This window comes from Anolis carolinensis, chromosome 2, assembly GCF_035594765.1.
Source record: "Anolis carolinensis isolate JA03-04 chromosome 2, rAnoCar3.1.pri, whole genome shotgun sequence".
NCBI classification, from domain to species: Eukaryota; Metazoa; Chordata; class Lepidosauria; order Squamata; family Dactyloidae; genus Anolis; species Anolis carolinensis.
In genome coordinates this window covers 263,004,430-263,148,608 of record NC_085842.1, presented here as the reverse complement: position 1 = coordinate 263,148,608, position 144,179 = coordinate 263,004,430, and the positions used below count along the sequence as shown (strand labels likewise).

Here is a 144,179-nt window from a genome sequence, read left to right as displayed (position 1 = left end):
CTAGCGCAGCCTAAAATGGATGCCGCTCCCTGGCCAATCAGAGACTTCCACGATGGCTGGAAAAGGTGGGGGCTAGCGTCCTCCGCGTCCACGGGTAAGATCTCTATAAAAAACCCCTCCCCAACCCAGGCAAGCCATTCTGGGCTAGGATACCGAGCAGAGAGGGTGGATCGCGCCGCGCTGGGAATCAAGCTGCTTGGGGAGAGAGGGCTAAGTGTTCTGGCTATAGAGGGTGGAGTATCTGTTGTTGCTGGTTCGATATTGTGTTTTTTGTTTTTTTTTTGTTTTTTTGAGAAATTGGCTTGGGGCTTGTGGGATGTGGCAGAGTCCTTGCTGTGGCTTTAGGCAATTTTTATTTTTAAAAGGACATGGGCACCAAGGCATTGCTTTCCTGATGCTCCATTTCTAAACCTCTGCCTTTTTTTTTTTGGAATTTAGCAATCACTAGATCAGCCCTTCTTTGCAATCCTGAAAGGGGGGGGACATTGAAAGTTATAGTTTCCAAAGGACGTCTGCGTTCCTGCAAGTGCAGTGCTTGGGGTCCTCTCCTTTTCTACTCCAGAGACCCTCTGCCTTTTATTTGATTTTTGCAACCTCTAGATCAGCCCTTCATAGCAATCCTGAAAGGGGGGGGGGGACATTGGAAGTTATAGTTTCTAAAGGATGTCTGCGTTCCTGCAAGTGCGTTGCTTCCCTCCCGCTCCGTTTGTAATCCCAAACCCCCGGGCTGAGTGTTATTGCAGCAATCACAAAGACACACATTGTTTTCAAACCTAAAAGGGTACATTGGAAGAAATAGTTTCCAAAGGACGTGGGGCACCCGCCAAGGCATTGCTTCCCTCACGCTCCATTTCTATTCCCAAGCCTTGGGCTGAGTTTTATTTCTGCAATCACAAAGTCAGACATTGATTTGATTCAATAGAGGGTCCACAGCAATTTATAGTTTCCAAAGGACGTGGGCACTCCTGCCAAGGCATTGCTTCCCTTGCGCTCCATTTCTATTCCCAAGCCTTGGGCTGAGTTTTATTTCTGCAATCACAAAGTCAGACATTGATTTGATTCAATAGAGGGTCCACAGCAATTTATAGTTTCCAAAGGACATTGCCAATCCTGTCAAGGCATTGCTTGGCGTGTGCTGCATTTCTAATCCAAAGTCCTCAGCCAGAGTTTCATTTTTGCAATCACAAGGTCAGTCAGTGGCACCATTGATCAAAAGGTTCAAAGGCCAGTTTCCAAAGGACAGTGGCACTCCTGCCAAGGCATTGCTTGGCATGTGCTGCGTTTCTAATCCAAAGTCTACACAAGTAGAAGAGGGACTTTTACAGTGATAAGAACCCAATTGAACAGGAAATAAGACTTTCAAACCAGGAACAGGTTTCTTCAAATATTGAAAAATAGTGTATTATAAAAAGTTATGAAAATTCGCCAAAATTCATAGGAGACAGGAAACTTTCTGCAATTTGTTGAGCAAAGAGTGTTGAATGTGATCTCCCACTGTACCAAATTTGATGAGGATAGCTCAAGAAATGAGGGTGGGAGAGCCCTGTAAAAGTCCCCCCCGGTTTCCTTTTTTTTTGGCGATTGCGCATGCGCGTCCGCCTTTTACAAACATTAAGAATCATTATGAATTTTTGGAAATATCCGAAATTTTTGGGTGAAAAATTCGGAAATAATTTCTATATCGAAGCGCCGGCACCCCCTACTTTAGAAACAAGAATTGAAACATTTTTTCCATCGATCGGACAAGCCTACTAATCACCCTGCAAGAGAAAAGGGTCTCTTGAAACCTATCTCAAATGAATGTTGTTCCGTATAGTTCAGGGGCTCAATATATCGGACAACTGAGCACAGATCTGTACATCAGGACTTTTCAACCTGTGGCTATCCAGGTGTTTTGGACTTCAGCTCCCAGAATTCCTGATAATTGAATAAGCTGACTAGGGCTTCTGGGAGTTGGAGACAGAAACACCTGGAGGGCTGTAGGTTGAACACTATCCTTTCAGCAACTGCAGCGATGATATTATTTGGCAGATGTCATAAAATGATAAAACCAAGGCAAACATCAAGAAGTTACAATTAGCTTAATATCAGGATCAAGTGTATATCTAATAATTTGGAGTAAAATACTTGTGAATGTAAAATTCAAAAACGTCAGTTGTTTATTCTGAAATAAGTGCTCAGTAATTCCAAATTCCCCTTCAGAGGCAAATATCACCTTGGATACACATCTAAACATGAAGGGAAGAATTCATTTGAACAGTGTGAACCTTTTAAAGAATGTGTGAACTTTAAAAAAAGTGTCCCTTTTAGCCATGTCAAATCTTTCAGGAGCCTAATTACACTTTGCTCCTTTATTTATAAACAGGACCTGAGCAAGAGAACCACAAAATGACACGACATATAATTTTAAACACCTCAGATGTTGCCTTTAATTGACATTTCTTTCCTTCTAAAAACATGCTTCCAGCTTTTGTTCACAGGAGTCAAGATTATTATAAGGTTCTGGACCTATTCTGCAGAGGAAAGGTCTTCTGTGGTAGGGCATAATCTAATGGATGATTAGACCTGATTTTTGACTGAAGTCTGAAGAAATTGCTCAGTGACATTAAAAAGTTGAGAAAACCTCCCCACACACATCTACCTTAATTGGCAGTTACGTAATGTTTGGTTGGCTCTGTCGGGTTGACATCCTTTATTTTCCTTCCCTCAAGCAATCTTTTGAGAAAGGTGGGCTGAAATAAACCTCCAGCTTTGTTTCTACACTTTCTTTGCCTGGGTGTAGATACTTATTTTATTCATCTCAACATTTTCTCTGGGCATTTTTTATGGAGAATAGTCTTCTACAATTAAATCCTGTTATAAACCAATCAAAAAAATTCCATCACTTCACAGAAGCAAAGCTATATGATTTCTTTTCACTAGTATATGCAATGCTCGTGCATACAGTATAAGGGAAAATCTGCCTTCTTTTGATTTAGCTGAGGGTCAGATCATTACAGATAGCACATCATTAGATGCTGAAAGCACATTCTTATGGAGCCTCCAATGGCCTAGGGCAGGGGTCCCCAAACTAAGGCCCGGGGGCCACATGCGGCCCATCAAAGCCATTTATCCGGCCCCCGTGACGGTGGCTCCCTCCTCCTCCACCTTTCCCGCCTCCTTCTTCACTTGTTGCATACCTTCCAAAGCTTTGCATGTTTCTAATGGTATTTTAATTATTATTTAATTAATAATTTATTAAGGGGTGCTTTGCCAGTGCTTTTGGTGCACAAAGGCAAAAGGGGGTTGAACTAAATGGTCCAAGGGGTCTTTTCCAATCCTTTTTATTTTTATCATTATTATAATTATTATTGACACAAATACACAGTATAACACAGCAAACGATATATATATATATATATATATATATATATATATATATATACACACACACACACACACACACACACACACACACACACACACACACTGGATTTCGTATCACAAAATCACAAGTTGAACACTTCCCCGGCATTTAGGACTGTGTGATGTATGATGATAATGATGATGATGATGATGATTAACAACATTGAGGCTGGGGTGCTTTGCTTGTGCTTTTGGTGCACAAAGGAAGAAAAGGGTTGGACAAGATGGCCCAAGGTGTATCTTCCAACCCTCTTTATTATTTTTATTATGATTATGATTATGATTAACATTGAGGCTGCATTTCTTACCATTTGGTTTTTTTTTACTTCAAAATAAGAGATGTGCAGTGTGCATAGGAATTTGTTTATAGGTTTTTTTTCAACTATAGTCTGGCCCTCCAACTGTCTGAGGGACTGTGAACTGGCCCCCTGTTTAAAAAGTTTGGGGACCCCTGGCCTAGGGGATAAAAGCCTCGTGACTTGAAGGTTGGGTTGGTGACCTGAAGGCTGCCAGGTTCAAATCCCACGCGGGGAGAGCGCGGATGAGCTCCCTCTATCATCTCCAGCTCCATGCAGGGACATGAGAGAAGCCTCCCACAAGGATGGTAAAACATCAAAAAAACATCCGGGCGTCCCCTGGGCAACATCCTTGCAGGCCAATTCTCTCACTCCAGAAGCAACTCCGGTTGCTCCTGACACACACACACAAAAATGCCAGAAACACAATTACAAACTACTGTTGACTGAGCAGCACAAAACTAAATAAGCTGATTCACAAGCTATAGGAAGTGGGAAACACTTTTGTTGCAATAAAAAGACATTTGAACACTTAGGGAATTCCCATGTCAATGTCATATTGGTAAATAATAGTTTGAATATGAGCAGCACAGAAATCAATCTGTTTTTCCAATCACTCACTATAAAACTGCAACTTTGTGTGAACAGCAGAAATGAGTCCAATTGAAATCAACTGAGCTTATGTGTGAGCAGTAAGTGATTGCACTACAAATATTTAAAATTCATTGCTAGTATCCTGTTGGGCAGTTATGAATACATAACCTATAGCTGTGTATTCATGATCCTAGCCCATAGTTAAGCTCCCAAATCCCATTTACTAGTAAGCAACCACTGAGCTCAACAGGGCTCCATTCTCCTGCTGATGAAGAAGCAGCTGCTTGATGTTACAATCCAATGCCTCCAATAAATGATCTCTGGTGTGATGGGAATTTGCAAAATAGTTGCTTTTTTGACCTGTTGCATTGGAGATTGCACACAGGAGGGTGTACAAGGATCAGGCAGATGCTTCTCAATCTCAGAGGAATGGAGCCCCATTGCTATCATGGGAAAGCAGGAAATCAATTTAAATTATTCAGTGCTATCGTAAACATTATGGTAAATTTCATAAGATTTTTTTTTCTTTAGGCAAGGATTATTCAGAAGTGATTTACCAATTCCTTCCTCCTGAAGTAACAAACACACATACATCCTAAACCAGCCTAGTTATGCCCAGGATTGGAAAAACTTTCAGCTCAAGAGCTGATTTTAGTTTCAGTATTGTTAAGGACCAGGACCCAAAAGTAAAATACATAAATCTGGGACAGCATCCAACTTACTCCTATATTTGTTTTTGGTGTAAACATAACCTGAAAAGTCCAATACATCGATAGCTGGACACAAAGGGGAACTTGGAGAGCCTTTACCCCTATTGATGGGTAAACATGTATCAGTCTGACCCAAAAGTCATTCAGTGGCACAGATTCAAATTCCATTTTTAAAGCAAAGGTACATTGAATTTCAATAACACCTTCATATTCTGTCTCTGACAATATGTGAGTTGCATTTAAGTTGACAAATGGGTTTTGCACCCACTCAATGTCCAAGCTGGTGTCTGGGAAGTACCCTGTGTGTGGTTTTATTTTAAAGTCCATTTAAAATTTTATTTTTCAGTTTTTTTGTGTAACTCCTATGATGTCTTTGTGGAACCCTAAGATTCTATGGAACAGTTTGGGAACTGCTGTTCTATGGTGTTCATTGCATCTCTACCCATATTTGCTACAATTTATTTAAAAAGGTGTAAACCTCATCTTATCACTCAAAAAGGTTTATGTGTTCCTATATAATATAAAATGAGAGCCACCATGGTGTATTGGTTTGAACACTGAACTGTCATTCTGGAGATCACAGTTCAATTCCCTGCTCAAACAAGTAAACCCACTGGATAACTTTGGATGAGTCACTCACTTGCAGCCCCAGGAAACCCTATGATAGGTCACTCTAGGGTCTCCCTAAGTCATACATGACTTGAAGGCACACCACAACAATATAAAACACAAAAATAGCAATAGAAAAACAAAATGGATAGCAAACATAAATGGGTTGAATAAATTATCTGTCTATAGTTTTTGAAATGGCACATTAAAATCCTCACGAAATGTTTTCTTAGAAAGGAAGGTTTTCATCAGCTTACGGAAAATGATCAGTGAAGAACTGAGATGCTCTTACTTGTAAGGAAGTCCCAGAACTTTCTGAAAGCATAGTTTCCCCAATAAACATAATTGCTTCTTAGAAAACAGAACAGGGAGATCATAGAAGTATTCATTAATAATAATGATAATAATAATAATAATAATAATAATAATAATAATAATAATAATAATATGTTTATTTATACCCTGCTTTTTATCTCTACAAGACGACTCAAAAGGCAGGCAAATTCATATGTGAGAATAAAAGTTTCTGTGATGTAATTCCTCAAAAGCATGATCTTTTTTTTAAAAAAAATACTGAATACTGTACTTATGAATGGATCTATGATCTATTGTTATCTTTAAGTGCCTGACACAAGTGCGCCTGATAGGCAGATAGTGACCATGCAGGTGGCCTTATGTCTTTCTGTCTCCTTTTTTGTGTGTATGTCTTATATCTATTTCCCCATAAACCTTTATTTCAGTTGATAAATGGGCTTTACACCCACTCAATGTCCATGCAGGTTTCTGGGAAATAACCCTTGTGTGCCTGTTTGCACAAGCACATTTTCAATTAGTTTTATCCTATCCAGTATCATTAGTAATGTGGGGCTATTTTTCTTACATTTTTTAAAAGAAAAATCTGTTGCATTGAAACGGTGCTTGTCATGGATTGGCTGTAGTCATTTTAATTCATGAAATACATGAAAAACTGTCAAACAGAAAGATAGAACACACACACACACACACACACACACACAAATACATAAAAGTACAGGATGTATAAACAGATGTTGATGTCACCTTCTGTAAACACATACATACATAAGATAAATATGCTGGTCATATTAATGCTCATGCTCAGACATTGAATGTTTCCTGCAAGAATCATTAAGACGTATAAAGCAGGAAAGGATTTGCCACACTTTGTACAATTGAAGGATAACAATTTATAGAAATCAGTAAAATTGCTGAGGTATTAAATAGGAATTTCAATGTATTCACAGGAGGCCTTGTGGAAAACTTGCCCTAAATACTCAATTATACATCGAGCTTCGCATCTGACTGCTCCAGTGACGTACGATTATTATAGAAATGAAATTTGGATTAACTTGGCATTAAGAGCAGATGGATATCACTTAAGGGTTTCAGTGATAGAGGGGTGGAGATGGGAAATTCGAAGAACCATTTGCAAATAAAGATTGGTTTTCTCCCCATTTAACTTGTTAACATCCTTTGAGGCCATTGTGCATATAAATGAGAATGCAGATTCACTCACTCAAATCTTTAATGAAGAAGTATTCTCCATGGATGCATGGAATCTTCATCTGTGCTGTCTCTTCAGCTCATGCAGAATTTAGCTGCTTACACAATCCTTTCATCAGAAAAAATATAATCGCTGCATGCTTTTGGAAATAGCTGAAGGCTACCGAATTCAGAATCTTGGCACTTATTAAAGAATTAATAATTAGCACAGTTCTATCCAATAGGACTCCAAATGCAACATGCTTACTTTGAACATACCAGTCTCTTATAGAAATGGATTGACCAACTAATATGGAAGCTTTATTCCAATAAGGTGAAACACGGGCGTCTTGCTGATATGGTGCTACAGCATGAATGGTTGAGACCATTGTGTCCTAAATTAGCAATGTTCAACCTTTGTACTCCCAGGTTTTTAGATGTCAGTTGTCAATATCCATGCCCATTGGCAGTCCTGGCTGGGACTTTTGAGAATTTAAACTTCTTGAACACCTCTTACCACTATAAATTTTATGGGAAAAATCCAAATAAATGTGGCAGGCAGATTAGGATAATGCTAATGTCTGAAATCTTTCGCTTTCTTGGCATGCCAGATCTAAATCTGCTCCAGTAAAAATATCAGAGACTGTGAACAGGATCAAAAGTCAATTTATTGCATCGTTGGCCAAGGCAAGATGTCATGGATATTTTCAAAGTCCTGACATAAATACATTACAGGCATGGACATTTTATAGACATTTTACAGAAGTTAGAAAGAGTGGACATTTGCTGTGATTGGTGTAAATTACGATCCTTACTTTACTTACTTAGGCGATCCCTCGTCGTTCGAGGACGATAGTCTTCCAACCTTGGTATCTTGGGTGTGTGTTCTTAGGTGACTGAAGAGACCGATTCTTGACCCGCATATTCTCCTGCAGTGAGGACATCGGTTTCCAGGTGGAAGGCGGTCCCGGTCGGGGTTAGCTTGACGCTCCTTCCTCTTAGCACGTTTCTCCCTTAAGCCCTCCGTTCGTGCCTCTTCGAACTCCGCAGCACTGCTGGTCACAGCTGACCTCCAATTAGAGCGCTCAAGGGCCAGGGCTTCCCAGTTCTCAGTGTCTATGCCACAGTTTTTAAGGTTGGCTTTGAGCCCATCTTTAAATCTCTTTTCCTGCCCACCAACATTCCGTTTCCCATTCTTGAGTTCGGAGTAGGGGAGCTGCTTTGGGAGACGGTGATCGGGCATTCGGACAACGTAGCCAGTCCAGCGGAGTTGATGGCGTAAGAGCATCGCTTCAATGCTGGTGGTCTTTGCTTCCTCAAGGACGCTGACATTTGTCCGCCTGTCTTCCCAAGAGATTTGCAGGATTTTCCTGAGGCAACGCTGATGGAAACGCTCCAGGAGTTTGGTGTGACGTCTGTACACAATCCACGTTTCGCAGGCGTAGAGCAGGGTTGGGAGGACAATGGCTTTATAAACAAGCACCTTGGTCTCTCTACGGATGTCCCGGTCATCAGACACTCTCTGCTTCATACGGAAAAATGCTGCACTCGCAGAGCTCAGGCAGTGTTGTATTTCAGTGTCGATGTTGACTTTTGTGGAGAGGTGGCTACCAAGGTAGCGGAAATGGTCAACATTTTCTAATGTTACACCGTTAAGCTGTATTCCTGGCTTTGCAGAGGGATTAGCTGGTGCCTGTTGGAAGAGCACTTTGGTTTTCTCGATGTTCAGTGAGAGGCCGAGCTTCTCGTATGCTTCTGCGAAGGTGTTTAGAGTGGTTGTAGGTCTTCTTCTGAATGCACACAGACTACGTTGTCATCAGCATATTGGAGTTCTATAACAGATTTTGTGGTGACCTTGGTTTTGGCTCTCAGTCTGTTGAGGTTAAATAGCTTGCCATCTGTCCGATAGATGATTTCCACTCCGGTGGGAAGCTTCCCATCAACAAGGTGAAGTATCATAGCGATGAAGATGGAAAATAAGGTGGGGGCAATAACACATCCCTGCTTGACACCTGATTCCGCCTTAAATGGGTCACTTTGGGAGCCGTTGCTGTCCAAGACTGTTGCCATCATGTCATCATGGAGGAGCCGCAGGATATTCACAAATTTGTCAGGGCACCCGATTTTTTGGAGGATGGTCCAGAGAGCGCTGTGATTCACTGTGTCGAATGCCTTTGCAAGGTCAATGAAAGGTTGGTTTTGTTCCCTGCATTTTTCTTGGAGCTGTCGAGCAGTGAAGATCATGTCCACTGTTCCTCTGGAGGGACGGAAGCCATTCTGGGATTCTGGGAGGGTGTCTTCTGAGACAGGGAGAAGGCGGTTTGCAAGGATTCTTGCAAGGATTTTCCCGGCCGAGGTTAGAAGGGAGATACCACGATAGTTCCCGCAGTCTGTTCTGTCCCCTTTCTTGAAAAGGGTGATGATGGTGGCATCCTTGAAGTCAGCTGGGATTTTCTCGGTCATCCACACCTTTTTAATGAGCTGGTGGAGTTGTTGTATCAGCTCAGGTCCACCCTCTTTGAAGATTTCAGCAGGAATCCCATCAGGTCCGCTGGCTTTGTTGTTTTTTTGTTGGCTGATGGCATTGCTGACTTCTTCCAAACTAGGCAGTGCTGCAAGCTCATCCCTGGTTTGTTGTTGCTGGATTTGTGAGAGGGTCTCTTCGGCCACACTGGAGCTGCGATTCAGCAGGTTCTGGTAGTGCTCTTTCCAACGTAGTGCAATTGATGTTTTGTCCTTCAGAATTTTGGTTCCATCTGATGAGCATAGGGGCTGTATGCCATGGTTTCTTGGTCCGTAAATGATCTTTGTGGCTTTGAAAAATCCCTGAGCGTCATGGGTATCTGCAAGGTGTTGGATTTCTTCAGCCTTCTTTGTCCACCAGATGTTCTTGAGTTCTCTGGTCCTTCTTTGGACCTCAGCTTTTGCACTGGCATAGATCTTTTTCTTGGCAGCACAGTTGGTGTCTCTCTGCCATGTTTGGAAGGCTTTCCTTTTGTTATCAATCAGCTGTTGGATCTCTTTGTCGTTATCATCAAACCAGTCTTGATGTTTCTTAGTTAGGTATCCAATGCTTTCTTCGCAGGCTGTGATGATGGAGGTCTTCAGTTTGTTCCAATGTTCCTCAACATTTTCGGGGTGTTCTGTGGGTAGATGATCTTTGAGTGTTGTTTGGAGAAGGGCTCATTTGGAGGGCTCCTGAAGGGCTTGGGTGTTCATTTTGCACCTTGTTTTTCTTCCTTGGAGTCTGCGTTTGGGGACGATCTTGATAGCCATCGTGGATCGGATTAGCCTGTGGTCTGTCCAGCAGTCATCAGTACCTGTCATGGCTCTTGTGAGAAGCACATCGCGGCGGTCTCTGGCACGTGTGATAACATAGTCCAGGAGGTGCCAATGCTTTGACCGAGGGTGCTTCCATGATGTCTTGAGCTTGTTTTTCTGGCGGAAGAGCGTATTGGTGATGACAAGGTTGTGCTCTCCGCATTTGGTGAGAAGCAAGATGCCATTCGAGTTGCTGTTTCCGACCTCGTCTTTTCCTATGATCCCTGGCCACAGGTCAGAGTCCCTTCCGACTCTTGCATTAAAGTCCCCCAGGAGGATGATTTTGTCCTCCTTAGGTATCTCCGATAGGATGGTATCCAGCTGACAGTAAAAATTTTCCTTGATGTCTTCGTCAGCATCTAGAGTTGGTGCATAGGCGCATATGATGGTTGCCTGTTGGTTTTTGGCAAGGTTAATTCGGAGGGTTGAAAGTCGTTCGTTGATGCCAGTGGGTGCTTCAGTCAGGTGCTTCACCAGGTCGTTTCTGATCGCAAAGCCAACTCCGTGTATTCTTCGCTCTTCTTCAGGCAGTCCCTTCCAGAAGAAGGTGTAGCCTCCCTTTTTTTCCTTCCTCTGTCCCTCTCCTGCTCTCCGGGTCTCCTGAAGGGCTGCTATGTCGATCTTAAAGCGTCCCAGCTCCCTTGCAATGAGAGCAGTCCTGCGTTCGGGGCGTTCGCTGTCAGTGTTATCTAACAATGTCCGTATGTTCCATGTTCCAAAGTTCATTTTTCTTTTTTGGCCGCAGAGTGGTGACCCCTCTGGACGCGGCAGTCCAGTCAGGGTAGGAGAGGCAGACTATGTTTAGGGCACCTTTTCTAGCCCCTTCCCCGTGTGGGGTGAGCAGAGCGGATCCTAAAAAGGGCTGCTCAGTCATGGATACAGCTGCCGGACTACTCAACTGCCTCGGTCCTTGAGGTAGAACGACTGAGTCCATATCCACCGCCCATGTGCCAGCCTGTGACTAGGGGCTTCCAGATTTCACAGTCCTGCCCCCGTCGCCACTCGCTGATCACCATGGGACTTTTGTAGGTTTGTTTTTATTTTTGTTGGAAGACGCCTGTGCGTGATTTTTTTTAATGTGTGGAGGTCGGTGCATGGCCGGTCAACACACAGTCTTCACAGAGTGAGGTTCCAGCAGTGGTGTGGTTAACACAACGAGAGTGGCTTCTCAGTCTGTTGCAGCCTTCTTCCGCCTTCACAGCCGTTGTAACATGTACCATGTTATCCTCCGCCTGCTCCGCCGTTGAGGTCTTTGGGTCTTCGGATTGTGCTTGGTCTGGAACCTCCCCTGCGGCTACTCCTGGGAGTGCATCACTCCAGTGGTTGTGCCCACAGGTTCATCGGAACACGCAAGCCCCCTCACCACGGCAAGGTGACAATCCATCGAGGGGGAAAATTACGATCCACAATCTCATTGGTTCAAAACTACATTCATTTACAGTTTACAGGTGCAAGGTGTGGCGGAAAAGTTAATGAAGTTTTCATTGTAAAAATTCTGTAGTCTATCTCCTGTATCTGCACCACCCATTTCTGCCTCCAGGGAGCACATCAGTTTCAGGATGGGATTAACTTGATAAACACTGTTTGTTGATTGGCATGGCTGGCAAAGGGAAAAGATTCCTATGGTAAAAGAAGAGGCGATATTTCTGACTTGATAGGTTTAGGATGTCAAGGGTCTGTTGTGTAGAGAAATTGAAAGGTGTTCCTCTCATAGTCTGTTTGGTCAAAGGGTCTACACCCTTGTCAGTATTTAATAAGTATTGGGAAAGGAATGAGAAGTTGGCAATGAGGTCCTTGGCCTTTTTTGATGAGCAGTCAACGTTTTTGATAAACTTGCAATCATTTTCACCCCTCAGCACTTTTGGGGTCCCTGTTTTAGGACAACAACTCTAGAAACCTCATCCTGTTCCAGTAGGTCTACTCTTCAATCATTACCATCACACATTAAGGGCCAAGAACTAACAGCTGCCCTATACATATGGTCATAATGATGTTTTGTTTGTCAGCATTGCTTATTATGATTTTTTTATTTTGATATTACATGTAAAGCTCCTTGGAATTTGGTACAATATCTGTCATGAAAGATAGCATAGTAATAATTTTAATGTACAAATGGAAACTGTAGCAAGTCCTACATTTCCCAGAGAAACTTTTAGCATCAAACAATAAAAAAAAAGTCAGAGCTTAGAATAAGTGTAACCTTTTTGCTGAATCTATCCCATTCTGTGCCACTGGCCTAATTTTCCCATAATGCTCACCGTCCCTTAGTGAAATTGGTGGCATCTTTAAACTGAAAGTAAAAAAACCCCTCAGTCTCTAATGGTAAGCTGAAATGGGTTTTTTTGTTTTATTTTGTTTTGGGTGTTTTTTTTTTTTTAACGGACTGACATGTTTGTGTGCTGTGGTTAGCTAAAGCAGACATCCTCAAACTGTGGCCCTACAGCTGTTTTGGTCTCCAACTTTCAAAAGCCCTAGCCAGCTTGGTCAATGGTCAGGAATTTTGGGAGATAGAGGCCCAAACAGCTGGAGGGACACAGTTTGAGGATGCCTGGCAGCTAAAGCATTCCAGCATGAGTGCAAGAACTTGGACGTATTTGGTGTCCATATGGTTGTACTCCAAGTTCATAGGATGGTCTTTTATTGACTTTGCTCCTGGGGAACATAGCAGCACCAAATTTCTTATACAGTACATAACATTGCAGGGTAATGGAAGAAGTGCTTTAAGTGGTAATCGTGGGCTATTGCAATGCAAGGAATGGGAGTGAATAATTATGGAGCGGCTGTAAAAACTTCTCACTGTAAGTTCTAAATGAGAGAAGGTGTTATAGTAGAGCTGAGTTCTTAATTGAATCCATAGAACCAGGTAGCTAAATTGAGAAAAAGGCGTATTGACTGGTCTAAATAATAAAGTAGTAAAAAAGTAAAAACAGCAATAAAACCTATTCCTTTTCTTTCTCATCATGCTTCCCTCTGCCTGTGTTTTGTGGTGGAGTGGAGCAGCCTGTCTAAGGAACTCCTCATGTGTTCCTCGTGACAGACATAGACTGAGTGCTTATACAATATCTTAAGTAATTTTGATTATGAAATAAAGTTTGGGTAAAGTAAACCATCAGAAAGAAAAGGTGTCTTAGTCACTCATATGGTGTATTTTGGATTTTGGGGTGATGGAAAAGGAATGTTCAACCTGTATTGAAAGCAGTGGGGCATGGTACAATTTAGGGTTCTTCTGGGATGGCTTACAGTATGTGCTGGGAGGTTCTATATTTGTTGTCACAAAGGACATTTATGGCCCAACAAATCATGGCATACATCCTTTACATTCATCAGATTGAACAAAACTTCTAAAGAACAAAAAATCCATTGCACTACACTGGCAAGAGCATTACCATAACCTCCTCAATCGCATCTCCAATGTGGCTGAAGAGGTTATCTCACACATCCCTCAACAACAGATGGGCCTAAGTTGACACAACAACTCCACAAGCTCATTGAAAAAGTATGGGTGACCAAGAAGATGCCAACAGACTTCAAGAACACCATTATCATTATCATTAAAAATAATAATGGTGAAAGAACAGACTGCGGATCTCCCTTTTAACTTCTGCATTGGAAAATCCTCACAAACCGCCTTCCACCTATTTCAGAAGACATCTTCCCTGAATCCCAGAATGCTTTACATCGTTCAGAAGAACCGTGGATATGTTTTTCACTGCACAACAATTCCAAGAAAAATGCAGGGAATAAAATCAACCCCTGTGCATGGCAGTGATGGACCTTGCAAGGCCTTTGACACTGTGAATCATCACAGTGAGTGATGACAAAAGTGATAGGCGGTGGGAACACGGGTGAGAGGAAGGAGGGGTAGGATTTGTTAGGATGTTGTAATGTATATGTGTTGCTAGTTATTGTAATTTTTGATTTTGCTTGTCAGCTGTATATAGTAAAATAAATTTTAAAAATTGAGATTGGGACACTGTGAATTTTAATGCTCCTGAAAATCAGTTGTCCTAATAAATTTGTGAACATCTTGCAGTCCCCACATGTTGACATAATGGCAATGGTCTTGGACCGCAATGGCTCCCAAAGTGACCCATTTAAGGTGGGATCAAGTGTCAAACAGGGATGTGTTATTGCCCCAACCTTATGTTTCATCTTCATAGTTATGATTCTACACCTTGTTGACGGGAAGCTTCTCAATGGTGTGGAAATTACCTATCAGACAGATGGCAAGCTACTTATTATCAACAGGCTGAAAACCAAAAGTAAGGTCACAACAAAATATATGATAGAACTCCAATATGCTGATGATAATGTAATCTGTGCTCATTCAGAGGAAGAAATACAAGCCACTTTAAACATCTTCACAGAAGCATACAAAAAGCTTGGCCTTAACACTGAGGAAACTAAAGTTCTCTACCAGCAGACACCACCCAATCCCTCTGCAATGCCAAAAATAAAGTTAAATGGTGTAAAGGTAGAAAATGTTGACGATTTCCGCTACCTAGGCTGCCACCTCACCACAAAAGCCAACATGGACACCAAAATACAACACCACCTGAGCTCTGTGAGTGTATCATTTTTTTCAAATGAAGCAGAGAGTGTTTGAGGATCGGGACATTTGTAGACTTGTTTATAAAGCTATTGTGTTTCCAACTATGTTGTGCATCTGCAAAACATTAACTGTCTACAAATGCCACTGTTCTGGAAGAAGCACTGAAGTAATGATTTTCCACCATCACCTTTGCTGGACCAGTCACATTGTCTGAATGCCCAAATCACCATTTCCCAAAGCAGTTAGTTTGCTCTCAGCTGAAAAATGGAAAATGGAATGTCGGTGCACAGCAAAGGAGATTTAAAGATGAGCTTAAAGCTAACCTTTAAAAATGTGGCATAAACACAGAGAATCGGGAAATTCTGGCCCTTGAGCATTTTAACTGAAGGTCAGCTGTTACCAACACTGCTGTGGACTTTGAAGAGGGTGAAAGGGGGAGACATGCCAAGGCATGTCAAACAAACCCTTTTCAGAACAGCCTGAAAATCAATATCCTCATTGTGATAGATCATGTGGATTCAGAATAAGTCCCTACAATCACTTACAGACCCTCTGCCAAGACTCTACTTTGGAAGACAATCATACTCAGCCACGAGAATCGCCTATGATGATATTTGTTGCTGTAGTTCTTGGGTAGTCTCTCTCTCACACGCCCATATGCACGCACGCATGCCCACACATTCAACCACCTTTTCTGTTGTTTCATACTATATTTTTGGAACAATTCTTGGCACCAGAGGCTATATTTTATTCCCATCTCCATGCTAGTTTCATTTTAATTGTGAGACAAAATAGAACAAAACATCCTCCTTTTTGCTTTCTTTATATATTTTTTTCTTTTTAGAATTGTGCATCAATGAAATGGCACTTTTGCATTATAGCATCAAAACTAAAATGACAATGATGTGCTCGCCTCATTGTCCTTACTGCAAACAGAACTATTATTCTGGTAAGGTTTTCTACCACTAAACAAACGAAAAGGAAATATAAGATCTGAGAATCAACAGGAAATATAAGGATTGACAATTAACAAATCATAGATCACTTTATAGGAAATCCATTTGGAAAAGCAATAATTCATAATAATGCATGATTCATGAAGCTTTATAACAAGTCTAAATAAATGCTGAGGTCAATTTGGCATCAATCTTTGTACTGGTAGAAGACCAATGGACATTGATGTAAACAAACCAATGTTTGGCCAATGACCTGATGTCTTTCGACACAGCTGTCTTCCTTTACAGCCAGTATTGAAATCCTCTATTCCTATTAATCTTCTAAATCTTTCTAGCAGTCAGAGTATAAAGCTTTTCACATCATAAGAATAAAAATGCATTTTGCCTTCACCAGCCCTAGCCTTATTATTGATTTATGGATCACTGGCTTTCCACCACTAAAGGAAGGAGACTTGTGTCAGTATGTTGACAGAGCCACTCTTATTCCACTTCCTGAGATAGCTCAACTAGTAGCAGCCTGAAATTTGATTAATCTACCTTGTAAATCATTGCGAACTTTCACAAATTTCATATAAACTCTTTCCCATTGAGAAAAACAGGATGTCTGAAAGAATCTTTAGGTAAAAGTTATTCTTACAATAAGTAAGCAGCATTTAAGTGATCAGGAATACACTTTGAAGTTGTGCTGTTTTTCCTTGATATCTACTTACTTGTAAAAAAAAATGTACTATTGCTATTCTGGCACAATTCAATAGAATATGATGATCTGAGGAATAAATTATTGAATTTCCATTTGAAATCTACAAAAGATTTATTCATGTACAGAACATTCGAATGACAAGGTAATGCTCAGCATGACATGATATATATTAGTATAACTTCGTGAGAGCGTTTTCAGCTGCTTGGTTTTTTTTTTTAAAAAAAAAACTGCTGTGCTAACTTACAATTTTTAAGGTGTGTAAATCAATACACTGCTATGGTGAAGCACATAAACAACACTTCTTGACATGCCATTTGCTCCTTATCTCAGCACTTGTCACTTCCAGATTGTCAAATCTGAGCTCTCAACAACAATATATTTCCAAATATCAGTTTTAGCATCTTAAGAACATAAACTGTGTACAAAATCTTCTTTTGCTTAGGAAGATATGCGATGATGAGATCAGAATTTTTGCTTTTATTACGATTAGTCTGGCAGAGTATAATCTTCACTCTCATAAAGGTTGCAGGGTAGAAGCATTGATAGTACGTGTTGTAAAGTGGCAGCAATGTTGTACGACCATGTTCAAGCAAATCAAAACCACCACACTTCATCTGAAGCTTCTGAATACTCTGATTTTATGTCTATATTTTAACACCTTTTAAAATAGCACAAAGGAGCCACAGAAGAAAGAACATGAGCTCCAAGACGAGATAAGACTTGTGAGTTATGGATCATCCATCTTTCAAAGGACAGCATATCCCCTGATACCAAAGCATTTTGGTTTCACTCAGAATCTGAAAAGTTACTTTCAAAAAGTAATTCATTCTGTTACTTGTCATAATGTTCAAAAATATTCCATTGCCATTTTAATTTTTGAAAATACTTTACTATGCCACTTGTTCATTTTTCCACTTTTGTCATTATTTTTTAAAAATAGAATGATCACAGAATGGCATTAAACTTAGAAAAACTGTGCCTTAAAATTCTTGTTTTCTGAACTGCCTTCCAAATGACCAGGAACACCTCTATCTTGTCTGAAGTGTCATTTTGTTTGCACTCATTCAACTCATAACTGATGACAGCAACTGGTTCAGGACCAAGAATAATAGAGTTAGTTTTCATCTACAAATAGGTGGTACCACACTGCAAAATCAATCAATCACCAAGAATAGACGGAATACCAATAGAATACCAATAGAACTGCTTCAAGCTACAGAGACAGCATCTACTCTAGATCTACCGATATCTGTCAACAAAATATTGACAACAAAACAATAGGGCACAGATGCTAAATGTTCCATATAAATACAATGGCTCTGTCATTAATCAGAATGGAAACTGCAGTCAAGGAATCAGAAGAAGACCACAACTTGGAAAGGTAGCCGTGAAGAAGTTAGACAAGATCCTGAAGTCTCAGGGAATCACAGATAGCTGAGCAACCCATGCTCAGCAACCCAAGTATTATGTTTATGTATAGTTCATTGGAAGAAATTGTTTGCCTGTGCAATTTTTGAAGGAGTGGAATGAATCATATTACATGAAAAAAAACTCATATTTTCCTTCCAATCGTTTTTTTCAAGATACTGGTAAGAAGGTGCACGGTGGCAATATTTATAAAGAGAGATACCAGGCAAAAAAAAGTTATACACACATCTTTATTTCCACTTAGGTTCTTAATATGCTTGAAGTGATATCTTTCTCCCTCTTTTTAGTGAAAGCTGAGATCAAAAGGAAAACCCCCACACATCATGCAAGGCTTGAATTGGGGCCGTAGCAAGAAAAAAATTTCGGGAGGGGTTTTGAAAATTTCAGGGGGGGGGGGGTTGAACCCCTAGCACACACACACCCTGCTACAAACCTGTCAATATCTGCTTGAGATAGTGCCTGGAGGGACTCTTAATGTTTTGTGTCTCATAGACTTAGCATGGGGATTTGGTTAACCAGTTAAAATTCATGAGTTTTTTTTATAACCTGAAAAATTTCAGGGGGGGGGGGGGGTTGAACCCCTAACCCCCCCCCCCCTTCGCTACAGGCCTGGCTTGAATGAACATGCAATAATGTTGTATCTCAGTTTCCACACTAACAAGCCGCTTCTAGAATGCACTTGAATTCCCATTAGCAATGTATACATTTGTTTGGAGATTATATATGGGCATCCCCAAATTATGAACAAAATAGGTTTTGTAGGTATGTTCTTAAATTGAGTGTGTATGAAGCTGGAACAGATAGGTGTTTTAAGCATAACTCCTGCCACACACACATACACACACACACACACACATATACACAGGCTTTGGATGGCATACAGAAGAGTTAACACCCCTGTGGTGTTTGTGTTGCTATCTGTGCCCTTGTTCAAAAGATTTCACCCCATTTTCATTCCCTGTGACAATTAGATTTTGAAAAATTTGGCTTGTTGAGGAAACAAGGATTGATGCTAAAGGTTCAGTGGAGACACTTTTCCCCCGTGATAACACTTCCAGGAGTGAATTTCCCTTCCAATGGGTAAATTTATCTCACTTCCTGTTGCCTCACCCCCGTTTGTAACTATGAGTCATTTGTAAGTCAGAGTTTTGTAATTCAGGGGCTGCCTGTAATTCTTAATATACTAAGCAAGCTTATGAATAGCATAACACACTACAACATGTAACATGTCACATAGCCAGCATGTATCCCTGAAGCCTATATACATTGGAACCAATATAAGACTTGGATAACTTTTGTGTTAGAGCTGTTGCTCCTTTTCATTTTGTCTGGTACTGTCAAATTGAGCTTTGTACGGGGAACTTTAATAATATTATATGTTATTTGGATATATTTTCTTTGTACATAGACTATATTGTGTTTGTGTAGATATTCTGAGTTAGGCCATATATACCAATATTTTATGAAAAGAAGCCAAAAAATATAATTTCAATCCTTCCCATATTTCCCCCTTCCAAAACACATTGTTACTATATTAGAAACCTGGAAATAATGCAAAAATAATGCAAAGAACAGAGCATTTCACAAAATCTCCCTAGTTGTTGTTTGAAAACACGAGAAGGGAGCACTATGATGCCTTTAAAGCAGATTTACTTTGGCATACATTTTCATTTGTTATAATCTACTTCCTCAGATGATTGCAGTACAATATTCCAGTTTCAAATGCATGGTTGTACGGTGTGGGTGGCATCAAAGTGAAATGGGGCAGAGAAAATGACAGTTGTATTATTTACACTGGTCATAAACTTTCACAGGCTGGCTAGCATAAACATCTTGGCATTTGTAAACTAATAGGCATGTCTGCTAAGCTGTTGGGTACCTCTGAATTTTTAGAGCAATGAATTCTGCTTTCAAGAAAGTTCACTCTGTTGAAGTCACAATGTTTTTTGGAAGAAGAAAATGGGAAAGATGGCTACATCAAAACTCTTGCAATCACCAGCCAATTAATATGTGGTGCTAGCTACAGTAAGAAATTTTTATTTATTAACTGGAAATTCTGAATGTAGTCCAATTCATAGTTTTCTTTTCAGAACTTGAAATTGCGGTGTTCTATAATAGTCACTATGGGATTACTTAAAGCTGCCATTTATAAGAAAATACTCTAACACGGCTACCATTTAAAATATACTACAAAATCAACTTTTACGAAGATATCATACCAGGCAATGCTTTGTTCACTACTGTGTGTGTACAGCCAAAGTTTGGGGGAAGGTAGCCTGAAAGTTGATTGAGTAGTGTTCCATCATCCCGGTGAACTAGGGGGCCTAGAAAAAGAAGAATAGTCAATTTTAAAGGGGGAGGAAGTTGTTGGAGGAAAACAATTTTCCCCATTTTCAATTGTTATTCCCTCCCCCCTTTCCCATATCATAAACTATGGTTGTTTTGATGACGGCAACATGGATGGGGGGAATAACAAGAAAACAGGAAATGGTTTAACTCCTTCAACTCCTGTCCAGTACCTGTCTCCCCCCCCCCCCCCCAAAAAAAAAATGGACTATCCTTATCTCTCTAGCACCCCTGGTGGCCTCCACCCGGATAATGGAACAGTAATAAATAATAATAATAATAATAATAATAATAATAATAATAATAATAATAATAACTTTATTTTTATATTCCGTCTCCATCTCCCCGAAGGGACTCGGGGCACCTTAGATGAGTACCTTTGTTTGAATTGATAATCTGTCTTTCTTCCAAAAGTAAAATTCAAGGCAATCCACGACAGGATTAAAAAACAGAAACACAGCAAGTTATCATGTTAAAAATAATTACATTATATTAAATCACAGTTGACTTAAAGGCACAGTAATAAAGAAGTACAACATCCCATTAAAAGCTTGTTTACTGCAGTGGGTCACAGAAGGAGCAACAAATTAAAAATAGGTGATAAAGATGAGACAAAACCATTGGTAGGTGTATTAGTGAACTCTCTCAGGATGAAACCAAAGGTGTGGGTTGATAGAACAGCTTTTACAGCCAAGCCTTACATAAATGAATCTCTTATTTTATACATCGTTTTAGGCACCTTGTGCCATATGTAAGCTGCCCTGAGTCCCTTCAGGGAGATGGAGGCGAGGTACAAAAATAAAGTTATTATTATTATTACTGTGCAAAACCAAGTCTCTTCTGTTCTTCTTGAAACACAGGGAAAGGAAATTCTTTTCTTTCCCAGTTTCTAACAGGAAAGCCAACAGTTATCTACTGATACATAAGACTAAGTTAAATAGTGCAATAAAGGCTGCAAGACCATGCTAGATGAATTTGAACCAGCTCTATGCCCATTTGAACCATATAATAATTTTCTAGGCTTATTAAAGTTGCATGGTACTATTTTGTGCATGGCTGGCAAACATCCACAGTGTGAGAAGGCAACATTTGCTTCAGACCCCTAATTCAGCAGCTCTTCTCACTTGCTTCTGTGGTACTTACTGTTGAGTAGCTTTGCAAAGAACAGAACGCCAAGTCTCTAGAGAGGGCAGTAGTAACTTTAAATAGGCTTTTTTGGACTCTGGAAATTAATGTTGATGCTCCATATCCCTGACTCAGTTTTTTAAAAATGCATTTACAAAAGCACGCAGACTACTGCCAAATTAAGGATCTGAGCATTAAGAATTTATGCAAAAAACTGGCAAATTTTCACATTACCTGGATCTGAATCCCCTCCTCCCCTGATGCTGTTGGGAAGAAATATAAGGTCACTGTCTCTATGCTGTATAATTCATTCAAGTCAAAGAATGCATCAAGGGTAGAGAGAATTTTTATTACTACTTGATGGTGCAATGGGAGTTAGTACACACAGCATGTTCACAAAATTCAGTGAGTACATGAAAGACAAATCCATCAGTGGCTGCTAACAATCATAGCACCATTCAAGCGCGGTGCTGTGCTCTCAAGTAGCAGATGCTGGAAATTAACAATTTGAGTTGAATATTGCCATCACGTCTTACTGGTGAACCTCCCCAAGGCATGAGTCTAACCACTGCCAATAGACAGGAAGCTGTGTTAAATGGGCCATGGTTGCAACCTAGCATGCCACTTCCGCTCAAAACACACATCCAAGTGCAAATAGATCCAAATGCTAAACTAGAGGCTTCTGATGCTCATTTAGATTTCACCTCTTAAACATTTATTCAACAGAATCCAACTTTTAAGCAACAGTGCCACCCAGAGGCTAGTGAATCAGTAATGTGCAAAAGGATTGTTTGACTAATTTCCATAAACAACAGTGACACCCAGAGGCCAGTATGGTGCAATTTGCCATGGGATTATATTCAAAGGGAAATTTCTGAGGGTTCCGAATCTAAAGTCTCAGTATGAAATAATATTTAATATTTGTAGTCTGTACCAACAGTAAACAGAATGATTTAATTATTATTTTATTGAACATACATGCAATTACATTTTATCCCCTTTGAAATAGGTTCCTTGTGAGCAAATACAGTGATTCCAGCATTGCTGTCACTTTTCATAGCATTGCAGGATGTCTTCACTTGAGATGCTGTTCAAAGCCCTAGTTGCAGCTTCCTGGACATTTCAACTGTCTCAAAATGATGTCCTTTCAGAGGGGTTTGAAGGAAAAAATCACATGGAGCCAAGTCAGGGTTGAACGGAAGATGGGGAAGCTACATTGTTCTCAGTTCTTGAAGTTGAAGGATGCTGCTCCAGACTCCACTGCATTTTTTTGCCCAAGGCAAGACACAAAACCTACTACTTTGCTAATGTACTGACTGCTACTAAGGCACGGACCCAACTGGGAAAGATCAAACTGTATGCCTGGGTTCCTCTTCCTCCTCCTGCCTCAGTCCCCACTTTCCTTTCTGAAAGCTGAAAATGTACATCCATGGTTCCTGAAACATATAGATTCTCCCTCCATCCACATAGTGTTACAATGACTGATGTTTTGCTAGTTATAAATATAACTTTACTCAGGGAAAAAAAACATATTTTGTATGAAACTGGAAAAAGAGCCTAAATGCATTTCCAGAGATGTTGAGCAGTCCTATACTCATATTCCAGACATACACATAAAAATACAAAAAGTTTGTATCTGAAAAATGTTAAAGCATTTCAACACCCAAAAACATTTTTCAGAACAATTGTCCTGCAAACTTCAGAAGTGTGGGCTATCTCAAACCACATTCTTCCTGAATAAAGGCTTAAGGGTGGAATACAATAGAGTCTCGCTTATCCAACCTTCACTCATCCAACGTTCTGTATTATCCAATGCAGTCTGCCTCCTGCCCGGATCCACAGCTGTTTCTCTAAGCAGACAAGGATCACAGATTTTTTAAAAATCTTCACAGGACTGAACTTTTGAAGGATTTAACTTCCGACAATGTTGTTACTATAAGTTCATTTAATGCAATTCTGTCTTTATTTGTAGTCAGTTTTTTAGTAGTCAATGTTTTTGTAGTCAATTCAATACACTGCGATGTTTTGGTACTAAATTTGTAAATACAGTAATTACTACATAACGTTACTGTGTATTTAATTGCTTTTTCTGTTGATTTCTTTTGAAACATGATGTTTTGGTGCTTAATTTGTAAAATCATAATGTAATTTGACATTTGATAGGCTTTTCCTTTATCCCTCCTTTTCCTTTATCCCTCCTTTATCCCTCCAACATTTTCACTTATCCAACATTCTGCTGGCCTGTTTATGTTGGATAAGCGAGACTCTACTGTATATTTATAGATTAACAATTGTATTTGTTCAGTTTTTTAAAAAACCTTTATATGAGCTGTCAAGGGCTTCAAGTCACTTTAACTATGGGAATGCTATGGAAACCTTTTGATACTGTTTATATTTAAACCTGGTTTAATTTTTGCATATTTGTATTTTTAAATTGAATGCTGATGCTATTATGTTAAGGCGCTTTGAGTCTCCTGCAGGATAAAGGGGAAGAGGTAAAAGGTAAAGGTTTCCCCTTGACATTAAGTCTAGTCGTGTCTGACTCTGGGGGTTGGTGCTCATCTCCATTTGTAAGCCAAAGAGTAATAATAATAAAATGAGTTCTTAGATATTTTATATAGACCTGGATGCTTCAGACCTAAACAAATAGATCTTAAGCCTTTTTAACTTAGATCTTAATACCTTTTTAATACTGTAAATCATTCCTGTTCTCCTCTTCCTCTATTGATTAGTTACTGCAAACTACATTGTTTGGGGTACTAGGGCCCCTTCCACACAGCTAAATAAAACCCCACATTATCTGCTTTGAACTGGAATATATGGCAATGTGGACTCAGAAAACCCAGTTCAAAGGGGATATTGTGAGATTTTTGCCTTGATATTCTGGGTTATATGGCTGTGTGGAAGGGTCCTAGGAAACCCTGGCTTGAAAGTTTTATTTCTCAACTGAAATGTGATGCTGCAACTTGGAGTTCATCTATACTGTGGAATTAATGCAGTTTGATGCTGCTTTAATTGCCATGGCTCAGTGCTATAGAATCACAGGAGTTGTAGTTTGGCAGTCTTGCTCGCCTTCTCTGCCAAAGAGCGCAGGTGCCTCAGCAAACTACAACTCCCAGAATTCCACAGCATTGAGCCATAAAAGTTAGTGGTGTCCAATGGCATTAATTCTACAGTGTGTCTGTACATGCACCCTTGGATGACACTAAAAACTCTCATATCCAATTCTGTTTCATTTGCAAAACACAAAAGTAAAACCCAGGCCCCTTCCTTCCACACAGCTGTATAAAACCCCACATTATCTGCTTTGAACTGGGTGATATGGCAATGTGGACTCAGGGCCCTTCTACACAGCCATATAACTCAGAATATCAAGGCAGAATAACCCACAATATCTGCTTTGAGCTGGGTTATCTGACCCCACAGTGCCATACGTCCCAGTTCAAAGCAGATAATGTGGGGTTTTATATAGCTGTGTGGAAGGGACCTGAGATAACCCAGTTCAAAACACATATTGCGGATTACCTTCCTTGATATTCTGGGTTATATGGTTGTGTGGAAGTGTTTGCCAAACTTTGACTTTATTTTGGACTTCAGCTCCCAGACTTCCTGGCTGTTGGCAATGCTGGCTGGGGCTTCTGGGAAACGAAATCCAAATCAGCTGGAGGATTTACGATTGGGAAACACAGGACAAAGGTCTGGACTTCAACTCCCAGAATGCCGTAGCGCTGGCCTTGCCGACAAAGGTTTCTGGGAGTTGAAGTCCCAAAAAATCACTACCACTCCCGTTTGAGAACGACTCTATCATCTAGTGTATGCTAGAGCGCCAACCGGAAAGGGAGCTAGAGTTTGCGAAAGTGGCGCATGCGCGTTCTTTTGCTTGGGCTGAGGAGAAAACGTGAGGGGAGGAAAGAAGCCCTGGTTTGGGGTGTCTTGTTGCCCTAGCAACGCGCCTGCGAGGGGCTTTGTGAGGGACGATGGCTCAAGTTCTGAACCTCAACAATGAGGTGAGTTTATCCCGTCATTTCCAGTTTTGGAAGCAGTTTCGCCTGGTTCAGGTGGCAGCTGGGAAAGTGAGGCAAGGAGGGAAGGAAAGTTGGGGAGAAGAGAGGAGGCCCTGGACGAGGAGGAGGGTCCTCGCTGGAGCTCAATGGGTGACGTGTTATGAGGTGGAACTAGGGCTGATGTGAGAGGTAAACCTCAGGCAAGTTTATTGGATGGCGGTTCCCAGGATGCCCCAGTCAATGGCCATGCTGTTTGAGGAATTCTGGGATCTGCAGTGCAATACACACACACATATTTTACATGCATACATATTACATGCATACACATACACACTATACATACATATAGATAAAGGTAAAGGTTTTCCCCCTGACATTAAGTCTAGTTGTGTCCGACGCTGGGGGTTGGTGCTTATCTCCATTTCTAAGTCAAAGAGCCGGCGTTCTCCGTAGACACCTCCAAGGTGAGTGGCTGGCATGTCTGCATGGAGCGCCATTACCTTCCCACCAGAGCAATACCTATTGATCTACTCACATTTGCATGTTTTTGAAGTGCTAGGTGAGCAGAAGCTAGAGCTAACATCAAGAGGTCACCCCGGTCAGCAAGTTCAGCAGTTTAATCTGCTGCGCCACCGAGGACTCTATATACATATACATAAATATATATGTGCATGCATACATATATACCAGACATGGGCAGACTTCTGCCCTCCAGGTGTTTTGGACTCCAACTCCCGCCATTCCTAACACCGTATTAGGAATTGTGGGAGTTGGAGTCCAGAACACCTGGAGAGCCAAAGTTTGCCCATACCTGATGTATACACATATGCATACACACATTTCCTAACTCTTGACATGGATACCATCCAGCCTTTGAGATCACCTCTTGGAGATCCTGGGAAAACTTCTTAAGTATAAAGACCAAGGGCCCTTCCACACAGCCTATATCCCAGAATATCAAAAAAGAAAATCCCATATTATCTGAGTGTGGACTCTGATAACCCAGTTCAAAGCAGATATTGTGGGATTTTCTGCCTTGATATTCTGGGATATAGGGCTGTGTGGAAGGGTCCCTAGGTCTGAGTTCATTTGCTAGTTCCAATTTCAGTGGACCAAGGGCCCTTCTACACAGCCATATAACCCAGAATATTGAGGCAGAAAATCCAACAATATCTGCTTTGAACTGGGTTATCTGAATCCACACTGCTATATATTCCAGTTCAAAGTAGATAATGTGGGATTTTAATCAGTGTGGAAGGGGCCCTAAATAGTGAATAAGGCACATCTACATTGTAGAATTAATGCAGTTTGCCACCACGGTAGCTGCCACGGCTCCATGCTATGGAATCTTTGGAGTTCTAGTTTTACAAGGTCTTTAAACTTCTCTGCTCAAGAATGCTGGTGCCTCACCAATTGCAACTCCCATGATTCCATAGCATGGAGCCACGCAGCTAAAATCATGCCAGACTGCATTCATTCTGCAGTATAGATGCACCTTTAGTTGCTTAATCAACCATCATATCCCATTCATTACACTGCTCTGTTTTGCTTCAGGCAGGCAGTTGGGTTTATACCCAAATGCACCAGATCCCATCTGATCTTGGAAGCTAAGCAGGGCTGGCCCAGGTTAATATTTGGATGGGAGACAGCCAGTGAATAGTAGGTGCTGTAGGTTGTATATAAGGGTAAAGATAAAGGTTTCCCCTAACGTTAAGTCCAGTCGTGACCAACTCTGGGGGTTGGTGCTCATCTCCATTTCTAAGCCGAAGAGCCGGCGTTGTCCATAGACATCTCCAAGGTCATGTGGCCGGCATGACTGCATGGAGTGCCGTTACCTTCCTGCTGGAGCAGTACCTATTGATCTACTCACATTGGCGTGTTTTTGAACTGCTAGTTTGGCAGGAGCTGGAGTTAACAGCGGGCGCTCCCGCCGCTCCCGGGGTTTGAACCTGGGACCTTTCGGTCTCCAGCTCAGTGCTTTAACGCACTTCGCCACTGGGAATCCTATATAAGGGGAAGGACCTGGTAAAAACCACCTATGAAACCTTACGAAATTCATTGGATCACCATCAATCGACAGGTGATTTTGAAGGCAGATACACACTGCAATTTATTCAGTAGTTCCCAAACATTACAGCTAAAGATGTTTTGGACTTAAGTTCCCCCAAATTCCTGACTGTTGGCCAAACTTTCTGGAGTTTCTGGGATTAAATTAAAACACCTGGAGCCGGCATGGGAAAATTTTGGCTGTCCAGTTGTTTTGGTCTTCAACCAGCTGTTAGGAATTGTTAGAGTTGAAGCCCATAACACCTGGAGAGCCAAAGCTTGCCCATCCCTGACCTGGAGGAACAAAGTTTAATAATCATTGATCTAGTCAGTTTGGATAATCTTTGGGTCCTAGGCTTTTCTTAATAGGATTATAAGTGTAGCAGTATTACCAAAGCAGTACAGGTATTTCCAAAGTTACAAACATCCAACTTACAAACTACTCATAGTTAAGAACTGGGGTGAGACTACAGAAAATGAGAGAACTCTACCCCTCTGAAGGGAAATTCACTCCTGAAAGAGTTATCATGGGGAAAAGGTGTCTCCACTGAAGCTTTGTCACCAATCCTTATTTCCACAACAAGCCATTTTTTTTCAAAATCCAATTATCTCAAGGACAGAAAGTGAGGTAAAATCTTCTGAACAGGGGCACAGACAGCAAAAGAAACACCATAGGAGTGTTAACCCTTTCTTACGCTATCCAAAGCTAATGTATGGCTGGAGTTACACTTAAATTGTAACTGTTTTGACTTACAAATTCAGCTTAAAAACACAACCTACAGAACCTCTTTTGTTCATACCATGGAGACTGCCTGTATACAATATACTACAAATATGACTTTCTATAAGTGTGCTATATGTATCTTGTATAACCATTTCCTTGAATGTGTGATATCCTGATCTCAGTAGCTAAGCAGAGTGAGTGCTAGTTAATAGTTAGAAGAGATGCTTCGAGGAAATGCCAGGTGCTGTGTGCTATATTCAGAGGAGTAGAGTGGCAAACCACACCTGAATAAATCTCGCCTAGGTGATAAGGTTACTCTAGTTGGAAAAAACACTACTAAGAATACCAGGTGATTTAGGCCTCTGAATAAATCTTACCTAGAAAACTCATCATAAGTCAGAGTTGATTTGAAGCCCCACAACAAAACACTGCTTTAATTGTTTCTTGGAAAAACAACTTGTGACAGAAACGAATGCATTTAGTATATCATGATCTTTCATCAATTGGGATTGCTGAAGTGGACTCTTTTAACAAAAAACCCATCTTATACCATTATAGATTTGTTAGTCTTTAAGGTGGCATGAAACACTTCATTGATAATATAGTTATACTAGCTTAGGCATCCAGCGATGCCCTGGTTAGATATTTGGTAATTTGTAACACTATTTGAAAAAGTCATTATTTTTGGATTTTATTAATGGTCTCATGATGAATATGCATAAGTATGTGGATGGACTGCAACTCACATCATGCCTGATTAATCCCACTGAAACTCCACCAGTACTTAAAGTTGGTCATGTTAGGTAAGTGTGCCAGGTTTGCTCCAGATCCTTTATCGATGGGGTTCAGAGTGCTCTCTCTGGCTGCACAGTGAACTATAACTTCCATTATGCTACGTCAGTCCCCTCAACCACCTCCAGGATGTTCTGTTGGTCATAGGGGTTTTGTGTGCCAAGTGTGGTCCAGATCTATCATCGGTAGGGGTCACTAGGCTCTGGATGTGAATGCTGGGTCAATCCTCCCAAACCCCATCATTATTCAAAGTTATCCATGTTGGGTATGTGTGCCATGTTTGGTCAAGATCTATCAGCAGTTGGATGCTCAGTGTTCTGTGGATGTGGGTGAACTATAACTCCCAGAGATTTTAAAACCATTGTAGATCTCATCCCTTTTGAAAAAACAAATTTGAGGAAGAGGGAATGGATCAAATCTAAACTTACAGTGTTGCTTTAGCAACATGACATGTTTCATTGATGATTTGGTTACATACAAATTACATTATTAAGCAAGAAATTATGAAGTTTAAAAATACAGTAGAGTCTCACTTATCCAAAATAAACGGGCCGGCAGAACGTTGGATAAGCGAATATGTTGGATAATAAGGAGAGATTAAAGAAAAGCCCATTAAACATCAAATTAGGTTATGATTTTACAAATTAAGCACCAAAACATCATGTTATACAACAAATTTGACAGAAAAAGTAGTTCAATACACAGTAATGTTATATTGTAATTACTGTATTTATGAATGTAGCACCAAAATATCACGATATATTGAAAACATTGACTACAAAAATGCATTGGATAATCCAGAACGTTGGATAAGCGAGTGTTGGATAAGTGAGACTCTACTGTATACAGTTTGTCCTGCATCCATGGATTCAATACATTGATTGAAAATATTTTTTTAAAAGCCAAGCCTTGATTTTTATTTTATATAAGGGACCCCTTTTTACCATGCCATTGTATATAATGGCACTTGAGCATCTACAGGTTTTGGTAGCTACAGGGAGTCCTGGAATCAAATGCCAGTGGATATTAAGAAAGAATTTATTTCAAATACTTTAATAAATATGTACAGGTTGTTACTGGGAGTTTGAGCTATCTTTAATAGTGTTTTAAATTGGTGTTGGAAGCTGCCATGCCTCTGTCCAATACACTTTCTGTAGCCCTCTGAGATGTACAAATTGTTTGCCTCCTGTTTGGTAAGGAGGAGATAGTACTCATTATTTTTCTGACTGTCATTCCACATAACCTCCAAAATGTATAAAACCGGAAAATAGGACTTTAAAGTTCTGGTATTTTACTTTATGTTGAACAATAGGGACAAGTCCCACTGAATTCATTAGGATTTATTTCTTAGTAAAAATGGATAGATTATATCAGCTGACACCAATACATGTGATACCAAATAGTGTAGCTTCCTCAGATGATTCTTTAAAATGTTGCTAGATGGCAGCACAAAATAAGTAATAAGCTTTCCCCCTCATATTGGCGTCTTCTTTACTTTGTCTTGTAAATATGTTTAATTTACAAGCTGATTACTTTAAATTTGGAAAACTAGAACATTCCCAAAATAATTTTATATTTATTTTAGAACATTTCTGCCTCATGTATGTCTAAATAGTACCCAGCTGATAATTTTGTAGAGCTTATGGAAGAAATTGCAGTGAAACGTAAGAAGTTCATTGGCAATTTTGTATAAATGTGACAAATAACGCAGGTCTGGTTTTTCTATAATTGAGATATATATATGTTTTTGCAATGATCCTAGTTGAATTGCACAAGATGCATCAAAATAAGCCAGGTGTCACTCATCCTGTATCTTTGTATTTCCTTTTTTCTGCCTGAATGCAGTATCTTACATTTCTCCTTGTTAAAATTCATTTTCCTAGTTTTGGCCCAACTCTTTAATCTGTTAAGGTCATTTTGAATCCTGATCCTGTCTTCTGAAGTATTAGCTAGCCCTCCTAATTTGGTGTCATCTGCTAACATGATAAACATACCCTCTAAACCAGGGGTCCCCAAACTAAGGCCCTGTGATGACTCATGGGCCATGTAGTCCCGTTCCTAGCGCTGTTGTGACAGATGAAGAGGAAAACTTAGGTTTCCCACCGTTTCAGCCAGAATTGGAGCTTTCTCAGCCAGAAATGGAGCCCTTGCACCTGCAGGAGATTTGTCTTCCAGAAGTTTGTCAAACAAGCCCTGAGCCGAAATCTCCCCCATTTTCTCGCCATGATTATTGTAAACAACAGAGGGGCGCTCAGGAGGCGTCTCGCAGGAGCGCTAGGATCGCTGCAAAGCATTCAGCTGATTAAGCCTGCTTCCCATGGGAAACTTTAAGGAGTCATGCATCTGGACTCAGAGAATAGCTTTCGTTTCTGGTTCTCCAGAGAACTGCTCTTTGGCGGGAAAACGAGACCCTACTTAGGTGTTTTGCCCACGAAGGAATCTTGCGGAGTCAATTCGTCAGCTCCGGGAGTAGGTTGTGTGTGGACTACGCTGCTCCCGCGTTCAAGTTCTTGTTCCCGTTTCCAGCCTTGCTTTTGCTTTCCAGGACCTTGTTTTGCTCCCTGGATCTCGCCACGAATTCACCACGGATCTTGTTTTTGCTCCTCGTTTCTTGTTGCCTTGAATCAAGCCTTGTGTTCCAAGAATCAAGTTTACTTCCTAGCCTTGCTTAAGTTTCATGGACTAAAGGACCTTGTCATTTCCCCTCACTTTGCTTGGCAAAGTGAGTGTTTCGGTTACTGGATTACAACTTTGGACCTTAATATTTTATATTGGACATTGTTTTCCTGGACTATAATTGACCTTTCCTGAAAGGTCTTCTTCTGAACTATATTCTACACTTATTTTTGTTGACTTTACATATTTCCTTAATAAAGATATTAGATAGATTCTGGCCTCTGTGTATGGTTATTGGTGCTCTGCAGCCTGGGTCGTGACAGTTTGACTCCGCCACCCTAAGCACCATTTAACCTAGGCCAGAATGTCTACCGGAGCCAGACCGGGTGACCAACCACTCAGCTACACCATCGCCAAGGATGAAGTGGACAGGATCTGTGATATGTTCCATGCGCAGGAGGGAGAAATACGGGGCTTGAAGGAACGTGGAGCCCGTCTCCCTGCCCTGGCGTTGCCCACCAAGTTTTCTGGAGAGGCTTCCAAGGTTCATGTTTTCCGTCGCCAATGCCAGGCATACCTAGAGGCCCGAAATGCCGAGTTTCCCCAAGAAGACATCAAGGTGGCATGGATTTATAGTCTCCTAGACGGGCCAGCGGCCAATTGGGCGACGGCACTGTTCGATCAAGCCTCCCCGCATCTAAGTTCCGCGCTAAACTTCTTGGATCACCTTAAAGCGACTTGGGGGATCGAGGACAATTTAGAGGCGGCCGGCCACAAACTCCGGCGCCTTTCCCAAGGGGACAGGCCCTTGTCCCAGTACATAGCCGAGTTCCGAGTGCTGGCCCAAAACACCGGCTGGAATGACATAGCCCTCAGAGGACAGTTTCGGGAGGGTCTTAACATCGAGATGTTGGAGGAAATCTCCAAAGTGGACCCTCCAAACTCTCTTGAAAGACTCATTGATCAATGTTTACGAGCTGAAGTCATGCTTGCCAACAGAAAACAGTGGATCCGAGGCCAGAGTGGAAGAGCTGGAGCAAAACCTCCCGCTCCGCCCGGCATCCAGCCACGTCCAGTGTGGAGACCCCCGCCACCAGCCCCATACCCCAGAGGAAGCGAGGAGGTGCTGATGCAGTTGGGCAATGTGCGTCCCAGACTAGATCTTGCCGAAAAGGCCCGCCGCCAACGTTTAAACCTCTGTTGGTACTGCGGAAACGGGGGCCACTTTGCCAGAGAGTGTCCAGCCAAAGGGAAGCCCGCCGCTCGTCTGGCGGCGGCGTCCTCCGTGGAGACGAAGGCGTCCGAGGCAGCTGGCGCAAAGCCGGCGGGGGAAGCCACCGACCGGGCGTAGAGAGGCTCGCCAACCCGGTCAAAAACCCCACTCAAGAGCCGCCAACCGGGGTCCTATTTCTCCTAGTGGTCACCTTGTGGTCAGCGAAAAAAGGACCCGTCATGATCCATGCCATGATAGACTCAGGAGCGACAAACAATTTCATTGATAGAGAGTATGCCGACTCTCTGGGATTACAATATCACGATTTCAAGAACGCCCGGGTGGTGCAAGCCATAGATGGCCGCCCCCTAAAGACAGGTCCAGTAAGCCAATGGTCTGAGCCCACCAGAATGTGGATAAGGGAACACATGGAAGAGATCTCCTTCTTTGTTACCGAGGTTCCCCACTTCCCTGTGATTTTGGGAATCCCATGGCTGACACTCCACGACCCTAGCATCTCTTGGACCAACAGAGAACTGCAGTTTGCTTCTAAATATTGCCAAAATCATTGTCTTGTAGCCAAGGTCTGTCACGCCACAGACGCTGAATCCATCATCACCTTGCCCAAGAAATACTCAGACTTTTGGGATGTTTTCAATGAAAAGGAAGCCGAGAGACTACCCCCGCATAGGCCTTATGACTGTGCCATTGACTTGGTGGAGGGGGCCCCGATCCCGCGAGGACACCTCTACTCCTTGACTGAACCAGAGCAAGAAGCTCTCAGGGAGTTCATAGAGTCAAACCTCCGCAAGGGGTTCATCAGACCCTCTCAATCCCCAGCCGCTTCCCCAGTGATGTTTGTGAAAAAGAAGTCAGGGGACCTACGCTTGGTGGTGGACTATAGAGCATTGAACAATATCACTAAGCGGAACCGCTATCCCCTGCCTTTGATCTCGGACCTATTAGATCGGCTACGAGGGGCCAAGGTTTACACCAAGCTGGATCTTCGGGGGTCTTATAATCTAGTTCGCATCAGGGAGGGGGACGAGTGGAAAACCGCCTTCCAGACTAAATTCGGATTATTCGAGTCCCTGGTCATGAATTATGGTTTATGTGGAGCTCCCGCAACCTTCCAGCATTTTGTCAATGATATCTTTCAGGACTATCTAGATCGGTTCTTGATCATCTACCTGGACGATTTTTTGGTGTTTTCTAGATCACAATCAGAACATGAGAACCATGTCAGAATGGTGTTACAACGATTGCGGGATCATGGACTTTATGCCAAGTTGGAAAAATGCGCTTTTGATCTACAAGAGGTAGATTTTCTGGGATACCGTGTCTCACCACTAGGGCTCTCCATGGACCCGGCAAAGGTTTCAGCAGTATTGGAATGGCGGGCGCCAACCAACAAGAAAGAGGTGCAACGTTTCTTGGGGTTCGCGAACTATTACCGCAAGTTCATTCCAGACTTTGCCCGCTGGTCTGATCCAATCACCAGCTGCATCCGTGGGAAACAGCCTTTTCGCTGGACGGAGCAAGCAAAGAAAGGGTTCCAGCAACTAAAGAAATTATTCACGTCCCAGCCAATCCTTCAGCACCCAGATCCTAAAATCCCTTTTGTTGTGCAGGCTGACGCCTCCGATGTGGCAATTGGGGCTGTACTCTTGCAACCAGTGGGAGATCATCTTCACCCTTGTGCCTTTTACTCCCGTCAACTAACAGCCCCAGAGAGAAATTACACTATTTGGGAAAAAGAACTTTTGGCCATAAAGGCAGCCTTCGAAACTTGGAGACATTGGTTAGAAGGGGCCAAATTTCCCATTGAGATCCATACTGATCATCGGAATCTAGAACATCTAAGAACTGCCCGCAAGTTAAATCAGAGGCAACAGCGCTGGGCTTTATTCTTTGAGCGTTTTGACTTCCAGATTCATTATGTAACCCCAGCTCAGACCAAGCAAGCAGATGCTCTATCACGGAAACCAGAATATACTGCAGGGCGCAGAGAGACCTTTGAATCCCATTTGCTGCAGCCCGAGAACTTTGCCACGCTCACAGTGGGGAGCACCAAATCCACTCCTATTGAATCAACTCCCTCTTCTCCAGGGCCCCTTTGTGCTCAGGAAATCAGGGCCAGTCAACAGGCGGATGCCTGGGCTCAGGATCAACTTCGCCAAGGACTACAATTTCCCTTCTCGCTTAAGGATGGGTTACTTTGCTATAGAAATCACGTCTACATCCCTCCAGGACCGGGCAGGGAAAAGGCACTTCGTCTGTGTCATGACTGCAAGCCAGCAGGGCATTTCGGACTATTTAAAACCATGCATTTGATCCTAAGAGATTTCTGGTTGCCCAAGATCCGCAAGGATGTGGAAAAATATGTCAACACCTGCCCGGTATGCCAGCGTTCCAAGACAAGAAGGGAGAAGCCCTCGGGGCTACTGCATCCCCTTCCTACCCCATCCCGTCCATGGGAAATAATTTCTGCGGATTTTATCACTGACCTACCACCTTCCCTTGGATTCACCACGATCCTAGTGGTGGTGGACCTTTTCACCAAGTTAGCCCATTTCATTCCCTGCGATGGCCTCCCCACGGCCAAAGAGACTGCAGATTTATTCCTTCAACATGTTTTCAGATTACATGGGTTGCCCAAGAGCTTGGTCACAGACCGTGGGTCTCAATTCACCTCCCGTTTCTGGAAGGCACTACAAAAACTATTGGGCATAGACTCTCGTTTATCTTCGGCTCACCATCCCCAAATGGATGGGCAAACTGAGCGCACCAATGCCACCTTGGAACAATACCTTCGCTGTTATGTAAACTATCAGCAGGATAATTGGGCTTCCCTGTTGCCGCTGTCGGAGTTTGCCTACAACAATGGTGTCCAGGCTTCAACTAAAGAAACCCCGTTCTTTGCAAACTACGGCTTCCATCCACGTTTCTTTCCTTCTGTCATTGAAACCTCAGAAGTTCCCGCAGCAGAGGACTGGCTGCAAGAACTCACAGCGGTGCAACAACTTTTGCTCCAGCAACTAGATCAAGCCAAGGAGGACTATAAACGCCACGCTGACAATCATCGCCAGCCGGGCCCCGAAATCAAGGTAGGAGACCGGGTTTTTCTATCCACTCGCTTCTTGCCCTCCCACCGTCCCTGCCGGAAGCTAGATGCCCGTTTCATTGGTCCCTATCCAGTGATGGCGCAACTTAACCCCGTGACTTTCAAACTCCAACTTCCGCGCTCTATGCGCATTCATCCAGTGTTTCATCGCTCCCTGCTCCTTCCGGCGGATGGTGTGCGCCCTGATACAGACCGGCCGGCCCCCACTCCTGTTTTGGTGGATGGGGAGGAGGAATTCGAGGTTCAGGACATTTTGGATTCTCGCTTTCATCGCCGCTGCCTTCAGTATCTCATTGACTGGGTGGGTTTTGGCCCCGAAGAACGCTCTTGGGAAGACGCTTCCACAGTCCATGCCCCCGATTTAGCCCGCCGCTTCCATCAGACCTACCCCGCCAAGCCGCGGCCCCGCACCTCGGGGAGAGAGCCCATTTTTGAGAGGGGGCTTGAGGAGGGGGATAGTGTGATGACTCATGGGCCATGTAGTCCCGTTCCTAGTGCTGTTGTGACAGATGAAGAGGAAAACTTAGGTTTCCCACCGTTTCAGCCAGAATTGGAGCTTTCTCAGCCAGAAATGGAGCCCTTGCACCTGCAGGAGATTTGTCTTCCAGAAGTTTGTCAAACAAGCCCTGAGCCGAAATCTCCCCCATTTTCTCGCCATGATTATTGTAAACAACAGAGGGGCGCTCAGGAGGCGTCTCGCAGGAGCGCTAGGATCGCTGCAAAGCATTCAGCTGATTAAGCCTGCTTCCCATGGGAAACTTTAAGGAGTCATGCATCTGGACTCAGAGAATAGCTTTCGTTTCTGGTTCTCCAGAGAACTGCTCTTTGGCGGGAAAACGAGACCCTACTTAGGTGTTTTGCCCACGAAGGAATCTTGCGGAGTCAATTCGTCAGCTCCGGGAGTAGGTTGTGTGTGGACTACGCTGCTCCCGCGTTCAAGTTCTTGTTCCCGTTTCCAGCCTTGCTTTTGCTTTCCAGGACCTTGTTTTGCTCCCTGGATCTCGCCACGAATTCACCACGGATCTTGTTTTTGCTCCTCGTTTCTTGTTGCCTTGAATCAAGCCTTGTGTTCCAAGAATCAAGTTTACTTCCTAGCCTTGCTTAAGTTTCATGGACTAAAGGACCTTGTCATTTCCCCTCACTTTGCTTGGCAAAGTGAGTGTTTCGGTTACTGGATTACAACTTTGGACCTTAATATTTTATATTGGACATTGTTTTCCTGGACTATAATTGACCTTTCCTGAAAGGTCTTCTTCTGAACTATATTCTACACTTATTTTTGTTGACTTTACATATTTCCTTAATAAAGATATTAGATAGATTCTGGCATCTGTGTATGGTTATTGGTGCTCTGCAGCCTGGGTCGTGACAGGCCCGGGGGCCGGATGCGGCCCTCCAAGGCCATTTACCTGGCCCCCACCCTCAGTTTTAGACTTAGGCTGGCCCAAAGTCTGAAATGACTTGAAGGCACAACAACAACAATCCTACTTGATTATCTCATTGGCCAGAAGCAGGTCCACACTTCCCACTGAAATCCTGATAAGTTTACAGTCTGTTGGTTAAAATTATTTTTATTTTTAAATATTGTATTGTTCTTTCATTTACCAATATTGTAAATGAAATATTGTAAATGAATGATATGGTAATAATATAATGTATTGTGTATACATATAATATTGATAATAATATTATAATGTAATACAATATAATATTTATTTATTTCAGTATTTCTACCACCACCCTTCTCACCCAATAGGGGACTCAGGGTGGCTAATAATAATAATACAATATAATAATATTATATAATATAACAATATTATATATTATATATTAAATTTAATATTACTAATAATATTACGGTATAATGGTATAGTACAATATAGTAATATATAATGCTAATATTGTGCTATGCTAATAATATAATATATTGTATGTACATACAACTTGTAAGCCGCTCTGAGTCCCCTTCGGGGTGAGAGAGGGTGGGGTAGAAATGTAGTAAATAAATAAATAAGTAATTGTTGCTGGGGGCGTTTTTTTGCACTACAAATAAGACGTGTGCAGTGAGCATAGGAATTTGTTCGTTTTTTTTTTTCAAATGATAATTCGGCCCCTCAACAATCTGAGGGACCATGAATTGGCCCTCCACTTAAAAAGTTTGAGGACCCCTGCTCTAAACCTTCATCCAAGTCCTTAATAAAGTTATTAATAAAGATGTTGAATTGGGCCCAGGACTGAACCCTTCAGCACTCCACTGGGAATTTCTTTCCAGTGAATACCCATAGTCAGTACCCTTTGGGTTCAGTCACTTAACCAATTACAAATCCACTTAACAGTAGTATTGCCTAGCCCACATTTTACTAGTTTGATAGAAAGAAGATCATAGGGGATCTTGTTAAAGGCCTTACTGAAATGAATTAGACAAAAAGATGCCCGGTGAAGTCTGGAGCAGCACAAATTTCCCTTGGTTTAAAAGATCCTGACTACGTGTGTACTTTCAAATCTGTCACATGTTGTGCGCTGTGTGCTGAAAAGAAATTAAAGGCATCTTTCTAATTCCAATAGATAAGGACGCAGATCACCTATTTTCTGGTGGTATGAGTGCTTGTGTGCACAATCCAAAGTTCTTACTTGTTTGGGAGTAGATATTCTAATTTTTGCGAAACGTAGAAACCTCATTTGTCTGTAGAATACCTTTACCTTTCTTCCTTTCCTGTTTTTATGTTCAACACATCTGCACACAGGACATTCATTTTGCTATGTTGAACCCAGGGTGGTTTTATCAAGAGGCCCTTTATACTACCGTATGAAGATAGTCTATTCTTTGCCTAGGCTAGGAATAGACTCCCCTTGCAGATCACGTGTATCCTCCGGGTCATTTTTATAGATGCAATGAGGTTTCTAAATGTTGTCATTGAACTGGTCTGTGGTGATTAAAGCCTAAAGCTATTTATATTGACAATAATCCTTCAGCTCATTTTAGACAAAGTGCACAGGTTCTATCAGAGATCTGACCATGGGAACAAGCAACAAAGCTGGATCACTTGCTGAAATACTGGTTGAGGAAGCTTTGGCTAGGGACCAATGATGTGACCATACCCTTTGATGCCATCCATCCTGACATAGTAGGGAAATTAGCCATTCTGATAATGATTATCCACTCCCACTTGGGATAATGACAGCAAGGATGGGCTGGTAAGGGTACGGGAAATATTGAGATTATTTTCTTTCTCTAAATATGATAAAGTATAAGCCAAATTTCACATGTCTGCTAAAAGTTTATAATTCCGCATACAGTATCTACCAAATATCTACTTCATATAGCTTTATTGGTGGTATTAGTGAACTTAACTGTTTTCTGTCCAAGGGCAGAAATGTATGGAACATTAAGATAGTGAGCCATTCTTGGGTCTGAATCCTCCATATATATTTGGGAATGCGTATTAAAAAACTCGTCTTCAAAATAGTTCAGTTATGATCACTAAAATTCTTTCAGTGACCTTGTCAATGTTCTAAACAACCAATTCTTATAAAATTTCCAAGCTCTCTGAAATAGAATTCAGAAGGACAGCATTTTTTTCCTAAGATCTTTTCCAGCAGCTATTATTCAAGCGCAAGTTGCCACATCATCAGTTGCAGAACTTTAAAAGCAAACAGCGATCAGCACTTCAGACTGTTTTACTTTGAGCAGAGTTTGAAGAAATTAAAATTCATAAGCAGTCCATGTATCTGCCATAAACTGAGCAGTATTAATTGACTATGTATTTAAAAGAGATTCTTTGCTTCAGCTCAAAGCAGTTTATATAAGATGTCATTGGTTGGGCCACGTAGACTAGATGGAAGTTGCCAAAAATAAAACATGTGGCTGCTTACTTGGCTGGTGCATAATAAAGAAATATGCAAGCTCAGTCATGGGAATTTGCTTAGAACTATATTTAAAGGAACTGTAGTGTAGCTTTTATGGAGATAATAGCTATGCTTTACTGGTACACCTTCAGGTGTATAAAGGATGTATTTAAAGCCCTCTGACATTATGTACTCATGATTGTTATATATCTCAGTGCAGTTTCAGTGCCATTGCACTACTGAACAGTATTGCAGTAACAGAACTAATGTAGATCAATATTGTTGCTTTTTAATTGGAATGAGTAAGCTGTTATTTTTTCAGATATGGATATTTTCCCAAATGAGCAGAATCCATAATAATGGGTTTTATAGGGACAGGATATATGCAAAATACTGTTTAACTTGGTATCGTTCCAGTTAAGGAGTATTTAAGTATTATGGTGGGTAAGGAGGGAGAAGTATGGGTTTGCATTTTTCCAGTCTGCGTCTTTTCTTTTCTTGATTCCACAACATGCACTACTTGTAAATTGGCCCCTTTTTTGGAGGTACAGATGCATCTTTATAGTGTCCTTATTCCAACTATGTGCTGCAATATGCGACATTTATTTCTTTGATGATACCTTTCACTAGTTCTGTTGACACATGGATTTTTAAAAGCTTAAGCCATAGGCAGTTGGAAACAAGCAACAGAATGTCATGCATTTGATTATAGAGCAAAGAGTATAGATGGGACTAGGATGATGCACAGTAGCATTCCTGCCCCTTTTAATTTGATGGTACTGCTACAGAAAATAACTCCAACCACAACTCTGATGTATGCACTTGTGTTTGTACTCATGTAGCATATAATCTAAGTCACAGAGCTAGTCAGTTAGAAAGCTTCTGAATCTGTCATATAAATTCATTAGAAGGCCTTCAGGAAGACATTACATGGCATGCCCCTGCTCACCTCCAATATGACTAACTCTACAGATGGATCAGTTGTGTGAAAAGTCAGTTTGAATTTTCCTGTGACAAGAATGGTTAGAGGGATGATTGACAACATAAGGGTGTGATGGAATGGTAGATGAAATTAGAGTAAGTGCTAGGTCAGTTGGAAGATGAAATTTCAGTAAGTGGAATTAGAGGAAAGTTAGTATGTTGCCATGTGTTCTTCACATGCACAGAAAATTTGTATCTATATGCATGCATTCAGCCAACTCTGGATGGAATGGAAAGACTTGCAAGAGATAAATGGTGGGTAGAAAAGTAGCGCTTAACACTTCCACATTATTATTAGTCAAGATAAATGAAGAGAACTGATTGGGAAGAAACTGAAGCAGGCTAAGTAATTTGAGTCTCATCTTCACATACTCAGCTCTGCCTTGAATACCAAAATATATTAAAAAAAACAGACTGGCAAACTGATGCTGGGCATTGAAGGCTAAAGCATACATTCCCCATACATTAAATATAATGGAAATTTCAAAGCTTGTATATTTAGAAATAGGAGTTGGATTGAGGCCTGATGGTCTACAGGCAGCCCCAAGTTACAAACAAGATAGGTTTTTTCTGTTTGTTTTAAGTTGAATTTTTATGTAAGTCGAAATAGGTACCTTTAAAAGTGTAACTTCCTTCTATCTATCTATCTCAGTGGTTCCCAACCTTTGGACCTCCAGGTGTTTTGGATTTCAGCTCCCAGAAATCCCAGCCAGCTTACCAGCTATTAGGAACTGTGGGAGCTGAAGTCCAAAACTCCTGAAGGCCCAAAGGTTGGGAACCACTGATCTATACATACATATATGCAAGCTTTGGATAGCATAGGAAAGGGTTAACAGCCATGTGGTGTTTCTTTTGCTGTCTGTGCCCCTGTTAGAAGATTTCACCCCCTTTTCTGTCCCTGTGATAATTGGATTTTGAAAAATTTGATTTGTTTGATTTGTGGAATTAAGGATTGGTGATAAAGCTTGAGTGGAGACACCTTTTGCCCATGATAACTCTTTCAAGGGAGAATTTTCCTTCTTAGGAATAGATTTCTCTCACTTCCTGTTGTCTCAACCCATTCTTAACTATGAGTTGTTTGTAAGTCGGATGTTTGTAACTCAGGGACTGCCTATATTTCCATACATAATTCTCTTACTTTGAATATGTTTTTGCTTCTTAGATTCTGGTGCATTTTCATTGTCTATAGCTTTTGTTCATTGTAACAGTTAGTTAATTCATACTGGATTATATTGGCCTTTGTTGTATAATCTAAATAACATTAAACCAAGTGATTCAGTTTTGTCTATATTTGGACTTTGTATTTCATGCAAAATGTTGGAGGGAGCAGTTAATGGCTTATCCCATTTAAATTAAAACACATTATGGCGATAAAGCAAAGAATAATCTAACAAGTCAGTAAGGGAATTTTAACTTACTGCCAATTTTACAGAATTATGACCATATCATGTGTGTTCTATATAAAACTTGCTGCAGTTGTTTTCATGTCAGCTTAAAGGAGGCCTTGAAAGGGGCAAGAATCGAGTTTTTAAAATAAAAAAACCTGAACTGATAATTCAGAAAACATTAGGTTTTTTTACCGTTAGTGTCTTAAAATATGGCTGCAATGCATTCAAAATTTGGTGTGGCTCTAGATACCCTTTTTAATGTGATGCAAGTGTGTTGAGTTACACAAAAATTATTAAACATGGACTTTGGCTACTCTGCAGCAGAGTAAAATCATTAGCCTGGTATTCATTGTCAGGCACAAAGGGTATGATTCAGAGTTGCTAAGTTAATTACAAATAACAGCACATTTGTTGGTATTAAAATTAAGCTCATCTGGGGTTCATTAAAATAATGTCTTGCATCCAATTCATAAAGAGAAAAAATGCCCCTTTGGGAAAAAATAAAGACTTGTGTCTTAATTTCTTATTATGTGCTTGACCCAAGGTGTGGCCCAACATTATTAAAACATAATCCAGTTTACTGTGGCAAGCCATTCTTAAAATCTAAAACTTAGTTGGGAACATTCAATACACATTACAAAAACAGATTTATGTAAAGTAAGCAAGAATTCAAGGACTAAAGTAAACAAGTGTGGTTAATATTGGGTTACTACTGAATTGCCAACAAAGAGCTTCATAAAAAGAAATACAGTATAACTCTTAGGACCCTAAGGTCATTGTGTTCATGCTGGCTATTGGATTCTAGGAGCTATAATCCATAAAATAGTCCTTCTAGGCTCTCATAATGAGCAAAGTTGGTTAAACGTTCTACGAGCTCATTCCTGTATGACTGTAAACTTTAAAGCAAACCATAGCACTTTTTCTGCTCATGAAACTTTGAAATGCCTTTCGAGTTTTTAAAGCACTGATTTCAGGAGGAAAAAGATATTGCATCTCCTTTTCTACCCTGCCAGTAGCCAGCTAAATTTCCACCCTACCAAGGTGAGGGATTCAGCATGATCAAATTGGGATCACAGATAGTTTCAGCCTAGTTATTACTGCTAAATGTTAAACTTCCTCAAAAGCATTTGTAACTATAGTAATAAATCTTGCAACAGTTCTCACCTTTTTGAGAATAGTCACAGTGTCTTTTGTTATCTAAACCATCTGTAAATATTTAGCAATGCGGGGCTGACAGGAACATTTTAATTGAATAACAGTAGTCCTTAAGTGTAAATCAGAGCTCTCATGCCAAATGCTGAAGCAGATGAATGCACAACACAAGTACTGAGGACTGGTTCCTAAGGAAGCAGAGGAAATTGTGAATGTATGTTTGACTTTGGAATTACAAGTAACAGGGTGGACAAAACTGATCTGGATAAGAGAGAAATATAAAGGGATATTATTTGGGTATAGGTTTACAACTAGTGTGTTCTGCTTTTCTTTTTTTGAAGTGTACAAACCTAGTTTCTTTCAGGATCGCTTTGATTGTGTGTTCCTGCATGGCAGGAGGTTGGACTGGATAGTCGTTGTAGTCTCTTCTAACTCTATGATTCATGCTATATCTGCTTATGTTGAAAGTAATGTCTGGAAACACATCACCCTTGTTTACTGAGCTATACCTGTATTGTACAGTCAGCCTTCCACATGCCTGGGGGTTAGTAATGCAGGACCCCCCCTTAAACTGAAAAAGCCATGATATCTAGGCCCCAAACCCTAATATTTAATGGAACCTACCCACTTCTGCCTTTAGAATGACTTATCACAAACATCCTAAAAACCCTGCTGCAACCCTTATGCTAGCTTGAAGTGATTAGCTTCCTGCAAGCGAGTTAGTGTGGAAATATGCCCATGGTTGGGCCCACTAGTTTGATTTCCTCCCAACAATACTGGTGCTATCCAAGTGGTAAAAATGAAGTGAGGCAAATAATCTACAAATCATCAAATCTGCAAAGGTGTAGCCCAAAAATTTTGAAGGAGGGCTGTATTGTGCTACAGTCTGGAATTTAGTCTCAATATATTAGAACTAAAGACAAGGAACAAACTGCTGGAATGATCATCTAACTTGCAGGTAGCGCTTTTACTGCCCAGACGTAAAATTTAAGCCTATAGCACATAATAGCTGTTCCTGACTTAGTGCTTTTGCTGTATGCTGACTGTCCCCAAATTATGAACAAGATAGGTTCTGTAAGTTTGCTCTTACGTTGAATTTGTATGTAAGTTAGAAAGACACATTTTAAAGTAGAACTCCTGCATGTATACACACTTTGGATAGTGTAGGAAAGGGTTAACACCCCTGTGGTGTTTGTTTTGTCCCTGTTCAGAAGATTTCACCTCACTTTCTGTTCCTGTCATAATTGTATTTTGAAAAATGTGGCATGTTGTGGAAACAAGGAGTGACAAGAATGCTTCTGTTGAAACATTTTCCCCATGAAAACTCTTTCAGGATTGAATTTCCCTTCCTAGGAGTAGATTTCTCTCACCACCATTCTTAACTATGAGTCATTTGTAAGTCAGATATTTGTAATTTGGGGACTGTTCCATTATTTCTAGCTTGCATGTTTATTGATGAGCCCCGGTCTATAACATATGGAAGGTTCCGAATTAAGGTAGATTGCTCTCACTTTTCTTTTGGCCCAGTGTTCATCACTTTGAAACCCAATCTCTCTCTTTTTTTCTGAATTACTGTATATACTCGAGTATAGGCCGAGTTTTTCAGCCGTTTTTTCAGACTGAAAAAACTCCCCTTGGTTTATACTCAGGTGAGGGTCCTGGTGGGAAGGGGTGGGGCTGAAAGAAGAGCCCTTTCCCCATGCCTTCCTGCCAGGAACCTCACCTCTCCTCTCTCGACCCCCCCCCCTTTGGCGCCTTCGCCTCCTCCGAGAAGCGAGGGGAGCGAGGCCGCAGACACACCCTGCCACCACACACCTTTCCCTCCTCCCTAGCCCGCCAGGTGCCTTTTCTGCCTCCTCTCTCATCCCTTGCATCCCTTCCTCCAAGGTGGAGATGGGAGCTGGGGGGCGGGGCCAAAACACCACCACCCTTTCCCTCCTCCCTCGCCCAGCATTCACCTTTCCCCCACTGCTGAGGAATGTGCATGCAGGGCAAGGGAGGAAGAGGGAAAGGTCCCCACAACCACAGTTTCCTCCTCTACCACCTCTTCCCTTTCTTGGTGGTGGAGGGGGGAGCTGCAGCGGCAGGACAAACCCCGCCATTGCTGGGACAAACCGCACCAGCGCGGCTCCCTCCACCACCGAGAAAGGTGCACACGGGGTGAGGGAAGAGGGGGAAATGTGCACACCTCTCCCCCCCTTCCTCGGCCAGGGGTGCTTTGTTTGTACTTTTGCTGCACAAAGGCAGAAGGGAGTTGGATTAGATGGCCCAAGAGGTCTCTTCCAGCTATTATTATTGTTGTCGTTAAAGCTGGTTGACCATCTGTCAGGGGTGCTTTGATTGTGTTTTTGCTGCACAAAGGCAGAAGGTCCTTGGACTAGGTTGTCTTTAGAGGTCCCTTCCAACTCTATTATTATTATTATAAATATTAATATTATTAAGGCTGGATGGTCATCTGTTGGGGATGCTTTGATCGTGCTTTTTCTGCATGAAGGCAGAAGGGGGGTGGACTAGATGGTCCATGCAGTCTCTTCCAACATTATTAATAATATTAGGGCTGGATGGCCATCTGTTGGGGTTGTTTTGATTGTGCTTTCCCTGCATGAAGGCAGAAAGAAGGGGGTTGGACTAGATGGCCTTTAGAGGTCTCTTCCAACTCTAGGATTCTATGAAAGGAGCCTTAGTTGAACACAAGCCAACAGTGTGATGCTGCAGCTAAAAAAGCTAATGCTATTCTAGGCTGCATCAATAGGAGAAGCCTGAGAGAAGGCGAAAGGGAACTGATATGACACTTTACCTCAGCTGGTTTTTTAATTGCTTTTAATGATAATTATTTAATACAATTGTTTATTTCAACATACTGTACAATGTTTAGTATTGTCTTTTGTTTATAATGTTTAATTTTTTTGTTTATATAGGCATTGAATGTTTGCCTATGTTAGAAGCCGCCTTGAGTCCCATGGGGACATAGGGTAGGGTACAAATAAATTATTATTATTATTATTATTATTATTATTATTATTATTATTTTGTTGTTGTTGTTGTTGTTGATACCATATTGTTTTTGTTGACCCTCCTCTTTCACTTGCAGAGCTAGTTTTTCTTTAGAATATGGTAAATATTTAAAAACTATTAGTCTACTGATACCTCAAGTAATGTAATTTTATTGGTATCTATTTTTATTTTTGAAATTTAGCAGTAGCTGCTGCATTTCCCACCCTCGGCTTATACTCAAGTAAATAAGTTTTCCCAATTTTTTGTGGTAAAATTAGGTGCCTCGGCTTATATTCGGGTCAGCTTATACTGGAGTATACAAGGTATACGCAAAAAATCTCCTTGGCTTAGGTTTGGAATGGACATGAAATCATGTTCACTAAAGTGTATTCTTTGCATGGTTTTGAGATTGTTGTTGTGTGTTTACAAGTGATTTCTGACTTATGGCAACCCTATCACGGGGACATACATATTAAGTGTCCATGCTTCTCAAAATCTCATCAGACATTTTCTTTCAATCCTCCTAGGTACACAATTATTGACTTAACTTCATTTCTGAAGCTTTTCAGAAGTTTTAAACTGCCTTAGAAGAAACCGTATATATCAGAACCAGTAATGGGGTACCAGGCAGGAACTAAATTGGTTGGTGAAAAATCTGCAAGTTACTTTATAATGATTTCACTGTCCTGAAACATCTAAGACCTTTTCTGCACCTGGCTTAGAGTGTAAATATTTTGTTTTTAAAACTTTTATGAGTTTGTACAAACTATATAAATAAATTTAAAAAACTTGTATCAAATGGTAATGTCCATCAGACATCAGTTTTGGTGACTTCCGTGTTACCAGTTTTCATTTGACCTCCCCTTTTGATCAAATTGTCTTGAAAGTACAGGCAGTCCTCGAATTAGAAACATCTGACTTATATATGACTCACAGATACAAACGGGAGAGACAACGGGAAGTGAGAGAAATCTGCCCCTAGGAAGGGAAATTAACTTGCAAAATAGGTATCATGGGGGAAAAGTGTCTCCTATGAAGCTTTATCACCAATCCTTGTTTCCACAACAAGCCTCATTTCTCAAAATCCAATTATTTCAAGGACAGAAAGTGAAGTGAAATCTTCTAAACAGGGGCACAGATAGCCAAGCAAACACCACAGGAGTGTTAACCCTTCCCTATGCTATCTAAAGCTTAGATAGAGTTACATTTAAAAATGCACCAGTTCCTACTACATACAAATTCAACTTAAGAACAAACCTACAGAACCTATTTTGTTCGTAACTTGGGGAATGCCTGTGTTCTTACATTTTTGGCTGAGGGTTAGCTTATGTTGGACCTCTTCTTTCTGTTCAAACTTAAAGCAACCCCTAAAGTAGCCAAGTATAACATTTTATTCTGATGTCCTATTTCTTTCCAATAATTGCCACCCCTTACAAGGTCTTCACAGTGTATGATCTTTGGCTTAGGTCCAGTGAAGTTCTTTAATACACCCTTGAAGCATTCCATCCTCTTCCCCTCCACCCTGTGTCTCATTCATGTTTCAGATTTAACTGCACTATGTTAGAGTGAAGAACGTGCCTCATCACTCTGTCATGTGTGTAATCACATGTATGAGGTTACATCAGTTGTATGGAAGAAAACTAAAAAGCATATTTAATCAACAATTTCAATTTAGCTGAAACTTTTGCCTCATTGCATTGTCAGCTTTCTTTTGACTAGAAAAATCTTATTGAGTAATTACATAAGAACCAAATAAAGTGAAATATAAAATATCATAAATAATCATAGAATTTCTCATTTGGAAGGGCTATACAGTCTTTCCCTGGGCCATGCAGGAACACACAATCATAGCACTTCCAACAGATGGCTATCCCGCCTCTGTTTAAAAACCTCCAGAGCAGGAGGTTCCACATTCGAAAGCAATATATTCCATTCCTGAACAGCTCTTACTATCAGAAATCCTAATATGCTATGATATCTCTTTCCTTGCAATTTGAATCCATTGCTTCATCCCCCGTCCTCACTCTGATATACTTTCAAATATTTAAACATGGCTAGCATATCCTCTCTTAGCTTTCTTTTCTCCAAGCTAAACATACTCAGCTCCCTAAGCCACTACTTGTAGGGCTTGACTTTCAAACCTTTGATCATTTTGACCACCCTTCTCTGGACATGTTTTAGCTTGTCAATATCCTTCCTGAATTGTGGTGCCCAGAGCTGGATTCCAGGTTAGATCTGACCAAAGCAGAATAGAGTAGGAATATGACTTCCCTCTATCTAGATAATAATAATAATAATAATAATAATAATAATAATAATAATAATAATAATAATAAAACTTTATTTATACCCCGCCACCATCTCCCCAACGGGGACTCGGGGCGGCTTACATGGGGCCATGCCCAGAACAGTACAATATAGCAAAAGGCCACAGGAGCTCCCCAATAACTCGGAACAACTCCGATGGCCTGTTGGCTGCAGACGCTATGCGGGCAGTCGTGAAAACTTTCCTGGCTGCTCGCAGAGCCACGGAGTAAGCCTTAATAGCGGCTTTAGCCCGTGCTTGGTCAGACACATCCTGAGATTTCCTCCAGATGCACTCTAGTCCCCTCCTCGCACGCTTCATCACAGCCAGCTCCTCAGTGAACCAAGGGGTCGACGTGACTCTACGCAGCGAAAGGGGACGTTCGGGAGCGATCGTGTCAAGTGCCCTTGCCACCTCGCTGTTATAACAATCAGCCAGGACATCGACAGGATCACCAGTCTCCAGAACAGGAAGATCCCCAAGAGACCTCAGAAGTCCATCCGGATCCATCAGCCTCCTGGGGCGGACCATCTTAATGGGTCCACCACCCCTGCGGTGGTTAGAAGCCACGGCGAAACTTAAACAGATCAGATGATGGTCAGACCATGACAATGGAAGAATATTTTGCTCTTCCACTGTCACGACCCAGGCTACAGAGCACCAATAACCATACGCAGAGGCCAGATTCTATCTAATATCTTTATTAAGGAAATATATAAGATTAATAAAAATAAATGTAAAAGTTAGTTCAGAAGCAGACCTTTCAGGAAAGGTCAAAATTAGTCCAAAAAAGCAATGTCCAATATGAAATATTATGTTCCAAAGTTGTAATCCAATAACCGAAACACTCACTTTGCCAGGCAAAGTGAGGGGAGATGACAAGGTCCTTTAGTCCATAAACTTGAGCAAGGCTAGGAAATAACTTGATACTTGAAGCAAGGCTTAAAACGTGGAACAAGGTAACAAGGAACAAGAACAAGGTCCGTGGAATAACTTGGTAAAATCCGTGATACAAGGCAAGGTATAGTCCTGGAAAACAAGCAAGGTCCGTAGGTAAACAAAGGCTGGAAACTGGAGCGAAGGCTGGAAAGCAGGGCAAGGCTTGAGCAGGAACGAGGCTTGAAACGGAGCGCGCTGTCCAGACACAACTCGCTCCGGAGGCTGACGAATTGACTCCGCGAAGTTACTACGCGGGTAAAACACCTATATAGAGTCTAACTTTCTCGCCGAAGCAGTTCTCTGGGAACCAGAAACGAAAGCTAAACTCTGGGACCAGATGTTTGACTCCCTAAAGATTCTCACGGAAAGCAGTCTTAATTGGCTACATTCTTAGCTGCAATTCTAGCACTCCTGCGCGAAGCTGCTTCCAAACCCCTCTGTTGTTTACAAAACTCACGGCGCAAGAACACGGGAGATGTAGGCTCAGGGTTTGTTTGACATACTTCTGGGACACAACTTTCTTGCAGGTGCAAGGTTCCCAGATCTGCCTGGGAAAGATCTGGCTGAGAAGATTCCAGTTCTGACTGGGAAGGTAAAAAACCCAAGTTTTCTTCTTCATCAGGGATTACAATGTCCTGAGCAGGACTACAAGGCCCATGGGTCATCACACTATCCCCCTCCTCAAGGCCCCTCCCAAACTGGGGCCCTCTCTCCGAGGCGCGAGGTCGCGGCTTGGCGGGATAGGTCTGATGAAAGCGACGGGTTAGATCAGGAGCATGGACTGTGGAGGCGTCTTCCCAAGAGCGTTCCTCAGGGCCAAAACCCACCCAGTCAATGAGATATTGTAGGCGGCGGCGGTGAAAGCGAGAATCCAAAATGTCCTCAACCTCGAACTCCTCCTCCCCATTCATCAAAACAGGAGGGGGGCCGGTTGGTCTGTATCAGGACGCACACCATCCGCCGGAAGGAGCAGGGAACGGTGAAACACTGGGTGGATGCGCATTGAACGCGGAAGTTGGAGTTTGAAAGTCACGGGGTTTAATTGCGCCACCACTGGATAGGGGCCAATGAAACGGGCATCTAACTTCCGGCAAGGGCGGTGGGAGGGCAGAAAGCGAGTGGACAGAAAAACCCGATCTCCTACCTTGATTTCGGGGCCCGGCTGGCGATGTTTGTCAGCGTGGCGTTTATAGTCCTCCTTGGCTTGGTCTAGTTGCTGGAGCAAAAGTTGTTGTACCGCTGTGAGTTCCTGCAGCCAATCCTCTGCTGCGGGAACTTCTGAAGTTTCAATGACAGGGGGAAAGAAACGTGGATGGAAGCCGTAGTTTGCAAAGAACGGCGTTTCTTTTGTAGAAGCTTGAACTCCATTGTTATAGGCAAACTCTGACAGTGGTAACAGAGAAGCCCAATTGTCCTGTTGGTAGTTTACATAACAGCGAAGATACTGCTCCAAAGTGGCATTGGTGCGCTCCGTTTGCCCATCTGTTTGGGGATGATGAGCTGAAGATAAGCGAGAGTCTATGCCCAATAGTTTTTGTAGTGCCTTCCAAAAACGAGAGGTGAATTGAGATCCACGGTCTGTGACTAAACTCTTGGGCAATCCATGTAGTCTGAAAACATGTTGAAGGAATAGATCTGCAGTCTCTTTGGCCGTGGGAAGACCTTCACAGGGAATGAAATGGGCTAACTTGGTGAAAAGGTCCACCACCACTAGGATCGTGGTGAATCCACAGGAAGGTGGTAGGTCAGTGATGAAATCCGCAGAAATTATTTCCCATGGCCGAGATGGGGTAGGAAGGGGATGCAGAAGCCCTGAGGGCTTCTCCCTTCTTATCTTGGAGCGCTGGCATACTGGGCAGGTGTTGACATATTTTTCCACATCTTTGCGGATCTTGGGCCACCAAAAATCCCTTAGGATCAGATGCATGGTTTTAAATAGTCCGAAATGCCCTGCTGGTTTGCAGTCATGACACAGACGAAGCGCTTTCTCCCTGCCCGGTCCGGGTGGGATATAAACATGATTTCTATAGCATAGCAGTCCATCTTTAAGCGAAAAGGGAAAATGCAGACCTTGGCGAAGTTGGTCCTGCGCCCAGGCATCTGCTTGCTGACTAGCCCTGGTTTCTTGAGCACAGATGGGTCCTGGAGTAGAGGAAGTTGAACCAATGGGAGTGGATTTGGTGTTCCCCACTGTGAGCGTGGCAAAGTTCTCGGGTTGTAGTAATTGGGATTCAAAGGTCTCCTTGCGTCCTGCAGCGTATTCCGGTTTACGTGACAGGGCGTCTGCTTGCTTGGTTTGGGCTGGGGTCACATAATGAATCTGGAAGTTAAAACGTTCAAAGAACAAAGCCCAACGTTGCTGCCTCTGATTTAGTTTGCGGGCAGTTCTTAGATGTTCTAGATTTCGATGATCAGTGTGGACTTCAATGGGAAATTTGGCCCCTTCTAGCCAATGTCTCCAAGTTTCAAAGGCTGCCTTTATGGCCAGTAGTTCCTTTTCCCAAATGGTGTAATTTCTCTCTGGTGTGGTTAGTTGACGGGAGTAAAAGGCACAGGGATGAAGGTGGTCTCCCACCGGTTGTAAGAGTACAGCCCCAATTGCCACATCAGAGGCGTCCGCTTGCACAACAAAAGGGGTTCCAGGATCTGGGTGCTGTAGAATTGGCTGGGACGTGAATAATTTCTTTAGTTGCTGGAACCCTTTCTCTGCTTGATCAGTCCAGCGGAAGGGCTGTTTTCCACGGATGCAGCTAGTGATTGGGTCAGACCAGCGGGCAAAATCTGGAATGAACTTGCGGTAATAGTTCGCGAACCCCAAGAAACGCTGCACCTCTTTCTTGTTAGTTGGCGCCCGCCATTCCAATACTGCTGAAACCTTGGCTGGATCCATGGAGAGCCCTAGAGGCGAGATACGGTAACCAAGGAAATCTACCTCTTGTAGATCAAAAGCGCATTTTTCCAACTTGGCATAAAGTCCATGATCCCGCAATCGTTGTAACACCATTTTGACGTGGTTCTCATGTTCTGATTGTGATCTAGAAAACACCAAAAAATCGTCCAGGTAGATTATCAAGAACCTATCTAGATAGTCTTGAAAAATGTCATTGACAAAATGCTGGAACGTTGCGGGAGCTCCGCATAATCCAAAATTCATAACTCGGGACTCGAATAATCCGAATTTGGTCTGGAAGGCGGTCTTCCACTCGTCCCCTTCTCTGATGCGAACTAAGTTGTAAGCCCCCCGAAGATCCAGCTTGGTGTAAACCTTGGCTCCTCGAAGCCGATCCAGTAGATCCGAGATTAAGGGTAGGGGATAGCTGTTCCGCTTGGTGATATTGTTCAATGCTCTGTAGTCCACCACCAAGCGTAGTTCCCCTGACTTCTTCTTCACAAACATCACTGGGGAGGCGGCTGGGGATTGAGAGGGTCTAATGAATCCCTTACGAAGGTTTGTCTCTATGAATTCCCTGAGAGCTTCTTGCTCTGGTTCAGTCAGGGAGTATAGGTGCCCTCGCGGGATCGGGGCCCCCTCCACCAGGTCAATGGCACAGTCATAAGGTCTATGTGGGGGTAATTTCTCGGCTTCCTTTTCATTGAATACATCCCAATACTCGGAGTACTTCTTGGGCAGGGTGATGATGGGCTCGGTGTCTGTGGCATGGCAGACCTTGGCTACAAGGCAATGGTTTTGGCAGTACTGTGAAGCAAACTGCAGTTCTCTGTTGGACCAGGAGATGCTTGGGTCGTGGAGAGTCAGCCATGGAATTCCCAAAATCACAGGGAAATGGGGAACCTCGGTAACAAAGAAGGAAATCTCTTCCATATGTTCCCTTATCCACATCCTGGTGGGTTCCGACCACTGACTTACGGGGCCCGTCTTGAGGGGGCGGCCGTCTATGGCTTGCACCACACGGGCATTCTTGAAATCATGATATTGTAATCCCAGAGAGTCGGCATACTCTCTATCAATGAAATTGTTGGTGGCTCCGGAGTCTATCATGGCGTGGATCATGACGGGTCCCCTTTTTGCTGACCATAAGGTGACCACGAGAAGGAACAGGACCCCGGTTGGCGGCTCTTGAACGGGTTTTTTGACCGGGTTGGTGAGCCTCTCTACGCCCGGTCGTTGGCTTCCCCCGCCGGCTGTGTGCCAGCCGCCTCAGACGCCTTCGTCTCCGTGGAGGACGCCGCCGCAAGACGGGCGGCGGGCTTCCCTTTGGCTGGGCACTCTCTGGCGAAGTGGCCCCCGTTCCCGCAGTACCAACAGAGGTTTAAGCGTTGACGACGGGCCTTCTCGGCGGCATCTAATCTGGGACGCACGTTGCCCAACTGCATCGGCACCTCCTCGCTTCCTCTGGGGTATGGGGTTGGTGGTGGGGGTCTCCACACTGGACGTGGCTGAACGCTGGCGGGAGCGGGGGGTTTTGCCCCAGCTCTACCGCTCTGGCCTCGAACCCACTGTTTCCTGTTGGCAATCATGACTTCAGCCCGTAAACATTGATCAATGAGTGCTTCGAGGGTCTGGGGAGGATCCACCTTGGAGATTTCCTCCAGCATTTCGATGTTGAGACCCTCCCGGAATTGTCCTCTGAGGGCAACATCGTTCCAGCCGGTGTTGTGGGCCAGCACTCGGAACTCGGCTATGTACTGAGACATAGGTCTGTCTCCTTGGAAGAGGCGACGGAGTTTGTGACCGGCTGCCTCCAAATTGTCCTCGATTCCCCAAGTCTCTTTAAGGTGGTCCAAGAAGCGTTGCGCGGATCTTAGGTGTGGAGAGGCTTGGTCGAACAGTGCCGTCGCCCAGTTGGCCGCTGGCCCGTCTAGAAGACTGTAAACCCATGCCACCTTGATGTCTTCTTGGGGAAATTCGGCAGCACGGGCCTCTAGATAAGCTTGGCATTGGCGACGGAAAACATGAACCTTAGAAGCTTCTCCAGTAAACTTGGTTGGCAACGCCATGGCCGGTAGACGGATTCCGCGTTCCTTCAAACCTTTTATTTCTCCATCCTGGGCATTGAGCTTATCACGGATTCGATCCACCTCATCCTTGTCGATGGTGTAGGTAATCGGCTGGCCGCTCGGCCCAGGTACGGTTCCGGTAGACATTCTGGCCGAGGTTAATTGGTGCTTAGGGTTGGCGGAGTCAAACTGTCACGACCCAGGCTACAGAGCACCAATAACCATACGCAGAGGCCAGATTCTATCTAATATCTTTATTAAGGAAATATATAAGATTAATAAAAATAAATGTAAAAGTTAGTTCAGAAGCAGACCTTTCAGGAAAGGTCAAAATTAGTCCAAAAAAGCAATGTCCAATATGAAATATTATGTTCCAAAGTTGTAATCCAATAACCGAAACACTCACTTTGCCAGGCAAAGTGAGGGGAGATGACAAGGTCCTTTAGTCCATAAACTTGAGCAAGGCTAGGAAATAACTTGATACTTGAAGCAAGGCTTAAAACGTGGAACAAGGTAACAAGGAACAAGAACAAGGTCCGTGGAATAACTTGGTAAAATCCGTGATACAAGGCAAGGTATAGTCCTGGAAAACAAGCAAGGTCCGTAGGTAAACAAAGGCTGGAAACTGGAGCGAAGGCTGGAAAGCAGGGCAAGGCTTGAGCAGGAACGAGGCTTGAAACGGAGCGCGCTGTCCAGACACAACTCACTCCGGAGGCTGACGAATTGACTCCGCGAAGTTACTACGCGGGTAAAACACCTATATAGAGTCTAACTTTCTCGCCGAAGCAGTTCTCTGGGAACCAGAAACGAAAGCTAAACTCTGGGACCAGATGTTTGACTCCCTAAAGATTCTCACGGAAAGCAGTCTTAATTGGCTACATTCTTAGCTGCAATTCTAGCACTCCTGCGCGAAGCTGCTTCCAAACCCCTCTGTTGTTTACAAAACTCACGGCGCAAGAACACGGGAGATGTAGGCTCAGGGTTTGTTTGACATACTTCTGGGACACAACTTTCTTGCAGGTGCAAGGTTCCCAGATCTGCCTGGGAAAGATCTGGCTGAGAAGATTCCAGTTCTGACTGGGAAGGTAAAAAACCCAAGTTTTCTTCTTCATCAGGGATTACAATGTCCTGAGCAGGACTACAAGGCCCATGGGTCATCACATCCACTCTGACTGTCCCACCGTCCACAATAAAAACCAGGTCCAACGTGTGTCCCGCCTGATGTGTGGGCCCAGATATAACTTGAGTCAGCCCCATGGTCGTCATGGCAACCATGAAATCCTGAGCTGCACCTGTCAAAGTGGTCTCAGCATGAATGTTAAAGTCCCCCAAAACTATGAGTTGTTGGGAGACCAGGGCCGAATTGGAGACCACTTCTGCTAGCTCGGACAGAGAGACTGCTGGGTCGCGGGGTGGACGGTACACCAGCAGAATCCTCAAGCTGTCTCGGGCTCCCACCTTCAGGAAGACACACTCAAACCTCGGAGACTGCGGAACGGCGCATCTGATCAGGGCAATGGACTGCCGAAAGATCACCGCGACTCCTCCTCCCCGCCCCCCAGCCCTGGCCTGCTGATGCACCCCGAAACCTGGTGGGCACAGCTGGGTGAGATTCACACCACCCTGCTCGTCCAACCACGTCTCGGTGATGCATGCCAGATCCGCCCCCTCATCCTGGATCAAATCCTGGATAACAGCTGTTTTACCGTTGACGGATCTGGCATTCAAAAGCAGGACCTTAAGGCTGGGAGGTCTGTCCTGAAGACTACCACACCTATTCCTCTCCAGGGTCGCAAAAACTCTGTTGCGCTTCTCCCTGGGTCGAAAGTGACCGTTCTTCCTTCTCCCCCAAACCACCTCAATGAGACCCTGCCCGTGGAAACCCTCTTCCCCCCTGGAGAGTTGACTGATTGAGGTTGCCCATTAAAGGGGATAGTCAGCTGTCCTGAGATAGGAAATCACCAGCAATACTTGATTGTTTAAAGGAGGAGCCTATCTCCGCTGGAGTAAGAGGAAAGGAGTCATCTAACAGATTATCATCTAGCGTGGGAAGGGGGCTAGGCACTAATGATGTCTGAGAGCGGGACTGAGAGGTAGCATAGACATGGCCTAAAATTGGGGGATCTTGTCTACCAAGATTCAGCCTGATATCCAAGGGGCGAATCAATGGGTCTACTAGTACCCTCCTGAGAGTAATGCCCCACTGTTGTAGTTTGGGCCTATACAAAAACAATTCCTCCATTAGCGTTCTGTCTTCCAATCCAATGAGAAGACAAATGGAGCGGTTCCAGGACTGATAGTCTCTACGAAGCCAGTCGATAGTCTTGATCTTCACTTTCGACCAGCTTAAAGATAGAATTTGTGAGAGAGATGTCCGGACCGCTCGCTTAGATGTCCATCTTCCTCTGTTCAATAGTGAGTCTTGCACTTCCACTGCCACCTTATTAGTTCGCAACAGATGTTGGGAATTGCAGTAATAATAATAATAATAATAATAATAATAATAATAATAATAATAATAATAATAATAATTTTATTCTTATATCCCGCCCCATCTCCCCGGAGGGACTCGGGGCGGCTTACATGGGGCCATGCCCAGACACGACAGCACAAATCAGATAAAACATTAAACCAAGCAGTAAAACTTCAACATGATTAAAAACAGTCATAAAAGTCAATATACACAATAATATTAAAATCCCGATTTGGGTCAAAAGATCCAGGCCAAGGTGCAAAGCAATATCAAGTTATCAGGGAGGGATAATTATACAGCAGGTGTAATACTTAAAGTGCTGAATGAATCCTAAAAACAATCCAGAGGGTCTACTGCTTAATAGGTAAATAACATGATCCCACAAGGATCAGTCAACGAAGGCCTTCTGGAATAGCCAAGTTTTCAGGCTCTTCCTGAAAGAAAGTAGGGTAGGGGCCTGCCTAATCTCCCTGGGGAGCGAGTTCCACAGTAAGTGTCCAGGGAGTGTCCAAACAGTTCTGGGGACAGCGTGTTGTTTGTCCTCTGAGAGACACTATTAGTTTCCTTCCAGCCGTCCCTCCCCTGGCTCTGACTCTCTTCCCCAGATAAAGACTCCACCCCATCCCTGGCCCCTTCCAAGCCTGACCTATTGCCTTCCTTCTGCTCCTCTAGCCTTTTTCTTCCCTGGCTTTCCAGAGCACTTAATTCCTCATTAATATTAATAAAGCTGGTTGGTACAGTTTGTATAATGTCTATAGGAGAAGGATTCTTCACCATTAGGGAAATTCCTTTGAAAAGATGGTCAATTTTCTTGTTCAGTGTCTCCAACTGTTGTAAAACAGTACTGAACGATTTTCCCAGTAGATCACATAAGTAAAAGAGTTCGTTTTCCCTCGATGTTTCCTGCCAACTCATTCCTATTACCTTTCAAAAACCTTCCTATAATATACCTCTCTAATCTTTCAAAATTACCCCTCGTTTCTACTATCTCTTTCAGCTCAACAGTATCTCGTCCAACATACACATACCTTCATTCACATTCTGGGACCATCTCATACAGACTTGTGCATAGTCTGTATGAGATGCCATTCTAATTGGTTTAATGGCCCTGAGTGGTAACTAGCTATGATTGCTGTGTTAACCTCTGGTATCAAAGACAGTGTGGTGTGGTGGTTTGACATGGGACTGTGATTCTTGAAACTAGAGTTTGAGTTCCCATGCAGCCATGCAAACCCACTGGATAACCTTGGGCATATCATACTCTCTCAGAAGATGGCAAAAGAAACCCTCCTCTGAACAAATCGTGCCAAGAAAATCCTATAATAAGTTCACCTTAGAGTCATTGGAATTTGAAGTGACTTGAAGGCACACAATAGCAACAAATCAAAGACTTCATGTATCTCAGTAAACTGTTCACCGGGAGACAAGTTTGGGAAAGTCATTCTACATTTGTGTCTTGCGCATTGACTTCTCATTGGTATCTAGCCAGCTCCTCTTCCTGTCTTTCCACGTATAATGGGGACCCGATGTTTATTACTGCATGCATATAAAATTCAGCGTACAATACCTTGGCAGGGAACACTTGTGGAAAGTCAAGTCAAAGGTGGCTGATTGCCATATATGTTTGACTGCATATCCCATCAGCCCCAGCTAGCAATGTCAGTGGGAGGTTAGTCAAGAATATCTGGAGAACACTAGGTTGTGGGAACCTGAAGAAGCTGGTAGGAACAGTCTGGATAGACAGCATCTTATGTAGAGTAGAGTAGAAGGTAGACCTTCATGTCTTGAATTTTTGAAGGAGAACATTTAAACCAAGAATTTATGATGGGGAACACAAATCTGGTGCCAGTATAAATCTGTTTTTGTATCCTTTCTTAAAAGAGTAGTTTTGTGAGCTTCTGTGTAAAATATTTTTCTGTTTGCTATTGATGTTGTATATGAGAGCATATTTCCTTGCAAACACAATCAGGGAGGATATTTATGGACAATTACCTGCTATTACAGGGATAGTTTATTTAAATTTTGTCTCTTCAGAAGTATTTATTTAAGCCAGTATTTCCTGTTTGGTAATAAGAAGAAGGGTGTTGGTTAACGTGAAACGGTCACTGTGGTCATTTCTCATTCATGACTAATTGGTTTCAAGAGGAAAATACTTCCACCTTACAGCAAACTTTTAAAGTTAAATATTGTATCAATATTTGTTCTGTTTGGAATGTATTTCCACAGAATGTAGCTGTCTTTTTGGACTGCCATCAGTAAAAGGAAAATAAGTTCTGTATACTCTTTGACTGTTCTTTCAAATCCAAATGGGATCAGCTTGATGCTTTGATATTTACTACCTCTTATTCTTCCTTGGTATTGCCTTCAAGTTGTTTCTGTCATATGGCAATCCTAAAGTGAGCATTTTGTGGAGCTGGAAATATTTGTTCAGATATCCTTTGCCTTTGCTTTCCTCTGAGGTCAACAAAGTATGCTTTGTCCAAGGACACACAGTGGGTTTCCATAGCTGAACAGAAATTCAAGTTTTTGTTTCCCAGAATGCTATTTCAGCACTCAAACAACTACACCACACTGGCTTTGCACAGGTTTATTTTTCCTACTTCCATATAGACAAGAACTTTTTTCTATAACAATATAGATAAATCAGAAAAGATAATGTTGTCTTAGCAGATATAAACCGTGGAAACGGTGCTGGATGCCTCAAAATTTGACTATGCTTTTGGTTGTCACCCAAGTTCCAATGGGTCTTTTTCACATCAAAATTCCAAATGAAAAGGCTTTTAAAAGGAAAGGGAAGCTACTATGATTTGTATTTTTTATTTAAAAGCCAAAAAAAGGAGAGGAATATTCCTGAGGAAAAAAGGAAATTAAGGAAGATGGGATGTACTGTTAATAAAAATTGTGATATAAAAGGAAGGAGAACACAAAGCTCCCTAGATCTCTTAGGACAGATTATTGGATATGGACACATGCAATGCCATGTATGCTTCAGATAGTCCTTAAACATCTTCCTTCTTGCTGTGGGTTAATACCTCCAATGATAAAGCCTGTGACAAAGCCAATTGTGAAGAGTGCAGAGAAGAATGAGAATTGAGCATTGGCCCAGTAAAAGACCAACAAACAAACAAAAGACATAATTATAAAATATTTCCTTGTGGTAATGAAGTATTTTAAGCAATTAATTTTATTTGAATGATCAGCAACAGGTTTAATACTTGCCTTTGACCACACACTTGTGCTCTTTTATTGAAAAATTGAAGTTGCGAATGTCGGTTTACCTTGGAACATTTTATAAATTAGTATCTAAGATAAAATTTGTACTCATGATGTTTTGGCTGTCAGTGTATACTTACAATATTTATTTATTTATTTATGACACTTCTATCCCGCCACTCTCTAACTCAGAGGGGACTCAAGGTGGCTGTACATATAGGTAGCTATTTGATGCCTTAAAAACTGTATACTATTAAAATGAACATTTAAGATAGAATAAATACATTAAAACAATTAGAAACATTTAAAACCATACATCTCAATTAATCACATAATCCACAAGCATAATCCGGGCCGTTCCTATAGTCATTGCACGTCATTCCATATCTATCTATTTCACAAGTTCTCCAAAGGCTTGGTCACAAAGCCACATTTTTACTTTCTTACGGAAGGTCAGGAGGCAGGGGGCTGATCTAATATCCCTGGGGAGGGAATTCCACAGCCGAGGGGTCACCACTGAGAAAGCCCTGTCTTTTGTCCCCACCAATTGTGCCTGCAAAGGCGGTTGGAGTAATCTTAGACTCTGAGATGGTTCATAGAGGGAAATATGTTCGGACAGGTAAGCGAGGCCAAAACCATTTAGGGCTTTATAGGCTAAAGCCAACGCTTTGAGTATGTTGAGATAGAAAGCTGGCTATTTCAGTCAAATGACATTGTGAAGTTACTAAAGAAGGAACCATTTTTTAAGCATTATCTTAAATTAGACCAGTGGTTCCCAACCTAGGATCCTCAGATGTTTTTGGCCTTCAACTCCCAGAAATCCTAACGACTGGTAAACTGGGAGTTGTAGGCCAAAAACATTTGGGGACCCCAGGTTAAGAACACCAAATTAGATCATTTATATGTTAATTGAAAGAGATATCGTTCTGTACATATTTTTGAAGAAGAAGGTACAGGTATTGTTGTGATAATGTGGGTATGTTAATGAACAAATAACCTGTTTTGACTATAGTCTAGCCTACATCTAAGAATATTCAACAGACCTGCATAGGAATGTCTTGGCTATTTCATATTTTGTTTGCATTCATGACTCAAAGATGATTTGCTTGTTTTTAAATTGGCTGCATGATTTTGGAAGCCGTTTGATTCTAAAGAGAAATCTGAATTCACGAATTTGTTAAGCAAGGAAGCTAACTATGCTGAAAGTGATTTGTAAACTTGGCATAATCCAAGTTATATTTGCTATATTCTGCCTAACATTTTATGTTATGGGTTTTCTCTGAAACAGGTTGTAAAAATGAGAAAAGAAGTTAAAAAGATTAAAGTTCTGACAATTCGCAAACTGACCAGACACATTGCAAAGCTAAAATCAAAAAAGTAAGTTTATTTTTTTCCTCTGTAATTTTAATTTAAAACACATCAATCATATGTGACTGTGACCAAATCCTGAGTTAGATGTGTGCTGTTCAACTATACAACATTAGTTGGCTAATATAAATCCAACAATTCCTGTTATTTTTGTCTGCTTTTTACTTAGTAGCACAGCAACAATTCAAAGAATACTTCTTACATTTTACACCATATTTCATATAGTTGGAGATAAAGATTGAAGTCTAAAACACTAAAGGGATTCCAAGATAATCTTTTTTGAAATGAAACTGGGGAGCCAGGCTTTCCTATCCTGTTGCCCTTGTCATCTTCTGCTGCCTCAAGATTAAATGTATTTCCTTTTTTGGTCATCCTTCCCCATGTCCTAGACTCATTCTCTCACTTCATTAGCCTCAGATGCCAGCCAGTCCTATACTTTGAGAGTATCAAGAGTTGAGGTGTGGGAAGGAAGAAACAAGCAAGCAAATTCAAGCTTCTGATGTTACACAAGCTGAGTAATATCTTCTGATCTAGAGAAATGACCTTTTTGGCTTTCCTGACACATTCATATACAGCCCATTGTCTCTTGATACCCTGTGTAAAAAAAGAAGCCTGTGTGTTTGTGTTTCATTTTGCAATCCCAGACAACTAGTAGTTGGAGCCAAGTAGTTTTTCTGACATGGAGTGGGAAGTAATTTTCCTATAGTTTCTCCTTCTTTGATGTCCATGCATGTCTTCCCTTTACTATATATCCAGTTCTGCACAACTTAATTAATGATATTGACAATTTGGAACATATCCAGAAGAGAGCAAACAAACTGGTAAAAAGTCTGGAAACCATGAAGTGGGGCTTAGGGGCTGGCTGTGATTAACCTAGAGAAGAGAAGGTTAAAAAGGTAACATGACAACCATGTTTTAAGTATTTAAAATGATGTCATATTGAAGGTGGAGCATATTTGTTTGCTACTGCTCCAGAGACTGGAACTCAGAGCAGTGGATTTAAGTTACAGGGAGAGAGATGTCACCTAAACATTGTGAAAAATGTCCTTGATTGCAAGATCTATTCAACAGTGGAATATACTACCTTAGAATGTGACATGGTCTCCTTCTCTGGAGCTTTTTAAAGAGAGATTGGATGGTTGTGTATCAGGAGTACAGTACTTTGATTGTGTATTTCTACATGACGGGATTGGACTGGATAGCTCTTGTGGTCTCCTTTAGTTTTATGTTTCTATGTTCCTTTCATGGGAGATAGTCTTAGGGTCCTTGGTTAGTGTCAGATTCTAGTGTGCACATTGCTATATAGCTGTTGAAGGGGAAATAAATAATTCCAGATAGGATATCAGTCACAGTTCTACAATATATTTATTGGAAGGCTTTATTTTTGATACATTGTCAGCTAATAAGTTTGGACATAACATAAAATTATTGTGTAATGTTGGAGAGTTTTACTGTTGTAAATTATTGCAGACTGTATTAATTCAAATTCAATGCTTTTACCTCTGATGCTCCAAAGTAGCTTTGCTGGTGTTCCTTATATCACAAGGTTATGTTGCTGCAGTAACCAAGAAGTAGGATCCATGAAGCACATTCTTTTCTCTTATGCAGTCTACAGAAAAACTTGACAACATATGATTAGTCCATTAATATTGAATCTACCTGGAAAATCTACCCAATTTTATAACAATTTCTTATAAGAAAATAAGAATTCCAGTTTGATATTTATTTTTACCAGTTTTTGTCTGAGGTGGTCAGAATTAGAGAACAGATAACTTTTTGCCTGTTTGACCTTATGCTCTTAATTTATCTTGTTTGTTATGAATTTGAACTTGCTTGGTCTTTGTAGTGGAATTAAAGAATTGCTATTACTGTTGCTACTTCAAACATAACAAAGTGTAGTTTGTTTAAACCAGAAAATGGACATTTCTAGTCTCATCCTTCACACAATGCTAGGGAAAGACCATGCCATTGATTTGAAAAATGTCACAATATTTATATATATATCATTTGGGGGTAAAACAATTCCCAGGCAGCTGAAATACATGGGGCAAATAAGATTATATTTTAGAAGTGGAGAAGTACTGTGTTCTGGAAGTGCTGTGTTGTTACCAATTACTATCATAATTCATTACACAGCCAATAAAAACTGAGTGTAATATAGATAGATAGATAGATAGATAGATAGATAGATAGATAGATAGATAGATAGATAGATAGATAGACAGACAGACAGACAGACAGACAGACATATACATACAGACATACACTATCAAAAGTATTAATTTTATACTTTCCTCCCTCAGGGGCACTGAAGAAGAAGTGTTGAAAAATCAAAAACGTGTACAGAGATTACTGGAAGAAATTCAAGCCATGAAGGTAGTGGAAAGCATGTCTTGAATATCTAGAACATCTCTGTTGGTCATCTTTGAAGTGTCCTTCAAATAAGCAGTTTTTAGATCTTGTATGGATGACTATAAATATAACTTCTGGGAGTGTACCAGATTGCTAGCTTTGTAGCTATTTGAAATTTCTATTTTATTGTTTATTAGTGTAACTGTCAAGGTGCTAGACAAATTTGACTTTTTAAGAGTTGCCAAGCTAAATATATATTTGTTTCCAAGAGCAGTGTGTGCCCCAAGTTTTAATTCCTGTACTAAATGATTTCTTCTGAGTGCTTATGCTTCGCACAAGCATGGCTAGCCATTTTGGTTGTTGACATCATAGTTCCTAGTCTTCCCACTTGCCAACTCCTTACATTTTTATGTGGTGTAGTCACTGCCCTAATATGCACAGCAGTAACTGACAAAATGAATTGAAACCAAAGAATTTTTTTCTTCTGTAGCCAGGGCATTCATTAACATTTGTGAGTCTCTTTTACTTCTCTTACACTGACATATTGGCCCATTAAATGCCTGGCAGACTCTTGTGTGACAGAACTTTTCTGTAATGAATAGCATAGTTATACAATGTCTTCTCTTTGTGCAGTGTTTATACTTTTAAAAGTCAAAATACAAGAACAATCTTTGAGGCTTAACCATAACATTAAACTGCAGGAATGTGATTTTTCCCTGTTAATGAATGCTCAGCTTTCTACCATAAACAAATGGGCAATACTAATTTTATAGTTCATACTAATTCTTACAAGTATTTCAAACTCAGAAATTCTCTCAGGATTAATGAAAAGTAGATTAAATATCCTCTTCAGCATTGCCCATAGACAGCAAATATTTCAGATTTTATGTGTTTTCTTTTTAAACTTTTTTGTAAACCTTTCTCAACACCAGTTGTAGCCATAAAAGCAAGTCTGATCATGAAAAAACATATAGATTTACATTGTCATGTGTATGTATATGTATAACATTTTACCAAATTTATCTGGGTGAACAGAATTTCAGAAAGTGTAGGTGCAGTTGGATGCTATTGTTGCTTTCTGTGCAACGGCATGTATGTTTAAGAAATGTGGTGTATTGCAGATGTCCATCTCTTTCTCCTCCTCAGAAATACAAATTGTCATTGCATTTTTTCTATTCAGTATTTCACTGTAGAGAGTTAATTTTATAACAGGGAAAGCTTTCAGTCAAAGGATTGTTGTGTGTTTTCCATTCACACTGGCATCCAACAGACAAGAGTTCTTTCCCCCACCCAGGACCTTCCACGGATATATAAACCTTCCTTGCTCAGTTTCTCCATATACCTCACAACCTCTGAGGTTGCCTGCCATAGATGTGGGTAAAATGTCAGGAGGGAATACTTCTGGAACATGGCCATACAGCCCGGAAGACACACAACAACCCTGTGATTCTGGCCATGAAAGCCTTCGACAACACACTTTCAGTCAAAAACACATGAGTGCTCCTCAAGGCATTTTTGAGCACTACAGTTCACCAATAATTGAATTTGAATTCTCAACCTCATCACACTAGAGCATGGATCCACTTTAGGGAGGGGCCTTTAAACCGCTCAGCCAGACAAGTTTTAGGCTTCACTAAACTACAAACCCCAGAATTCTGCAGGATGCAGAAACTGAATTTAAAGTGGATCCAGGCTGTAGTGTGATGAGGCTGATTAATAAGTGTTAATTTTAAAACGGTTTGGGACCCGCCTACCTTTGTGACCGTGTTTCCCCCTATGAACCTGCACGATCTCTTCGTTCATCAGGGAGGCCCTTCTCTTGCTCCTGCCTCCATCGCAAGCTCGGCTGGCGGGGACGAGGGAGCGGGCTTTCTCAGTAGTGGCCCCCCGGATTTGGAACTCCCTCCCTAGGGAGATCAGGCAGGCACCCACCCTTGCATCCTTCAAAAAGGAATTAAAAACTTGGTTTTATCGTTGCGCTTTTGAATAATTTAATCCACATGACCTAAATTTAAATTAATACATCTTTCACACTGTTCCCTTTCCCTATATTTAATTGGACGTCTGTCCCCACCCCAAGCACCTTAGTTTAAATGGCCCCTCTACACTATCCCCTTCCACCCACCTGGTGGCCCTTTTAATTTTATTATATTTTTTATTCATTTCATGTTTTAAATGAGTTTTATGGTTACTGTATATACTCAAGTATAAGCCTAGTTTTTCAGCCCGTTTTTACGGCTGAAAAAGCTCCCCTCGGCTTATACTCGAGTGAGGGTCTGGCCAGCTTCTATTCAGGTCGGATTATACTTGAGTATAAAGGTATTCAGAGTTGGACAGTCTTATCTTATTAAAGTCTTATTATTATCTTAAATTACAGTTTTATATAAATATTCAAAAACATTTAACCTACTGATGCCTCAAATAATGCAATTTTATTAATATCTATTTTATTTTTGAAATTGACCCGTAGCGGCTGCATTTCCCACCCTTGTCTTTAATATGTTTTTAATTGCTGTACTTTGTTCATTGGTTTGGGCCTCTTCCCCATGTTAGCTGCCCTGAGTCCCTGCGGGGAGATGGTGGCGGGATACAAAAATAAAGTTACTTACTTACTTACTTACCTTGTAAAAAGGTTGGAGAACACTCACAAGGTGGGTGACCCAACCTTGCCTTCCCTCTTTTCTGTCTTAAGGCAAGAAAACATACTTTGAGGCAGAGAAGAAGATAGGAAGAAGAATGTAGAATGTCTTTTAAAGATTCTTTGGTGGCTAATACCTGCTCGAAAGTGCCAATGTGTTTGTGGTTTGCATTGGGGAAAAGACCCATCCATGGTGGGGCCTTCTTACCATAGCAAAGGTGACTTTCGGAGACTTGTATTAGTTTGCAAGAATAAGGTGAGCAAAAATCTGCTCATAACATTGCAATTTTCAAGGATTGAAGCACGTGGACTCACCTTTAAAACTGTTATTTGAAAGTTTTCAATATAACTTGTGGTTAGTTATATTCACAATCCTTACATGTAAAATTTGACAATGGTTCTTCAAAAATATGCTTGCGGAAGATGAGAGGCATAAACTAGGTACTATTTTCGCCTGAGCTGGTATTTGTACTTCATAAAAAATGTATATGAGCCATCTTCTATCTAGAACTCTCTTTCTTATGTTTAAACTTTATATGTATCCAAAAAATGTTACAAACACGTATTCTCAAATTTCAGACATTTTCATTGATGTTAACAGTTGTCAAGAGTGTTAATTCTGAATTATTTACTATCCATGTGCAGTTATAGGATACCTATAACTTACCAAACAGGTAACTAAACAGGTTAGCTGACCAAACAGGCACAAAGAAGAGATATAGTAGTCATGGGCGATTTCAATTATCCCGATATCTGCTGGAAAACAAACTCAGCCAAGAGTACAAAGTCCAACAAATTCCTCACTTGCCTTGCAGATAATTTTATGGTCCAGAAGGTAGAAGAGGCAACAAGGGGATCAGCAACTCTTGATCTAATCTTAACAAATGTGGAAGACCTGATCAATACAGTTGAAGTGGTTGGATCCTTAGGGGCAAGTGACCATGTGCTCCTGCAGTTTGCAATACAAAGGAATGCTGAAACTAAGACAAGTCAAACACGCATTCTGGACTTTAAGAGAGCTGACTTCCAAAAAATGAAGGAATTACTGAGCGGCATTCCATGGACACCGATATTAAAAAACAAGGGAGTTAAGGATGGATGGGAGTTTTTCAAAAGTGAAATACTCAAGGCGCAAATGCAAACAGTGCCAACAAAGAAGAAAAATAAGACAAGTGCAAAGAAGCCAGAATGGATGTCCAAAGAACTTCTAACTGAGCTAAAGCTCAAAAGTGACATGCACAAGAAGTGGAAAAGGGGAGAAATCACCAAAGAAGAATTCAAACGTATAGCCAACACCTGTAGGGAAAAGGTTCGCAAGGCTAAAGCGCAAAATGAGCTCAGGCTTGCCAGGGACATAAAAAACAACAAAAAAGGCTTTTTTGCTTACGTTGGTAGAAAAAGGAAGAAAAAGGAGGCGATAGGGCCATTGCAAGGAGAAGATGGGGTGATGGCGACAGGGGACAGGGAAAAGGCAGAACTACTTAATGCCTTCTTTGCCTCGGTCTTCTCAGAAAAAGAAAGCCATCTTCAACCTCAGCAACACGGAATGGACGAAGGATTGGGGGAAATCCAACCCCAAATAGGGAAACAAGTTGTCCAGGAACACTTGGCCTCTCTAAACGAATTCAAGTCCCCAGGGCCAGATCAGCTACACCCAAGAGTACTGAAGGAACTAGCGGAAGTTATTTCAGAACCACTGGCAATTATCTTCGAGAGTTCTTGGAGAACGGGAGAAGTCCCAGCAGATTGGAGGAGGGCGAATGTGGTCCCTATCTTCAAGAAGGGAAAAAAGAACGACCCAAACAATTACCGTCCGGTCAGCCTCACATCAATACCAGGCAAAATTCTGGAAAAGATCATTAAGGAAGTGGTCTGCGAACACTTAGAAACAAATGCGGTCATTGCTAATAGTCAACACGGATTTACCAAAAACAAGTCATGCCAGACTAATCTGATCTCTTTTTTCGATAGAGTTACGAGTTGGGTCGATACAGGGAATGCTGTGGATGTAGCGTACCTGGATTTCAGTAAGGCCTTCGACAAAGTCCCCCACGACCTTCTGGCAAACAAACTAGTAAAATGTGGGCTAGACAAAACTACGGTTAGGTGGATCTGTAATTGGCTAAGCGAACGAACCCAAAGGGTGCTCACCAATGCGTCGTCTTCATCATGGAAAGAAGTGACAAGCGGAGTGCCGCAGGGCTCCGTCCTGGGCCCGGTTCTGTTCAACATCTTTATTAACGACTTAGACGAAGGGTTAGAAGGCACGATCATCAAGTTTGCAGACGACACAAAACTGGGAGGGATAGCTAACACTCCAGAAGACAGGAGCAGAATTCAAAACGATCTTGACAGACTAGAGAGATGGGCCAAAACTAACAAAATGAAGTTCAACAGGGACAAATGCAAGATACTTCACTTCGGCAGAAAAAATGGAAATCAAAGATACAGAATGGGGGACGCCTGGCTTGACAGCAGTGTGTGCGAAAAAGACCTTGGAGTCCTCGTGGACAACAAGTTAAACATGAGCCAGCAATGTGATGCGGCTGCTAAAAAAGCCAACGGGATTCTGGCCTGCATCAATAGGGGAATAGCGTCTAGATCCAGGGAAGTTATGCTCCCCCTCTATTCTGCCTTGGTCAGACCACACCTGGAATACTGTGTCCAATTTTGGGCACCACAGTTGAAGGGAGATGTTGACAAGCTGGAAAGCGTCCAGAGGAGGGCGACTAAAATGATTAAGGGTCTGGAGAACAAGCCCTATGAGGAGCGGCTTAAAGAGCTGGGCATGTTTAGCCTGCAGAAGAGAAGGCTGAGAGGAGACATGATAGCCATGTACAAATACGTGAGGGGAAGTCATAGGGAGGAGGGAGCAAGCTTGTTTTCTGCTGCCCTGCAGACTAGGACACGGAACAATGGCTTCAAACTACAGGAAAGGAGATTCCACCTGAACATCAGGAAGAACTTCCTCACTGTGAGGGCTGTTCGATAGTGGAACTCTCTCCCCGGGGCCGTGGTGGAGGCTCCTTCTTTGGAGGCTTTTAAGCAGAGGCTGGATGGCCATCTGTCGGGGGTGCTTTGAATGCGATTTCCTGCTTCTTAGCAGGGGGTTGGACTAGATGGCCCATGTGGTCTCTTCCAACTCTACTATTCTATGATTCTATGATTCTATGATTCTACCTGAGAAGTTCCTGTCATTAACCATTAAATCAAATTAAAAATTTTAACTTTAGCAAATTGGCTTTCAGAATATATTACATCAAAATGGTTTGGCCAAGGCATTTTTTTTCTTAGACTTTATACTTCATTACTATTTTAAAAACCTAATGGATTTTTAAAGTAAACAGATGTTTTTGAAATATTCATCATTACTAATGGAAAAGCTAGAAATACCTTTCATTTTGGGGAAACAACATTTGTTGAAAATTCCAACTACGTGGATGAAAAAACTGGGTTAATTGTTTGCAGGAGTTTTTGAAGCTATTGGAACAGAAAACTGTTTTTAGATTCTTCAGCCTTCGTTTTGCCAGAACTGTATAAAACACATATTTTAAAACACAGGAAAGAGACAAAGAACACTGTGAACCTAGCTAGTTCCCCCTCTGCATGATTCATTTCATAGATGTCAAAAATAACAATGGAAAGTATATTGTGAATGAAGAGCATGTGATACAATAATATTCTTTGTCTTCTGCGATAGTGTAACAAGGAATTATAACTAGTTAGGAACTGCGATTGTGCAGTGGGTTAAACCCTTGTGCTGGCTGCACTGCTGACCTGAAGGTTGCCAGTTCGAATCTGCAAGATGGGGTGAGCTTCCATCTGTACGTTTAGCTTGCAAGGACATAAGAAAAGCCTCCTAGCAGGATTATAAGACATCTGGGTGTCCCTTGGGCAAAGTCTCTGTAGATGGCCAATTCTCTCACACCAGAAGCAACTTGCAGTATGTTCTTAAGTCACTTCTGACATGATTAAAAAACTGTAGGTATTTATTGTAGTTTTCTATATATTCCTAATATATGATGTGGTATAAAATTTCGTATAAAACTTTTATACTGTTAAGTATTCTGGTTCAGTGGTCTCTTAATTAAGATTATGAATTTGGAAGAAACTGGCCATGGGATTTTGTAGCCTTGTCCAGGAGACGCTTCTTCCTCCCCCCTTGACTGTAGTCAAGAGATTTGTTGGAGTCAATGTTAATGACAGTGAGATGTGCCATGAGTAGTTGCCCTTAGAATGAAACAGACAATGAATCAATGTTTGTGTGAACATACATGGTGAAATATGGATCAATCTCTTAAGATAAACCTAGCTTTGTATCTCATAGATCATCACTGTTTATGCCAGTATTTGTCTGAGAACGTGTGGGTGACAGGTGCTTAATACTGGGTGATATTGTTTACAGCTTACCAGGTGGAAATGCCATAAATCATCTACCTTCTAGTTCTTGTGAATTCTGCAACAAGACATAACCTAGGGAACATAGGACACTACCTTTTATTTCCAGCAGCCTAACATTGATAACTTTGCATGGGAACAAACAAACAAGATTATTTTCTAACCCTACTTGGAGTCCCTGGTTATTTGCCACCCAAGAATTAATCAAGTCCAATCCTGCTCAGCTTCGAAAATTAGACTAGGTCCAATGTCTTTAGCATAATATGGCAGCAAGGCTAAACTGTCCCATCTGCCTGATTGAGGGTTAATCAAGACTAATGGCAAATAATACTATAGCTTTGAAATTTAATTTCCTTCTGTATACCATTCACATGATGAGTGGCTTGGTGAGTCCTTTTACATCTAGGACTTGAATTGGGCATTGCTAACTGGACATCTCGCTTCTGTAATACAGAATGTTTCAAAGTAAGGAACTCAGTTTCAAAGTGGTTTCAAAATACACGATGACAACATGTTACAATTACTCAAAAAATACAAACAATTTAATGAATTATCAAGTTCTACTAACCATTTTATAAATGCTTGATGTGCCTTCCACCTGCTGTGCAGATAACGTCAAGACCGTGGAGAACACAAAATGCCTTGTGCTGTAAGTTCGCCATCTTGTGAGTGACAGGGTAGGGTTTGTTTGTGCACTGGAAGGAGCATCGAGCAGTAGCATTTGAAGATCTATACCCCATCCTTTCAAATAGTAAGAGTTCTTTGTTGGTTTGTAGTTTCAGAGATCTAGCGATTTCAAATCAGGTCCATCTTTTTGAAGCACCTTGTATATTTTGCATGAAAAAGGCTAAGACAGATATGATGTGTGTTTAGGATATTTCTCATCACCCAGCTCATGAATTTGGGACTGTTCTAAATGTATAAAATTACATTTCGGGTAATTAGAAGAAACTGGCCATGGTTTCTCTTTATTGTGAACCAAAATGGATTCACACCAGTAAGTCCATAGAAAGTCAGTAGAGTATAGAAATAGCAATCACCTATACATCATTACTGTCTGATTTGTATTGATTTTGAGTGAAGCAGGAAAGCAATCAAACTGCTAATTGCATTGATAGCATCTAGAACAGAGGTGGGCATCTTGTAACCAATCCTCCACATGTTGTTGGACTGATCCCTGCATTAGTCTTACCCAGCATTGCTAGTGATGAGCAATGATAGAAGTTGCCGGCCGTCTTGTTCTGGAAGACTACAGGTTGCACACCTGACCTAAAAGTAAGTAACATTGAAGTTACTTCTGTCGAAACTAGGGAAATGTATTGATATTTTATCCTCAATATTGTTTCTTATTTAAATCTAATTCCTTTACTTTGGGGGAGTATTATGGGATATCTTTCAAGTAAAAATTAAGAGACACTGTTCCGAGCAAATGCTGACACTGAAAAATGGAAGGATTTCTAAGGAAATGGAAAATTCAAATCATATAATTTTGGCTTTTGTGATTGCCCCACTGAATGATGTTATGATGTTATGACCTAGCTTTTTCCTTTTGTCTAACTTGTTTTTTGTAGCATTGATAGCCAAAATACTTTCCTGCAGTCGGTTGAGAAGGGCAATTTGAAGAACTACTGCTTTTACAATTACCACAAAATTGTCATCTTGCTAACTGATGTTTGCATCCCAGAGGAAAGGCAGTAAATTATATTTCCCATATGTGACTACTTCCTAACATTTTTATAAACTTTCTTAAAAGCTCAGATCATAATTTCCAGTTTTAAACTTTCGGATGATGTCATTGCTTTAGTTTTTTCTTCTTCTTACAGTCATCTTAATTCATAAGGGTAGACTGAGGGAAGGAAAAAGACCCTGGTTACCTTTGTTAAAATGTGAAAGAAAATGTACTAACCATTTTGCATGTACCTTTGTCTATTAAGAACAGGTTGTGTGTGCTGCAGTATTTGAAGGGAGCAAGAGGAAACATGTAAAATAGCACCTAATGCATTCCCTCGTGGCAACTGTTGGTGTGTGTGAGTTGCGTAAAAGCATCTGCTTCCAATTCCTTAACTAACGAAAATCACATTGTCTTTCTGATTTATCTGAAGTAAGGGCAGCTTGTCCTTCATCCAAACTATCTTTTATTTCAGTTCTCATACCAGAAGGATGAATCAACTTTTTTGTATAATGAATAAACTGCTGGTTATTTTATCAAGAGTGAGAATGTGGTGCACTTTTTGTGGTTTAGTCAACATAAAACAGAGAAGTGGGCAGCATGACTTCTTTGTTTTTTTCAGCTCCCAAGGGACGTTCATTCAAATATATGTGATACTCCATTAAAACTCTGTGCACTTCACCTCTGTATCATATTCCAACAAAGGGAAAAGAGGTTTTATTTTATTTTGTTAAAAAAACAGGAAGTGGACTTATGACAACTTCCAATTTACATGTAGGGGCAGTTCAGCCCACAGTGGGTCTATGATGTATGGAAAAAGATACAAGACAAGATCCTTGGAGAGGCGAGACCAACCACATGCATCCTAGACCCCTGCCCATCCTGGCTGGTGAGAGAAACCAGAGGGGGTTTGGTCGAGGGAGGGCAGGTTTCCAGCGAGCCTAAAAATGGCTGTGATCAGGCTGCTGTTGAAAAAGCCATAATTGGATCCTACTCAATTCGGAAACTTTCAGCCTATTTCCAATCTCCCCTACTTGGGCAAGGTCTTGGAACATGTGGTTGCCTCACAGCTCCAGGGATTCTTGGATGACACTGATTTTCTGGATCCAGCACAGTCTGGCTTTAGGCCGGGGCATGGTACCGAGACAGCCGTGGTCGCCTTAGTCGATGATCTTCGCCGGGAACTGGACAGGGGGAGTGTGTCCCTGCTGGTTCTGCTGGACCTCTCAGCAGCCTTCGATACCGTCGATCACTGTATCCTTCTGGGACGCCTCGCGGGAATGGGACTTGGAGGTACTGTTCTGCAGTGGCTCCACTCATTCCTGGAGGGTCGGTCCCAGATGGTGTCATTGGGGACGCCTGCTCAGCCCCACAACCGTTGACTTATGGGGTCCTGCAGGGCTTTGTATTGTCTCCCATGTTGTTTAACATCTACATGAAGCCGCTGGGAGAGATCATCAGGAGTTTCGGGGTCCGGTGTCATCTGTACGCAGATGATGTCCAGCTCTGTCACTCCTTCCCACATGTCACTAAGGAGGCTGTTCAGGTCCTGAACCGGTGCTTGGCCACTGTGTCGGACTGGATGAGGGCCAACAAATTGAAATTGAATCCAGACAAGACAGAGGTCCTCCTGGTCAGTCTGAAGGCCAAACAGGATATAGGGTTACAGCCTGTGCTGGATGGGATCACACTCCCCCTGAAGGCACAGATGCGCAGTCTGGGGGTGATCCTAGACACATTGTTGAGCCTGGAACCCCAGGTCTCAGCAGTGGCTCGGGGAGCCTTCGCACAGTTAAAACTTGTGCGCCAGCTGCGACTGTACCTTGGGAAGCCGGACTTGGCCACGGTGGTCCACGCTCTTGTTACATCCCGTTTAGACTACTGCAACACACTCTATGTGGGGCTGCCTTTGAAGACTGTTCGGAAGCTTCAATTAGTCCAATAGGAGGCTGCCAGGTTAATAACTGGAGCAGCGTACAGGGAGCGTACCACTCCTCTGTTACGCCAGCTCCACTGGCTGCCGATTAGCTACCGAGCACAATTCAAGGTGCTGGCTTTAGCCTATAAAGCTCTAAACGGTTCTGGCCCAGCTTATCCGAACGTGTCTCTCGCTACGACCCACCTCGAAGCTTAAGATCATCAGATGAGGCCCTGCTCGCAGTCCCGCTAGCCTCACAGGTGCGGCTGGCGGGGACAAGAGACAGGGCCTTTTCAGTAGTGGCTCCCTGCCTATGGAACACCCTCCCCATTGAAGTCAGGCAGGCTCCCTCCCTTCTGTCTTTCCGAAAGAGAACAAAAACGTGGTTATGGGACCAGGCATTTGAGCATGAGTAGCAGCAAAAATGAGATATGAATATATGACCTACTGACAGACCCCACCTGGACATGGAAAGCACCTTAAATGTATATTTAAATGTATAATTATGTATATTTTTAATGTATATTCTTAATTTTATTGTAATTTTTAATCTCGATGGATTTTTAAATGTGATGAAAACTGTTTTTTGATGTGTATGTTTATATTGTAAGCCGCCCTGAGTCCCCTGATGGGTGAGAAGGGCGGGGTAGAAGTGACGCAATAAATAAATAAATAAATAAATAAATAAATAAATAAAAATTGCACTTGGACCTTCTCAAGTTGGCCACTTAAATTGAAAAGGTGGCATGATATTAAACAAACTACTTATTTCCTATACATAGTTACTTGGCAGTAAGGCCTGTGGAGTTTAATATGATCATTAACCTTCTTTCATATTGATAATAGTCCCCACAGTTAGTACTTTCTGGAATATTTTTGTTTGTGGACATAGAATGAAAAGGTATATCACAATATCCTAACACTGACATCCAGAAAAAAGATATTCCTATGAACCGTATAGTTAATCAGTCTCATTTTCTGGAAAAAGAAGGTAACCAACATGATTCCTTGGGTCATTCAAATATCACCACTATAATTCCCAATTAAAACTAAAAAAACTAAGAAAACTAGGAAATAAACATAAACTAAAGAAATGTACAGCATCTCTTCAGACTCACTTTTGCTCTGAAATGGCACCATCTTGCTATTGTGGTAACAACATTTTTAGTCACTCTTTATTCCATGTTAACAAAATACAATAGAGAAACTACAGTGGATGTTCTAAACACATCAAGGTTGGCTAAATGTGGCCTCCAACAACCACGTTAGAAGAGGGCTAGTGTAGTGAGATTTTATGACTTGTGTTAAAATTGTGTTGTTATTATTCCATTTTTCTCTAATTCTAATCCCACAAGTATGTAGCTATGTATATAAAACTGAACCTTGAATTACTTCCTCAGTATATCTGAGGAAGTTGTTTGTTATGCACAAAAGATGGCACAAGATTCTTATTTTCTGTCCCTCTCTTATTTGTACAAAAACTAACATAGCTCCCTTTTAGCCATCTCAAAGAATATACATTATTTTGTTTTCTTGCCTACAGAATAAAATTTTCAGGAATATGTCCACACTCATCTGATGTACTTGTAAAATTATCGTTGGATTCTCTTCTTCAGACTGTACATGATGTACCTAGTACACAAGGTTATATTCCATTCCTCGTTTAGTCTCTCAGTATTCACATAAAACAAGTAACTATTCTTATTTTACGGGTAATTCCTGAAGATTGTGACTTCACACAGCCGATGAATACAAAGTATGCCTGAATTGGTTTTTGGCTAGATTTCCCAGGTAACTCCTGTAGATTGTGACTTTACACAGCCAACAAATACAATGTGTGGCTGAAATGGTTTTTGGCTACATTTCCCAGGTCCTGTGCCCAGCTCTATTAGTTAAACCTAATTTCTGTTGCAGTGCAATTCCATGATATGAGCACTTCCCCCAGTGTTACAAGATGGAGTCTCACTTTGTTGTTGTTTTGAACTTAGCAAATCATTAGGATAGGTTTTAAATGTGAATTTTGAGACTGGATATCAAATTCAGATCAGCTCTTTTGACTCTGGGGCAGGCAGATATACTGTTGAACTCAGTGTGAATCATAAAATATGCAGCTGGTAAAATAGTTTTTAGAAGTAATGAGAGTGTTTTTCCTGTGCTTGGCAGTGAACTTTAAATGATGTTTCCATCTGCAAAGCTTAGTGTAAATTTGACCACAGTAGCAGTCACAAGACTGGAAATTGCATCAGCATGCTATTACAAAATATTTTCCCACTACTATTTCAAATCAACAATTCCCACTTTGGTGCATTGTTTGCATTTTTCACAACTAATCATGCAATAAACAATCAATTTTAAAAGTTCAGTAAACTAAAGTTCAGCAAACTGAATGAACCTTAAACTCTATCCATATTTCTAACCTTTTGGGAAATAATTTAGAGCGCTTTAGATGAAATAGTTCCAGATTCTTCTTTTCACTTTATATTCAGTCTTATTTGGATTGTGCACCTTATGGAATTGCCAGTGGACAGAAGAATACAAGGTGGGATCTAATGGTACATAATAGATTTCAATCTACTGGAGTAAATGATTTTGTAGATTTTTTTTATCAGTTTCCTATTCCTAATGTTTGAGCGGGTTGGATCATCTCCCAGAACAATATGGAAAAAAGGATGTGAGGCTGTAGGATAGAGGGAATCAATTTTAAAAACTCTTCTCTTGTCCCACAGGATGAAAACTGCCCTGCAAGTTAAATGGCACCATTACATTGTATCAGTAGTTTATGTTTCCATTGGATGTTGTTGTTGTTGATTGAAATAACACAGAAATAGGGCAAGTTCAAATAGTTTAGGCTACTTGAAGGTTTATGTCTTCCCATATAGAAACTTAGCATGGTGCAATAGTTTGAGCATGGGACTTGGATTCTGGAGACCAGGGCTTGAATCCCCACTCAGTCATGGAAACCCACTAAATGAACTTGGGCAAATCACATTTTCTCAACCACAGAGAAGGCAAAAGCAGTGTCCCCATTATGAATACATCTAGCCAAGAAAGCACCATGATAGAATTTAGCATTGTCATATGTCAGAAATAACTTGAAGGCACACAAGAATCATAGAATCATAGAACAAAAGAACAAAAACAGTTTCCTATATGAGCCTGTAAGAAAGACACTTCTCTATCTCACTGCCTTCACTGGTGATAGATAGGTGCTGGTGGGAGAAAAGACCTTTTCTGTGACTGCTTCCACACTTTGGAACCCCCTCCCAAGGAAGGTTCAGGTGGCTCCTCCTTTATTTCCCTTTTGGCGACAGGTTAAGTCTTTTCCTAACAAGCTTTTGGAAAATGATTTTAACAAAGAAGACTTTATGGTGCTTTACAATTTTTGCTCTGCTTTATAGTGAGGTTTTGGTTGGTTCTGCTGTACTGTTTTAATTTTTTATTTTGAATGTTTATATATAAACATAAACTGTATATGTTTTCTTGCATTCTCTGTCTTTTAAGCTACCTTGAGTCCAACCTGGGAGAAAGTAGGAATATAACTAAATGGGTGGTACTCTTTTTAAAAAATAATAATAATCAAATTTATTTAAAGACAATTTTTAAGTCAATCTTTCAGGTTTGAAAATTTGTGTATTCCCCGAATCAGCAGGCATGCCACCTAGTTAATACAATAATAAAATTACCATAGTTTGCCACACAACTAGCCTTTGTAGAAAAGCATAATTTATAATTTGTTGTGAATTCTGTCTCTGAGGATTAAAAAAAGAAGCAAGAGTGTATTTGGTAACTCTAGAATGCCCATCAATGAAAGTATATTTGGAAGAAAGATTTTGCACAGGCCTCTTTCTTGCTTTATTATTGAAACTTTCTTGCTTTATTATTGAAACAATGTGTCGACTTCTTAAAATGAATGGGGGGCTACTCTGTACATGCTGATTTTGCATAAAATAAATTATTAGTTCTGGTGTTTAAAGGTGAGAATAATAATAGTAACTATTTGTAACCCACCCTATCACCACAAGGGGACTCCGGGAACTATTTTGAACTATTGAATGCCAGTTTTAGTTTGCATCTCTACCAGTGGCCTACATGTTTGGGAATGTAGTGCAGATTAAATATTTGGAAAGCTGGGGAAAGGAAAGAATGGTCCAATGTTCACTGAAGAAATTGGAAAGGGCGGTGATTAGATGTTGGGGAAGAGTGGTAATTACCCTAAGGTGGACAAGGCTGAGGCTGTAAGGACTCTTTTGTCAATCCCACCCACTCCCTTCAATTTTTTTTTTTGGGTGGGGGGAATAAGTGCATTTCCTAGAACATCTAAAAGTATGGCTGCACTCCATCTCCCCTAATAAATAGATTAAAAGAATATTTAGTACTTAATTTTTCTTTAAAACCAGATATAGATTTCCAGCTATCTTAGGTTTTGTTTTTAATCTTCTATTTTCCAATATGGGTTTCAGGGGTGCCCAGGTGCAGAAAATATGACTTAGTATCTAACCAAATTGTCCACTCTGGTGGGTGTGGTGTAAAACTACTTACCGTATATACTCGAGTATAAGCCGACCCGAATACAAGCCGAGGCATCTAATTTTACCACAAACAACTGGGAAAACATTGACTCAAGTATAAGCCGAGAGTGGTAAATTTCAGAAATAAAAATAGATACCAATAAAATTAAATTAATTGAGGCATCAGTAGGTTCAATGTTTTTAAATATTTACATAACACTGTTATTTAAGATAAGATGTCCAACTCTGATCAAATCATTATTCTCATCTTCCTCAATGTAAATGTGCTTATGTATCCTTTTAATAATAATAGAGTAAAATAATACATGTAATAATAATAATAATAAATACAGGAAAATAATACATGTAATAATAAATAGAGTAAAATAATAAATGCAATAATAATAAGATCAGAGTGAAATAATAAATGTATTATTATTATTATTATTAATAAAGTAAAATAAATGTAATAGTAGCAACAATAATAAAGAAAAATAATAAATGTACCATATATTCTTGAGTATAAGCTGACCCAAATATGAGCCAACCAGGACCCTCACCCGAGTATAAGCCGAGGGGGGCTTTTTCAGTCTTAAAAAGAGAGCTGAAAAACTATGCTTATACTCGAGTATATACAGTACGTTGTCTTGGTGATCGTTTTTTTCAGTGTGATCAGTTGCAGTCTGTCCTGATTAGAATTAGAAGATTTAATCATTGCTGTTATGAAGCAACATCATGGTAATTAACTATCACTTTCTCTCTCCCTCTTTTTCCCATAGGAAATAAAACCGGATCAAGTCACCAAATTAGCACTTGGGAAAGACATTGATTTTGAGATTATCTGCAAAATGGTATGACTTGTCTTGTGTTTGTTTTATGTAGTAGTGAATAATTGCTTCTCACATATAACATCATCAGATTGAGCAAAGAAATTGTTAATAAAATTCAGACCTAATACTGCTGGGAAGCATGTAATAGCATTTATTTTGTCTTCTGAACCTGTTAGAAATCTACAAACTTCTGGGGAGAACCTTCTCTTTGTCACACAACCCACTCAATTGCATTCGGTGGGAACAAAGGAGAGGGCCTTTTTCTGTGCCTGCTCCCAGACTTTGGAACTCCCTCCCAAGATAAACTAGGATGGCCCTCTTGTTTGACGAATTTAGTTCATTTATATTTAAAGAAAGTATTTTAGGGTCCTCGTTCTTGAGACAGTAAATGATCATCCAATTCTTCATCATTGCCTTCTTGGATGTTCTCTTTGTCCTTAGTCTTCTGATCTGTCTTCTAAATCTAGGTCATTTTAAAAATCACATCTCTTGGAAGTTTATTCCTAATTGCATGTTGGAATTGGACACCAAAGCTCCTGTCAATTTGAGTCTCAACCACTTGCTCTGGTCTTCCAAGGATTCCATGGTAGTTATCTGTGTTTTTATATTTTTTGGCTGTGTCATGAAAGGCTTTATTTTGGTTCCACTATCAGCAGAGGCACATTTGGTGAAACTAGTTAGAAGTCCTTTAAAAAGCTTCTCTGTCTTTGAAAATACAGCTGATGGTAGTGAGCTCCACAGTAAATATTCTCCCCTCCCTTGAATGGGAAACATATCATGAAGGCTGGTGAAAACCATGATTCCTCAAATAACTTTTGTCATTTACTTGGAAATGGATCTCCTTCTTGCTTTGATATTATTGCTCTTTTTATTTGATAATATTTTGTGTAGTATTTTAGAAGCAGACTATCATTATCATCATCATAGGCTGTCACTTTCAACCAATATGATTGCCTTCCAAGTGTAAGGTCTTGTCAGTGGGTCTGTAGGTGACTGTAGAGACCTATTCTTGAACCACATGTTCATTTGCAGTGATGACATTGGTTTCCAGATGAAAGGCAGTCCTGACAAGGGTTGTCTTGACATACCTTCCTCTTGACAGTTTCTGCCTTTCGCCCCCTATATGTGCATCTTTGAATTCCATAGCACTGTTGATAACTGCTGACCTCCAGTCAGAACACTTGAAGGCCAAGGCTTCCCAGTTCTCAGTGTCTGTGACATAGTTGTAAAGGTACCTGCTGTTAGGAATTGTGGAAGTTGGAAATCCAAAACACTTGGAGGGCCAAAGGTCGCCCATGCCTGCTCTAGGTCCTTCAGTGCAATTCTATGACCAACTTTGAGCAGAAGTTGATCATAAAGTCATGCTGGAATTATTATTATTATTATTATTATTATTATTATTATTATTATTATTATTATTTCATTTCTTACCCACCTCTCCTCGTGACTTGAGGCAGGTCACAGCACAGTCAAAACACACAAACATTGCAAAAGCTCTATAAACACACATATAAAAAGTAATTCTTTAAAGATACATATTAAATACACAGGACAGAGATTAAAACACAGGACAAGAGTTTAAAATTCATGATTAAAACTGGCTGGGTAGGCCTGCTAGAAGAGTTAAGTTTTTAGATGGGCTTTACATTCTGACAGCTCATTTAGCTGTCAGAGCTCTTCCAGCAGGTTGTTCCACAGTCTTGGGGTGACGGATGAAAAGATTCTCTCGGTTACTGTTGCCAGTCGGGGTCTGGCTGGTTGGAATAACCCCCCCCCCCCCCCCGAGGATCTAAGTGAGTGGAGCAGATTGTACAAAAGAAGGTGATCCTTTAAACTTGGATCTTATGTCTAATCTGTTTTGTGTATTTTAATATGAATCTTACGGAAATATGTTTTAATTTGTTTAAATTAAAATATGTTTTAATTTTAAAGTCGCTTTGAGTCCCCTTTGGGGTTGAGATAGAGCAGGGTTATATTGCAGTAAATAAATAAATAACTATGTTTATTTTAAAAAAAGGTCTTTAGCTGAATGTGTGTTTTACAGTGTTGTAATCCATCTTGAGCCATGAGGAGAGACGGGCAAGAAATAATTATGATGATGATAATAATAATAACAACAACAACAACAACAATAATGTCACAAGTACCACCTGCCAGTAGTAAAGAACTGGTGGGATCACAAACCTTTAAAAGTAATGGAAAATGAGCACGCAAAGATACTGTGGGACTTTTGAATCCAGACTGACAAAGTTTTGGAACACAACACATCAGACCTCACGATTGTGGAAAAGAAAAAAGTTTAGATTATTGATGTCGCCATACCAGGTGACAGTCAAAGTGATGAAAAACAACAGGAAAACCTCAGCCGTTATCAGGACCTCAAAATCGACCTGAAAAGGCTCTGGCATAAACCAGTACAGGTGATCCCAGTGGTAATGGCTGCACTGGGTGCCATGCCAAAAGATCTCAGCCGGCATTTGGAAACCATAAACATTGACAAAATCACAATCTGTCAACTGCAAAAAGGCTACCTTACTGGGATCTGCGCGCATCATCCGAAAATACATCACAAAGTCCTAAACGCTTGGGAAGTGTTTGACTTGTGATTCTGTGATACAAAATCCAGCATATATATCTCATTTGCTGTCATACTATGTCTTTGTGTCAATAATAATAATAATAATAATAATAATAATAATAATAATAATAATAATAATAATTCTGTTCGTAACCTGGGCCTATACCATGTAGGGCTTTAAAGGTCAAAAACAATGCCTTGTGCTTTGCCCAGAAATGAATTGGCAACCAGTGGAGTGACTTTAGGATCTGTTTAGTATGCTCACTCCTGAGTGTTCTCATAACCTATCTGGCTGCTGTATTTTGAACCAACTGGAATTTCCAAACCTAGACCCCATCTACCTATTTAATGCTGTTCGTAGGTAGCTTAAAACTGGGGAGGCCAGACAACAAACTCTCACAAAACACATGAAATGGAGCCTTTGGTGTGCCACAGTGCTACGTTGTTTTTATAATCACCATTAGGAGGGACATAAAATGGTTCCAAAATTTCTTGTATAATCATCTTTGCAGCAAAACCACTTTCTTCTTTGAAACTGAATTAAATGCTCATTAAATTAAATTAAATGCTCTAGAAATTCCTAAGTGTTATCTCAGCTAAAAAATAGCAATTTCTTTATTCTCAGTTTTTCGCTTTCATGGTGGTCCTGTGCCCTTAATCCCGGTGAATGTAGAAGGCTAACGGCAATTGTTTGCACTCGTGTTCTCATAAAGTCTACACACTTTCAAATCAGTACATGTTCTGAGTAGTCCCTTATTAACTTTACTTGTGTGTATGTGCCTTCAATTTGCCTCAGCTTTTCTTTAGTCAAAATTACTAATAATTTCTTGGAACCAAATGCAATGAGTTGACTCTTTCTTCAAAAAGTACAATATAAGTTATCATAGGAATAACATTCATAAAATCGAAACAGTACTCCAGTTCTTTCAGGAATGGAAATTACTGTGGGTGTGTAAAAAGAAACCCCACTGTTTCCTGATGGATTTCCATGGCAGACACATACTAAGTTCAAACAAAAATGGTTGTGGTTACTTTGAGAACTTTGGTGATGAGGGAATGTTGCATGAAGGTGTAAGATTTGTCTGTCTGTGCCTAAATCAGACCCAGTAATGCAAATGATTCATCTTTGTGATCTTCAAAACATTTGTACTTTTGAACTGTGCTCTTAAATATTTTCATAGACTTAAGTATTTGATGTCTAACTTAATGCCTCTTCAGTGACAAAGGTACACATTCTGTCTTGAGACATTAGCAGAAATTGCTCAGAAGTCTTCCAGAAGCCTGTCCTAATGTTTCTTTCCGGATACAATTCCCCCTGTTCCCTAAAATCATCCACAAAGGATTCCCCAAACCATCAGAACAGATTTTGGGAACACATTGGGTTCCAGAGAGGAAAAAAATCAACTTCATTGAAAGATGCCACTCTACAGATGGACAGACCCAGTCATATCTAATCTGGATGTTTTACACTCTGCCTGTTATTTCTTATGACTCTGTTCCTGGCTTTGCCTGGTGTAGTTATCATGTTGATGACAAAGTTCTGGTGCACACATAAACACCATATGGAAGACCCATGAATAGTTCTGTTTCATTACTATTAGGGAATGTATATGTCAAATTAATTGCCCTGTCACATAAAGAGCATTTGTTACTAAGTAGAAATCTTGTGAGGAATTGTGTGAGGTAGGGGATAATCCATGGAATGTGCTTCTTTTTGGCTACTACCTAGAACAGCAACTACAGAAAAGGAAGCCGTTTTATGGATTTTTTTTTGTCTTGTCACTATAATGTTAAGTTTATTAAGACATAGGCGTGAACTTTTCTTCACCTCCCGATTATGGATGATGTAAATGAATTCCCAATTCAAAATCTTAGGTTTATCCATGTCCAAAATGCCTGTTTATTATGGTTCTTCTACCAATGAAAGATATTTGCTTCCCTTGAAAAGGAAAATAGGCAGCAACTGTCGCTCCAGCAAAGGCTTTAAAATCTTCAAGCATTGGCATTCAGCATTTAAATGCATGCAAAAATTGATTTGCTTCTTATCCACTATATTTCAAATATAAATTAGTATTTTATTTGGTCTTTTTAATTAAATACTGTTTGTTTCATTTTCCGTCCCAAAGCAGTTTATACATTAGTATACAATTTGAATAGCTATAGAAAAAAATGCTGTATAGTAGCAGACATCAGATCCTGAGTATAGTACATTACTGTTATTCAAGTACAGTATGATAATATCCATATTATTTATCAAATTCTACAATGGTCAGATTTTTAAAGCACACGATTATTAAAAAATCTAAAGAGATACATTTGTTTCTTTGCTGAGATCAAAAAGAACATATTTGATAGAAAGCCACATTGTTTTTAGATAGATAAGTGAAAATATATTTTTATCTGTACGCATTTAGTTAAAAAAATGTGTCCCAGCTAATTTATTAGAAGATAATCTCACCCATTCAAGGTAAGAGAAGATCTTGTTTTTCATATTCAGTACTTCAAATAAAAGCTTAAAGGCTGAAAAAAAATCTTACTGGTATTTCTTGTCATCTTCAAAACATGTGTATCCATGTTCCTTATTCTGTGAATATATGAAGAACTATGTAGCATTTATGTTTAGCAACTTACCCTACACATTCATGGATCAGTGTAGAAATTAGTGGGATGACTTATCCATGGGCCAGTGTGAGTACTGTACATTAGCTTTTATACAAAAAAGAGCCACCCCCTTCTCTGTGGTGAAAAGCAAGAACTTAGTCCAACCCAAGATAATCTAAAAGAAGCACTGACCCCCTTTGTTTCCACCATGATGCCACTTCTGACCTTGTTGAATTCCTGGCCAGAGAAATAATGGTGACTGCCAGGGGCATGTCTCTGGGTTGGCATTGGTACTTTCGCTTCTCCTCGTAGTGACCCTCAACTTTTCCACAGGTCATATCAAAATCCACAATTTTGGCCCCAAAACTGTTCTCGAATTATATATGAAGTCAACTTATATATGACAATATATGGCATAAAGATGAAAGATGCTGTGTAGGTAATTTATTTTTATATTATTTGTGTTGAAGTTGACTATTGTTTGGATTAATGAGTGAGGTTCTATGGTATGTAGTTGGTTATGCAGGGTCATTATTTACTCTCAGCAAGATGATTTGCATTTTTTTCTTCACAGCCCAACTGTACAGCAAAAGACAGAGCAATTGCTAGATTGTCAGCTCATCCACTACTGAAGACAAAAATTGCTGATATTAAAGGTAAGCCAAAATTAGGCCACCTAATCGATTTATATTTGGATACTTTTTTTTGTTTTAAAACTGGTTTAAACTATACATCTAGGAGTTACTGAGCATTTGCCATAGTCATGGAGACCAAATATTTTGTATTCTATTTATCTGAAATCATTAGGAAAGAGAACAGAACAGTCTTTAAGAAAACAATATATCCACCAATGGCTGAACATGCACTAATCCATGTATTTGTAGGGTTTTTTTCTGAGTCATAAAATGCTATTACAGTGGTCCCTAGATATCCACTGGGTTTCCAGGACCCCCCATGGATACCAAAATAACTTTGCTCTGGTCTATGGATCACTACAATATACTCCGTATGCCAACACCTCAACATTTCAGACAGGGATTTTCACTACCATATTACCTGAAGTACTTTTTATTCTGGATGCCATAGTTAAAACACAGAAGTTACCTACTGTTATTCTAGGGGTTATCTTCCCAAAAATATAGTCAGCACATTTCATGATGTCATTATTATTACTGTATTTATATTATATTTTAGCATGGCTGCTGTACTGCTGTATTTAAAAATCATTGTTTTTCCAGCTGCTGTAAAAGCCTTCAAAGATGCAAGACTGAAACCATCCAGAACAGTTTCTTCAGAAGAACATAAATCAGAAGAACAGCTTACCAAACAACCTGAGGAGACCCAACATTCCAGCAACAGAGAACAGAACAAAACATTTAAGCAAGCTGAACACCAAAACAAAATAAAGGTGAAAGAGAAGCCAGGAACTGTCATGGGAAAGGAACAAATTAGTGTGTTAGAAGAACAGAAAAAAGACACTGAGCAACAGTGTCCTGTGGATGATTTCCCACTGCAAGAGGGAGAACATCCTAAATTAGCCCATCAAGTTCAAACAGTTCAAACAGATCATACAATCTGTCCAGAAGGAGAGAAGTGTTTGGGTGATCTTCACAGCAGGGCAGATGAATCTGATAGTGATCAAAGTCAGAGTGAGGAAAGTGGAACTGTGAAGGAATATTTTGATGACAGCACTGAAGAGAGGTTCTATAATCAGTCTTCTGACTCTGAGAAGAGTGACAGTAATGATGACTTCTTCATTGGGAAAGTAAAAAGAACAAAAAAGAGGGCAATGGCTGACATTTCCATACCTAGAGAAGAGAAAAAAGGAATTATGTTTAAAACCTCGAAGTCTGTAATGGTGCAGGACACAGACACAAAACACAACTCTCAGAAGTCAAAAGCAGCAAATCTCGATTCTGTATTTTACTGTTCATTGTCTAATTCAGACAAATCCAAAAATGTGAAAAGGTAAGGGTTTTTTCTTTAACCTTCTTAGGTGCATAACAGTAGTAAAATAGTAAATTGCAAACTTTTGGGCAAAGTTTGAGACTTGGACTCTTAATGAGTGATAGTTAACTAGAAGGAATCATTTTAGAAATCTTCAGAGAATTCATAACATTTTGGGAGGAAAATTGTTTCAGTTCATTCTTGCAGCAGCACCTGATTGAGGAGAATTGGTGTATACTGCTGATCCCACCCTGATGATAAAATTCCATGTCTTTCCTTTTTTCCCTCTACCATGTCTTGAAAAAAAGTTTCAAATAGCAAAGAAGAATCATACACTAATTTCGCTTGAATTAGAAATGAACAAAAAATAGTAGTCCACTCATTTACAATGAGACTACATTTATGTGATGAGAGGGCAGAAAATGAAAACAAGACATTTTGAAAAAATAGTGCTGATATAAGGATCATATCCCTCTGGTATAAGGGTCACATCCATGTGTATACCTGAACGTCAGCAGAAATCTTCCTTTACTGGAGCATGGCTATTTTAATGTATATGTATCCTGCCCCAGCAATTTGAATACCATAGTTTAAAAGAGTTTAAGCAGCAAAATAATGTAAAGGATAAAAGCACATTTGGATAAAGATAACCATGCTCCCAAAGCAGATGGGTTTTAACTTGGCACCATAATGACAGCTGTTTGAGTGCCAATAAGGCTACTAGGAGAGGCCATTCCATAATGGTCTGCCACAACAGGAAAGGCCAGTTGCCATGTGCTCTCAAAACATATTTTTCTGACTGATGGGACACAGAGGTGGGCCCTCCAGCAGACCCAAGATATATAACATAGGTGTATATTGGGAGATCCATTCCTTCAAGTATTGAGGTCCCTAGTGATGTATCAGCATCTATCAAGTAGGAGATAAGGTACCACTTATAAAGTAGGGAGGCAAATTTAACTAATTTATGACATTGGAATGAGGAAGTGCCGTCATAGTGGATGTTGAAGCAGCTGCTCCCCCTGTGGCCAGAATCGAACATCCCCTTAGGAGAAGGTTAAATTGTCTCTGCGTCTGTCTGTCTCGGTTCTATGTGTATATGGGCATTGAATGTTTGCCTTATATGTATATAATGTGATCTGCCCTGAGTCCCCTTCGGGGTGAGAAGGGCGGAATATAAATACTATAAATAAATAAATAAATTTAGGAATTTGAATTCATTATCACAACCATAAATTCCAACCAAAAGTGCATTGATAACCACTGTTGTTCTTTTATGGCCTAAATACCAGAGGCACCGGATCCTGTCTGATCTTGGAAGCTAAGTAGGACTAATACTTAAATGGAAGACCATCAAATACCAGGCGCTGTAGGCTATATTGCAGAGGGAGGAACTGGCAAAACCACCTTTGAGTATTACTTGCCAAAAAAAAAAATCCTATGCAATTCATGTGGACACCAAAAGCCAACAAGCAAAGTGAAGTCGCATAATTCCTTTAAAGCTGGTATGTGATTTAAATTTGGTGTCTGGTCAGGAATTTAGCTGCTTCATTTGGCACTACCTGCAGCTTCTGGGTAGTCCTCAGGGGCAAACCCACATAGAGTATATTACATTAATCTAGTCAAGAAGTCAGCAGTGTATGGAATATTGAAGCAAAATTACCATATAAAGGTCATAACTGATTCAGTATAAGAACTATTGCTTTAGTCACTCTGGTCAAATGTTTTCATACTGTACTATGTTGAATCAGTTTTTATATTAAGACTTTCCTGGAGGAACTAGTACGTACATTAAGCATTACTCACAGACTTTAAAAAATGCAGTCTAGCCATGCAAATCTAAACAGAAGTTGTGTCAAGAATTCAAGAAAAGCTACAAAGCTCATTTTGACTATGCGAACAGTTAAATAAACCCTTGAATGCTTAGATATGATTGAGATTTGTTTTATGGGTTCAGTTATCAAATGTTTGTTGATGCACATAGACTTTTAAAAGGAAAATGTGTTATTATGTTTTTTTACTACACTATCTAATCTAATCTCTTCTGTGTTTTAGAACTTCTAGAGACAGTCTTCCCAGAAATAAATCTAGTAAGTCTCATTTTAAGTGCTGCTGTTGGTCTTAATCTTTGTTGCTATTCACATTTCAAAATTTTGAGATACATTGTAGCAGACTTGTGTAACTTTCCTTCCATCCTGATTAGTAGTTACTTGTAAGATAATGTGCTGCCCTATTACCAATCCTATTTTCAAAAGTGCTTAACATAGGGAAAATAATCCCAAGTTTAACAATATTAAAATATGATCTTGCGTGTGCATTCTCTAGAGTAAATCACTTTTTTTCTAATATAATGTAGGTGTTTGTCAGGAATGTGTCTATTATATTGGAGCTTAGTTGTGTTAAAGTCTTTCTTGAAAATTGAACTCTATCCAAGAAAAAAACTTCTTTGCCTGTGTCGTATAACTCAGGAAGTTTATATTCCACCAGAAAAAAAATGTGCTTAGAAAATTCATCTGGCTCCATTATTTTAAAGATGTATTTGTTAAGGCTGCATGAAATTCCATTTACACCATGTATTGGAAGATTATGTTTTTACATTAAAAAGCTTAAAAATAAGTTATTTGGTGAGAGTCAGAATAGTGTAACAGTTTGAGCATTAAAATACATTTTTTGAGATAAGGTTTCACATCCCTGCTCGATTGTGGAAACCCAAAGTGACCTTGGGCAAAGGCAAGAACAAATCTTGCCAAGAAAACTAAGTGATAGGTGTAGTGTAGGGCTGCTACTTGAGGGCACACAACAAATCTGTTTGGTATGTTTATGAATGGAGACAGAGAGATCTCATCACACACAAGAAATAATAGAGAAAAAAATCTTAAAAGTTTAGACCAACTTTAAGGAAATCTTTTAATTATTGCCTTTTCATTCTTGCACAGCTTTTGAAAAAAGTCACCCACAGAAACAGAAGCACAAAGGTTTAGGTATGAGGCGAGATGAAGGGAAGAAACAGTTGGAGCAAGCCCTTCATCCTTCATGGGAGGCAAGCAGAAAACGTCGAGAACAAGTATCTCAAATTACAGCTTTCCAAGGCAAAAAAATTATATTTGAAGACTAATTTTTAAAATAGCTTTTATATTTACAAAAAGAATCAACATTTTGTATGAAAGATTAACTGCTTGTTTATAACTGAAGTGAATACATAAAGTGTCTAAACTTCAAACAAATGTTTTGGGGACAAAAGTCATCCTTTTTTGTCCAAAGTATTTCCTGCTGGCATATGTTTAAATTGCCAAATGGGAACTTGCATGAAAGATCATACATTTCATTATGGGCAGCCACTTTATCTTGAAATCATACGGAGAGGTAGGAGAACATTCTGAATTTCAGTTGCCGACTTGAAATTTGTCTTACTTCAACAGAGGAAGAGAGTGGGTGGTGGATCATGCATGCAAATCCATCTTGAAACACCCCCACATCAGATACAGAGAAATTTTGTTGTTCTTCATGGACAGTTCTGCAACCTTTTATTAAATTAAAACCAGGATCATACAGTTTTCTAGTCTAATATATTTTATTCATAAATAATTCTGACCCCCCCCCCTCCCCCAAGTCTTTTCTCATTCTTTATATACAGGTGACAAGAAAATGCACCATTTTATATTTGCTCTTGTGAGAAGTTTCCAAGGCATCTGCTCCACTGTGTGCTGCCTTTGGCTGGGTGGAAGGCAAGCACACAAGTTTCTAAATCTGATTTTTACAGGGGCTTTGTGTAATAATCTCAAGGAACCAGTTCACTGGACAAGTAACTAGCCCCCTTTCCCTAAAGGTAGCAGCAAAAAGTTTTGGATGGTTTATTTTGGATTTCTGCATAGAGAGACTCAATGTGTAGTTTTCTTTTTAGTACAGATTCAAATGTTCACAAATGAAAGGATTCTTATTAGAGCCTAAAGTCTTCTTTTACCCTATAATAGTCATATGTAGTATGTTTTGATGGAAACAGTAGAGCGGTTCTGAGCATTTGAAACACTTTTATTCAGGTCATTTTCACAGAAATTTGCAACCATGATACAAGAATGGAACACAAGAATATGGAAGTGCAGTGAAGAATACAAAGCTAGTGTACTAATATTTATAAATAACATTTCAGAGAAAGATGTATAGATTTCAAAAGTAAGGATCTTTGAAGAATTGCAGTAAATATTTTTTTCCATCCTTCAAGAAGTTACGAGTGACTTTTCATTGAATTTGTAACATTTGATTGCTTATAAAGTTCTTTTTTTATTCAAGTTAAAATATGTAAGCACCATTGTAATATCTGGAATGTGAAACAAATGTTTTTGCTATTGTAAGGCACTTCAATGATATGCACATACCACTTCAGTTAAGTCCAACAAAAATTATAGGAATGTACAAAGAGGCTGACTGGGAAAAATGCTCATTATATTTTACCATCAGAAATCCCTTAAGTTTAATCAAGGATCATAAAATGCTTGGAATAGCAATTTCTCCATAAATACAAGCCAATTTTGGAAACAGTGAAAAATAGTTTTGTGACCGATCTCCATGTTAGGTGTGTTATCCAGTTGGGAAGTGAATAGATCTGATGATTATTATAAGATGTGATCCATTGATTCTCCAGTCTTCTAGGGACCACAGGAAGATTTTCCACATTGCAGTGGTTATTTCTAAAATAGTATATTTTATATTAAAATAACTGATCATGGACATCTCAGCTAGGGGTGGTATCCAGAAGTGTTAAATAATTCTGTTCAAAAATTAACAACAGAGAAGGAACGTTTTGTAATGGGAAAGTAACCTGTATAGCATAGTTACCCAAAGTGTCAGGCAGGCTATTCCTACCACTTTAGCTGCCAACATGGAGCTATCAGCTTTGAGACACTGCTCCTCTCAGTAGTCACCAGCTCCTTGTTGCTAGCCATTTTTTCTGTTGCTGCCACAACAACACTTCTTTTATTTAAAAAAAGCCTATGTATAAGTAAGCTTAGTAGCATCTATGTGTATTGCAAAGGAATTATAATTGTTGGCATATGCTAAGTACATTGTTGAAAGGGGGGAAATGGAAACCAATTTGGCTGTCATGGAATCCTGAGATTTGTAGTTTTTTTATATTCTCCTGCCAAAAAAACCCTATTAATATAGTGTGTGGAAGTGGGCTAGATAATTTTAAGTTGTTACCCAATCCTAAATTCCTAAATTTCCATAATATGGAGTCACAGCAGTTTGTAATATTGAATAGCTACATGCCATGTCTGATGGTTCAGTACACATGAGAAACAGATATGGCGTTACTGACAAGTTGAAAGAACAAATTTCTCAAACTCAGTCACATCAGACAAATCAAAAAGTGTGTTCTTGCCCCAAATCTGAGGAATAAAACAAGCTTCAGTACTAACAAAATGGTGAAATCCAGCTATGTCTATCTGCTGGTGGAACTGATTCTTGCTATATTTGTCTATTGTGGTACTTTAGTTTGCTTTGCAGGCTTATGGTAGAAGAACAGATTTGGGGCAACAAGGAGGACAGAAAGGAACTCCCTTGCTGCAAGTAGAATTCGTGTGGCTGACACTTTAGTTATAGACAATAGTCTACAGATGTCTGGGAATCACCCAGATGATGTAAAAGTATGCATTGCTCAGAAGCCAAACCATCAATTGAATGCAGGAAAGAAATTAAGAAATACATGAAAGTTTCCTTTTACAAATTGTGCTGTAGCCTATATTTCCAAGAAAGGGGCAGGAAAAATCAACTGAGTGTTCATTAAACTTTATAAAATCCATGGAGTTAACATCAATTGCCAGCCGAAAGGACATACACACCATGGAATGCAGTCAAAATTGAGCAGTTTTCCTAGTTTTATCTAGCACAGCCAGCAGCTATTTAGAAGGCCCTTTCAGCAAACTGGTAGTGGGGAGAAGACTCCTATTGATATAAATTACTTCTCATGGGGGTATTTAATGGTTGAACTGAATTTGTCCACCTAACTGCCAGTACATGCTATCACCTGTCAGAAATGATCACAGTGTAGTACTATAGTACTGTGTGTAGAAGTTTTAAAAAACCTCATTCCATCTATCTAAACAGACAATTTAAGTACATGAGTTCCTGAAAAACATATATTATCATCCAGAAAATCCAGGCTTCTCAGGCTTGCTGTAGGATACCACTTGGATATATTACTATTGATCTTTCAAACAATCTAGCTTCTATTATAAACAGTGATTTGAATTTACTTCAAATAATGAAACATACCAGGACATATTGTTTGTAAACTTTCGTATTTTTCTGCTGTACACATACTCAGGTTTAATCCAATTCATTCAAATCCAAGTGTTCTTTTTCACAAATCTTTAAAGCACCATAAATCCTTTTATAACCTAATTTAAAAAAAATAGTGATGGAAGTTTCGATCACCAGTTGGTTCAGGGTTTGCCACATGATCACTGATATTTCCTATTCCTTATATAATTACATTCTAAATCAATGTAACATTATTTCCATGATCCCAAAAAGACTTTGGACAGTAGTGCCCTGACCATATAGCAAAAAAAAAAAACTTAAAACAAAAAGGGGAATATCAAAAGAAATTTTGTGAAACTACAGACAAGAAAAACCCCCTCTTAAAAACAACATACTAGCTTCCATTGAGCAAACATGAAACATCAGATGAAACCTATTGGATCTCAGCCTATTTGAACACTCTTTTAAATTGTTCTTAAAACACATTCACAGATAGTGTACTGATTTCCAGTAGGCAAAAGAAAACATTTCTGTGAACTGTAAAACTTCCTGGAGAATTCAAAATTCTGGGTATAAAGCACCAATCTCTCACTGCTCCCAAATGCTGAATGTGTTAATTGAGTAACACAATTTATTCCAAAAGAGGTCTTAATGCTTCAGACTTGCATTAAAATTCTTTGTATATACTCTGGTTCTTTTTAAGTTTTCAGAAGTTTTTACATCCTATCTCAGTTTATAAAATAATTGTTTTGCAACAACGGTCTCCGATTCATACATTTTCTTTCAGCTTAGTATCTATTAAAAAGAAAAGAAACAGAATGTAAGTACAACATATTACACATAATTAGAAAAAGTCAATCATTTTAAAATTTAAGCAAAACAGTTTGATAGTTACTTTCCTTCTGTTTAAATTCTTATCAATGACCAAGGGGACATAGAATAAATGGTAATATCCATTAATGTTTGAATAGAAGGTTAAAATACAAATACCAGTATGTTTAATCCTGAAAGATTTTTTTTAAATTGAAACCTGCCTTATTTTCACAGAAAAACAGCTGTTTCAGAATGTTGTTTTAAAAGAAGATTCTCAGCACAGTGATTGGCTGTAACAAATTCTTCTTACTGCTCTGTTAATGTCACTGTTGATTTGTGAAAGACCTACTGTTATACTTCTTCAACCCCCGTGAACTTGCTAAGAAGAAAACAAATAATTCTGTGGAAGGCTTCTTAGTCTTTGACTTTTTATACTGATTTTAATTTTGGGCTCATAGTTGTAGAAATAGATTCAGTTGGTGCTTGGCTGAATAATATATATAGTAGTAGGTTTAATGGTGGTTGTTGATTAACCTCTAATAATGCATTTTAGAACAACTTGGAAGATACAGAAATTTATGGGAAAGGCCTCATGGTTTATAAATATTTAATCCCAATCTACAATGTGTTGTGAAGTGCAAATGGCCATCTTCATCAGCTAGTTTCAGAATACGGAATGTAATCCAATGTAAGGCACAAAATCCCATCTGAGCTTGGAAGCTGAGTAAGGTCTGCTCTGGTTGGTAGTTGGATAAGAGGCCATTCTAACCAAGAACTAATCCTGTTTAGCTTCCAAGATCAGTTGGGATCTGGTGCCTTTGAGATATTTAGGCCATAAAAGGGAACTTAGTTCCCACTTTTTATTTGGGGGGGGGGGGTACTTTTGGTATAATCTTGTTGCCAACAAGTGTAAGAGGTGGCTGTATACACATTTCCTTCTCCATTTGCACATTTTAATGCAGAAAGTAACTTCTATGTTTGCTTGAGAAAATACCATCCCAGAAATCCTTGGCAGCTATATTTAAGTTTAGCCCAATGTGTATTTCTGTGTCACCATGAGATTGAAATCCTGTTGGAGGGCCCAGCATAGTTGTGTAAGAGCAACCTCCAACAGTCTTGGGTATGGAAAGCCCACGTTAACTTGGATTTATTTGGTGTTCTAAAAGATGCTCTCTCTGTATATGGAATGGATAAGCAGCATCCGGAGAATTTAAAAGTGCAAGCCAGAAATAACAGCTGAAGCTCACTAAGTCTGTGCAGCAGTAGGAATGTACAAATCCCTTTAAATCCCCCAAACAAGATTTCTAAGGGAGAAGTATTTCAGAAAGAATCCAACTTGAGTGTCTTGCATTGGCAAGTAAATCAACACTTGCATTATTGTAGGTTCATTCTAGGCCATTCAATTACCCTGATCATACAAAAAACCAAAAGTATAATTTAGTTTTCAGTGGCTCTAGTTTTACAGCTGTGTAATTAAGGAAAACGGACAGACATTGACCAATTTCCAGATATAACTCTAAACCAGGGCTAGGGATTACAAGACACTCTACCTGATTTTTTTAAGGGACGGTAGTTTGGAGAGAGTTGGCTGCCCTCAAGTTACCCTTGGCAGATAATACAGCCCCCTAACTTCCTGCAATTGCCAACCCCAAATTTAAACAAGTGTGTTCAAATGAGTTATCCTGATTCTGGTACAAATGTATTACATTCAAGTGAGAGTTCCTTCAAGCTCAGAATAAGGAATAACTCACCAGGTACTAGATATATAACTCTAAACCAGGATTAGCATACTCTATATAGGAGATACAGGCAATCCCCAAGTTACAAACAAGATGGGGTCTGTATGTTTGTTCTTAAGTTGAATTTGTATGTAAGTCTGAACAGATACATTTTTAAGTGTAACTCCAGCCATACATATATATATATATACACACACACATATACATACACACAAACACATACACACACACACATACAGTAGAATCTCACTTATCCAACAGCTGTGGATCGGGGCGGGAGGCAAACTGCGTTGGATAATCCAGAATGTTGAATAAGTGAGACTCTACTCTGTGTGTGTGTGTGTGTGTGTATACAGTAGAGTCTCACTTATCCAACTTAAACGGGCCGGCAGAACGTTGGATAAGCGGAAATGTTGGATAATAAGGAGGGATTAAGGAAAAGCCTATTAAATGTCAAATTATATTATAATTTTACAAATTAAGCACCAAAAACATGTTTTACAACAAATCGACAGAAACAGCAGTCCAAAACACAGTAATGTTAAGTAGTAATTACTGTATTTATTAATTTAGCACCAAAAGTCGCAATATATTGAAAATGTTGACTTAAAAAACATTGGCTACTAACAAATTGACTACAAATAAAGATAGAATTCCATAAAATTAATTTACAGTAGCAACATTGTCGGAAATTAAATCTATAAAAAGTTCAATCCTTGCTGCCTAGAGAAACAGCTGTGGATCGGGGCGGGAGGCAAACTGCGTTGGATAATCCAGAATGTTGAATAAGTGAGACTCTACTCTGTGTGTGTGTGTGTGTGTGTATACAGTAGAGTCTCACTTATCCAACTTAAACGGGCCGGCAGAATGTTGGATAAGCGAATATGTTGGATAATAAGGAGGCATTAAGGAAAAGCCTATTAAACATCAAATTAGGTTATGATTTTACAAATTAAGCACCAAAACACCATGTTATACAACAAAATTGACAGAAAAAGTAGTTCAATACGCAGCAATGCTATGTAGTAATTACTGTATTTACAAATTTAGCACCAAAATATCACAATGTATTGAAAATATTGACTACAAAAATGCGCTGGATAATCCAGAACTTTGGATAAGCAAGTGTTGGATAAGTGAGACTCTACTGTAGGTGTGTGTGTGTGTATATATACACTAATGAATATGAATGAGGTTCTGGATAGCATAGGGAAGGGTTAACACCCCTATGATGTTTGTTTTGCTGTCTGTGCCCCTGTTCAGATTATTTCACTTCACTTTCTATCCCCTGTGATAATTGGATTTTGAATAAATTGGCTTGTTGTGGAAACAAGGATGGGTGAAAAAGCTTCAGGGAAGACATCTGTTCCCCATGATATCTGAGGAGTGCATTTCCCTTCTGAGAGGTAGACTTCTCTCACTTTCTGTTGTCTCACCCCCATTTTTAACTATGAGTCATTTGTAGGTAAAGGTAAAGGTTTCCCCTGACGTTAAGTTCAGTCATGTCTGACTCTGGGTTTTGGTGCTCCATTTCTCCATTTCTAAGCCGAAGAGCCGGCGTTGTCTGTAGACACCTCCAAGGTCATGTGGCCGGCATGACTGCATGGAGCGCCGTTACCTTCCCGTCAGAGTGGTACCTATTGATCTACTCACATTGGCATGTTTTCGAACTGCTAGGTTGGCAGAAGCTGGGGCTAACAGCAGCCGCTCCCGCCGCTCCTGGGATTTGAACCTGGGACCTTTCTGTCTGCAAGTTCAGCAGCTCAGTGCTTTAACACACTTCGCCACCGGTGCTCCTGAGTCATTTGTAAGTTGGATCTTTCTAACTTGGGAACTGCGTATACTCTCAATCATATGTTTTACACCAACAGAAGGAAAGGAAAAGGCAATCTGAAGTCTCACATTATAGCTCAGTAGTTTAGTTTTATGTCTGGCAGATTTGTCATTAAAGCATACTACTCTTTTCTAAATACCATGCACATGTGATACTTGTACAGCAAAACACATAAGACAGAACTGAGAAGTACTTACGGAGAAATTGAACAACCAGAGGCATATGCATGGTGGCCTGTATAGCGGATATCACAACGCACTATGTTGTTGGAATAGTCTGATTCCGGTACCAAGTAGCTAGGATTCACACTAACCTGTAAAATAAATATATGCTATATGTTATAATCTCACATACTATTACCCTATGTATAATTTTTATTAAGGCATTTTGATTACCTTTAATATGTAATTTCCAGGTTTTACATCTGTAATATCAATCCATTGGCAGTCTATGTCAGCATTGTATGTGTCGTAACAGCCAGGACTCAGTCCCTAGAATTGTAATATAGAAACAGTTGAAGGTGTTGACTGCAATGTCTTAGCAATTTACTGCACAATCCAACATTGTAATCTTTATTCAAACATTCCACTGTAATAATTACTTTGCAACCATTTCTACATGGACATCTGGAGCAATACCGTAAGCCTTGATTTTCGAATGTCTGATTATTTGGCTCTAAGGAGGCATTATATGTAAGCAAAAAAAGCACTTGAAGGATCATAATGCAGCTATATCAAAGTATCAAAATTCCCCATCTTATTGCAGTTTCCTTTGCCCCGCAAATAGGGAGGAGGAGAGACAAGGAAGAGCCAGCAAAAGTCTACAATGAGTCAAATTGGGCTTTTTATTTCTGAGTCCAGCCCAATATTTGTTTTGTTCATTAGCCTTTTAAAAAGTAACTGCTATATGTATTAATAAAAATACTACAACATTTCTAAAGATAATTTATTCACTTTTACATCTCAATATCACGATCATATAGGATCATCTTTCATTTCTGTCTCAAAGTAAGACAACAATGGAGTTACTGAGTAGAGTAAGAAGATTTATGCTGGTCTTTATCCAATCCTCACTGCAATTTTGGAGTAAAGAAAAGGCTTAATTTAGGAAACATGTTATTGTCCTGAAATGACAGCTTCATTTAAGCTGCGAACATACAGTTCTTCGGGCTCTATGTAATATGTGAGGTCCAGTCCCTTTCTCCACCCTGAAATCATTCTGAGTGGTGCCTGACTGCCCCTGTGAAAAGCACAATGTTTGGCTGCAGATGGTGTGTCACTTGGCAAGAGTGAAGTACTTGCTATGGAGAAGGAGGTCGTGGGTATATTGAGTGCTGGCAGCCGGATGCATTTTTTTTATCTGGAATCTGGATGAAGTCTTCAGTTGCTGCAGAAAATACTTCACAACAAGCACAGGTCTTGAAACAGATGAAGCCACAAGAATTTTAAAAGAATTCAAAATAGCATTAGTATATGCTGCAGAGACTCTTGGTGAAAAGTTGCCAGCTGTCCTCTTACCTACTATGTTGCCATGATCCCTGGCAGTCCATACAGAAGTAGCCATGGAATGTGTGTTGTAAGTGGCTACCACTGCAATACAGTTCCTTCCTCCAGGACTGCAAATCTATAAACTAAAGCTTATGGAAAATAGGGAATAGGAGGATCCAGGACATATTGATGTCTGTATCCAGCCAAAATAACTGAAGAAAGGTATCACTAGTTTTACATATTGATGCAAGAAAGCTCAACGAACTATCCTGTACAAGCTGTGAAAGTAGTAATCCTCAAGATCTAGTCAGTGTTAATACAAAACACTGTTGGTTGGATGCAAAATTATACAGTGGTTAATACAAAAAACTATTGGTTGGATGCAAAATTATAGTTCACACACATCAGTGAAAGAGACAAGAAGTGACAATCTTTGTCAATGTATCATTCCCCCTGCAGCCCATAAAGTACCTTCTAGAAGGCTATTCTGAAGTTGTCAGAGGACTCTCCTTAACCTTCTAGTGTTTTCCATAGCTTGTTTCTCTGCCTTTAATTCACTGAACACATAATCCAGATCTATCCCATTGTGTGTTAAGGGCATGAAGAACATTTCATGAATGTTTTTCACAGGACATTTAATTTCACTGGTACTGTTTTCAGTGCTTGATATAATACCATATTATGTTTTTAATTATTATGTTTCTGGTTTTCACATTTTTGCAGCAATGACATACTGCTTAATTATCACAGATGCTCATGAATGTTAAGTGTGACACATACAGTGTCCCCTACTGTATAAAGCAAATCCCCCAACACACGGGTTTTTTATAATTACAGTCCAATATACTCTGTGTGTGTGCGTGTGTGTGTGTGTGTGTTGTTTCTTATGACCTCTTTCACATCTCTTTATCTTCTGTGTATATTATGATTTAATCAAAAAAAAAATACAACTGGGTATTTATTGACAGAAATGCCTGAATCCGATTGTTGATCTTGGTCAGCCATGTCCTCTCAGCCAGACCTACCTCACTGGATTATTTTGTAGATAAACCACTTTGGAGGAGAGCTATGTACATTGCCTTGAGCTAACTGGAGGAAAGATGGGTTATAAATAGGCTGGACTGGGCTGGTAAGTATTATGACACAAACTTTGTCCTAATCAAAGGTGAGCCAATCTTCAGTTAAACTGCGAATGAGCTATTGAACATCACCCTACACTTTCTATTTCTATCCTCAGTCTGCTGTGGTATACTCACTTATTCCTAAGAACCCACAAAGGACCCACTAAGTCTAAGACAGGCTTAAATATCCCTTTCTGTTCCTATATGTAATTATCTTCTTAGAAAGGTCCTAAGTTAAACCTACAAGAACAGAAATCAAAGTTTATTAAATTGCATATGCCAGTATTTTCTGGTCCATTAAAACTTGTAATTCAAACCAAGCTGCATTCAAAAAGCAAAAGCAACGATTTACAAATAATTGCTTTACCTGGGTATGTGCAGTACATGCATATCTCCTATAATATCCATAGTCACAAGATGTATCTTCAAGACAAAAGCTTGCTTTATGTCCCTCAGCTACTCTCCTGTGTGAGCTTGCTTCAAGTAAGTCATAATGGCTGAATTCGTCCATACTGTGATAATGTCTGTCAACCCACAAGAAAATTAGAAGGCAGATTTGCTTTGCCTACAAGTTAAACCAGTAACTATACTAATAATCCAATGAAATGGCCCAACAAATTCACCAGTAATAAGATTTAAAAAGCTACATAATACTGCAATATTCAAAACTAATGGATTCATATTATTAGGGGTGTTCACAAGTTGGGATAGTCAACAATTATATGAAGCGTATAACTTTTAAAAACATACTACAGTAGAGTCTCACTTATCCAACATAAACGGGCCGGTAGAATGTTGGATAAGCGAATATGTTGGATAATAAGGAGAGATTAAGAAAAAGCCTATTAAACATCAAAATAGGTTATGATTTTACAAATTAAGCACCAAAACATCATGTTATACAACAAATTTGGCAGAAAAAGTAGTTCAATATGCAGTAATGCTATGTAGTAATTTCTGTATTTACGAATTTAGCACCAAAATATCATGATGTATTGAAAACATTGACTACAAAAATGTGTTGGATAATCCAGAACATTGGATAAGCGAGTGTTGGATAAGTGAGACTCTACTGTATTACATTTCTTTAAAAGCAATGTACAAACATTATTTCAACATTTTCCAGCTGTGACATAAATAAACAAAACCTAAAGTGTTGTACAGCATCCAGGTGTTACCCTAGGACAACCAAGGATGTAACCTTGTACATTGTACATTCTGAACACTTCTATCCTTGAAACATTTGCATAACTTATGAAAAAATATGTAGAATTTACTTTTAAACTCCTTTGTCAGCTATCCTCATTTAGTTTAAAATGGCATGCTGCTTTACCATTTCTGTAATAGCAATTTTTGTGCTAATTCCTTGTTTATACAATAAGATCCCCATACCCAGTGGGACATGTTTCCAGCTGGACTATGACTGTCTGAAAGCAGATGAGACCAACCCCCATTAAGATAGCTGATATCTGGTCCCAGAGTTGTGTCGGATGGCCTAAAGATTTCTAAGTGTGCCAATGCAACTCTACAGTAACTTCTGGGGGAAGCATATCATAAGATTTCCTGAAGCAAATTTCTAGAGAGACAATTTTCCACAGATGCAGCTAAGTGAAACTACATATATGAGTTCCGTGGTTATGAGGGGGGTCATACTATATTCTGAAAGTAATTTTTCTACTGTTATTTCATCCACAAAGGAGTATCTGGGAACAATATACCAGTATATACACATATACATATTTCAATCAGCCATAGCCAGGGATTATTAGTCTGATGCTAACACTGCTTCCCTCTGTAGAACCTGAATGGGGATAATACACTTTCTCCCTTCAACGCCCAATAACCTTTAAAACAACCTCTAAAGTGCTGAGACACATTCTGAAGTTTCCCAGAGAGTTTTGTTTATGACTATGTGCAAGCAAGAGGGGGAAAATGTTCTATCACATTAGCAGTCAGTAAATATTATGCCACTGAATTAAGATATATACAGTAGAGTCTCACTTACCCAAGCTAAACGGGCCAGCAGAAGCTTGGATAAGCGAATATCTTGGATAATAAGGCGGGATTAAGGAAAAGCCTATTAAACATCAAATTAGGTTATGATTTTACAAATTAAGCACCAAAACATGTTATACAACAAATTTGACAGAAAAAGTAGTTCAATACACAGTAATGTTATGTTGTAATTACTGTATTTACAAATTTAGCACCAAAATATCATGATATATTGAAAACATTGACTACAAAAATGCTTGGATAATCCAGAAACTTGGATAAGCAAGGCTTGGATAAGTGAGACTCTACTGTACTACATTTTTTGTTTCCACCATAGTCTTCTATTAATTGTTTATGACATACACAGTAAAAACAAACAAAACGTGAACACAAATGAGCCTTCTGTGATCTAAAACTATGAAGGGCAGAATGGCTAAATGAGAAGCCAAAGCTATGTTCTGGTCAATACTCAGCAGGAGCAGCAACAGCACTACTATTATGTTGCAATTCAAATTCAGATGCAATGCACTCCAGTTCAACTCAGCTTCAAGTCTGGAACTAACATACTACAATATAGCCTTCATATCTGAAGAGGATATATTCCAAGATACACACACACATCCCCCCCCCAATAATTTATAGTGGGCCCTATAATTTATCCATACTTGGATTGGGTTGAAAACATACCACAGAATTGCATCAGAGGACTTAGAGAAGCCCACAAACAGTTTCAGGGGAGGGGGGATATTTTCCAGAGTTTGCGTAGGTGAAGCAGTGGATATTGACTCCATGGCTAAGGTGATTGTACCATATTAATAACAATGATTTCGTTCACCACCCACCCCTTACTATATGTGTATATGCCTTCAAGCTATCTGTCAACTTATGGTGACCCCATGAACCTCATTGGGATTTCTTCAGCAAGAAATACTTAGAAGTGGTTTTACCAGTTAATTTATCTGAAATACAGTCTAAAGCACCTAGTATTTGTTGGTGGTCTCCCATCTAAGTAGGGCTGACCCTGTTTCGCTTTCTAGATCACACAAAATCTGGTTCTGTTCGTGTTTAGCCCTTTATGATTATAATGTATACATTACTTTAGCAAGATCATTTTCTGTCACTCTTGGACAAAAAAATGTCAAATATTCCTTTTGCATTCTTATTATGGCAAGCTTCCAGACCTCTGCTATACTTCCAAAACAGCAGCCAGGAGCAGAAGGCAGAGAGAGAACCACATCACAACAAAGAGCAAATAAACATAATTGAAAAGTACCATACTGAGCACTTCACTCACTGATGGCAGCTGTGCCACTCCCATGAGTATCGTGGTCGGCTTGGCAAGAAATCCGAAGTGCCTTGGTTTTTCACTCTTTGAGGGAATCTCAGAAGTACTCTGTTGTCATAATCTCTGACATCTCCCCGGTAAGCAGAGCTGCAATGATGTAAAATATACATATGACATATAGGCTCAATCCAACATCCCCCAAGCTGATAGAAAGTCGGGATACGTTAACACCGAAGACAGCTTGGGTGTGACAGCACACCAACATTACAAAATCTGAAGCTACTTAACAGTTTCCAGTGGAATAACTCCATGTTTCTGTAAATATTCTGTTTCCCCGAAAATAAGACAGTGTCTTATATTAATTTTTGCTCCCAAAGATGCACTAGGTCTTATTTTCAGGGGATGTCTTATTTTTCCAAGAAGAATTCATATTTATTGTTGAACCAAAAATGAACATTTATTATTTACTGTAATATCGTATTTTCGGGAAAACAGGGTAGGCCCTTTTAAAAAATTATGATGTTGACTTTAATCATGTTTTCATATTGTCTTTGGACATTTGGTCTCTTTCTGAGTAGTTTGGAATGAGGTGCAGGACAGCACATACACTAATTTAAATAAAACAAAGTGGAAAAACTAATGTTATATGTAACATTTCACAAGCACATTCATTCAACAAGTCTTTCACTAGAAACTTTTGCACCCTGTGACAACTTGAGATCTGTCAACTCTCAAGAGCAAATTTTACATCTGTAGAAGGAATTTCAGGGGAAGAGGAAATCAATTTTACCACGTGTAACTTTTCTGATGAATTGATACAACTGAATACAACTCTTACTGACAAAAAGCATGATCCTTTATTGTCCAGTAGTAATTTGTGGATTTGTGGATTTACCTTATTCAGTAACTTAAAATATAAGTTAGTGGTGCAGTGGAAATCAGAACTTCTGTTTTTATTGCTAAGTCAAAGTTCACTTTGAATATTTAGCCAACCAGACGATTTTTTTATATCAGATTTGTTTGTTTGTTTGTTTCCTCTTACTGCTGTTCATGCCCACTGACTTGCCACTTCTTTCCTCTCCTGCCAATTTCAGCAATGCTTATTTCTCTTCTCTATAATTCTTCTGTTTCTAATCATCTCAACTAAGGATATTTTGAAGGTGTGCTACATTCCTACTTCAGCTTGTGGTTTAACTTCTGGAAAACATTATTTTTCAGTTGAAGTTGCAACTGCATCCACATCCCTGCAATATATTTGTCGCCAGCTTTGTTTTTCATAATAGACCCTATCTAATCAATTGTGTGGTATTATTATATTAATTATTAGATGTATAAATTATATTTGAACTAATTTTAAAGGCAGTTTTCTAAAACATTAATGAATTTTTTAAAAAATGGTAAAAAAACATTTTGAGTTCAGCTCCAAAGAAAACAAAGAAATTCTTCTTTGCCAGCAGGGCAAGTAAAGTGCATTACAGCTTATTGAGGTTTTCCCTAAATGTTGGACACAGATGTGCTCTACAGTTTATGTACAGTGCAGTCTTACTCATTTATACTCAAAAGCAAATTCTATCCAGTTCAATTGGACTCTTTCCCATAAACCTCATATAAGCACCATCCTTTAGAATTCCATTCTGTTCAAGTTTGCCATACTCAAGACATTGTATTGCCTTAGGTAAAGATGGCATCAATTCATGTCCCAGCCAATTGATGTCAATAGTGGTTATTTCCAAATTCCTATAAATGCAGTTTACCTTATGACTGAATACGTCATAACTACACAAATGACACTTAGTTTGACTAACAGTCAATTTATGTGCCACTAGGAGCAACTGATTTTAAAAAGTGGAGGTGGTTTAAGGACAATTTGGAAATTGCAATAATAAAAAAGTTTGTTAAAAACTAGTTTCATAAGTGATGTGTTCAGAGGCAAATTGTTTTCAAACAATGAGCAAAGCTCTAGATTAATGAGAAACAGGCCATGGTGAGGCATTAATTCCCAGACAATAAGGGCATGGAAGTTCGTAACTTGGTCAACAAACTCTCAGCAGAGGATAATAAAAACAACATGTTTTGTGAATTGAGACAAAGGAGTGAATTCTCCACTTAATTTTTCTCCCTCTTTTTTAAGATACTAGTGACATTTTGAAAACTTTGCTATTAAATCCTGAACAATGTTGTAAAGATTATGACTCCCCTATTTCACAAACTTGAGAACTTAAAGGTTGCTTTATAATTACTCTGAGATCCCCTTGGCTACTGACTTATTCAAAACTGTAATTTCTCTCAGTTCTACAAACTCTTGTATGCAGGTTTACATCTTTCTATCATGTTCAGGAATAAACTAGATCAATGGAGGATCACAGGCTAACCTTGCCAAGCAGTTCTCCTCAGCAGCACACCTAAGGTTGTACATGGATGTCCTCTGGACATAAGTGGATGCTTGGATGTAATAAGGATCTGGAACTAAATCAGGAAGACCTGTAAGACACCAAATCAAAGAAATTGTATTAACCCAAAGACATGTCTGCAAACTTCCTTTTCCCTGACAGGGAAACCACTTTCTACCACAACACTACCATCCACTAGTCTAAAACCCATCTAATAAAGAGCTCCTTTCCACCAGTTCAAAAGAAGTGTAAGGAAGCAATGGGTCTTGCAGATTAGTGGATACTGTGTGGCGACCCACTCAGCTAGCCATCTTTTCTCATAAATCTTCAAGCATTTCCACCATAAGGACGCCAGCTGAAGAGAGGATTTGAAATCTGCCAAATCAAACGAACAGAAATATACTTGATACTGCAATGCTGTGCTCTTTGGTTTAAGGAGCTATAACTACTACAAAAAGCTGTGAGCTGAACATCTATATGAGGCAGGCAATGTTTTGAATTAAACCCTAGTATAAGATGAGCTTTACCATGAAAGACATCTGTAGTCCTTCTCTGAAACTCGAAGAGAAAGCTCTTGTACTAATTTTATTTATTTTAGGAGCAGGCAATGGGGTTGACAGAATACAACTCAACTTTCTTCAGTCTGATTAATCTCCAGTGCCTTTGCCCTGGCCATAGAAGCAAGTAGATTATTTGAACTCAGGAAAATGCATGTTCTCAAGACCACTATTAACTTTATATCCCACCGTCTCCCAAAAATTGGAATTGAAGGCTGTTTAATATGAGAGCCAGCATGGCATACTAGTGGTTTGAGCTCTGGAGACCAGGTATGGATTGCCACTCAGACACGGCAAGTCACACTCAGAATAAGTCAGAGGCAAAGCTCTTCTGAACAAATCTTGTCAAGAAAACCCAGTGATAGGTGCTCCTTAGGGTTACTGATGGGATGCGAAAAGACACAAGAAGTAGAGCCAGTGGTTTAAGTGTTGGACTAGGACTCTGGGAGACTAGTCTTTCAAAACCTACTCAGTCAAGAGAACCCATTAGGGGTGTGACTACACTGTAGAGTTAATGCAGTTTGACACCACTTTAACTACCATGGCTCAATGTTATGGGATCATGGGAGTTGCAGCTTTACAAGGTCTTTGGCCTTCTCTCCCAAAGAATGCTGATGACTCACCAAACTCCAAACCCCAGGATTCCATAGCATTGAGCTAGCAGTTAAACTACATTCATTCTACAGTGTAGATGCACCTTGGGTGACCTTGGGTTTTCTCTCTGTCTTAAGAGGAAGGCAATGACAAATCTCTCCCTAAACAAATCTTCCCAAGAAGACCCTCAGCTTTAAGATGGAGTTGACTTTAACAAGAAGTGAACATTTCTCCTGCAAAATCTCCTTTCTATGCCTCCCAGTTTTATTATTCAGCTATCCCTTCTGGGGAAGGAGAAGGATTCTGTTTCCTCCCTTATAAAACAGAAGAAGAAGCAATGCTCTAGTACTGAAAAGAATCATGTTTCAGTGACTATCTCCTCTTGCAGGCAGCGGAGGGCAGGAGGAGAATTGGGACCAGATGGTGATGACTGGCTGAAGAATGTCTGTCCTGTCATTCCCTGGCAACCCCAGAGGCTTTGGTCACGCAGCACCATTGAGTCCTTGTGGGGGTCTCATGGCCCCTTTGTTCGAGGTTCTCTTCTGCCTCTCCAAGGGTGCATCCACAGTGTAGAATGAATGCAGTTTATCACCACTTTAACTGCCATGGTTCAATGCTATGGAATCCTGAGGGCTGTAGTTTGGTGCGATACACCTACTACTTGGCAGATGGCTAAAGTTCATGTAACACTACAACTCCCATGATTCCATAGTATTGAACCATGGTAGTTAAAGCCATCTCAAAGTGCATTCATTCTACTGCAGTATAGATGCATCCCAAGCTGCCCCTCATGTGTTTTCTCTGTGTAAGCTTGCCATCTTGAACCACACTTTTCAAAGGGTTTGTCTACATCTTCCTTATACACTAATTAATACCATGTTCATGTTTTTCTTTTGCCTATGTGTGGATGCAAACCAGGAACCATTTACTCTGAAATGCCCCACAACCATATAGAAGCAAATATAGTTCTATGCAGGCATTATCCTCTTATATGGTTAACATGACATGATGTTTCTAGAACACAACTCTCATTGTTCCTCATCACTGTGTAAGGGTAATCTACACTGCAGAATGAATGCAGTTCAACACCACTTTAACTGCCACAGCTGAATGCTATGCAATTATGGAGGTTGTAGCTTCACCTGGTCTTTTGACACCTCTGCTGAAAAGTGCTGGTGCCTTAGCAAACTCCAAATCCCAGGAGGCCATAGCATTGAACCATGGCAGTTAAAGTGGTGTCAAAAACAATGTTTCATCAACTGCTTTTTACAGGTGTTTTGGACCTCGGCTCCCAAAATCCCTGGGAGCCTGATGAGGCTTCTGAGAGTTGAAGTCCAAAACCATCTGGAAGACCAGAACTGGAAATCACCAAGTGGCCCTTTGCTAATGCACACTATCCTCAACTGCACTGGTCTGGACCCCCCCCCCCCCCCCACCCAGGTGCATGTACACTATAGAATGAATACAGTTTGACACAACTTACTGCCATAGCTCCATGCTATTGAATCATTGGAGCTAGTTTTCAAAATCGTTTGCCAAAGAGTTCTGCTGCCTCACCAAGCTGGAAATCCCAGGATCCCATAGCATTGAGCATGGTGTTAAATTTGCATTGTTTCTCAAACTGCTTTTCCAGGGGTTTTGTACTTCAGCTCTCAGAATTACTGATCATTGACCATGGCTGCTGAGCTCTGCTCTTCCTAGCGCTTTCGACTTCAGCTCCCACAATCCCCAATTATTGGGCAAAGCAGCTAAAGCTTCAGGGAGTTGAACTCCAAAACATTGGGGGACCAGAGTTCAGGCCTTCCTAGTACAGGTAGTCCCCAGGTTACGAACAAGATAGGTCCTGTAGGTTTCAAATGTTGTTTCAAGTGCAACACCAGCTACAAGCTTTAGAGGTACTGTTCCACTATCTGAGTGGAGGCCAAAAGGAGACCTAGACAGAGAAAATAGTCCATTTTAGGGAAGGGGGAAATTAAAGAGTGTAAACCACATCCTCCTGTTTTCCTATTATCCCTCCCATTCATGTTGCTGTCATCGAAACCATAGTCATTTATGACATGGTGGGGATGACCAGCTAAGGTGTGAGAAAAGGTTTTCTTCCTTCAACTCCTCCCCCTCCCAATAAAATGAGGATAATTGAACAGTACTACTTCAGATAGTATTGGGAGTTACGACTCGTGTGGTGTTTGTTTTGCTATCTGTGCCCCTGTTCAGAACATATCACCTCACTGTCTGTCCCTGTGAGAATTGGATTTTGAAAAATGAAACACTTTCAGTGGAGACACCTTTTCCCCATGATAATTCCTCTAAGAGTGAATTTCCCTTCCTAGGGGTTCATTTCTCTCCCTCTTATCTTACCCCTGTTCTTAATTTTGAGTGGTTTGTAACTTGGGGACTACCTGTACTTTGAACTTCAGCTCCCAGGATCCCCAGTCATTGGCCAAGACCACGACCAATGCATCTGGAAACTGAAATCCAAAACACCTGAAAGGACAGGTTGCCTCCTGCAGAATCCTGGAGTTTGCAAGTTAGTGAGGCCCAGGACTTCTCTGGCAGAAGCTGCAGGATGCAGCCACAGGATTTAAAGTGGTTGAACACACTCTATCCGGCATGGGCAAACTTTGGCCCTCCGGGTGTTTTGAACTTTAACTCCCACAATTCCTAACAGCTGTATAAAGAAAATGTAGATGAACCCTTTGAAAAGTGTGGTTCAAGATGGCACACTTGCGCAGAGAAAACACATAAGGGGCACTGGGTTGCTGTGAGTTTTCCAGGCTGTATGGCCATGTTCCAGAAGCATTTTCTCCTGATGTTTCACCTACAACTATGGCAGGCATCCTTAGATGTTGTGTGATGAACCCTTCCTGTTGGCAAAACATCAGGAGAGAATGCTTCTGGAATATGGCCATATAGCCCAGAAAACTCACAGCAACCTAGTGATTTCAGCCATGAAATAAAATATAATAAACTTTATTTATATAAATATATTTATATTTATATACTGCCCTATCTCCTCAAGGGATTCAGGGCGGTTTCCGACACAGCAAGGAAACCATACAACTTTAAACCATACAACAACAAAACATAACAATAAAGAACTTAAGTACACAAAACATACATATCAATCAATTAACCACAGACTTAAAACTAATAACAAGATATTCCATCGGCAGGCCAAGATACAGCAACCAGGGGTACAATGTTGGAGTGGCCAACTATAAGGTGCTCGGCAGGTCAAGAGCAACAAGATGGCATGGGGCCAGGAAGTTGATAAAGTGCTGAGCGGGGTCATAACCAGGAAGGCCAAGGATTAGTCCTGCGCAAAGATCTGCAGGAACCATCAGGTTTTCAGAGGATAGAGAAGGGGCTTGACTAATCTCTTTGGGAAGGGCATTCCAGAGCTGGGGAGCCACCACTGAGAAGGCCCTCTCCTTCGTCCCCACCAACCGCGCTTGTGATGGTGGCGGGAGCGAGAGGAGAGCCTCCCCAGAAGATCTTAGAGCCCATGCAGTTTCGTAGGGAGCGATGAGATCATGGAGATAGGCACAGCATGAACCCTATAGGGCTTTAGAGGTCATCACCTGCACCTTGAATTGAGACTGGCAGCTTATGGGCAGCCAGTGGAGCTGAAAGCTTTCGACAACACATGAGGGGCAACTTGGGATGCATCTATATTGCAGGTGCACATTTAACTGCCATAGTTCAATACTTTAGAATGTGGGAGCTGAAGTCCAAAACACCTGGAGGGCCAAAGTTGGCCCATGCCCGCATGCGATGAGTAAACTCTTCATGGGGTTGTTGTGTGTTTTCCAGGCTGTATGGCCATGTTCCAGAAGTATTTTCTCCTGACCTTTCGCCCACATCTATGGCAGGCATCCTCAGAGATTGTGAGGATCTATGGCAGGCAACCTCTGAGGAAGGTCAGATCAGGATAGAATCCTGCTGGAACATGGCCATAAAAAGGTAAAGGTTTTCCCCTGACGTTAAGTCCAGTCATGTCTGACTCTGGGGGTTGGTGCTCATCTCCATTTCTAAGCCGAAGCGCTGGCGTTGTCCGTAGACACCTCCAAGGTCATGTGGCCGGCATGACTGCATAGAGCGCCGTTACCTTCCCGCCAGAGTGGTACCTATTGATCTACTCACATTGGCATGTTTTCGAACTGCTAGGTTGGCAGGAGCTGGAGCTAACAGCGTCCGTTCACGCCGCTCCCGGGGTTTGAACCTGGGACCTTTCGGTCTCCAGCTCAGTGCTTTAACACACTTCGCCACCGGGGCTCCAACATACATGGCCATCAGGGCCGTAGCCAGAAAAAAATTTCGGGGGGGGGGGTGAACCCCTGGCACCCCCCACCCCCGCTACAAACCTGTCAATATCTGTTTGAGATAGTGCCTGAAGGGACTCTTAATGTTTTGCGTCTCATAGATTTAGCATGGGGATTTGGTTAACCAGTTAAAATTCATGAGTAAACCAGGTTTTTTTTTATAACCTGAAAAATTTCCGGGGGGGGGGTGTTTGAACCCCTAACTCCCTCCCCTCCCCCCTTTGCTACAGGCCTGATGGCCATACAGCCCGGAAAAAACAAAACAACCCTGTGATTCCGGCCATGGAAGCCTTCGAGAAGCCTTCATGGCTTGCCTCTTAAGTACTTCCAAGAGGGACACCGATTCGCCTTCTTACCGTACTGGAAGTACCCCGTGCCATAGCCGGGCCGGTAGCGGCTGCCCTGCCGGGGCCTCTCGTAGGTGTCGTGGTAGTTGTAATACGGGTTGTCGTCGGTGTATTTGTAAGGGTTGTAGGGGTCGTCGCCCTGCATCACGTCATCGCGGCGGCGAGGCAAGCTGTTCAGCGGAGGCGTGTGGCTGCTGCTGTTGTTGCCCGACCGGGAGGGTGCGCTCTCCGGCGGCGGCGGCGATGCTGCCTCGCTCCCGCGGCCTCGCCCTCCTCCTCCTCCTCCTCCTCCTCCTCCCGCTTGGAACCAATGCCTCTCGGCGGGGGCGAGGGAGGGCGCGGCGGCGGGAGAGGCAGCCCTCCGCGGGGCCGTCCCGTTCCCCCGGAGCAGCAGGACGTGGTTGCCTTGCGGCGCCTCCGAGCTGTGCCTCCGCCGCGGGGGCTGGTACTGCGAGCCCACGCTGAGGAGGCTGAACACCTGCCCGTTGTTCTCCCACTGGATCCGCTGCTGCCACACCGCCGGAGGAGGAGGAGGAGGAGCGGGGTTCCTCGGAGGAGGCAATCCCTCCGCTTGGAGCCAGAAGAGGCCGAGCCAGCAGACCCAGGCCGGGAAGAGCGGCAGGGCTCTCATCGCGGCTTCACACCTTTGGGGTCAATAATCAAACCGATTTTACAAAGCGGCGCAGTTCGCCCTCTTTGAGGAGCCTCGTCGACTAAAGTCTTAGCACTGAGATCAAGTCACATCCACCTCCCGCTTTCTCTCTTCTTCTCAAATTGAAGAAGATGAATGAAGAGCGAAAAGGAGCCCTTCCTGCTTCCCGCTTCAAGGGTTTCCTTCCCTTAAAGAGATGGATAATGTAGAGGGAAGGCGCCCTCTTTCTTTCTCTCTCTTCCCAATTGTGTTTTGAGATGGATGTGGAGAGGAGCGAGTCTCTCTCTCTCTCTCCCGTCTCTCTCTCTCTCTCCCTTTGGCTGCTGTCTGGGACCAAGAGACGGACGGAGGAGGGGAGAAAGGCAGCAGAGGAGGGATCTTGCTTTATTATTTTTTCTAAAACTTTTCTGGCAAAGTTGCAAAGTTACACAAGGCTGTTTGCTCACGTAATGGGATTCCTAACATGAGAGGTCGACGGCTCCCCCATTTTTTCCCCTCTTCACACTGATAGACACAGGCCCCTTCTACACAGCTGAATAAAATCCCACATTTTCTGCTTTGAAGTGGACCAAGATAACCCAGTTCAAAGCAGATTTTGTAGGATTTTCTCCCTTGATATTCTGGGTTATAGGGCCGTGTGGAAGGACCCACAGTGTGCATCTATTCTACACTGTCGAATACATTCAGTCCCATACCACTTTCCACAAAAAGTGGAAATACCACAAAAAGGAGCCCCTGATGGCACAGCAGGTTAAACGGCTGAGCTGCTGAACTTGCTGACTGAAATGTTGGTGGTTCGAAACCAGGGAGTGGGGTGAGCTCCCGCTGTTATACCCAGCTTCAGCCAACCTAAAGGTAAAGGTAAAGGTTTTCCCCTGACATTAACTGTGGTAGTGTCTGAGTCTGGGGGTTGGTGCTCATTTCCATTTCTAAGCCAAAGAGCCAGCATTGTCTGTAGATACCTCCAAGATCATGTGGCTGGCATGACTGCATGGAGCGCCATTACCTTCCCACCGGAGCAGTACCTGTTGATCTACTCACATTTACATGTTTTTGAAATGCTAGGTTGGCAGAAGCTGAGGCTAATCGCATGTGCTCACTCCAGTCCTAGATTCAAACTGCCAACCTTTCAGTCAGCAACTTCAGCAGCTCAGCAGTTCAATCTGCTGTGCCACCAGGGGCTCCAACTAGGTCTGCCAACCTAGCAGTTTGAAAAAATGCAAATGTGAGTAGATCGATAGTAGATCGAAGCTGGGGCTAACCATGGGAGCTCACCTTGTCCTGCAGATTTGAACTGCCTTCTGGTCAGCAAGTTCAGCAGCATCGGTGGTGCAGCAGATTAAACCACTAAGCTGCTGAACTTGTTGACCGGAAGGCGGTTTGAATCCACAAGACAAGGTGAGCTCCCATTGTTAGCCCCAGCTTCTGCCAACCTAGCAGTTCAAAAACATGCAAATGTAAGTAGATCAATAGGTATCGATTTGGCAGAAAAGTAACGGCACTCCATGCAGTCATGTCGACCACATGACTTTGGAGGCATCTACGGACAACACCAGCTCTTTGGCTTAGAAATGGAGATGAGCACCAACCCTCCAGAACCGGACTCAACTAGACTTAATGTCAAGGGAAAATCTTTACGTATATATACACACGCACGTACATATATACACACACATATATTCAAAGGGGTTCGATCATGTTTACACAAATTACATGTTTTGATTTTTAAAAGACCAAATTAACTAAATTTAACTAAATTCTAGCCACTTCTAATATTGCTCTATTTAGCCTTTAGTGCCGACTACAGATAACAAAACCTAATGACAAACAAGGACAGACATCTATCTCATTATTCCATAGTATGAGTTATGACCTATGGCAGTCAAAGGGCTGTCAAACTGCATTCATTTTAAAATTATTATTATTATTATTTTATTATGACACAGCAAACAAGATAGATATGCTGGATCACAAAATCACAAGTCGAACACTTCCCAAGTGTCTAGGACTGTGTGATGTATTTTCGGATGATGCGCGCAGATCCCAGCAGGGTGGCCTTTTGCAGCTGGCAGATCGTAATTTTGTCAATGTCTATTGTTTCCAAATGCCGGCTGAGATCTTTTGGCACGGCACCCAATGTGCCCATCACCACTGGGACCACCTGCATTGGTTTCTGCCAGAGTCTTTGAAGTTCAGTCTTGAGGTCCTGATAGCGGCTGAGTTTTTCCTGTTGTTTTTCGTCAATGCGACTGTCACCTGGGATGGCGACATCAATGATCCAAACCTTTTTCTTTTCCACAACTGTGATGTCTGGTGTGTTGTGTTCCAGAACTTTGTCAGTCTGGATTCGGAAGTCCCACAGTATCTTTGCATGCTCATTTTCCAATACTTTTGCAGGTTTGTGATCCCACCAGTTCTTTGCTGCTGGTAGGTGGTACTTGAGGCGTAAGTTCCAATGAATCATTTGGGCCACATAGTTGTGCCTCTGTTTGTAGTCTGTCTGTGCAATTTTCTTACAGCAGCTGAGGATATGATCAATGGTTTCGTCGGTTTCCTTGCACAGTCTGCATTTTGGGTCATCAGCTGATTTTTTGATCTTGGCCTTAATTGCATTTGTTCTGTTGGCTTGCTCCTGGGCTGCAAGGATCAGGCCTTCTGTCTCCTTCTTCAGGGTCCCATTCGTGAGCCAGAACCAGGTCTTCTCCTTATCAGCTTTTCCTTCAATTTTGTCAAGGAACTTTCCATGCAATGTTTTGTTGTGCCAGCTGTCAGCTCTAGTTTGTAGTGTGGCTTTCTTGTACTGGTTTTTTGTCTGCTGTGCTTTGAGGAGTTTCTGATTTTTGACTTCAATCAAAGCAGGTTCTTCACTTTGCTTTACATATTCTGCCAGGGCATGTTCTTCTTCTTTGACTGCTTGTTTTACTTGTAAGAGTCCTCTGCCCCCTGATCCTCTAGGCAGATACAGCCGGTCAACATCACTGCGAGGGTGCAGTGAATGATGAATGGTCATGAGTTTTCTTGTTTTTCTGTCCAAATTGTCCAGTTCCGCCTGTGTCCAGTTTATGATGCCAGCAGTATATCTTATGACAGGTATGGCCCAGGTGTTTATGGCCTTGATGGTGTTGCCTCCATTGAGCTTGCTTTTGAGAATTTTTCTGACCCTTTGTGTGTATTCTTTGCTGACCACAGTTTTCACATGTTCATGCTTGATGTTGTCCAGCTGTAGTATGCCCAGATATTTATAGGCATATTATTATTATTATTATTATTATTATTATTATTATTATTATTATTTTATGGCACAGCAAACAAGATAGATATGCTGGATTTCATATCACAAAATCACAAGTCGAACACTTCCCAAGTGTTGAGGAATGTGTGATGTATTTTCGGATGATGTGCGCAGATCCCAGTAAGGTGACCTTTTGCAGTTATTATTATTATTATTATTATTATTATTATTATTATTATTATTATTATTATGTTTATTATGTTTATTATTATGTTTATTTGTATGCTGCTTTATCTCTCCCAAAGGAGATTCAGGGCCCTTCCACACAGACATATAACCCAGAATATTAAGGAAGAAAATCCCACAATATCTGCTTTGAATTGGGTTATCTGAGTCCACACTGCCATATATTCCAGTTCAAAGCAGATAATGTGGGATTTTATTCAGCTGGATGAAAGGAGCCTCAAAGTGGCTTACATTAAAAGCATTACCAAACAATATAAAATATGCAAACATGCAAACATTAAAACCGAATTAAATATAACATTATTAAAAAAATCACAGTTAAAATCCATTAAAACATATTCAAAGCTACAAAGCACAGCACTGCTTGGCTTGATCTTTGAAACCTTCTTCTTTAAAAATCTGTCTGAATAATAAGGTTTTATTCAAAGAGAGAGGTACAAGTTTTGATTTTTTTTTTCTTTAAAAAATGAATGACTGAAGTAAATTCTAAGTACAGTAGAGTCTCACTTATCCAACATTTGCTTATCCAACATTCTGGATTATCCAACGCATTTTTGTAGTCAATGTTTTCAATATATTGTGACTTTTTGGTGCTAAATTCATAAATACAGTAATTACTACGTAGCATTACTGCATATTGAACTACTTTTTCTGTCAAATTTGTTGTATAACATGATGTTTTGGTGCTTAATTTGTAAAATCATAACCTAATTTGATGTTTAATAGGCTTCTCCTTCATCTCTCCTTATTATCTAACATATTCGCTTATCCAACGTTCTGCTGGCCGGTTTATGTTGGATAAGTGAGACTCTACTGTACTTCTAATACGACTTTATTACTAAAGGCCTACTACAGACAACAAAACCTAACGACAAAAATAAGACAAACAAGGACAGACGTCTATCCTATTATACCATAGCATTTAGCTATGGCAGTTAAAGGGCTGTCAAACTGCATTCGTTTGACAGTGTAGATGCACCCCCCCACACTCCATAGCGGTCTTTTTTTTGGGGGGGGGGGGGTGTCAGCTGAGGGAAGCCAAGAGGGCAGAGGCAGGTTGGTTTCCCCACAGAAGATGGCCAGAAGGGTTAACAGCAGCAGCAGGCAGGCCTCCTTCTCATTCTCCCTTCCTCTTTCCTCAGACTCCTGAGGCCTTGCCAGGTGCTGAGGCGCCGCCAAAATATGCACAGAGAAAAATGCTATTAGATCATCACCGCCGCACAGAAAGAGAGAGAGAGACCAGAAAGCCGAGTCCAAAGAGAGGAGACGGAACATGTTTTCTGGGAAATGTGTTATTTTTCGCCCTAGACATCTCTCTCCCACCATGGGAGCTTTGAGGGGAACCTTAGTGGTGGCTGAGGTGGGAAAGTCCAGAAAAAGAAAAAGCCCAACGACCCGGATGACCTCCTTGAATAAACTCCTGCATACCAAGTTTTATGAGGGTTTTTTAATTCCGGAGTGAGTTTTTGGTGGTGGTTGAGGTGGAAATGCACAAATTACAAATCCCTCAACAAGGCAGCTTCACCTCAATACCACACATGTTACAACAGCAACTCCAGGTCCGCTTAAAATGCTCCTCATTCAGGATAGTCCAAATCCACCTCAAATAAACTCCAGCATACCAAGTTTTGTTTTGTTTTTTAACACTGGGGTGAGTCACAGGAGGACTTCGTGACCGACGTGTCTTCTGGAGGAGAGGCTCACTTCAAAGCAGGATTTTCCCCAAGAGGAACCCACTGTCACGTCCAAAAATGTCAGACAGGGGAAATGGAAGAGGCGGTTTTCCCCCCTTTTTTTCTGAGGAAAATGTTAATAATCCTATTATAAGGAATCAAGACAATCTGCTGAATCCCAACAGAGATACTGCAGTACCAGGTTTGACCATTCATATCTTAAAAGCAAATATTGAATTTGCCATTTGGTATCGATGGCACCGTTATACTAACAATGCCATTATATATAATGGGAATTGAGTATCTACGGACTTTGGGGTCCTGGAACCAAACCCCAAAGGCTACAAAAGGTCCACTGCTGTTGGAAAACTCACCAAAGACAAGCTCCGGGTGTTTTTCAACTCACAGAATTGCTCAGCACACAAAAGTAACAAAGTAACCTTTTTACAGCTGTGATTTTAATACACAAGGTGCTTGCTTTTTACTGCCAAGCTTCTACCTATATGGGTTTATGCTTTTTATGGTCCCAGGGATAGTTTAAGTCATCTTTCAAATCCTTTCATTTGGCGATAGGTCACAATTAAATCTGTCACTTTTTGCAGGCACATGTGCCCTGTCTTTGGGCTTCTTCTACAGCAATCAGCTTTAGGTCAGGTCTTCATGATGCTTGAGATTAAAATATTTTGCCAGAAGTTTGTGTGCCTTTGCATTAGATTGGGAATGAGCAACTGTTGGCCATTAGGGGCATGCCCTAGAGGTCCAGACCTCCAAATCTCCCACGACTCCCAGTATCTCCTAGGGACAGGGGCAATATTGCCAGACTTTTTGGTCCTTCTGGGGCCATTTTAAACCCAGGACAGGCCTTTGTGACCCAGAAGTCAGCTTCTGGACCTGTCCTTGATGTGTGTGTGTGTGGGGGGGAGGCTTAAAATGTTCAAAACAAAACAAAATGTGGCAAAATTGCCCCCCATTATTTAGCACAGGCATGGACAAACTTCAGCCCTCCAAGTGTTTTGGACTTCAACTCCCATAATTGTGAGAGTTGAAGTCCAAAACACCTAGAGGGCCGAAGTTTACCCATGCCTGCTTTAACACCAGTTCAGTGACATTGGGGTGCGAAAAAGGTTTTTTTCCCATCCTACATTAGATCCTTAAGGATAAGAGCCAGTGTGGTGTAGTGATTTATGTGTTGGACTTTAGAAGAGATAGCAGCAGCAGCAGCAAGAACAACAACAATGTATTGGTTACATGGCTCAATACTTGGTACAATACTTGGTATAGTTAAAATACATAGATACTTGGGTTCGAATCTCTGCTCAGCTGTGGAAACCCACTAGGTGACATACTCTCAACCTCCAAAAAGCCCCATGATGGATTAACTTTAGGTTTATCATATTTGAAGGCACACAACAACACCAGTGACAGTTACCAAACCCCTAAGTAAATCAACTGTAGTGATTTCTCTTATCTCAAGGTACATACGTAGGGGTAAGGAAATTTTAGATTCTCTTTCCCCATCTTCACTGAAGTTAGAATCCTATTTACAAATGGTCTTTAATGTAGGCATCACTGCATAAAATGAACTTCTGACTCCATCTGTACCATTTATGTAGTTGGATTACATTAATAAAGAATGTTCCTTTTCACACACGCGAACACATACTTTCTGGAACACAATGTGGCTTCTAGTAATATGGATAAAAAAGGTCATCAACATAGGTTGTGACTCAAAACACACCAATGTGCATATTTATTTATTTATTTATTTATTTATTTATTTATTTATTTATTTATTTATTGGATGATGAGGGTAGGGTCAACAGGCTTCCTCCCCCCCCCCCCCAGTCTTCTTCCATAGGATTACGAATACATGATAGATTAAATATAAATATGCTTGTGTTAACATGTGTGCAAAAGTACATAATGCACATGAGCAACATAAGCGTATGCTGAATGCTCAAAATATATGTGTCATTGAGAGAGCTAGCATGTTTTGAGTCTTGGATTATGACTCTTCAGACCATGGTTTGAATCCCTGCTCAGCCATCAAAAGCCACTGGCTGACCTCGGGCAAGTAATACCCTCTTGGCCTCAGAGGAAGGAAAGAGGAAACTCCCTCTGAACAAATCTTTCTGAGAAAATCCATTCTAAGTTCACCTTAGAGTTGCCATAAATCAGAAATGAAGGCACAGAACAACAACACCACGCATCACTGAATTCAAAATACCTCACTCAGTTCCAGTAGGTATGCACAGACTTGCAGCCAAAGTGCATATTTCAGCTTCTATTTGTTGTCATGTTTTCTTCAACAAGTATAGCATAGTCTTGCAACATACACATTCTTTTGACATTTGGATACTCTTGTCTTAAATGAGCAGTGATCTCATAGAGTGTATAAGTCTATTTCTTTCTGTGATTTCCCCAAGATCCAAAACTTACAGAGAAAAGTGCCACATAACTAACCCCACGGTATAGTGTGGCCTAGAGGAGCAAAGCATTTGTACAAAAACAGCAGAGTGTTAGCCCATTTCTAACTCCGCAAGTCATCAACAGGGACAAAATCAGGATTTTCCAGTAAAAGGAGGGTCTATTGAAGATGCAAGGAGGAATTCTATCACAGAAGTAGGGGATATTGTGAGAAAATGAGGAGAAAGAGTAAGTACACATATATGCCTCAGAATTTTAGGAAGAAAAATCAGGATGAAATTATGGAAGATGTAAAACTGACATGAAAAAAGAAAGAAATATGAGAGGACAAGTTACATGTATACCTTACAACCAAAGCAAGAGTGCATCAAAGGCAGAGGAGAATGAAGATCCTTGGCATTAGATTGAATCCAAAACAGAAGAAAGGGAAAATGTGTGCTCCTCAATAATAGCAAAAGGTGGAGTAAAAGCTGCAAGAATAATCTGAAGCATACAGTTATCATTTTTGGGAGTGTTGTCAATCTGTCTTGTGTTCAAGGATCTTAAGATCAATGTGTTGTCGAAGGCTTTCATGGCCATGATCACAGGGTTGTTGTATGTCTTTCGGGCTGTGTGGCCATGTTCCAGAAGCATTCTCTCCTGACGTTTCGCCCACATCTATGGCAGGCATCCTCAGAGGTTGTGAGGTAACAGTTAACAGTCTGTTAAGACTGTTAGTTAACAGTCTTAAAACTAAAAAACAAAAACAAAACCTAGGCCTAAATCCAATGGTAATACCAACTAAAGCAGTTCCCTTCAAACAAGCGGAGCTAAATCAATTCTATTTGACTCTACTTGAAATTAATAACTGGGTTTGAGTCCTGTGGTGGCAACTGTCAGAAGGCAAAGATGGTCTACTCCAGGTCAAGGTATTTCATTACTATTTGGAAAATAACACAAGCACTGTACTCTCAATATGGTATATGACATGGGGATTCTTGATTGCAAATCTGATACATTTAGTTATGATATTTGTGTGAGTGCAGAAAAAAACACAAAGCACTCTAAGCAGTATTCTAACATATAGTTTTTAGTTAGAGTTACTGTTCTGCTAGTGGCATGTACACCAGGCCTTGAAAAAAAAAACCTTCTTGTCATTCATCTAAAGGAGTTGGACTATGTCTTCCACCATCCCGGTCAATGTAGTCACCTTAGCTAAGGATTATTGGGACTGTGTTCCAACAATCTGAATGGTACCAATTTGGATAAAGCTGTTTTATACCTACACTCTGCTGGAGACATTGCTTTTTATTATTTACCGATGAGCCACCCCAGTCTCTTGAACCTTTTCCACTGCGGTTTTTCGACTTTATTCTTCACCCTGTTTCCCCAGAGACACCAAAAAGAATGACTAAGTCAGATGGAAGTGGAAAGTCTGGAAAAGATGGAAAATGCCACTATTGAAAGAAAATGAGGACTCTGTCTTTGTAATCCTCACATAAATCTTACTAGCTTCACAAACAGCTTGTTGTTTCCCAATGTGTGATATTAGAGATTGTTTCCACACACTGTGGGATTCCAGCCATAGCTCTTTCTGCTATTCCTGATGACTTTACTGTTTTTATGAAAATGAAGAAAGCATTCCTACCCACTGATAGAAACAGCACATTTTAACCATTTTTTTTTACCCCAATATGCTTTATGTTTTGCATGTTTAGTTAATGTGGATTTTATGATTCATGATAACACTAGATCAACAATAGTGAAGATAGATTCAATGTTTGTATAACCTTTGTGGAGCACTGCCAGTTGGAAGTAGGGCTTAATATAAAAACCTACATTGCTTGCTACATTTTGATCAGTGGATATCATAAATCAAGTCAAAGGTAGATTATGGTATTCATCCTGACCAATATTATCCCATGGTCCCACTACAGCATAACCTATTTTGAGGGATCTCAAATTTATGGTAGGTTCATATATTCATATATAGATATCCTGGCCCCAAGCCATTTAGGGCTTTGTTTGTCAACATCAGCACCTTGAATTGAGCTTGAAAGCAATTTTAAAGTCAGTGTATTCTTGTAGGACCAGTGTTCTTTGATCTCTAAAATACATAACTGAGATCAGTCTGGCTGCTGTATTTTGCACTACTTGCAACTTCTGGACACTTTAAAAAGGCAGCCACATACAGCACATTACAGTAATCTCATCAAGATGGTCCATTATACATGATTGTAGTAATGTTGGTTACAAGATTAACAAAAACCCAAAACATGTTGTTTTGACCAAAACAGTAAAGCAACATGTTATCAAAAGTTGAAGTTTGTAAATGTCTTACATATTCCATTTATTTTAGCAAATAAAATAGTTTTAATTCTTGTAATACCCATATTTACTCAAGTCTAATGTGCCATCAAATCTAATGTTCACCTTTATTTTCAAAACCCTGAAGCCCAAAAAAGTATTTATCATATTAAATACTTTTGCACACTGTTGCATGTGTTGCTGCACATTTTTCACAAATCAACTATAATATGAGTTTACCCTTTGAGAAAATTAGGTGAGGAGACTAAATATTTACTTGGCCTGTACACTCAGACACTTTGGAAAAACACATTTTTTTCCCAGAGAAGAATCTTTTCTCTGCTCTATAGTTACCATCTGGGAAGTGAGGCACTGTATAGCTGCCACTTTTAAACTCTTGCTATGCTGTGTTGGAATTTGCAACTGAAATATGCTTCCCATTTTGTGAGGCATTCAGGGGACTCCTCTTAATACATTTTTCATTGGGAAGGTGATGGCTCCAGGTGATTCAATCAACCACTTTGTTCTAACAGAGTGAAGAATGATTTCTTTCAGTTCTGTTGGTCTACTCAGTATTAGACTGTATTTAAACATCAAGGCAAATTGACATTTTTTGAACATCATCAAGGAATTTGCCTTTGTTAGAGGCTTTTGTATTTCATTATCTGTACTCTTTTCTGTATTGAAACAGTTGGTCCATAGTGTCACAAAGCTGAAAATGTAAGCTTGTTTGGCTACTAGAGGTTTATGTATAGGTTGTAAATGGGTCTTAATGTGTCTGTGTAAAAAGATAATTATCCTTGTGGTATCTCTTTGGGTGCCATATGATAAAGTTGAACATTATTTCTTTTGATATCTGAGAAGACTAATATTAAGGCACTGGCTGTATGAGTTATCTCTGTCAGCTGGGATTCAAATATAAGTTGTTGATTCAACTGAAGCAATGGGTACTAAATCCAGTTGGAATTAACAATTTCATTTAAGATGCCATATTCAGCCCTCATGTACTACATTCCAGTTCTCCAAAATCACATCTCATTGTAGAATCCATATAGTGTTGTAACTCAAGTTACCCCAAATTTGAGCCATTTACTATGCACATTTTTTATGAATAACAACATCAAAATGTGCAGCAGGAACAAAAATAAGTTTTTGCCATTCAAGATACTTATTTTGTCTCAGTCATTATTTCAGTATATCACAATTCATTATATTCTAGCTATTAGTAGTCTGGCCCAGTTTAAGAGAATTTTAGAATGCTCATTGTGAACAGGAAATAAAAGAAATAAATATTAAACTCTAACCTGACCCTATCCCCGACTATACAAGAATTCTCACTGGAGTGAGAAAGTATCCCACATCTCACACAAAACAAGGTTTTCCCCCATTGGTTTGCTTTAATTAATTGGTTTGCTGGTGTATGAGGTTTAATGAGAAAGTAATAAGCCTAGTTATTCCTCTTGCCAAAGAATCTAGTATTTATTTATTATAATGTTCGTTGCAACCATGTGTGAATATTGGAAACAAAGAAATCGGAGGGTGGGGGAACTGCCCACAAATAATTAGGACTGAGGTATAAATCACAGAGACAATTATCATAAACTCACAGTGTTGGAAAGGACTACAGGGCTCGCCTAGTGCATTGTGCGGTGCAAGAATACACAACTAAGGCTAAATCCACACTTGCAAAATAATTCATTCTGGTGATGTTTGAACAGATGATGTTCATCCATTTTCAAGCTTTGATACATTAATCAGGTAAGAATGAACAACTTTACCCCTTTTCTCTTTGCTGCAAAGAAGTAATCAAAAACTGTTTTTGAAAACTATTCACAGTGCAGGACTCATCTTGTGAAAAAACAAATGTATATTTTGCACATAAAACAGCATTTTGTGCATGAACATTAAGCATTAGTGCTGTTTTCTACACATAAATACATAGACACTCTAATAATTGTTTTCACAGAAAATGCAGGGCGCTACAAAGGAAATTTTCTGTCACCTGCCCAGCGGTTACAAGATCATAAACTGCTGAGGATTCATGTTTATGATCATGAATGACTAGCTGTGGCCCCCATAAAACTACCTTTGCAGCCTGGCTCTTTCATGAGATTCCTAAACTGTGAAGATTCTTGATTGCCTTAGATCCTCCTTGTTGGAATTTTCTGATACTGGAAAAACCCATTTTTCAAATGTTTCCAAGTATTCTTTCTATCCCTGGTGCTGATGCTAGATAGAGTCCTGTGGGAATCCCTAATTTATGGCAGGGGAACAAAGTCTACCTCCTTGTCCAGGTCAGACCCCTACAGCCCATCCACATGATGCACAGGGCTCATTCTCACTAATACCTGCCAAGACCTTGAAGCTCCCAGGATTATCTGCATTTTATGACAGTGTGAATTGTTGGTCTGATTCATATTTGAACTTGGCTATGGCTGTTCACATGGCCATTGGATTTTCCTCAGGCAGCACAGAGAAAGGAGAAGTCACTTTCAACCTCATCACGTGGATGAATTTCTCCATGTTTCCACGCTGTCAGCACAGAGTCTGCCGGAGCCCATCAAATGATGCAGGGCTACTTCTGAAAGTGCTCCATTGGGCTCCATGCCAGCACTGTGCTGACAGTGCAGAGACACACCTGACTCCTCATAGAAGAAATCAGTGAGGACACGGGAGGAAGCCAGGGACAGCACGGAAATGTCATGGAATTTAGCTTAGCATAAAACTGCTTGTGATCATCATTTGTTGAATGTTCTGATGCTGGCCAGAGCAATTAGGGAAAAGAGGGAGTGATTTCTCCTTTCTCTGCTCCAGCCACCATCAGTGGATGCAAAAAGCGACAAACACCAGCAATTTTATGTCTGGTGGTTGCTGCAAAGCTAAGAACAAGAGGGAGATGGTAAGTGTGGCAGTATGTGGTGTCAAACTGGATTCGGTGCCACTGAGCCTTGCAGATGCCATCCATCTGCCAGGCTAGCTCGGTACCGCGCAGTGCCAACCTCTGCCAGTTGCTGAGCCAGTTCAGCGATAAGCCATGCAGATTCCTGTGGTGCTGATCCAGAGTACCCCACTCTGCTTCAACCATGAGGTAGGTAACCTGTATAGATAGCCCCCTTGAGGACCAATCTGCATTACCAACTGGTTCCCAGAGTGGCCTCTTAACAAGGACCCAGGTTAAAAGTTCCCTCATCATAGTCAACAAAGTTTAAGTTAAACAGAACAAATCCAATATTATTAAATTACTGGATATAATACAATACAAACAAAGCAGACTGCCATGAAATATCATCCAGGAATGACACAATAAAATAAACATCATCCAGATAGTCTGCTCTGGCATAAAGATACTGCCCACATTCTTTGTGCATCATTCTATGCCATGTTCACTTTGTAGCTGACTCTGGTCATAAGTGTGTATGCCAGGTTAGAATTTGGAGCAGCAGATGTTTCCCTTGCTTGCCAGAGCTTCCCACTCATTAATGTCAAATGTTCTCAAGTCATGTTTACAAACAGCTTTAGAGGGAAGCTCTAGATAGCCCATGATTCTATTAATATGTTGTTTCATTGTAAAACATATCTTTTTCTATGTATCTTATTGCATACTTATCCAAACCACTATTTCTTTTTTTTTTTTAGAGACCTCAAGGGCCATCTAGTCCAACCCCCCGCTAAGAAGCAGGAAATCGCATTCAAAGCACCCCCGACAGATGACCATCCAGCCTCTGCTTAAAAGCCTCCAAAGAAGGAGCCTCCACCACGGCCCGGGGGAGAGAGTTCCCCCGGGCCGTGGTGGAGGCTCCTTCTTTGGAGGCTTTTAAGCAGAGGCTGGATGGCCATCTGTCGGGGGTGCTTTGAATGCGATTTCCTGCTTCTTAGCGGGGGGTTGGACTAGATGGCCCTTGAGGTCTCTTAAAAAAAAAAAAAGAAATAGTGGTTTGGATAAGTATGCAATAAGATACATAGAAAAAGATATGTTTTACAATGAAACAACATATTAATAGAATCATGGGCTATCTAGAGCTTCCCTCTAAAGCTGTTTGTAAACATGACTTGAGAACATTTGACATTAATGAGTGGGAAGCTCTGGCAAGCAAGGGAAACATCTGCTGCTCCAAATTCTAACCTGGCATACACACTTATGACCAGAGTCAGCTACAAAGTGAACATGGCATAGAATGACTAGAGCTGGCTGTCTTTATGGTATTCTCTGTCCTTCGCTCTTGCCCATTAGTCCAGTTCCTCCACCCCACTCCCACCTCCAGTGATGCTTACTACAATGGCCTGGTCAAATATATCTAGATTACTGTTCTTATTTTGCCAGGATGCTGAGCAAACAGTTAAGGGAGGAGGCTAGTGTTCTTTCTTAATTCGTTAGCTAGAAGCAGCTGATATATCACTGAAATACAATAGCCTAACTATCGGAAACACAAGTTTGGCATTTCAAGTGCCTTTGTCTTACTGGCAAGTTCAACATTATTTCAGATACACACTGTAAAATGGTCCAAAGTGGTGACTCCTTTATTGATATGATTATTTACTCATTAAGTGACAACATAAAGGGTAGAATATAGTGTTTCTTGGTACATCAGAAGTCATGTAATCCAATATTGATCAATGTGGTTTTCTGTTGATTGATGTCAGTCCATAACTCTTTCCTGCTAGTCCTTGGACAGCTTCCAATAAGTAAACAAACAATTATAGCCAGTGGAGATCCTGGTGCATCCGAGGGGGGGGGGGAATGCCAATCTCACACATCAAATAGCTTAAGAAACACTGATCTTCTCCGCCCCCTGCTCAATGAAGGATCTACAGTGTTGGATGCAACTATAGCTCCCATCCCTGAAATATGATCACCCAGACTTTTTTTTAAACGCCTTCAGCAACAGTGCCCACCACCTTCTGAAGTGGGCTGTTCCATTGCTGAACACTTTTACTATTATAATGTGTCTCCTAATATTAAGTCTGCACCAACTTCCCTATAGTATCCTCAGCAAATCTGTTCCATCTTCTGTTATTGTTTCTCTGTCCAGTCTTCTCTTCTCTAGACTAAACATGCTCAACATTTTCAACAGTTTTTCATAAGACTTTTCCCAGACCTCTCATCTGGAAGGCTGCATGACTCTTATCTCTATTTTACACAAATAGACAACCAGGCAACAGCTGAGTGCCCCACTGTGTCATACAATCCTAGTGTTGGAAGAGAACACAAAGGTCATCCAGTCTAATTCATGGGACTTCACAGGTGGTGTTTCCAGTTGTATGTGAACTCTGTTCTCAAACCATAGGCCACCAATATTCAAAAATTACATTCTTTTTTTTTAAAAAAAATGTTTATTAATTTGACAAAAGCAATCACATTCAGAAAAATTAAAAAACAGAAACAAACAAAATACTACAACACTATACTAAAACACTGAACATGGACTAAAACTCTACACACTACCTAATTAAAACTCAAAAGGTCTCTGACCTCCTCCCATCCAAACTGTAATAGAAAAAAAATGTTTGGAATCTTGGAATGTTTTTTGTCAGCTCCCTGCCCCTTCTTTCAAAGGTGAAGACACAATCCAGTGCAAGTGGGTGTGCTTTGTATTCTGTGGAGCCATTTTCGCCATGCAATATGGTTTAGATTTGGGTGAAATGCGTTAAGGGGCTCAACTTGGACTTTCCCCAACTTTGCTTGATGAGAATTTAATTCATGCTGCAGTGTGCTTTGGCAGTATACGTTTTGTAGCTGCCACAGTTTGAAGTTAGCTTCAAGCTGCATTAAATCATCATTGTAGATGTGTCCTATGTTGGCAAATTAACAATCCATTCTTCAACGGTGCTTCTGTCAGTTTCCAGGTTTGAGCAACCAATGTTCTCACTCTTGTTCTCATACATGGAAGAATCAATCCACATTTACTATTCAATTCTTTATCGATTATGCCCAGCAAAAACATTTCTGATGATATTACAAAATCTACATGTAATTTTTTAAATTAATATGTTAATTATAGACTAGTCTCTTTTCTTCTTCATACAAATCCACCATATATGGTAAAAGGAATCTTCCTTTTCTTGACATCCTTAACGTTATTTAGTACCACTGATTTTCTGAGTAAATGCTATTCCATTGTCAGTTTCCCAGAAAAAACATCATTCTAGCTATCATGGAATTTGAGGCACTTCCGAAAAGAGCTATATTTGCTTTGGCCAAATCCTTCCCCATACCCCACACCCTTCTTTTAAAAAATGGCTGGGTCCTTGAAATTATAAGTTGCCGGTCTAAAGGGAGTTTCCTTCTGAAGAAAAATAAAGTAAATTACAAGGCTGGGTCAAGTGGGACCATTTATTGTTGTTTATGTCTAGAATGAGCCTTAAATCAGTGGAATGTCCAGTGTTTCCCCCCACTGGGGAAATGTTAACAATTTTTGTTAATAGATAGATAGATTTAAATTTAGACCAAAAGGTAACTTACTTTAAAGTGCTGCATCAGAGCATGCAGAGGTGGAAAGAAAGAGTGTGTGAGAGATGTGGTTGTGGTTTTGGAATAGAGGTTTCCTAAAAATGCACCAAATACTTTCACTGAGTATAATTTCTTCCATGGAATTTAGTCTGGGATACAGTCCAGTTAAACACTTTCTTTTACATCTGGTCAAGCAGAATCTCTAGCAGCAGCCACTGCAGTGCTATACATTCTCTTCTCATTCAGAAAATGCAATAGTCATATATATTATTGAAAGAAAGCCCCCAGTGGTGCAATGGGTTCAACCCTTGTGCCGGCAGGACTACTGACTGATAGCTTGGCAGTTTGAATCTGGGGAGAGCAGGTGAGCTCTCTCTATCAGCTCCAGCTCCCCATGCGGAGACATGAGAGAAGCCTCCCACAGGATGATAAAACATCAAAACATCTGGGCATCTCCTGGATAACATCCTTGCAAACAACCAATTCTCTCACACCAGAAGCAACTTGCAGTTTCTCAAGCCGCTCCTAACACGAAAAAGAATTGAAAGAAAGAAAGAATAAGATAAGCTGATTATTATTATATTCACAGCCCCAAATGAACATTAGTATGATGGATTCAGTAAGACAGGGGCATATGGTTATTGGCACTGTGAACTGTAAATGAGCAAAGACAATACTACTGCTTTCAATCTGTAGTTTTTGTACTTTGTGAACAATCACCATCTTATTTATTAGTGTTCATCGCCCTCTTCTGGTCATATATTGCAATTTTTCACATATTTGAATGGAGGGAAAAAGAATGGAAGCAAATGAAAGAAAGAAATTAGCAAAACAATTTTGGCTATTAAACTCTGATGCACAGAATGAGTTTTCCCTAAGACTTATGCGCAGAGAGTTTCGCACATGTTGGTCATGAAGAAATCAGCACAAAAAGCAAAAGTAGCTATTCACTTTGGGAATTAATAACCTAAAATCACCAGAGCTTGGAAACTAAGTAGGCTGCTGGAGAAGACCAGGTTATATCCACAGGAAGGCAATGGCATTCTATCTCTGGGTACTTCTTGCCTAAGTAAACCCTATGAAATTCATGGAGTTGCCATAGTTTAACAGGCAACTTGAAAGCACATTCTAATATAATATAATCCCCCTACCCATGGGGAATACTTTTGTGGATATGTGAAACTGTGAATAATAGTAAATTCTATTGTACTCGTCTTATGGAAATGTGCCTACTAACCATTTTGGCAAAAGAAACAAATCAAAAGTGCATATTAGAACAATGTCTTCTTTAGTCTAACTAAAAAGGCCACAACGTAGGAATGTGCCACCTTGAGTTTTCCACAACTCTTCAGATTAGATAGTAAACAAACCAAGATATTAAAAGACTGTAGCCATCAAGTTTGTATTTAGCCATAATCTTAAAATGGAACAATGAAAACAAAATAGCTCCCTGGATCACCCAAAATGATGCTTTATCATCAAGAAATATCTCACGGCCTTTACAGAAAACATCTAGAGGTAGGCATTCCTTTATGCCTGAAGGTATGTCATTTTATTTCAAAGCTGAAAGGCAGCTGTGGGGAAAATAAAAGTTCTAGTCTCAGTATTCTATTTATAAACTCTTGCCATGAAGCATACAAAGCAGAATTTTCTAAACATTCATAACTTCTGCTGGCTGGTATATGGCATGATATAGGGCAGGATGAGCAAAGTAGTGCCTTGGGGATGAATGCACCCCTCAGGCTATTTTTTGGGCTTTGATCCATCTAGATTGCCCCTTTTCTGTTAAAAAAAAAAACCTCAACTGACAGTCCAGGAAACCTCAGGGAGTGAAAATTTACATTTTATTTAGGTTGCAGTGCATGTACACTGCTTACATTTGTGTTTTTAGGGGAAGGTTAACAGTTTCTTGTCAAAGGCTTTTATGGCCAGAATCACTGGGTTGTTGTGTGTTTTCCAGGCTGTATGGCCATGTTCCATGTTCCATGAACATGGAACATGGCCATACAACCCGGAAAACACACAACAACCCAGGTTAACAGTTTTTAGGGGAAGGTTAACAGGAAATCTGTAAAGCCACAGAACATACAGTAGACTAGGTGCTCATCCCTCATACAGGATGATGTGATTTCTTTAGATATACAGAGGCATATCACAAGACATTTTTAGATAAAATGAACACTGCAACTTAGAAGGACATTTGACTAAGGACGTTATTCTACGGGTGAGAGAGAAGCAGGAGAAAGTGGGAGAAATCATTTAGAATAGTGGGGACTCGTCTTACTCCAGCAAGATCCTTCTTCAGGGATGGCAAGCCATCCCACGTCTTCTTCCCATTTCCCCCCCTCTTTCTTCAATCAAGAGTCAGATAGCACTTGACTCCTAAAAACAAAGTATTACAGTAGAGTCTCACTTATCCAACATAAACGGGCCATCAGAATGTTGGATAAGCGAATATGTTGGATAATAAGGAGGCATTAAGGAAAAGCCCATTAAACATCAAAATAGGTTATGATTAAGCACCAAAACATCATGTTAGACAACAAATTTGGCAGAAAAAGTAGTTCAATATGCAGTAATGCTTTGTAGTAATTACTGTATTTATGAATTTAGCACCAAAATTTCACGATATATTGAAAACATTGACTACAAAAATGAGTTGGATAATCCAGAACGTTGTATAAGCGAGTGTTGGATAAGTGAGACTCTACTGTATCTCCATTTTCACATGTTGGCAAGACAGATTCACATGGGCGGCCACTGGAAGTGGTCATGTGTCATGGGATGACCTCTGTGGGATTTCATTTTGCCAGAGTAAGAGAACAGGAGGAAACTTACATGGGATAAGGTCCTAGATGACCTCCAAGGCCCTTTTCAGGACTATGATTTAGCACTCTACCACTCCTGAATAATAATAAAACAGAAGGATCAAATGATGAAATTGGTGAATATTAATTTCAGAAATGTTGCATAAGTTCAGATTGTGCATATGATCAGTGGGAGAGGGAGGAGGAAGAACACAAGGGAGCAGAGAAGTAGGGAAACCCTAGATATTTTGAGAAAGTTTAGATTCAAGCTTGAGTCTATGCATGTAAAATAAAAAAGAACTTGAAAAATCTCAATATTTCAGGAGACCTTTTCTGTTTCCAGATGCATCCTGAGCTGATAAGCTATCATTCTTTCTAGGTGGCTTTTATGCTAAACTATTCACTGCTAGGCCTTATTTGTCAGCTTTGAGTTATTCTGTCCTTTGAAAGGGCATGCGGCAGCTAGGGAACTGTCCTTCCACTGTGAGCTTAATTTAGGGCCATTTTATGGCTCTTCAAATTGCTGTCTGGCCAAACTCTGACGTGCTCTTATAGAGAAGCTATATAGTATGGACCCAGGCAGGTTTATTTGCTCAAGATTTTAAAAGCAAGGGACATAACTTGTGCCCGTTCACATTACACATGTATTATGCTACATCCCACTTTAACTGCCATGGCAACATTCAATGGAATTTGAATTGTAGCGAAAGGCAATGAGCATTCTCAGCTAGAGTGCTCTGGTACATCACAAAACTACAAATCCCAGGACTCCATAGGATGGAATCATGACTGTTAAATGCAATAATAGTGCTATAATTATGTTGTATGAATGGACTCAATTCACTGCTTATGTTATAAGCAGAAACTGGTGTGAGAGAGGAAATGGTGTGAGAGTTTCAACCCCAGAAATGTCTGAAAATAGATATGTACAAACTAAAGGAAATGTATTCATTATTGTTGTGTCTCTTCAAGTCACATAAATTAAAAGCTATAACAATTTTCTGGCAAGATGTTTTAAGATGGGGGTTGCTTTTGCTTTACTCTAAGGCCGAGAAAGTTCAATTTGCCAAAGTAAGCATTCGAACTCTGTCCTCTAGTGGTGTAATCCAACACACAAACTATTTGACCATGCTGACCCTATTACATACTATTATGTAATATGGCATATCATTTCATTATGCATTTATGAGTTATTTTTATGATTGTATAGCCCCAAAAAAGGCCTTGATATCATATACAGACCAAAATGTGTTGAGTGTTTTTAACCACAAAAATATCAACCAATTGAACATCCTGAGACAGGTCTACAGTTTCTTCCATATGTTTTTTTTTTTTTTAGTGTGTTTCAGTTTTAGCTTCCATTGCTATGCGGTACCACTGACATCATAAAAGGGCTGTGATCCAGACATATTTTTTCTACAAATATGTTCAAGTAGCTCCTCACTACCTACAAGATTTATAGTGTATTCTGTACTCATTTGATATCAAAAGTAATGAATTGACATTTAGGTGAAATGATCATCTGCAGGGCCTCTGAAGAACCTAAGCTATGAACTTTTCATGTATCCATATACTGTTACCCACAAACCTCGGTGGTTATCTCCCTTGTAGAGAGATTCTTTTTACAATTTTCAGTTTCTGTTGTTTAGAAAATGCAGTCTCTTTAATGTAATCCAATGCATCATTCTTATTTGAACCACATTTTTATAGAAACTACAGTGTGCTTCAAGACTTGTAGTGAAACATGATCCTCTTGTTTTCAGCTGGTTGCACCTGAAGAATGTTGTTGTTCACTATAACCACACCAAATGCACATTTCCCCAAACATATATCCTTTTTGGATGCTGCCAGCTTCTTAAAAGCAGAGTCTAACATTTCTTTCTTGCTGTCACAGCAGAGTAAAATTTATTATTCATCTTCTGGTAAAAACCAGCCTATTAAACACTGAGGGGCAATTAGTAGAGAGTTATAAGTCTCCAGAGTTCAGCCCTAGCTTTAAAGTACATATTTGCCTTCAAAATGTCCTCCCAGTGATTATTTATTTTAAAGGCAAACTTACCAGATGGAGACTTTACTGTGGTGTCAAAGGGATCTGTCTTTTGCACCATTATTCATGCAGCCTTGTTTTTAGTTTGCAATTGCACTCAGTATGGTGGATTTTCCACAGAAGGAGTATATGAAGTTTACACTGTTTAATCAGGGGCTTAGTATGATACAGTGAAAGAGCTCTGGAATAGAACAGTGTTTATTTTTGGGGCAAATTTATACTCCATCTTTCCACAAAAACCTGTGGCACTTCAGATATTACAGAACTCCAAATCCCATCATCCCTAGCCTGTTTGATCAATAATGTGGCTTTCTCAAGGTTCTGGAAATCTCTTCCTGAGAGGACATACTAGTTACACCCCTGACTGTCTTTACATAAACAAGTGAAGACCTTTTTGTTACAATAGGCCTTTGAGGACTGATCGCGTCAAGCCCATCATACCTAAGCAATATGCTACATTTGGTATACAAACAATTGTAACATACTTGTTTACATGTGGTAATAGGTGCAGTATGACAACTTCACTTTATCATCTTACCGTCTTCATTTCAGTTGCTTCTTATGTGTAGTATGAAAAAGGAGCAAGCTCAAGATTACAAGGCCCTACAGGGTCACAATTAATAATAATAGATTTTCTGTGATTGATATCACATTCCGTATGTTAATTCATGACTGTCATTTTAATATAAATATCATTGTTGATCTTGTCAATATCCCTGAGCACTGCTAGTGAGGAAGTGACTTGAGAATTACAATCTTTGCCTTTCTACATAAGAAATACTCCATAAACTCATTTATAAGTCTAGAAGTTTTAGTTTAAAAAATCAACCCCAAGCAGCACAGGTTGACTTGTCAATGGGGCAATGTAAGTACTGTAACTATAACTCTTAAATAAAAAAGGAACTATCCCTTACTCTGATTTGAGTGGTAGAAGGCAAGAGCTTACTCCATCCAAGGAGAACTTAAAAGAAGCACAACCTCATCTACTCTCTCTCTCTCTCTTTCTCTATTGTAGTGCCACTTCTGACCTTTTTGAGTGTCTGGACGAGGAAATGACAGTGACCAAGATTAGCTGGCCTCCTGAGTTGGCATTGATGCTTTTCCCTCTCTGAGGAACAACTCTCTTGACTTATCCATGGGTTATATTAAAATCCATAATTTTGACCATAAAATCTCCCATTTATGTATAAGATAAAGGTTTCCCCTTGACATTAAGTGTAGTTGAGTCTGACTCTGGGGGATGGTGCTCATCTCCATTTCTAAGCCAAAGATCCGGCGTTGTCCGTAGACACCTCCTAGATCATGTGGCCAGCATGACTGCATGGAGCGCTATTACCTTCCCGACAGAGCGATACCTATTGATCTACTCACATTTGCATGTTTTCAAACTGCTAGGTTGGCAGAAGCTGAGGCTAACAGCTGGAGCTCACCTGTCCTGCGGATTTGAATAATCAACCTTCTGGTCAGCAAGTTCTGCAGCTTAGTGGTTTAATCTGCTGCGCCACCACTGCCCCACTACCCCATTGTATGCGCCATTGATGTATACATTAGCATATATGACACACAGCCTATGGTATTTTGATGCTGAAAAACAGGACATAGGTAACCAAACAATAGCAAAGGTTATTAATGAGAAAGAACAGACAAGCTAAGAAAGGCTGCAGCAGTTTGCTTAGGCCTGGGTCCAATAAGAAAAGGCATAATTCTGACCATTTCTTCCTTACCCCCATTAGCTAAGTTAATTGCATATAGACTACTTTTGCACTTTAAAATCAGTTTTCAGCAATTAAAGTAAGCAAAGGACAAAAGAGGAAAATAGAAATAGGAGAGGAAAAACTAGGATGTTTTAAAAGCAGTGGAAAAGATGGGATAACACAGGATTAATCAAGACCCCGCCCCCCCCCCCAAAAAAAAAAACAGCCCAGGCCAGTTGCAGGTTATCTATATATATAAAAGAGTGATGGAATTCGGGCACCGAGCAAAACAACAAAACTAAACACCCTCCAAACTCCAAATTTGACAACAAAATCCATTATCCACGCCTTCAGGTTGAAACAACAAAACATCGGGTCAGAACCTCCACAGGACCCACTCACCCCACACTCCTCCAAAACAAGGGCGGGAGAGGGAATGCCCAGCTTTGCCTTTCCCCTCTCTCTGTTACCCCTCCTCCCATGACGTCACTCCCCGGCCAGCCGACAACGGCTGTTCCCCGCGCGCGCCCTGCTCGCAAGCCCCGCCCCCCTGGGAGCCGGAACCACAGCTTCTCCTTCTGGCTGCCTCCTTCCCCTCACTCTCCGCCATCATCATGATCTCTCACCAGAGCACCCTTCTCAGCTTCTTCCCCAACTCAGAGAAAACACCAGCCAACCACACCAACGACGAGGAAGTCACAGGTACCTCCTCCAGGCCAACTTGAATACCATTGAATACCCTTGCAGCATCAAAGCCTGGCTGCTTCATGCCTAGGGGACTCCATTGATGGCCAACTTCAATACCATTGAATAGCCTTGCAGCATCAAAGCCTGGCTGCTTCATACCTAGGGGACTCATTGTCGCCCAACTTCAATACCATTGAATAGCCTTGCAGCATCAAAGCCTGGCTGCTTCATACCTAGGGGACTCCATTGTCGGCCAACTTGAATACCATTGAATAGCCTTGCAGCATCAAAACCTGACTGCTTCATACTTAGGGGACTCCATTGTCGATCAACTTGGATAGCATTGAATAGCCTTGCAGCATCAAACCCTGGCTGCTTCATATTTAGGGGACTCCATTGTTGCCCAACTTCAATACCATTGAATAGCCTTGCAGCATCAAAGGCTGGCTGCTTCATACCTAGGGGACTCCATTGTTGCCCAACTTCAATACCATTGAATAGCCTTGCAGCATCAAAGCCTGGCTGCTTCATATGTACGGGAGTCCATTGTCGACCAACTTGAATACCATTGAATACCCTTGCAGCATCAAAACCTGACTGCTTCATACTTAGGGGACTCCATTGTCGATCAACTTGGATAGCATTGAATAGCCTTGCAGCATCAAACCCTGGCTGCTTCATATTTAGGGGACTCCATTGTTGTCCAACTTCAATACCATTGAATAGCCTTGCAGCATCAAAGCCTGGCTGCTTCATACCTAGGGGACTCCATTATCGGCCAACTTGAATACCATTGAATAACCTTGCAGTATCAAAGCCTGGCTGCTTCATACCTACGGGGAATCCTCTTTATGCCACCTTCCATGCCACGAAGAAAACCCCACTAAGGACTACGCCACAGCAATGTGTGGCCGGGTACAACTAGTATAATATATAATAATTACTGTGGTATAATAATACAGAACAATATAATCTCTAAAATCAGGACAGTAAATAAAGAGCAACACTCTGAAAACAGGGGAATTCTAGACAGGAAACAATCAGGGCCAGTTAACACCTCCCAACAAAGGAATCCACTTAGGACGACGCCACAGCAACGCATGGCCGGGCACAGCTAGTATAAATATAAAAGTAGTGCAAATATTAAAAAATAACTCCTTGTCATCAGGCAAATATATGATTATAAACGATTTCTTCTGAGCCATCTGATCCCTTAATTTTTATTTCTGTGAAATTTCCTCTCTGCTCTACTCCACTCCTTGCTCTCAAATATCATGTCATTTGTGGCCTTTGGCTCTACCTTCTGCCAAATGCTTTTTACTAAGACGAAAGTAGCACAGGACCAAACCCTGGAGCCAGACTTTCCCAATGGTTCATGTGTGGGAAATGAAATACCCTTGAAAATGTGGTGTGCAGTGAGAGTTTTAAGGCTTCCCTTACCTGTAAAAGATGGCTTCGTTCAATGTAAATGCAGGTTTAGTGTAAAGAGTCCAAACTACCTAATTTCATGTAGCCCTCAAATTAATTTCAAAAGCTGTCTGCAAGTGGTAGAATCAGGTTGCTTCCAAAAGTGATCTGTCCTTTCCCTGCCAGCCTTTTGGATGAGGAGGAAGATGGAGAGGGAGAAAGAAGGATGGCAGGGGAAAAGAGAGAGAGAAAGGATGACCTCATCCACGTTCAGCTGTATCCCTGACTACATTGGGCCCCAACATATTACCTAGGGGGAATGCTACCCATGACAGAAACAAGGTTGCTCAGTCCTGATCCAAGGTAAACATAACAATTCTTGCCACACATAGTTCTCCTGGGGTCTGTATTTTTTCAGTTCATGCCATGATACTGGACTTCTGTCTACAGGTTTGTGTATGATCTAAAGCAGGGGTATCACAAAGACTTAATTCACACCACTGATGAATTTGGAACTGAGTCTATTATTTCTCACTAAGGGTGTATCTACACTGTAGAAGTAAAACAGTTTGAATGCTATGGGTTAATGCTATGGAATCATGTGAATTGCTGGAGACTCCCCAAACTACAAATTGCAGAATTCCACTGGGGATCAAACTGCACTAATTCCACAGTGTAATTGCACCCTGAGATCTATGAATCTTTAGCGACAACTTTTCAATATTTTGCCGAAAAAGAGGGAAAAAGAGAGAAACAAAGGGAATAACCCATCCACTACTGTTCTGTTGATCTCACCCACTACCAACATGCACCTCCACTAAAAAGGTTGCAAACATTTTATTTCTTCTCAAGGAAAGGAAACATTGCCTAACACTGCCTGACCATTCCTGAGACCGTTCTCTCTACGTGATTATAACTATGATCCAATTTTAATTGTCATGGTTCCACTGTATGGAATTCTGGGATTTGCAGTTTGCACAGTAAAGTTAAGTTTGTCTGTATCTCTTTGAAATGGGATATGCTGCACAATGGTTACCTGCTCTTAATTAACTGTGTATAGTTGCAGCATTCATTCTTTTTAAAAACGAGATCACCAAGAGAAGGGGTTCCTTCAACTGTTTTCTATTCTCATTATTGCATGTGGCTACATATCTCACTGTCGCATTTATGTTCAGCTTTGTCCTTCAAACTACAAGATCCCTTAGCATACATATATTCCAGACTTGCAAAGCTATGTTTTTGAATTCTACCTCACGGAAAGGTTTTTAATGGTTAATCTAATCAGTAAATTGATTTGAAACACTTGGAGCTAATTTTCTAAATAGCCATCTTATGAATAGAAGCCTATGATGAGCTTAAAACTGAATTGAGAGATTGTTTGATTTGCGCCAGGCTGAACTGGAAAATAAAAGAGGTGCTTTTATATTGAGTCTTCTCAATTTGTCTCCTCAGCCTGTTTTCTCTAACTTTAAATAGAAGTGTGCTAATATAATTTTGTCCACAAAGTCACCAAACAACAGGCTATTTCTTGAGACATCTATATTTCTCTTTGTGTTTGCACTAAAAATAGAATACAGGTGTAGAAAAATTGGATTTTTAAAGGAAAAAGATCCCGTAAATACAAAGGCATTTTTGCTTCATGTCCTCTGTCCCACCTCACACAGAACTTTATTACATGAGGCAGATAAACTGGCATTGCAGTTGAACTATTACCTTTGCTGACAGTTACATTGAGCAAGGCACTATTACTGCTTGCACAATTTTTCATGTGTAGAGGTCTCATTAGGCAACATCAAGAAGGCAGAGGAATTTGTAACAGAACTATAGGTTAGGACCCCTATTTAAGGGTGAATTAAAGCATAACTATTTTCTCTGAAAACAACTAATCTTGATATGGGAAGGTTCACATGACACTCCTTCTTGCCCTGAAGGCATTTGTAAGCAATGCTAACTATCCTGATTTTTGCCATTGCAATGTTCTTTTACGCAACTGCCAAATGTCTACCTCGTATAGCATATGGGACAAGAGTAAGAATAAATCCCATGGCTTCACTAACTCTACCTAGCAGATATTTTCTGTGAATGTAGTCTCATAAAGCCCCTTCATGTTGTTGCTATTATTTTTACCTAGCAGCCATTCCAGTTCTTCATCAATAGCTTTATATTTGCTGTCACAGCAAGTTTTGGGAATGGACCTAAGGAGTTAATTATGGTAGAGTCTTGCTTATCCAACATAAACGAGCCGGCAGAACACTGGATAAGCAAAAATGTTGGATAATAAGAAGGGATTAAGAAAAAGCCTATTAAACGTCAACTTACGTTATGATTTTACAAACTAAGCACCAAAACATCATGGTTTTTTACAACAAATCGACAAAAAAGCAGTTCAATACATGGTAACATTATGTAATAATTACTGTATTTATGAATTTAGCACCAAAACATCGCAATGTATTGAAAACATTGACCACAAAAACATTGACTACTAAAATTGGCTACAAATAAAGATAGAATGGCATTAAATGAACTTACAGTAACATCATTGTTGGAAGGTAAATCTGTAAAAAGTTCAGTCCTGTGAAGATTTTTTAAAATCTGTGATCCTTGCCTGCCTAGAGAAACAGCTGTGGATCCAGGTGGGAGACAGACTGTGTTGCATAATACAAAATGTTGGATAAGCGAAGGTTGAATAAGCGAGATTCTACTGTAAATAATATAACATGAGAGCCTGTGTGACATAACGATTTGAGCATTTGATTATGACTTTGGAGACCAGGATTCCATTCCCCACGGAAGTCATAGAAACCCATTGGGTGACCTTGGGTAAGTCACACTCTTTTAGCCTTAGAGGGAAGCATATGTAAACCTCCTCTGAACAAATCGTGTCAAGAAAACCCTGTGCAAGAGTTATCTCTGAGTTGACATAAATCAGAAATGGTTTGAAAGGCACACAACAAAAAAGATTACACTGCCACTAATTTCCTATCTGTTCCCTTCAGAAAAACTCAGAACTCCTCGAAGCTGTTTTCTGTATTTCAGAGAGGGTTCATTGTATATAAATCAATATTCCATTTTAATGATGAAGGGCTTATATAAAAGATATTGCCAAAGTCACTAGTATAGAAAAAGCAAACTTAATGAAATATCCCCTCCCCCAGTACAGAAAAGTATTGTTTACTCAGCTGGATGAAAACATTCAAATTATTCATTTGAAGAGAACACCAAGGCTGATGTGAATTTAGAGAATGAATTAATCAGGATAAAATGCATTTTCTTGTAAGTCAATAGCAGGAAGGAAGAAATTATGATCTTAAACAGTTGCCCATGGGACCAGCATAAATTATCTGATGGAGGTAATCTTCTATAAAGAGCCAGTGGGGGGTTGGATTGTATATTTTGAACAACATCTCAAGGCAGAAATGCAACAGTCTTTAAATAGTGGGATTGTTTAATCAGAAACTGAACAAAGGTTGTATTCATTGTATTTCTCATTATTGTTGCATTTTTATTGTTGCAAATTATACCATTGTAATAATTAGGTAGGGCAATGGTGAAATAAACATAATCTTCTCAGTTCTGCTGAGCTTATGCCAGAAAGAGTTGAAGGTAGCTGGGTTTCTCCCCTACCCCCACCCACTCCTTTTTATTGGACTTTACTGTTCCCCAAGGTTCCCGTCAGAAGGAAAATGACAATGTCAATTCCAAGACTGGCATAGCTTATCTCACATTCTTAGAGCATGTCTGATTAGAAAAAAAGGCTTTGGATTTTGCAGAAACTAAAACTCACCCTATGTAGTTTGCCCTGCACACTTAGGGCCCTTCTATACATGCCTAAAAACCCAGAAGTAAAAAGGATAAAAGGGGTGGGGTGGCTAAATGACGTTTGGGGAAAGTGCTGGCAAAATCAGGTTTAACAGCTGAAAAGCATGTGTTTATAAGGTGCACTTAAAACTGGCTTCTGCCCCAAAAATGTGCATCTTTGCATGACTATATATTCCTGCAGTCATGGAAAACATGTGACTTCCTTTCGATCCCCTTGTGTGGACTGCTCCAGTACATGTGCGCATTTTAAAAGCCTGAAACAGCTGATTGGGCTTTCAAAAAATTGAGCCATGGAAACACAGGTGGCTAAACGGAAGCAGAGTTGGAAAGCAATTACAATGAGAACCTGCTGCAACTATTCCTTTGTTTTAATGTTTATAATATTAAACAGAACTCAAATTTATAAGTGGGTGAAGAGACAGATAAGAAATCTGCTCATGTGTACATTAGGATCTCCGCATGAGTGCATATGAGGTCCAACATAGTTCAGAGAGACTTTAAAAAATGTCCCCTGTCCCTCCTTATGGACTTGTACAAGGGATGAATGAAAAGTAATGCCTCCACCTTTGTTACTTTGGTTTGGATGGGAATATTTTAATAAATCAAACACAGAAATAATCCTTAGAATGTGCTCTTTAACTACCACTATTCACTTTTCCACATAATCACCAGACAATTGGATATATTTCTGCCAACAATGAACAAGTTTTCTGAAGCCGTCACAGAAGAACTCTCTCTGTTTCTGCAACCAGTGTCTCACAGTACCCATAGTGCACAGATCTTCCGATAGCCAAGCAAAACAATAATGTGACCCACACGTTCTTGTGAAATGCCAATTATGCTTGAAATTTCTCTCTGAGTGATACGAAGATTGTCCTGAATCAATCTGTCAAACTTTTACTTGTGAAACTTGGTGGTTGCTGTCACAGGACGTCCAACATACCATCATGTGATAGTGTTTTTTAAATTTTGTTTTACTTATTGAAATATTTCTACCCTCCACCATTAGGTCTTGGGGGGGACAATTAAAACTATATAAAGAGATTGAGACTGTCATAAAAAAAGTAGAAGGGAAAGCAGGTGAACCAGAAGGAATTTGTGGAAGGCTCACTTTGTGTACATTTGTTGTGTGTACATGAACACATACACACGCACTAGGAGGTGGTAGAGGCTTGTGAGAGGATGGCTGAAGGAACAAATCATTTAGAAAAGCAAAGGTGGGACTGGGATCAAAAGAAGAAGCTATTGCTGGCACAACCATGACACAGTTATTAGTCTAAAATCAAATTTTATGGAACTTTTACGAGCATAGCATCCCTTTAGCTGATTTCTAATATACAACATGATCTTGGTACTATTGAAATGAGTAAGAATTCTGCCATCACATTCCATGGAAATTGGATTTCTGTGTTCTACAATACAAATGTATTTAGAGACAGTACAACATAAAACCAAATAAAAAAGCAATCCTTATTTGATTGTCAGAGCTCCTTGGAGGAATTTTCAAGCAAAACAGAATCTAATTTTAAGTGTTTCAACATGAAGTGCCCTTTTAAAATAACAACACTATTTCTATTTTAGTTCTTGTGGCAGCATGTTTCATCCCAATAAAAATATTCAATAGAAATATCATTATACCTCAATTGGGAAATAAAATGTTCAACATATGGAAGTCAATGATATGTGATGAGAAACATCTTGCAGTTCGAATTTTCAGAAGCATAATAATTCAGAGCAAATTGTCTTATCTTTGAAAGGAGTCCGTTTTTAAAACAGACTTACTTGACTGTTCATCCTAATGTCTTTTAAGTGGCAAGCTATATCAACATGAAACATATTGATTTGACTTCCATTCAAATTATAAAGTATATACTGTGTTTATAATATTTTCTCTTTGAAGTTTTATTTGTAGACAATTAGAATCTATGGAAATTTTCTAAGTTTTAGTATTTGTCTTACCCACTAATGACAGAAAATCCATGATAAGTGCTCTCTTGCATGTGTTCAAAATCACTTTTATTTTTCAGATACTGGGTAAATAATTTTTCACATATGGATTCTTCCCCCTTTTAAACAGGCTCACTCTCCTAAGGAAGGGCAAACATGGTTTTCATTAAATGATGGAACACTGCCTGGTGCTCATTCATTTATCACTTTGACTTGAGTGACACATGGAGTCCAAAAGGACTCTGCCAGTGAAAGTATTCAGTGAAATCCTCCCGAAATATGTTCAGATCTAAAGTTCTGAGCCTGCTTTTATTTACCCACAGATGTCTCATTGGCATAAAGGGCCACATTAGGGCATGGCTGAGAAATCTTCTCATCTCCAGATGTTGGTGAGACTCTAATTCCCATCTACTCTCCATGGCATATGATCCTAATGTCCAGTTTGGCAGAGGTGGACATTCCTGATTAATCCTCAATTTTTCTACTTTTTCAGCATTTTTTTAAAATGTTCCAGTTTCTCTGCTACTCCTCCCATTCTCCCACTTTGTCCTCAGATTACTTCAATTGGAGTAAACAGAGTTCAAAGTGCAAAAGTAGTTCTAATTCAATTACCTCGGGAGTGGAGGGAATATGGGGAAAATCTCATCCTTCTCAATATGATCAGGCAAAGGCAAACTGTAGCAGCCACTCCAACCTGTTGTGTTTTTCCTCATTAATAACTTCTGCCATCTTGATCATACTCTTGCTTGTCCACAGTTTTCATCTCTGAAATGTTGATGAAATGGCCTGGCCAATGGTGACGTATAGTGAGAGCTTCAACATCTGGAGGGTTGAGGATACTCCAGCCAGATGAAGCAATCTGGTTTTCACTCTTATGCTTGTGCTTTCAAAAGTATCTTGATCTACATTTATTAGTGGGTGAGCTATGCCCCCCATGGCAAAAC

At 40.4% G+C, this 144,179-nt stretch overlaps 2 protein-coding genes across 5 annotated transcripts; one reads left to right on the top strand and one right to left on the bottom strand.

Annotated features, from left to right (window-relative positions):
• Positions 1 to 25,367: 25,367 nt before the first annotated feature.
• srfbp1 (serum response factor binding protein 1) lies at positions 25,368 to 90,669 on the top strand. Of its 3 annotated transcripts, XM_003223036.4 has the most exons (8): positions 25,368 to 25,549; positions 61,600 to 61,688; positions 63,983 to 64,055; positions 79,942 to 80,013; positions 85,746 to 85,827; positions 86,410 to 87,139; positions 89,174 to 89,208; positions 90,055 to 90,669. In XM_003223036.4, the coding sequence occupies exons 1-8, from the start codon at positions 25,520 to 25,522 to the stop codon at positions 90,231 to 90,233; spliced, it is 1,290 nt and encodes a 429-aa protein (XP_003223084.1). In that variant the 5' UTR covers positions 25,368 to 25,519; the 3' UTR covers positions 90,234 to 90,669. The 3 variants fall into 3 exon arrangements, with proteins under 3 accessions (XP_003223084.1, XP_062828223.1, XP_008112259.1); XM_008114052.3 differs by lacking the exon at positions 61,600 to 61,688 and having other exon boundaries at positions 25,389 to 25,549; XM_062972153.1 differs by lacking the exons at positions 61,600 to 61,688; positions 63,983 to 64,055 and having other exon boundaries at positions 25,374 to 25,549.
• Positions 90,670 to 91,126: 457 nt separating this feature from the next.
• lox (lysyl oxidase) lies at positions 91,127 to 112,828 on the bottom strand. Of its 2 annotated transcripts, XM_008114050.3 has the most exons (7): positions 111,870 to 112,827; positions 106,023 to 106,131; positions 103,660 to 103,797; positions 100,738 to 100,894; positions 98,158 to 98,253; positions 97,960 to 98,075; positions 91,127 to 94,171 (listed from the first exon to the last, which is right to left on the bottom strand). In XM_008114050.3, exons 1-7 carry the CDS (start codon positions 112,489 to 112,491, stop codon positions 94,165 to 94,167), a joined length of 1,245 nt encoding a protein of 414 aa, XP_008112257.1. In that variant the 5' UTR covers positions 112,492 to 112,827; the 3' UTR covers positions 91,127 to 94,164. The 2 variants fall into 2 exon arrangements, with proteins under 2 accessions (XP_008112257.1, XP_003223059.1); XM_003223011.4 differs by lacking the exon at positions 91,127 to 94,171 and having other exon boundaries at positions 95,058 to 98,075; positions 111,870 to 112,828.
• Positions 112,829 to 144,179: the final 31,351 nt, after the last annotated feature.

Coding starts and splice junctions, on each gene's coding strand:
- srfbp1 (XM_003223036.4), top strand. CDS start 25,520: ATGGCTCAAGTTCTGAACCTCAACAATGAG. Junction 25,550..61,599: donor TTCTGAACCTCAACAATGAG/GTGAGTTTATCC, acceptor TCTCTGAAACAG/GTTGTAAAAATGAGAAAAGA. Junction 80,014..85,745: donor TTGAGATTATCTGCAAAATG/GTATGACTTGTC, acceptor TTTTCTTCACAG/CCCAACTGTACAGCAAAAGA.
- lox (XM_008114050.3), bottom strand. CDS start 112,491: ATGAGAGCCCTGCCGCTCTTCCCGGCCTGGGTCTGCTGGCTCGGCCTC. Junction 100,895..103,659: donor GAGTGGCACAGCTGCCATCA/GTGAGTGAAGTG, acceptor GTGGGTTGACAG/ACATTATCACAGTATGGACG. Junction 98,254..100,737: donor CATGTACTGCACATACCCAG/GTAAAGCAATTA, acceptor TTACAATTCTAG/GGACTGAGTCCTGGCTGTTA.